Genomic DNA, 140,359 nt, shown 5'->3' on the forward strand with positions numbered 1-140,359 from the left:
GATAGGAGGGATAGGGGGATAGAGGGCAAGGTAACACTCTGTTCCAGTCCGGGTGGGAGGGAGGAAGGGATAGGGGGGATAGAGGGCAAGGTAACACTCTGTTCCAGTCCGGGTGGAAGGGAGTAAGGGATAGGGGGTAGGGGATAGGAGGGATAGGGGGGATAGAGGGCAAGGTAACACTCTGTTCCAGTCCGGGTGGGAGGGAGGAAGGGATAGGGGGTAGGGGATAGGAGGGATAGGGGGGATAGAGGGCAAGGTAACACTCTGTTCCAGTCCGGGTGGGAGGGAGGAAGGGATAGGGGGTAGGGGATAGGAGGGATAGGGGGATAGAGGGCAAGGTAACACTCTGTTCCAGTCCGGGTGGGAGGGAGGAAGGGATAGGGGGTAGGGGATAGGAGGGATAGGGGGATAGAGGGCAAGGTAACACTCTGTTCCAGTCCGGGTGGGAGGGAGGAAGGGATAGGGGGTAGGGGATAGGAGGGATAGGGGGATAGAGGGCAAGGTAACACTCTGTTCCAGTCCGGGTGGATGGGAGGAAGGGATAGGGGGTAGGGGATAGGAGGGATAGGGGGATAGAGGGCAAGGTAACACTCTGTTCCAGTCCGGGTGGGAGGGAGGAAGGGATAGGGGGGATAGAGGGCAAGGTAACACTCTGTTCCAGTCCGGGTGGAAGGGAGTAAGGGATAGGGGGTAGGGGATAGGAGGGATAGGGGGGATAGAGGGCAAGGTAACACTGTTCCAGTCCGGGTGGGAGGGAGGAAGGGATAGGGGGTAGGGGATAGGAGGGATAGGGGGGATAGAGGGCAAGGTAACACTCTGTTCCAGTCCGGGTGGGAGGGAGGAAGGGATAGGGGGTAGGGGATAGGAGGGATAGGGGGATAGAGGGCAAGGTAACACTCTGTTCCAGTCCGGGTGGGAGGGAGGAAGGGATAGGGGGTAGGGGATAGGAGGGATAGGGGGATAGAGGGCAAGGTAACACTCTGTTCCAGTCCGGGTGGGAGGGAGGAAGGGATAGGGGGTAGGGGATAGGGGGTAGGGGATAGGAGGGATAGGGGGGATAGAGGGCAAGGTAACACTCTGTTCCAGTCCGGGTGGGAGGGAGGAAGGGATAGGGGGTAGGGGATAGGAGGGATAGGGGGATAGAGGGCAAGGTAACACTCTGTTCCAGTCCGGGTGGATGGGAGGAAGGGATAGGGGGTAGGGGATAGGAGGGATAGGGGGGATAGAGGGCAAAGTAACACTCTGTTCCAGTCCGGGTGGGAGGGAGGAAGGGATAGGGGGGATAGAGGGCAAGGTAACACTCTGTTCCAGTCCGGGTGGGAGGGAGGAAGGGATAGGGGGATAGAGGGCAAGGTAACACTCTGTTCCAGTCCGGGTGGGAGGGAGGAAGGGATAGGGGGTAGGGGATTGGAGGGATAGGGGGGATAGAGGGCAAGGTAACACTCTGTTCCAGTCCGGGTGGGAGGGAGGAAGGGATAGGGGGGATAGAGGGCAAGGTAACACTCTGTTCCAGTCCGGGTGGAAGGGAGGAAGGGATAGGGGGTAGGGGATTGGAGGGATAGGAGGGATAGGGGGGATAGAGGGCAAGGTAACACTCTGTTCCAGTCCGGGTGGGAGGGAGGAAGGGATAGGGGGGATAGAGGGCAAGGTAACACTCTGTTCCAGTCCGGGTGGAAGGGAGGAAGGGATAGGGGGTAGGGGATTGGAGGGATAGGGGGGGATAGAGGGCAAGGTAACACTCTGTTCCAGTCCGGGTGGGAGGGAGGAAGGGATAGGGGGTAGGGGATTGGAGGGATAGGGGGGATAGAGGGCAAGGTAACACTCTGTTCCAGTCCGGGTGGGAGGGAGGAAGGGATAGGGGGGATAGAGGGCAAGGTAACACTCTGTTCCAGTCCAGGTGGGAGGGAGGAAGGGATAGGGGGGATAGAGGGCAAGGTAACACTCTGTTCCAGTCCGGGTGGAAGGGAGGAAGGGATAGGGGGTAGGGGATAGGAGGGATAGGGGGGATAGGGGGGATAGAGGGCAAGGTAACACACTGTTCCAGTCCGGGTGGAAGGGAGGAAGGGATAGGGGGTAGGGGATTGGAGGGATAGGGGGATAAAGGGCAAGGTAACACTCTGTTCCAGTCCGGGTGGGAGGGAGGAAGGGATAGGGGGGATAGAGGGCAAGGTAACACTCTGTTCCAGTCCGGGTGGGAGGGAGGAAGGGATAGGGGGGATAGAGGGCAAGGTAACACTCTGTTCCAGTCCGGGTGGGAGGGAGGAAGGGATAGGGGGTAGGGGATAGGAGGGATAGGGGGGATAGAGGGCAAGGTAACACTCTGTTCCAGTCCGGGTGGGAGGGAGGAAGGGATAGGGGGGATAGAGGGCAAGGTAACACTCTGTTCCAGTCCGGGTGGGAGGGAGGAAGGGATAGGGGGGATAGAGGGCAAGGTAACACTCTGTTCCAGTCCGGGTGGAAGGGAGGAAGGGATAGGGGGTAGGGGATAGGAGGGATAGGGGGGATAGAGGGCAAGGTAACACTCTGTTCCAGTCCGGGTGGGAGGGAGGAAGGGATAGGGGGGATAGAGGGCAAGGTAACACTCTGTTCCAGTCCGGGTGGAAGGGAGGAAGGGATAGGGGGTAGGGGATAGGAGGGATAGGGGGGATAGAGGGCAAGGTAACACTCTGTTCCAGTCCGGGTGGAAGGGAGTAAGGGATAGGGGGTAGGGGATAGGAGGGATAGGGGGGATAGAGGGCAAGGTAACACTCTGTTCCAGTCCGGGTGGGAGGGAGGAAGGGATAGGGGGGATAGAGGGCAAGGTTACACTCTGTTCCAGTCCGGGTGGAAGGGAGGAAGGGATAGGGGGTAGGGGATTGGAGGGATAGGGGGGATAGAGGGCAAGGTAACACTCTGTTCCAGTCCGGGTGGGAGGGAGGAAGGGATAGGGGGGATAGAGGGCAAGGTAACACACTGTTCCAGTCCGGGTGGAAGGGAGGAAGGGATAGGGGGTAGGGGATTGGAGGGATAGGGGGGATAGAGGGCAAGGTAACACTCTGTTCCAGTCCGGGTGGAAGGGAGGAAGGGATAGGGGGTAGGGGATAGGAGGGATAGGGGGGATAGAGGGCAAGGTAACACTCTGTTCCAGTCCGGGTGGGAGGGAGGAAGGGATAGGGGGGATAGAGGGCAAAGTTACACTCTGTTCCAGTCCGGGTGGAAGGGAGGAAGGGATAGGGGGTAGGGGATTGGAGGGATAGGGGGGATAGAGGGCAAGGTAACACTCTGTTCCAGTCCGGGTGGGAGGGAGGAAGGGATAGGGGGGATAGAGGGCAAGGTAACACACTGTTCCAGTCCGGGTGGAAGGGAGGAAGGGATAGGGGGTAGGGGATTGGAGGGATAGGGGGGATAGAGGGCAAGGTAACACTCTGTTCCAGTCCGGGTGGAAGGGAGGAAGGGATAGGGGGTAGGGGATAGGAGGGATAGGGGGGATAGGAGGGATAGGGGGGATAGAGGGCAAGATAACACTCTGTTCCAGTCCGGGTGGAAGGGAGGAAGGGATAGGGGGTAGGGGATAGGAGGGATAGGGAGGATAGAGGGCAAGGTAACACTCTGTTCCAGTCCGGGTGGAAGGGAGGAAGGGATAGGGGGTAGGGGATAGGAGGGATAGGGGGGATAGAGGGCAAGGTAACACTCTGTTCCAGTCCGGGTGGAAGGGAGGAAGGGATAGGGGGTAGGGGATTGGAGGGATAGGGGGGATAGAGGGCAAGGTAACACTCTGTTCCAGTCCGGGTGGGAGGGAGGAAGGGATAGGGGGGATAGAGGGCAAGGTAACACTCTGTTCCAGTCCGGGTGGGAGGGAGGAAGGGATAGGGGGGATAGAGGGCAAGGTAACACTCTGTTCCAGTCCGGGTGGAAGGGAGAAAGGGATAGGGGGTAGGGGATAGGAGGGATAGGGGGGATAGGGGGGGATAGGGGGGATAGGGGGGATAGAGGGCAAGGTAACACACTGTTCCAGTCCGGGTGGAAGGGAGGAAGGGATAGGGGGTAGGGGATTGGAGGGATAGGGGGGATAGAGGGCAAGGTAACACTCTGTTCCAGTCCGGGTGGGAGGGAGGAAGGGATAGGGGGGATAGAGGGCAAGGTAACACTCTGTTCCAGTCCGGGTGGAAGGGAGGAAGGGATAGGGGGTAGGGGATAGGAGGGATAGGGGGGATAGAGGGCAAGGTAACACACTGTTCCAGTCCGGGTGGAAGGGAGGAAGGGATAGGGGGTAGGGGATTGGAGGGATAGGGGGGATAGAGGGCAAGGTAACACTCTGTTCCAGTCCGGGTGGGAGGGAGGAAGGGATAGGGGGATAGAGGGCAAGGTAACACTCTGTTCCAGTCCGGGTGGGAGGGAGGAAGGGATAGGGGGTAGGGGATTGGAGGGATAAGGGGGATAGAGGGCAAGGTAACACTCTGTTCCAGTCCGGGTGGGAGGGAGGAAGGGATAGGGGGGATAGAGGGCAAGGTAACACTCTGTTCCAGTCCGGGTGGAAGGGAGGAAGGGATAGGGGGTAGGGGATAGGAGGGATAGGGGGGATAGAGGGCAAGGTAACACTCTGTTCCAGTCCGGGTGGAAGGGAGGAAGGGATAGGGGGTAGGGGGTAGGGGATATGAGGGATAGGGGGGATAGAGGGCAAGGTAACACTCTGTTCCAGTCCGGGTGGAAGGGAGGAAGGGATAGGGGGTAGGGGATAGGAGGGATAGGGGGGATAGAGGGCAAGGTAACACTCTGTTCCAGTCCGGGTGGAAGGGAGGAAGGGATAGGGGGTAGGGGATAGGAGGGATAGGGGGGATAGAGGGCAAGGTAACACACTGTTCCAGTCCGGGTGGAAGGGAGGAAGGGATAGGGGGTAGGGGATTGGAGGGATAGGGGGGATAGAGGGCAAGGTAACACTCTGTTCCAGTCCGGGTGGGAGGGAGGAAGGGATAGGGGGGATAGAGGGCAAGGTAACACTCTGTTCCAGTCCGGGTGGAAGGGAGGAAGGGATAGGGGGTAGGGGATAGGAGGGATAGGGGGGATAGAGGGCAAGGTAACACTCTGTTCCAGTCCGGGTGGAAGGGAGGAAGAGATAGGGGGTAGGGGATAGGAGGGATAGGGGGGATAGAGGGCAAGGTAACACTCTGTTCCAGTCCGGGTGGGAGGGAGGAAGGGATAGGGGGTAGGGGATAGGAGGGATAGGGGGGATAGAGGGCAAGGTAACACTCTGTTCCAGTCCGGGTGGGAGGGAGGAAGGGATAGGGGGTAGGGGATAGGAGGGAAAGGGGGGATAGAGGGCAAGGTAACACTCTGTTCCAGTCCGGGTGGGAGAGAGGAAGGGATAGGGGGTAGAGGATAGGAGGGATAGGGGGGATAGAGGGCAAGGTAACACTCTGTTCCAGTCCGGGTGGGAGAGAGGAAGGGATAGGGGGTAGGGGATAGGAGGGATAGGGGGGATAGAGGGCAAGGTAACACTCTGTTCCAGTCCGGGTGGGAGGGAGGAAGGGATAGGGGGAATAGAGGGCAAGGTAACACTCTGTCCCAGTCCTGGTGGGAGGGAGGAAGGGATAGGGGGTAGGGGATAGGAGGGATAGGGGGGATAGAGGGCAAGGTAACACTCTGTTCCAGTCCGGGTGGAAGGGAGGAAGGGATAGGGGGTAGGGGATAGGAGGGATAGGGGGGATAGAGGGCAAGGTAACACTCTGTTCCAGTCCGGGTGGAAGGGAGGAAGGGATAGGGGGTAGGGGATAGGAGGGATAGGGGGGATAGAGGGCAAGGTAACACACTGTTCCAGTCCGGGTGGAAGGGAGGAAGGGATAGGGGGTAGGGGATTGGAGGGATAGGGGGGATAGAGGGCAAGGTAACACTCTGTTCCAGTCCGGGTGGGAGGGAGGAAGGGATAGGGGGGATAGAGGGCAAGGTAAAACTCTGTTCCAGTCCGGGTGGGAGGGAGGAAGGGATAGGGGGTAGGGGATAGGAGGGAAAGGGGGGATAGAGGGCAAGGTAACACTCTGTTCCAGTCCGGGTGGGAGGGAGGAAGGGATAGGGGGTAGTGGATAGGAGGGATAGGGGGGATAGAGGGCAAGGTAACACTCTGTTCCAGTCCGGGTGGGAGGGAGGAAGGGATAGGGGGAATAGAGGGCAAGGTAACACTCTGTCCCAGTCCTGGTGGGAGGGAGGAAGGGATAGGGGGTAGGGGATAGGAGGGATAGGGGGGATAGAGGGCAAGGTAACACTCTGTTCCAGTCCGGGTGGAAGGGAGGAAGGGATAGGGGGTAGGGGATAGGAGGGATAGGGGGGATAGAGGGCAAGGTAACACTCTGTTCCAGTCCGGGTGGAAGGGAGGAAGGGATAGGGGGTAGGGGATAGGAGGGATAGGGGGGATAGAGGGCAAGGTAACACACTGTTCCAGTCCGGGTGGAAGGGAGGAAGGGATAGGGGGTAGGGGATTGGAGGGATAGGGGGGATAGAGGGCAAGGTAACACTCTGTTCCAGTCCGGGTGGGAGGGAGGAAGGGATAGGGGGGATAGAGGGCAAGGTAAAACTCTGTTCCAGTCCTGGTGGGAGGGAGGAAGGGATAGGGGGTAGGGGATAGGAGGGATAGGGGGGATAGAGGGCAAGGTAACACTCTGTTCCAGTCCGGGTGGGAGAGAGGAAGGGATAGGGGGTAGAGGATAGGAGGGATAGGGGGGATAGAGGGCAAGGTAACACTCTGTTCCAGTCCGGGTGGGAGAGAGGAAGGGATAGGGGGTAGGGGATAGGAGGGATAGGGGGGATAGAGGGCAAGGTAACACTCTGTTCCAGTCCGGGTGGGAGGGAGGAAGGGATAGGGGGAATAGAGGGCAAGGTAACACTCTGTCCCAGTCCTGGTGGGAGGGAGGAAGGGATAGGGGGTAGGGGATAGGAGGGATAGGGGGGATAGAGGGCAAGGTAACACTCTGTTCCAGTCCGGGTGGGAGGGAGGAAGGGATAGGGGGTAGGGGATAGGAGGGATAGGGGGTAGGGGATAGGAGGGATAGGGGGATAGAGGGCAAGGTAACACTCTGTTCCAGTCCGGGTGGGAGGGAGGAAGGGATAGGGGGTAGGGGATAGGGGGGATAGAGGGCAAGGTAACACTCTGTTCCAGTCCGGGTGGGAGGGAGGAAGGGATAGGGGGTAGGGGATAGGAGGGATAGGGGGGATAGAGGGCAAGGTAACACTCTGTTCCAGTCCAGGTGGGAAGGAGGAAGGGATAGGGGGGATAGAGGGCAAGGTAACACTCTGTTCCAGTCCGGGTGGGAGGGAGGAAGGGATAGGGGGGATAGAGGGCAAGGTAACACTCTGTTCCAGTCCGGGTGGGAGGGAGGAAGGGATAGGGGGTAGGGGATAGGGGGGATAGAGGGCAAGGTAAAACTCTGTTCCAGTCCTGGTGGGAGGGAGGAAGGGATAGGGGGTAGGGGATAGGAGGGATAGGGGGGATAGAGGGCAAGGTAACACTCTGTTCCAGTCCGGGTGGGAGAGAGGAAGGGATAGGGGGTAGAGGATAGGAGGGATAGGGGGGATAGAGGGCAAGGTAACACTCTGTTCCAGTCCAGGTGGGAAGGAGGAAGGGATAGGGGGATAGAGGGCAAGGTAAAACTCTGTTCCAGTCCTGGTGGGAGGGAGGAAGGGATAGGGGGTAGGGGATAGGAGGGATAGGGGGGATAGAGGGCAAGGTAACACACTGTTCCAGTCCGGGTGGAAGGGAGGAAGGGATAGGGGGTAGGGGATTGGAGGGATAGGGGGGATAGAGGGCAAGGTAACACACTGTTCCAGTCCGGGTGGAAGGGAGGAAGGGATAGGGGGTAGGGGATTGGAGGGATAGGGGGGATAGAGGGCAAGGTAACACTCTGTTCCAGTCCGGGTGGGAGGGAGGAAGGGATAGGGGGGATAGAGGGCAAGGTAAAACTCTGTTCCAGTCCGGGTGGGAGGGAGGAAGGGATAGGGGGTAGGGGATAGGAGGGAAAGGGGGGATAGAGGGCAAGGTAACACTCTGTTCCAGTCCGGGTGGGAGGGAGGAAGGGATAGGGGGTAGGGGATAGGAGGGATAGGGGGGATAGAGGGCAAGGTAACACACTGTTCCAGTCCGGGTGGAAGGGAGGAAGGGATAGGGGGTAGGGGATTGGAGGGATAGGGGGGATAGAGGGCAAGGTAACACTCTGTTCCAGTCCGGGTGGGAGGGAGGAAGGGATAGGGGGATAGAGGGCAAGGTAACACTCTGTTCCAGTCCGGGTGGGAGGGAGGAAGGGATAGGGGGGATAGAGGGCAAGGTAAAACTCTGTTCCAGTCCGGGTGGGAGGGAGGAAGGGATAGGGGGTAGGGGATAGGGGGGATAGAGGGCAAGGTAAAACTCTGTTCCAGTCCTGGTGGGAGGGAGGAAGGGATAGGGGGTAGGGGATAGGAGGGATAGGGGGGATAGAGGGCAAGGTAACACTCTGTTCCAGTCCGGGTGGGAGAGAGGAAGGGATAGGGGGTAGAGGATAGGAGGGATAGGGGGGATAGAGGGCAAGGTAACACTCTGTTCCAGTCCAGGTGGGAAGGAGGAAGGGATAGGGGGGATAGAGGGCAAGGTAAAACTCTGTTCCAGTCCGGGTGGAAGGGAGGAAGGGATAGGGGGTAGGGGATAGGAGGGATAGGGGGGATAGAGGGCAAGGTAACACACTGTTCCAGTCCGGGTGGAAGGGAGGAAGGGATAGGGGGTAGGGGATTGGAGGGATAGGGGGGATAGAGGGCAAGGTAACACTCTGTTCCAGTCCGGGTGGGAGGGAGGAAGGGATAGGGGGGATAGAGGGCAAGGTAAAACTCTGTTCCAGTCCTGGTGGGAGGGAGGAAGGGATAGGGGGTAGGGGATAGGAGGGATAGGGGGGATAGAGGGCAAGGTAACACTCTGTTCCAGTCCGGGTGGGAGAGAGGAAGGGATAGGGGTAGAGGATAGGAGGGATAGGGGGGATAGAGGGCAAGGTAACACTCTGTTCCAGTCCGGGTGGGAGAGAGGAAGGGATAGGGGGTAGGGGATAGGAGGGATAGGGGGGATAGAGGGCAAGGTAACACTCTGTTCCAGTCCGGGTGGGAGGGAGGAAGGGATAGGGGGAATAGAGGGCAAGGTAACACTCTGTCCCAGTCCTGGTGGGAGGGAGGAAGGGATAGGGGGTAGGGGATAGGAGGGATAGGGGGGATAGAGGGCAAGGTAACACTCTGTTCCAGTCCGGGTGGGAGGGAGGAAGGGATAGGGGGTAGGGGATAGGAGGGATAGGGGGATAGAGGGCAAGGTAACACTCTGTTCCAGTCCGGGTGGGAGGGAGGAAGGGATAGGGGGTAGGGGATAGGGGGGATAGAGGGCAAGGTAACACTCTGTTCCAGTCCGGGTGGGAGGGAGGAAGGGATAGGGGGGATAGAGGGCAAGGTAAAACTCTGTTCCAGTCCTGGTGGGAGGGAGGAAGGGATAGGGGGTAGGGGATGGAAGGGATAGGGGGTAGGGGATAGGAGGGATAGGGGGGATAGAGGGCAAGGTAACACACTGTTCCAGTCCGGGTGGAAGGGAGGAAGGGATAGGGGGTAGGGGATTGGAGGGATAGGGGGGATAGAGGGCAAGGTAACACACTGTTCCAGTCCGGGTGGAAGGGAGGAAGGGATAGGGGGTAGGGGATTGGAGGGATAGGGGGGATAGAGGGCAAGGTAACACTCTGTTCCAGTCCGGGTGGGAGGGAGGAAGGGATAGGGGGTAGGGGATAGGGGGGATAGAGGGCAAGGTAACACTCTGTTCCAGTCCGGGTGGGAGGGAGGAAGGGATAGGGGGTAGGGGATAGGAGGGAAAGGGGGGATAGAGGGCAAGGTAACACTCTGTTCCAGTCCGGGTGGGAGAGAGGAAGGGATAGGGGGTAGAGGATAGGAGGGATAGGGGGGATAGAGGGCAAGGTAACACACTGTTCCAGTCCGGGTGGAAGGGAGGAAGGGATAGGGGGTAGGGGATTGGAGGGATAGGGGGGATAGAGGGCAAGGTAACACACTGTTCCAGTCCGGGTGGAAGGGAGGAAGGGATAGGGGGTAGGGGATTGGAGGGATAGGGGGGATAGAGGGCAAGGTAACACTCTGTTCCAGTCCGGGTGGGAGGGAGGAAGGGATAGGGGGGATAGAGGGCAAGGTAAAACTCTGTTCCAGTCCGGGTGGGAGGGAGGAAGGGATAGGGGGTAGGGGATAGGAGGGAAAGGGGGGATAGAGGGCAAGGTAACACTCTGTTCCAGTCCGGGTGGGAGGGAGGAAGGGATAGGGGGTAGGGGATAGGAGGGATAGGGGGGATAGAGGGCAAGGTAACACACTGTTCCAGTCCGGGTGGAAGGGAGGAAGGGATAGGGGGTAGGGGATTGGAGGGATAGGGGGGATAGAGGGCAAGGTAACACTCTGTTCCAGTCCGGGTGGGAGGGAGGAAGGGATAGGGGGATAGAGGGCAAGGTAACACTCTGTTCCAGTCCGGGTGGGAGGGAGGAAGGGATAGGGGGGATAGAGGGCAAGGTAAACTCTGTTCCAGTCCGGGTGGGAGGGAGGAAGGGATAGGGGGTAGGGGATAGGGGGGATAGAGGGCAAGGTAAAACTCTGTTCCAGTCCTGGTGGGAGGGAGGAAGGGATAGGGGGGATAGAGGGCAAGGTAACACTCTGTTCCAGTCCGGGTGGGAGGGAGGAAGGGATAGGGGGTAGGGGATAGGAGGGATAGGGGGATAGAGGGCAAGGTAACACTCTGTTCCAGTCCGGGTGGGAGGGAGGAAGGGATAGGGGGTAGGGGATAGGAGGGATAGGGGGGATAGAGGGCAAGGTAACACTCTGTTCCAGTCCGGGTGGAAGGGAGGGAGGGATAGGAGGGAGGGAGGGAGGGAGGGATAGGAGGGATAGATGGGAAGGTAACACACTGTTCCAGTCCTGGTTGGAGGGAGGGATAGGAGGGAAGGTAACACTCTGTTCCAGTCCTGGTTGGAGAGAGGGAGGGAGGGATAGGAGGGATAGATGGGAAGGTAACACTGTTCCAGTCCTGGTTGGAGGGAGGGAGGGATAGGAGGGATAGGAGGGAGGGATGGGAAGGTAACACTCTGTTCCAGTCCTGGTTGGAGGGAGGGAGGGATAGGAGGGATAGATGGGAAGGTAACAATGTTCCAGTCCTGGTTGGAGGGAGGGAGGGATAGGAGGGATAGATGGGAAGGTAACACTCTGTTCCAGTCCTGGTTGGAGGGAGGGAGGGATAGGAGGGAGGGAGGGATAGGAGGGATGGAGGGATGGGAAGGTAACACTGTTCCAGTCCTGGTTGGAGGGAGGGAGGGATAGGAGGGATAGATTGGAAGGTAACACTCTGTTCCAGTCCTGGTTGGAGGGAGGGAGGGATAGGAGGGATAGGAGGGAGGGATGGGAAGGTAACACTCTGTTCCAGTCCTGGTTGGAGGGAGGGAGGGATAGGAGGGATAGATGGGAAGGTAACACTCTGTTCCAGTCCTGGTTGGAGGGAGGGAGGGATAGGAGGGATAGATGGGAAGGTAACACTCTGTTCCAGTCCTGGTGGGAGGGAGGAAGGGATAGGGGGATAGAGGGGAAGGTAACATTCTGTTCCAGTCCTGGTGGGAGGGAGGAAGGGATAGGGGGGATAGAGGGGAAGGTAACACTCTGTTCCAGTCCTGGTATGAGGGAGGAAGGGATAGGGGGATAGAGGGGAAGGTAACACTCTGTTCCAGTCCTGGTGGGAGGGAGGAAGGGATAGGGGGTAGGGGTATAGGATGGATTAGAGGGATAGAGGGGAAGGTAACACTCTGTTCCAGTCCTGGTGGGAAGGAAGAAGGGAGAGGGGGGATAGAGGGGAAGGTAAAACACTGTTCCAATCCTGGTGGGAGGGAGAAAGGGATAGGGGGTAGGGGATAAGAGGGATAGGGGGATAGAGGGGAAGGTAACACTCTGTTCCAGCCCTGGTGGGAGGGAGGGAGGGATAGGGGGTAGGGGATAGGGGGGGTAGAGGGGGAAGGTAACTCTGTTCAAGCCCTGGTGGGAGGGAGGGAGGGATAGGGGGAAGGTAACAATCTGTTCCAGCCTTGGTGGGAAGGAGGGAGGGATAGGAGGGATAAAGTAGAAGGTAACACTCTGTTCCAGTCCTGGTGGGAGGGGGGATAGGAGGGATAGAGGGGAAGGTAACACTCTGTTCCAGCCCTAGTGGGAGGGAGGGATAGGGGGGATAGAGGGGAAGGTAACATTCTGTTCCAGTCCTGGTGGGAGGGAGGAAGGGATAGGGGGGATAGTGGGAAGGTAGCATTCTGTTCCAGTCCTGGTGGGAGGGAGGAAGGGACAGGGGGGATAGAGGGGAAGGTAACACTCTGTTCCAGCCCTGGTGGGAGGGAGGGAGGGATGGGGGTAGGGGATAGGAGTGATAGGGGGATAGAGGGGAAGCTAACACTCTGTTCCAGTCCTGGTGGGAGGGAGGAAGGGATAGGAGGAATAGAGGGGAAGGTAACTCTGTTCCAGTCCTGGTGGGAGGGAGGAAGGGATATGGGGGATAGAGGGGAAGGTAACACTCTGTTCCAGCCCTGGTGGGAGGGAGGGAGGGATAGGGGGGAAGGTAACAATCTGTTCCAGCCTTGGTGGGAAGGAGGGAGGGATAGGGGGATAGAGGGGAAGGTAACATTCTGTTCCAGTCCTGGTGGGAGGGAGGAAGGGATAGGGGGGATAGAGGGGAATGTAACATTCTGTTCCAGTCCTGGTGGGAGGGAGGAAGGGATAGGGGGGATAGAGGGGAAGGTAACACTCTGTTCCAGTCCTGGTGGGAGGGAGGAAGGGATAGGGGGGATAGAGGGGAAGGTAACACTCTGTTCCAGTCCTGGTGGGAGGGAGGAAGGAATAGGGGGTAGGGAGATTGGAGGGATAGAGGGGAAGGTAACACTCTGTTCCAGTCCTGGTGGGAGGGAGGAAGGGATAGGGGATAGGAGGGATAGGGGGATAGAGGGGAAGGTAACACTCTGTTCCAGCCCTGGTGGGAGGGAGGGGGGATAAGGAGGAAGGTAACACTCTGTTCCAGTCTTGGTGGGAAGGAGGGAGGGATAGGAGGGATAGAGGAGAAGGTAACACTCTGTTCCAGTCCTGGTGGGAGGGAGGGAGGGATAGGAGGGATAGAGGGGAAGGTAACACTCTGTTCCAGCCTTGGTGGGAGGGAGGAAGGGGTAGGGGTATAGGAGGGATTGGAGGGATAGAGGGGGAAGGTAACACTCTGTTCCAGTCCTGGTTGGAGGAAGGGAGGGATAGGAGGGATAGGAGGGAGGGATAGGAGGGATAGATGGGAAGGTAACACTCTGTTCCAGTCCTGGTGGGAGGGAGGGAGGGATAGGAGGGATAGGAGGGATAGATGGGAAGGTAACATTCTGTTCCAGTCCTGGTTGGAGGGAGGGAGGGATAGGAGGGATAGGAGGGATAGATGGGAAGGTAACACTCTGTTCCAGTCCTGGTGGGAGGGAGGGATAGGAGGGATAGATGGGAAGGTAACACTCTGTTCCAGTCCTGGTTGGAGGGAGGGAGGGATAGGAGGGATAGGAGGGATAGATGGGAAGGTAACACACTGTTCCAGTCCTGGTGGGAGGGAGGGATAGGAGGGATAGATGGGAAGGTAACACACTGTTCCAGTCCGGGTGGAAGGGAGGAAGGGATAGGGGGTAGGGGATAGGAGGGATAGGAGGGATAGGGGGGATAGAGGGCAAGGTAACACTCTGTTCCAGTCCGGGTGGGAGGGAGGAAGGGATAGGGGGTGGGGATAGGAGGGATAGGGGGATAGAGGGCAAGGTAACACTCTGTTCCAGTCCGGGTGGGAGGGAGGAAGGGATAGGGGGTAGGGGGATAGAAGGGATAGGGGGGGATAGAGGGCAAGGTAACACTCTCTTCCAGTCCGGGTGATGGGAGGAAGGGATAGGGGGGATAGAGGGCAAGGTAACACTCTGTTCCAGTACGGGTGGGAGGGAGGAAGGGATAGGGGGTAGGGGATAGGAGGGATATGGGGGATAGAGGGCAAGGTAACACTCTGTCCAGTCCGGGTGGAAGGGAGGAAGGGATAGGGGGTAGGGGATAGGAGGGATAGGGGGGATAGAGGGCAAGGTAACACTCTGTTCCAGTCCGGGTGGAAGGGAGGAAGGGAGGAAGGGATAGGGGGTAGGGGATAGGAGGGATAGGGGGGATAGAGGGCAAGGTAACACACTGTTCCAGTCCGGGTGGAAGGGAGGAAGGGATAGGGGGGATAGAGGGTAAGGTAACACACTGTTCCAGTCCGGGTGGAAGGGAGGAAGGGGATAGGGGGTAGGGGATAGGAGGGATAGGGGGATAGAGGGCAAGGTAACACTCTGTTCCAGTCCGGGTGGAAGGGAGGAAGGAATAGGGGGTAGGGGATTGGAGGGATAGGGGGGATAGAGGGCAAGGTAACACTCTGTTCCAGTCCGGGTGGGAGGGAGGAAGGGATAGGGGGTAGGGGATAGGAGGGATAGGGGGGGTAGAGGGCAAGGTAACACTCTGTTCCAGTCCGGGTGGGAGGGAGGAAGGGATAGGGGTAGGGGATAGGAGGGATAGGGGGGATAGAGGGCAAGGTAACACTCTGTTCCAGTCCGGGTGGGAGGGAGGAAGGGATAGGGGGGATAGAGGGCAAGGTAACACACTGTTCCAGTCCGGGTGGAAGGGAGGAAGGGATAGGGGGTAGGGGATAGGAGGGATAGGGGGATAGGGGGCAAGGTAACACACTGTTCCAGTCCGGGTAGAAGGGAGGAAGGGATAGGGGGTAGGGGATAGGAGGGATAGGGGGGATAGAGGGCAAGGTAACACTCTGTTCCAGTCCGGGTGGGAGGGAGGAAGGGATAGGGGGTAGGTGATAGGAGGGATAGGGGGATAGAGGGCAAGGTAACACTCTGTTCCAGTCCGGGTGGGAGGGAGGAAGGGATAGGGGGTAGGGGATTGGAGGGATAGGGGGATAGAGGGCAAGGTAACACTCTCTTCCAGTCCGGGTGGATGGGAGGAAGGGATAGGGGGGATAGAGGGCAAGGTAACACTCTGTTCCAGTCCGGGTGGGAGGGAGGAAGGGATAGGGGGGATAGAGGGCAAGGTAACACTCTGTTCCAGTCCGGGTGGGAGGGAGGAAGGGATAGGGGGGATAGAGGGCAAGGTAACACTCTGTTCCAGTCCGGGTGGGAGGGAGGAAGGGATAGGGGGTAGGGGATAGGAGGGATAGGGGGGATAGAGGGCAAGGTAACACTCTGTTCCAGTCCGGGTGGAAGGGATAGGGGGTAGGGGATAGGAGAGATTGGGGGGATAGAGGGCAAGGTAACACTCTGTTCCAGTCCGGGTGGAAGGGAGGAAGGGATAGGGGGTAGGGGATAGGAGGGATAGGGGGTAGGGGATAGGAGGGATAGGGGGGATAGAGGGCAAGGTAACACTCTGTTCCAGTCCGGGTGGAAGGGAGGAAGGGATAGGGGGTAGGGGATTGGAGGGATAGGGGGGATAGAGGGCAAGATAACACTCTGTTCCAGTCCGGGTGGGAGGGAGGAAGGGATAGGGGGGATAGAGGGCAAGGTAACACTCTGTTCCAGTCCGGGTGGGAGGGAGGAAGGGATAGGGGGTAGGGGATAGGAGGGATAGGGGGATAGAGGGCAAGGTAACACTCTGTTCCAGTCCGGGTGGAAGGGAGGAAGGAATAGGGGGTAGGGGATTGGAGGGATAGGGGGGATAGAGGGCAAGGTAACACTCTGTTCCAGTCCGGGTGGGAGGGAGGAAGGGATAGGGGGTAGGGGATAGGAGGGATAGGGGGGATAGAGGGCAAGGTAACACTCTGTTCCAGTCCGGGTGGGAGGGAGGAAGGGATAGGGGGTAGGGGATTGGAGGGATAGGGGGGATAGAGGGCAAGGTAACACTCTGTTCCAGTCCGGGTGGGAGAGAGGAAGGGATAGGGGGTAGAGGATAGGAGGGATAGGGGGTAGGGGATAGGAGGGATAGGGGGGATAGAGGGCAAGGTAACACACTGTTCCAGTCCGGGTGGAAGGGAGGAAGGGATAGGGGGTAGGGGATTGGAGGGATAGGGGGGATAGAGGGCAAGGTAACACACTGTTCCAGTCCGGGTGGAAGGGAGGAAGGGATAGGGGGTAGGGGATTGGAGGGATAGGGGGGATAGAGGGCAAGGTAACACACTGTTCCAGTCCGGGTGGAAGGGAGGAAGGGATAGGGGGTAGGGGATTGGAGGGATAGGGGGGATAGAGGGCAAGGTAACACTCTGTTCCAGTCCGGGTGGGAGGGAGGAAGGGATAGGGGGTAGGGGATAGGAGGGATAGGGGGGATAGAGGGCAAGGTAACACTCTGTTCCAGTCCGGGTGGGAGGGAGGGATAGGAGGGATAGATGGGAAGGTAACACTCTGTTCCAGTCCTGGTTGGAGGGAGGGAGGGATAGGAGGGATAGGAGGGATAGATGGGAAGGTAACACACTGTTCCAGTCCTGGTGGGAGGGAGGGATAGGAGGGATAGATGGGAAGGTAACACACTGTTCCAGTCCGGGTGGAAGGGAGGAAGGGATAGGGGGTAGGGGATAGGAGGGATAGGGGGGATAGAGGGCAAGGTAACACTCTGTTCCAGTCCGGGTGGAAGGGAGGAAGGGATAGGGGGGATAGAGGGTAAGGTAACACACTGTTCCAGTCCGGGTGGGAGGGAGGAAGGGATAGGGGATAGGAGGGATAGGGGGATAGAGGGGAAGGTAACACTCTGTTCCAGTCCTGGTGGGAGGGAGGAAGGGATAGGGGATAGGAGGGATAGGGGGATAGAGGGGAAGGTAACACTCTGTTCCAGCCCTGGTGGAAGGGAGGAAGGAATAGGGGGTAGGGGATAGGAGGGATAGGAGGGATAGGGGGGATAGAGGGCAAGGTAACACTCTGTTCCAGTCCGGGTGGGAGGGAGGAAGGGATAGGGGGTAGGGGATAGGAGGGATAGGGGGGATAGAGGGCAAGGTAACACTCTGTTCCAGTCCGGGTGGAAGGGATAGGGGGTAGGGGATAGGAGAGATTGGGGGGATAGAGGGCAAGGTAACACTCTGTTCCAGTCCGGGTGGAAGGGAGGAAGGGATAGGGGGTAGGGGATAGGAGGGATAGGGGGTAGGGGATAGGAGGGATAGGGGGGATAGAGGGCAAGGTAACACTCTGTTCCAGTCCGGGTGGGAGGGAGGAAGGGATAGGGGGTAGGGGATAGAAGGGATAGGGGGGATAGAGGGCAAGGTAACACTCTCTTCCAGTCCGGGTGGATGGGAGGAAGGGATAGGGGGTAGGGGATAGAAGGGATAGGGGGGATAGAGGGCAAGGTAACACTCTCTTCCAGTCCGGGTGGGAGGGAGGAAGGGATAGGGGGGATAGAGGGCAAGGTAAAACTCTGTTCCAGTCCGGGTGGGAGGGAGGAAGGGATAGGGGGTAGGGGATAGGAGGGATAGGGGGGATAGAGGGCAAGGTAACACTCTGTTCCAGTCCGGGTGGGAGGGAGGGATAGGAGGGATAGATGGGAAGGTAACACTCTGTTCCAGTCCTGGTTGGAGGGAGGGAGGGATAGGAGGGATAGGAGGGATAGATGGGAAGGTAACACACTGTTCCAGTCCTGGTGGGAGGGAGGAAGGGATAGGGGGTAGGGGATAGGAGGGATAGGGGGGATAGAGGGCAAGGTAACACTCTGTTCCAGTCCGGGTGGAAGGGAGGAAGGGATAGGGGGTAGGGGATTGGAGGGATAGGGGGGATAGAGGGCAAGGTAACACTCTGTTCCAGTCCGGGTGGGAGGGAGGAAGGGATAGGGGGTAGGGGATAGGAGGGATAGGGGGGATAGAGGGCAAGGTAACACTCTGTTCCAGTCCGGGTGGGAGGGAGGGATAGGAGGGATAGATGGGAAGGTAACACTCTGTTCCAGTCCTGGTTGGAGGGAGGGAGGGATAGGAGGGATAGGAGGGATAGATGGGAAGGTAACACACTGTTCCAGTCCTGGTGGGAGGGAGGGATAGGAGGGATAGATGGGAAGGTAACACACTGTTCCAGTCCGGGTGGGAGGGAGGAAGGGATAGGGGATAGGAGGGATAGGGGGATAGAGGGGAAGGTAACACTCTGTTCCAGTCCTGGTGGGAGGGAGGAAGGGATAGGGGATAGGAGGGATAGGGGGATAGAGGGGAAGGTAACACTCTGTTCCAGCCCTGGTGGAAGGGAGGAAGGAATAGGGGGTAGGGGATAGGAGGGATAGGAGGGATAGGGGGGATAGAGGGCAAGGTAACACTCTGTTCCAGTCCGGGTGGGAGGGAGGAAGGGATAGGGGGTAGGGGATAGAAGGGATAGGGGGGATAGAGGGCAAGGTAACACTCTCTTCCAGTCCGGGTGGGAGGGAGGAAGGGATAGGGGGGATAGAGGGCAAGGTAACACTCTGTTCCAGTCCGGGTGGGAGGGAGGAAGGGATAGGGGGTAGGGGATAGGAGGGATAGGGGGGATAGAGGGCAAGGTAACACTCTGTTCCAGTCCGGGTGGGAGGGAGGGATAGGAGGGATAGATGGGAAGGTAACACTCTGTTCCAGTCCTGGTTGGAGGGAGGGAGGGATAGGAGGGATAGGAGGGATAGATGGGAAGGTAACACACTGTTCCAGTCCTGGTGGGAGGGAGGGATAGGAGGGATAGATGGGAAGGTAACACACTGTTCCAGTCCGGGTGGGAGGGAGGAAGGGATAGGGGATAGGAGGGATAGGGGGATAGAGGGGAAGGTAACACTCTGTTCCAGTCCTGGTGGGAGGGAGGAAGGGATAGGGGATAGGAGGGATAGGGGGATAGAGGGGAAGGTAACACTCTGTTCCAGCCCTGGTGGAAGGGAGGAAGGAATAGGGGGTAGGGGATAGGAGGGATAGGAGGGATAGGGGGGATAGAGGGCAAGGTAACACTCTGTTCCAGTCCGGGTGGGAGGGAGGAAGGGATAGGGGGTAGGGGATAGAAGGGATAGGGGGGATAGAGGGCAAGGTAACACTCTCTTCCAGTCCGGGTGGGAGGGAGGAAGGGATAGGGGGGATAGAGGGCAAGGTAAAACTCTGTTCCAGTCCGGGTGGGAGGGAGGGATAGGAGGGATAGATGGGAAGGTAACACTCTGTTCCAGTCCTGGTTGGAGGGAGGGAGGGATAGGAGGGATAGGAGGGATAGATGGGAAGGTAACACACTGTTCCAGTCCTGGTGGAAGGGAGGAAGGGATAGGGGGTAGGGGATTGGAGGGATAGGGGGGATAGAGGGCAAGGTAACACTCTGTTCCAGTCCGGGTGGAAGGGAGGAAGGGATAGGGGGTAGGGGATTGGAGGGATAGGGGGGATAGAGGGCAAGGTAACACTCTGTTCCAGTCCGGGTGGAAGGGAGGAAGGAATAGGGGGTAGGGGATTGGAGGGATAGGGGGGATAGAGGGCAAGGTAACACTCTGTTCCAGTCCGGGTGGGAGGGAGGAAGGGATAGGGGGTAGGGGATAGGAGGGATAGGGGGGATAGAGGGCAAGGTAACACTCTGTTCCAGTCCGGGTGGGAGGGAGGAAGGGATAGGGGGTAGGGGATAGGGGGGATAGAGGGCAAGGTAACACTCTGTTCTAGTCCTGATTGGAGGGAGGGATAGATGGGAAGGTAACACTCTGTTCCAGTCCTGGTTGGAGGGAGGGAGGGATAGGAGGGATAGATGGGAAGGTAACACTCTGTTCCAGTCCTGGTTGGAGGGAGGGAGGGATAGGAGGGATAGATGGGAAGGTAACACTCTGTTCCAGTCCTGGTGGGAGGGAGGAAGGGATAGGGGGATAGAGGGGAAGGTAACATTCTGTTCCAGTCCTGGTGGGAGGGAGGAAGGGATAGGGGGGATAGAGGGGAAGGTAACACTCTGTTCCAGTCCTGGTATGAGGGAGGAAGGGATAGGGGGGATAGAGGGGAAGGTAACACTCTGTTCCAGTCCTGGTGGGAGGGAGGAAGGGATAGGGGGTAGGGGTATAGGATGGATTAGAGGGATAGAGGGGAAGGTAACACTCTGTTCCAGTCCTGGTGGGAAGGAAGAAGGGAGAGGGGGGATAGAGGGGAAGGTAAAACACTGTTCCAATCCTGGTGGGAGGGAGGAAGGGATAGGGGGGATAGAGGGCAAGGTAACACTCTGTTCCAGTCCGGGTGGGAGGGAGGAAGGGATAGGGGGGATAGAGGGGAAGGTAACACTCTGTTCCAGTCCTGGTATGAGGGAGGAAGGGATAGGGGGGATAGAGGGGAAGGTAACACTCTGTTCCAGTCCGGGTGGGAGGGAGGAAGGGATAGGGGGTAGGGGATAGGAGGGATAGGGGGATAGAGGGCAAGGTAACACTCTGTTCCAGTCCGGGTGGAAGGGAGGAAGGAATAGGGGGTAGGGGATTGGAGGGATAGGGGGGATAGAGGGCAAGGTAACACTCTGTTCCAGTCCGGGTGGGAGGGAGGAAGGGATAGGGGGTAGGGGATAGGAGGGATAGGGGGGATAGAGGGCAAGGTAACACTCTGTTCCAGTCCGGGTGGGAGGGAGGAAGGGATAGGGGGTAGGGGATAGGGGGGATAGAGGGCAAGGTAACACTCTGTTCCAGTCCGGGTGGGAGAGAGGAAGGGATAGGGGGTAGGGGATAGGAGGGATAGAGGGCAAGGTAACACTCTGTTCCAGTCCGGGTGGGAGGGAGGAAGGGATAGGGGGTAGGGGATAGGAGGGATAGGGGGGATAGAGGGCAAGGTAACACTCTGTTCCAGTCCGGGTGGGAGGGAGGAAGGGATAGGAGGGAGGGAGGGATAGGAGGGATAGATGGGAAGGTAACACACTGTTCCAGTCCTGGTTGGAGGGAGGGATAGGAGGGAAGGTAACACTCTGTTCCAGTCCTGGTTGGAGAGAGGGAGGGAGGGATAGGAGGGATAGATGGGAAGGTAACACTGTTCCAGTCCTGGTTGGAGGGAGGGAGGGATAGGAGGGATAGGAGGGAGGGATGGGAAGGTAACACTCTGTTCCAGTCCTGGTTGGAGGGAGGGAGGGATAGGAGGGATAGATGGGAAGGTAACACTGTTCCAGTCCTGGTTGGAGGGAGGGAGGGATAGGAGGGATAGATGGGAAGGTAACACTCTGTTCCAGTCCTGGTTGGAGGGAGGGAGGGATAGGAGGGAGGGAGGGATAGGAGGGATGGAGGGATGGGAAGGTAACACTGTTCCAGTCCTGGTTGGAGGGAGGGAGGGATAGGAGGGATAGATTGGAAGGTAACACTCTGTTCCAGTCCTGGTTGGAGGGAGGGAGGGAGGGATAGGAGGGATAGGAGGGAGGGATGGGAAGGTAACACTCTGTTCTAGTCCTGATTGGAGGGAGGGATAGATGGGAAGGTAACACTCTGTTCCAGTCCTGGTTGGAGGGAGGGAGGGATAGGAGGGATAGATGGGAAGGTAACACTCTGTTCCAGTCCTGGTTGGAGGGAGGGAGGGATAGGAGGGATAGATGGGAAGGTAACACTCTGTTCCAGTCCTGGTGGGAGGGAGGAAGGGATAGGGGGATAGAGGGGAAGGTAACATTCTGTTCCAGTCCTGGTGGGAGGGAGGAAGGGATAGGGGGGATAGAGGGGAAGGTAACACTCTGTTCCAGTCCTGGTATGAGGGAGGAAGGGATAGGGGGGATAGAGGGGAAGGTAACACTCTGTTCCAGTCCTGGTGGGAGGGAGGAAGGGATAGGGGGTAGGGGTATAGGATGGATTAGAGGGATAGAGGGGAAGGTAACACTCTGTTCCAGTCCTGGTGGGAAGGAAGAAGGGAGAGGGGGGATAGAGGGGAAGGTAAAACACTGTTCCAATCCTGGTGGGAGGGAGAAAGGGATAGGGGGTAGGGGATAAGAGGGATAGGGGGGATAGAGGGGAAGGTAACACTCTGTTCCAGCCCTGGTGGGAGGGAGGGAGGGATAGGGGGTAGGGAATAGGGGGGGTAGAGGGGAAGGTAACTCTGTTCAAGCCCTGGTGGGAGGGAGGGAGGGATAGGGGGAAGGTAACAATCTGTTCCAGCCTTGGTGGGAAGGAGGGAGGGATAGGAGGGATAAAGTAGAAGGTAACACTCTGTTCCAGTCCTGGTGGGAGGGGGGGATAGGAGGGATAGAGGGGAAGGTAACACTCTGTTCCAGCCCTAGTGGGAGGGAGGGATAGGGGGGATAGAGGGGAAGGTAACATTCTGTTCCAGTCCTGGTGGGAGGGAGGATGGGATAGGGGGGATAGTGGGGAAGGTAGCATTCTGTTCCAGTCCTGGTGGGAGGGAGGAAGGGACAGGGGGGATAGAGGGGAAGGTAACACTCTGTTCCAGCCCTGGTGGGAGGGAGGGAGGGATGGGGGTAGGGGATAGGAGGGATAGGGGGATAGAGGGGAAGCTAACACTCTGTTCCAGTCCTGGTGGGAGGGAGGAAGGGATAGGAGGAATAGAGGGGAAGGTAACTCTGTTCCAGTCCTGGTGGGAGGGAGGAAGGGATATGGGGGATAGAGGGGAAGGTAACACTCTGTTCCAGCCCTGGTGGGAGGGAGGGAGGGATAGGGGGGAAGGTAACAATCTGTTCCAGCCTTGGTGGGAAGGAGGGAGGGATAGGGGGGATAGAGGGGAAGGTAACATTCTGTTCCAGTCCTGGTGGGAGGGAGGAAGGGATAGGGGGATAGAGGGGAATGTAACATTCTGTTCCAGTCCTGGTGGGAGGGAGGAAGGGATAGGGGGGATAGAGGGGAAGGTAACACTCTGTTCCAGTCCTGGTGGGAGGGAGGAAGGGATAGGGGGGATAGAGGGGAAGGTAACACTCTGTTCCAGTCCTGGTGGGAGGGAGGAAGGAATAGGGGGTAGGGAGATTGGAGGGATAGAGGGGAAGGTAACACTCTGTTCCAGTCCTGGTGGGAGGGAGGAAGGGATAGGGGATAGGAGGGATAGGGGGATAGAGGGGAAGGTAACACTCTGTTCCAGCCCTGGTGGGAGGGAGGGGGGGATAGGAGGGAAGGTAACACTCTGTTCCAGTCTTGGTGGGAAGGAGGGAGGGATAGGAGGGATAGAGGAGAAGGTAACACTCTGTTCCAGTCCTGGTGGGAGGGAGGGAGGGATAGGAGGGATAGAGGGGAAGGTAACACTCTGTTCCAGCCTTGGTGGGAGGGAGGAAGGGGTAGGGGTATAGGAGGGATTGGAGGGATAGAGGGGAAGGTAACACTCTGTTCCAGTCCTGGTTGGAGGAAGGGAGGGATAGGAGGGATAGGAGGGAGGGATAGGAGGGATAGATGGGAAGGTAACACTCTGTTCCAGTCCTGGTGGGAGGGAGGGAGGGATAGGAGGGATAGGAGGGATAGATGGGAAGGTAACACTCTCTTCCAGTCCTGGTTGGAGGGAGGGAGGGATAGGAGGGATAGGAGGGATAGATGGGAAGGTAACACTCTGTTCCAGTCCTGGTGGGAGGGAGGGAGGGATAGGAGGGATAGGAGGGATAGATGGGAAGGTAACACACTGTTCCAGTCCTGGTGGAAGGGAGGAAGGGATAGGGGGTAGGGGATAGGAGGGATAGGAGGGATAGGGGGGATAGAGGGCAAGGTAACACTCTGTTCCAGTCCGGGTGGGAGGGAGGAAGGGATAGGGGGTAGGGGATAGGAGGGATAGGGGGGATAGAGGGCAAGGTAACACTCTGTTCCAGTCCGGGTGGGAGGGAGGAAGGGATAGGGGGTAGGGGATAGAAGGGATAGGGGGGATAGAGGGCAAGGTAACACTCTCTTCCAGTCCGGGTGGATGGGAGGAAGGGATAGGGGGGATAGAGGGCAAGGTAACACTCTGTTCCAGTACGGGTGGGAGGGAGGAAGGGATAGGGGGTAGGGGATAGGAGGGATATGGGGGATAGAGGGCAAGGTAACACTCTGTTCCAGTCCGGGTGGAAGGGAGGAAGGGATAGGGGGTAGGGGATAGGAGGGATAGGGGGGATAGAGGGCAAGGTAACACTCTGTTCCAGTCCGGGTGGAAGGGAGGAAGGGAGGAAGGGATAGGGGGTAGGGGATAGGAGGGATAGGGGGGATAGAGGGCAAGGTAACACACTGTTCCAGTCCGGGTGGAAGGGAGGAAGGGATAGGGGGGATAGAGGGTAAGGTAACACACTGTTCCAGTCCGGGTGGAAGGGAGGAAGGGATAGGGGGTAGGGGATAGGAGGGATAGGGGGATAGAGGGCAAGGTAACACTCTGTTCCAGTCCGGGTGGAAGGGAGGAAGGAATAGGGGGTAGGGGATTGGAGGGATAGGGGGGATAGAGGGCAAGGTAACACTCTGTTCCAGTCCGGGTGGGAGGGAGGAAGGGATAGGGGGTAGGGGATAGGAGGGATAGGGGGGATAGAGGGCAAGGTAACACTCTGTTCCAGTCCGGGTGGGAGGGAGGAAGGGATAGGGGGTAGGGGATAGGAGGGATAGGGGGGATAGGGGGGATAGAGGGCAAGGTAACACTCTGTTCCAGTCCGGGTGGGAGGGAGGAAGGGATAGGGGGGATAGAGGGCAAGGTAACACACTGTTCCAGTCCGGGTGGAAGGGAGGAAGGGATAGGGGGTAGGGGATAGGAGGGATAGGGGGGATAGGGGGCAAGGTAACACACTGTTCCAGTCCGGGTGGAAGGGAGGAAGGGATAGGGGGTAGGGGATAGGAGGGATAGGAGGGATAGGGGGGATAGAGGGCAAGGTAACACTCTGTTCCAGTCCGGGTGGGAGGGAGGAAGGGATAGGGGGTAGGTGATAGGAGGGATAGGGGGATAGAGGGCAAGGTAACACTCTGTTCCAGTCCGGGTGGGAGGGAGGAAGGGATAGGGGGTAGGGGATTGGAGGGATAGGGGGATAGAGGGCAAGGTAACACTCTCTTCCAGTCCGGGTGGATGGGAGGAAGGGATAGGGGGGATAGAGGGCAAGGTAACACTCTGTTCCAGTCCGGGTGGGAGGGAGGAAGGAATAGGGGGGATAGAGGGCAAGGTAACACTCTGTTCCAGTCCGGGTGAGAGGGAGGAAGGGATAGGGGGGATAGAGGGCAAGGTAACACTCTGTTCCAGTCCGGGTGGGAGGGAGGAAGGGATAGGGGGTAGGGGATAGGAGGGATAGGGGGGATAGAGGGCAAGGTAACACTCTGTTCCAGTCCGGGTGGAAGGGAGGAAGGGATAGGGGGTAGGGGATAGGAGAGATTGGGGGGATAGAGGGCAAGGTAACACTCTGTTCCAGTCCGGGTGGAAGGGAGGAAGGGATAGGGGGTAGGGGATAGGAGGGATAGGGGGTAGGGGATAGGAGGGATAGGGGGGATAGAGGGCAAGGTAACACTCTGTTCCAGTCCGGGTGGAAGGGAGGAAGGGATAGGGGGTAGGGGATTGGAGGGATAGGGGGGATAGAGGGCAAGGTAACACTCTGTTCCAGTCCGGGTGGGAGGGAGGAAGGGATAGGGGGGATAGAGGGCAAGGTAACACTCTGTTCCAGTCCGGGTGGGAGGGAGGAAGGGATAGGGGGTAGGGGATAGGAGGGATAGGGGGATAGAGGGCAAGGTAACACTCTGTTCCAGTCCGGGTGGAAGGGAGGAAGGAATAGGGGGTAGGGGATTGGAGGGATAGGGGGGATAGAGGGCAAGGTAACACTCTGTTCCAGTCCGGGTGGGAGGGAGGAAGGGATAGGGGGTAGGGGATAGGAGGGATAGGGGGATAGAGGGCAAGGTAACACTCTGTTCCAGTCCGGGTGGGAGGGAGGAAGGGATAGGGGGTAGGGGATTGGAGGGATAGGGGGGATAGAGGGTAAGGTAACACTCTGTTCCAGTCCGGGTGGGAGGGAGGAAGGGATAGGGGGTAGGGGATAGGAGGGATAGGGGGGATAGAGGGCAAGGTAACACTCTGTTCCAGTCCGGGTGGGAGGGAGGAAGGGATAGGGGGTAGGGGATAGGGGGGATAGAGGGCAAGGTAACACTCTGTTCCAGTCCGGGTGGGAGAGAGGAAGGGATAGGGGGTAGGGGATAGGAGGGATAGAGGGCAAGGTAACACTCTGTTCCAGTCCGGGTGGGAGGGAGGAAGGGATAGGGGGTAGGGGATAGGAGGGATAGGGGGGATAGAGGGCAAGGTAACACTCTGTTCCAGTCCGGGTGGAAGGGAGGGAGGGATAGGAGGGAGGGAGGGATAGGAGGGATAGATGGGAAGGTAACACACTGTTCCAGTCCTGGTTGGAGGGAGGGATAGGAGGGAAGGTAACACTCTGTTCCAGTCCTGGTTGGAGAGAGGGAGGGAGGGATAGGAGGGATAGATGGGAAGGTAACACTGTTCCAGTCCTGGTTGGAGGGAGGGAGGGATAGGAGGGATAGGAGGGAGGGATGGGAAGGTAACACTCTGTTCCAGTCCTGGTTGGAGGGAGGGAGGGATAGGAGGGATAGATGGGAAGGTAACACTGTTCCAGTCCTGGTTGGAGGGAGGGAGGGATAGGAGGGATAGATGGGAAGGTAACACTCTGTTCCAGTCCTGGTTGGAGGGAGGGAGGGATAGGAGGGAGGGAGGGATAGGAGGGATGGAGGGATGGGAAGGTAACACTGTTCCAGTCCTGGTTGGAGGGAGGGAGGGATAGGAGGGATAGATTGGAAGGTAACACTCTGTTCCAGTCCTGGTTGGAGGGAGGGAGGGATAGGAGGGATAGGAGGGAGGGATGGGAAGGTAACACTCTGTTCTAGTCCTGATTGGAGGGAGGGATAGATGGGAAGGTAACACTCTGTTCCAGTCCTGGTTGGAGGGAGGGAGGGATAGGAGGGATAGATGGGAAGGTAACACTCTGTTCCAGTCCTGGTTGGAGGGAGGGAGGGATAGGAGGGATAGATGGGAAGGTAACACTCTGTTCCAGTCCTGGTGGGAGGGAGGAAGGGATAGGGGGATAGAGGGGAAGGTAACATTCTGTTCCAGTCCTGGTGGGAGGGAGGAAGGGATAGGGGGGATAGAGGGGAAGGTAACACTCTGTTCCAGTCCTGGTATGAGGGAGGAAGGGATAGGGGGGATAGAGGGGAAGGTAACACTCTGTTCCAGTCCTGGTGGGAGGGAGGAAGGGATAGGGGGTAGGGGTATAGGATGGATTAGAGGGATAGAGGGGAAGGTAACACTCTGTTCCAGTCCTGGTGGGAAGGAAGAAGGGAGAGGGGGGATAGAGGGGAAGGTAAAACACTGTTCCAATCCTGGTGGGAGGGAGAAAGGGATAGGGGGTAGGGGATAAGAGGGATAGGGGGGATAGAGGGGAAGGTAACACTCTGTTCCAGCCCTGGTGGGAGGGAGGGAGGGATAGGGGGTAGGGAATAGGGGGGGTAGAGGGGAAGGTAACTCTGTTCAAGCCCTGGTGGGAGGGAGGGAGGGATAGGGGGAAGGTAACAATCTGTTCCAGCCTTGGTGGGAAGGAGGGAGGGATAGGAGGGATAAAGTAGAAGGTAACACTCTGTTCCAGTCCTGGTGGGAGGGGGGGATAGGAGGGATAGAGGGGAAGGTAACACTCTGTTCCAGCCCTAGTGGGAGGGAGGGATAGGGGGGATAGAGGGGAAGGTAACATTCTGTTCCAGTCCTGGTGGGAGGGAGGAAGGGATAGGGGGGATAGTGGGGAAGGTAGCATTCTGTTCCAGTCCTGGTGGGAGGGAGGAAGGGACAGGGGGGATAGAGGGGAAGGTAACACTCTGTTCCAGCCCTGGTGGGAGGGAGGGAGGGATGGGGGTAGGGGATAGGAGGGATAGGGGGATAGAGGGGAAGCTAACACTCTGTTCCAGTCCTGGTGGGAGGGAGGAAGGGATAGGAGGAATAGAGGGGAAGGTAACTCTGTTCCAGTCCTGGTGGGAGGGAGGAAGGGATATGGGGGATAGAGGGGAAGGTAACACTCTGTTCCAGCCCTGGTGGGAGGGAGGGAGGGATAGGGGGGAAGGTAACAATCTGTTCCAGCCTTGGTGGGAAGGAGGGAGGGATAGGGGGGATAGAGGGGAAGGTAACATTCTGTTCCAGTCCTGGTGGGAGGGAGGAAGGGATAGGGGGGATAGAGGGGAATGTAACATTCTGTTCCAGTCCTGGTGGGAGGGAGGAAGGGATAGGGGGGATAGAGGGGAAGGTAACACTCTGTTCCAGTCCTGGTGGGAGGGAGGAAGGGATAGGGGGGATAGAGGGGAAGGTAACACTCTGTTCCAGTCCTGGTGGGAGGGAGGAAGGAATAGGGGGTAGGGAGATTGGAGGGATAGAGGGGAAGGTAACACTCTGTTCCAGTCCTGGTGGGAGGGAGGAAGGGATAGGGGATAGGAGGGATAGGGGGATAGAGGGGAAGGTAACACTCTGTTCCAGCCCTGGTGGGAGGGAGGGGGGGATAGGAGGGAAGGTAACACTCTGTTCCAGTCTTGGTGGGAAGGAGGGAGGGATAGGAGGGATAGAGGAGAAGGTAACACTCTGTTCCAGTCCTGGTGGGAGGGAGGGAGGGATAGGAGGGATAGAGGGGAAGGTAACACACTGTTCCAGCCTTGGTGGGAGGGAGGAAGGGGTAGGGGTATAGGAGGGATTGGAGGGATAGAGGGGAAGGTAACACTCTGTTCCAGTCCTGGTTGGAGGAAGGGAGGGATAGGAGGGATAGTAGGGAGGGATAGGAGGGATAGATGGGAAGGTAACACTCTGTTCCAGTCCTGGTGGGAGGGAGGGAGGGATAGGAGGGATAGGAGGGATAGATGGGAAGGTAACACTCTGTTCCAGTCCTGGTTGGAGGGAGGGAGGGATAGGAGGGATAGGAGGGATAGATGGGAAGGTAACACTCTGTTCCAGTCCTGGTGGGAGGGAGGGATAGGAGGGATAGATGGGAAGGTAACACTCTGTTCCAGTCCTGGTTGGAGGGAGGGAGGGATAGGAGGGATAGGAGGGATAGATGGGAAGGTAACACTCTGTTCCAGTCCTGGTGGGAGGGAGGGATAGGAGGGATAGATGGGAAGGTAACACTCTGTTCCAGTCCTGGTTGGATGGGAGGGAGGGATAGGAGGGATAGAGGGGAAGGTAACACTCTGTTCCAGCCCTGGTGGGAGGGATAGGAGGGATAGAGGGGAAGGTAACACTGTTCCAGCCCTGGTTGGAGGGAGGGATAGATGGGAAGGTAACAATCTGTTCCAGTCCTGGTTGGAGGGAGGGAGGGATAGGAGGGAGGGATGGGAAGGTAACACTCTGTTCCAGTCCTGGTTGGAGGGAGGGAGGGATAGGAGGATAGGAGGGAGGGATGGGAAGGTAACACTCCGTTCCAGTCCTGGTTGGAGGGAGGGAGGGATAGGAGGGATAGGAAGGAGGGATGGGAAGGTAACACTGTTCCAGTCCTGGTTGGAGGGAGGGAGGGATAGGAGGGATAGGAGGGATAGGAGGGATAGATGGGAAGGTAACACTCTGTTCCAGTCCTGGTTGGAGGGAGGGAGGGATAGGAGGGATAGATGGGAAGGTAACACTCTGTTCCAGTCCTGGTTGGATGGGAGGGAGGGATAGGAGGGATAGGAGGGAGGGAGGGATAGGAGGGATAGATGGGAAGGTAACACTCTGTTTCAGTCCTGGTTGGAGGAAGGGATAGATGGGAAGGTAACACTCTGTTCCAGTCCTGGTTGGAGGGAGGGAGGGATAGGAGGGAGGGATGGGAAGGTAACACTGTTCCAGTCCTGGTTGGAGGGAGGGAGGGATAGGAGGGAGGGATGGGAAGGTAACACTCTGTTCCAGTCCTGGTTGGAGGGAGGGACGGATAGGAGGGATAGGAAGGAGGGATGGGAAGGTAACACTGTTCCAGTCCTGGTTGGAGGGAGGGAGGGATAGGAGGGATAGATGGGAAGGTAACACACTGTTCCAGTCCTGGTTGGAGGGAGGGAGGGATAGATGGGAAGGTAACACTCTGTTCCAGTCCTGGTTGGAGGGAGGGAGGGATAGGAGGGATAGATGGGAAGGTAACACTCTGTTCCAGTCCTGGTTGGATGGGAGGGAGGGATAGGAGGGATAGGAGGGAGGGATGGGAAGTAACACTCTGTTCCAGTCCTGGTTGGAGGGAGGGAGGGATAGGAGGGATAGGAAGGAGGGATGGGAAGGTAACACTGTTCCAGTCCTGGTTGGAGGGAGGGAGGGATAGGAGGGATAGGAGGGATAGATGGGAAGGTAACACTCTGTTCCAGTCCTGGTTGGAGGGAGGGAGGGATAGGAGGGAGGGAGGGAGGGATAGATGGGAAGGTAACACTCTGTTCCAGTCCTGGTTGGAGGGAGGGAGGGATAGGAGGGAAGGTAACACTCTGTTCCAGTCCTGGTTGGAGGGAGGGATAGGAGGGAGGGATAGGAGGGATAGGAGGGATAGATGGGAAGGTAACACTCTGTTCCAGTCCTGGTTGGAGGGAGGGAGGGATAGATGGGAAGGGAACACTCTGTACCAGTCCTGGTTGGAGAGAGGGGGGATAGATGGGAAGGTAACACTCTGTTCCAGTCCTGGTTGGAGGGAGGGATAGGAGGGATAGATGGGAAGGTAACACTCTGTTCCAGTCCTGGTTGGAGGGAGGGAGGGATAGGAGGGATAGGAGGGATAGATGGGAAGGTAACACTCTGTTCCAGTCCTGGTTGGAGAGAGGGAGGGATAGATGGGAAGGTAACACTGTTCCAGTCCTGGTTGGAGGGAGGGATAGGAGGGATAGATGGGAAGGTAACACTCTGTTCCAGTCCTGGTTGGAGGGAGGGAGGGATAGATGGGAAGGTAACACTCTGTTCCAGTCCTGGTTGGAGGGAGGGATAGGAGGGATAGATGGGAAGGTAACACACTGTTCCAGTCCTGGTTGGACGGAGGGATAGGGGGGATAGATGGGAAGGTAACACTCTGTTCCAGTCCTGGTTGGAGGGAGGGAGGGATAGGAGGGATAGGAGGGATAGATGGGAAGGTAACACTCTGTTCCAGTCCTGGTTGGAGGGAGGGAGGGATAGATGGGAAGGTAACACTCTGTTCCAGTCCTGGTTGGAGGGAGGGAGGGATAGGAGGGAGGGAGGGAGGGATAGGAGGGATAGGAGGGAGGGATGGGAAGGTAACACTCTGTTCCAGTCCTGGTTGGAGGGAGGGAGGGATAGGAGGGAAGGTAACACTCTGTTCCAGTCCTGGTTGGAGGGAGGGAGGGATAGGAGGGATAGATGGGAAGGTAACACTCTGTTCCAGTCCTGGTTGGAGGGAGGGAGGGATAGGAGGGATAGGAGGGAGGGATGGGAAGGTAACACTCTGTTCCAGTCCTGGTTGGAGGGAGGGAGGGATAGGAGGGATAGATGGGAAGGTAACACTCTGTTCCAGTCCTGATTGGAGGGAGGGAGGGATAAGAGGGATAGATGGGAAGGTAACACTGTTCCAGTCCTGGTTGGAGGGAGGGAGGGATAGGAGGGATAGGAGGGATAGGAGGGATAGGAGGGATAGATGGGAAGGTAACACTCTGTTCCAGTCCTGGTTGGAGGGAGGGAGGGATAGGAGGGATAGATGGGAACGTAACACTCTGTTCCAGTCCTGGTGGGAGGGAGGAAGGGATAGGGGGATAGAGGGGAAGGTAACATTCTGTTCCAGTCCTGGTGGGAGGGAGGAAGGGATAGGGGGGATAGAGGGGAAGGTAACACTGTTCCAGTCCTGGTTTGCGGGAGGAAGGGATAGGGGGGATAGAGGGGAAGGTAACACTCTGTTCCAGTCCTGGTGGGAGGGAGGAAGGGATAGGAGATAGGGGATAGGAGGGATAGGGGGATAGGGGGATAGAGGAGAAGGTAACACTCTGTTCCAGTCCTGGTAGGAAGGAAGAAGTGATATAGGGGGGATAGAGGGGAAGGTGACACTCTGTTCCAGTCCTGGTGGGAGGGAGAAAGGGATAGGGGGTAGGGGATAGGGGGGGTAGAGGGGAAGGTAACACTCTGTTCCAGTCCTGGTGGGAGGGAGGAAGGGATAGGGGATAGGAGGGATAGAGGGGAAGGTAACACTCTGTTCCAGCCCTGGTGGGAGGGAGGGAGGGATAGGGGGTAGGGGATAGGAGGGATAGGGGGGATAGAGGGGAAGGTAACACTCTGTTCCAGTCCTGGTGGGAGGGAGGAAGGGATAGGAGGAATAGAGGGGAAGGTAACTCTGTTCCAGTCCTGGTGGGAGGGAGGAAGGGATATGGGGGATAGAGGGGAAGGTTACACTCTGTTCCAGCCCTGGTGGGAGGGAGGGAGGGATAGGGGGGAAGGTAACAATCTGTTCCAGCCTTGGTGGGAAGGAGGGAGGGATAGGAGGGATAGAGGAGAAGGTAACACTCTGTTCCAGTCCTGGTGGGAGGGAGGGATAGGAGGGATAGAGGGGAAGGTAACACTCTGTTCCAGCCCTAGTGGGAGGGAGGGAGGGATAGGGGGGATAGAGGGGAAGGTAACATTCTGTTCCAGTCCTGGTGGGAGGGAGGAAGGGACAGGGGGGATAGAGGGGAAGGTAACATTCTGTTCCAGTCCTGGTGGGAGGGAGGAAGGGATAGGGGGGATAGAGGTGAAGGTAACACTGTTCCAGTCCTGGTGGGAGGGAGGAAGGGATAGGGGGGATAGAGGGGAAGGTAACACTCTGTTCCAGTCCTGGTGGGAGGGAGGAAGGAATAGGGGGTAGGGGGATTGGAGGGATAGAGGGGAAGGTAACACTCTGTTCCAGTCCTGGTGGGAGGGAGGAAGGGATAGGGGATAGGAGGGATAGGGGGATAGAGGGGAATGTAACACTCTGTTCCAGCCCTGGTGGGAGGGAGGGAGGGATAGGGGGGAAGGTAACACTCTGTTCCAGTCTTGGTGGGAAGGAGGGAGGGATAGGAGGGATAGAGGAGAAGGTAACACTCTGTTCCAGTCCAGGTGGGAGGGAGGGAGGGATAGGAGGGATAGAGGGGAAGGTAACACTCTGTTCCAGCCTTGGTGGGAGGGATAGGAGGGATAGAGGGGAAGGTAACACTGTTCCAGCCCTGGTGGGAGGGATAGGAGGGATAGAGGACAAGATAACACTCTGTTCCAGCCCTGGAGGGAGGGATAGGAGGGATAGAGGGGAAGGTAACACTCTGTTCCAGCCTTGGTGGGAGGGATAGGAGGGATAGAGGGGAAGGTAACACTGTTCCAGCCCTGGTGGGAGGGATAGGAGGGATAGAGGAGAAGGTAACACTCTGTTCCAGCCCTGGTGGGAGGGATAGGAGGGATAGAGGGGAAGGTAACACACTGTTCCAGCCCTGGTGGGAGGGATAGAGGGGAAGGGAACACACTGTTCCAGCCCTGGTGGGAGGGATAGGAGGGATAGAGGGGAAGGAAACACTCTGTTCCAGCCCTTGTGGGAGGGATAGGAGGGATAGAGGGGAAGGTAACACTCTGTTCCAGTCCTGGTTGGAGGGAGGGAGGGATAGGAGGGATAGATGGGAAGGTAACACTCTGTTCCAGTCCTGGTGGGAGGGAGGAAGGGATAGGGGGATAGAGGGGAAGGTAACATTCTGTTCCAGTCCTGGTGGGAGGGAGGAAGGGATAGGGGGGATAGAGGGGAAGGTAACACTGTTCCAGTCCTGGTTTGCGGGAGGAAGGGATAGGGGGGATAGAGGGGAAGGTAACACTCTGTTCCAGTCCTGGTGGGAGGGAGGAAGGGATAGGAGATAGGGGATAGGAGGGATAGGGGGATAGGGGGATAGAGGAGAAGGTAACACTCTGTTCCAGTCCTGGTAGGAAGGAAGAAGTGATATAGGGGGGATAGAGGGGAAGGTGACACTCTGTTCCAGTCCTGGTGGGAGGGAGAAAGGGATAGGGGGTAGGGGATAGGGGGGGTAGAGGGGAAGGTAACACTCTGTTCCAGTCCTGGTGGGAGGGAGGAAGGGATAGGGGATAGGAGGGATAGAGGGGAAGGTAACACTCTGTTCCAGCCCTGGTGGGAGGGAGGGAGGGATAGGGGGTAGGGGATAGGAGGGATAGGGGGGATAGAGGGGAAGGTAACACTCTGTTCCAGTCCTGGTGGGAGGGAGGAAGGGATAGGAGGAATAGAGGGGAAGGTAACTCTGTTCCAGTCCTGGTGGGAGGGAGGAAGGGATATGGGGGATAGAGGGGAAGGTTACACTCTGTTCCAGCCCTGGTGGGAGGGAGGGAGGGATAGGGGGGAAGGTAACAATCTGTTCCAGCCTTGGTGGGAAGGAGGGAGGGATAGGAGGGATAGAGGAGAAGGTAACACTCTGTTCCAGTCCTGGTGGGAGGGAGGGATAGGAGGGATAGAGGGGAAGGTAACACTCTGTTCCAGCCCTAGTGGGAGGGAGGGAGGGATAGGGGGGATAGAGGGGAAGGTAACATTCTGTTCCAGTCCTGGTGGGAGGGAGGAAGGGACAGGGGGGATAGAGGGGAAGGTAACATTCTGTTCCAGTCCTGGTGGGAGGGAGGAAGGGATAGGGGGGATAGAGGTGAAGGTAACACTCTGTTCCAGTCCTGGTGGGAGGGAGGAAGGGATAGGGGGGATAGAGGGGAAGGTAACACTCTGTTCCAGTCCTGGTGGGAGGGAGGAAGGAATAGGGGGTAGGGGGATTGGAGGGATAGAGGGGAAGGTAACACTCTGTTCCAGTCCTGGTGGGAGGGAGGAAGGGATAGGGGATAGGAGGGATAGGGGGATAGAGGGGAATGTAACACTCTGTTCCAGCCCTGGTGGGAGGGAGGGAGGGATAGGGGGGAAGGTAACACTCTGTTCCAGTCTTGGTGGGAAGGAGGGAGGGATAGGAGGGATAGAGGAGAAGGTAACACTCTGTTCCAGTCCAGGTGGGAGGGAGGGAGGGATAGGAGGGATAGAGGGGAAGGTAACACTCTGTTCCAGCCTTGGTGGGAGGGATAGGAGGGATAGAGGGGAAGGTAACACTGTTCCAGCCCTGGTGGGAGGGATAGGAGGGATAGAGGACAAGATAACACTCTGTTCCAGCCCTGGAGGGAGGGATAGGAGGGATAGAGGGGAAGGTAACACTCTGTTCCAGCCTTGGTGGGAGGGATAGGAGGGATAGAGGGGAAGGTAACACTGTTCCAGCCCTGGTGGGAGGGATAGGAGGGATAGAGGAGAAGGTAACACTCTGTTCCAGCCCTGGTGGGAGGGATAGGAGGGATAGAGGGGAAGGTAACACACTGTTCCAGCCCTGGTGGGAGGGATAGAGGGGAAGGGAACACACTGTTCCAGCCCTGGTGGGAGGGATAGGAGGGATAGAGGGGAAGGAAACACTCTGTTCCAGCCCTTGTGGGAGGGATAGGAGGGATAGAGGGGAAGGTAACACTCTGTTCCAGTCCTGGTGGGAGGGAGGGATAGGAGGGAGGGATAGGAAGGATAGATGGGAAGGTAACACTCTGTTCCAGCCCTGTTGGGAGGGAGGGAGGGATAGAGGTAGGGGGATAAGAGGGATAGAGGGGAAGGTAACAATCCGTTCCAGCCCTGGAGGGAGGGATGGGGGTAGGTATTACAGTAAGCACCCACCTGCACTCCAGTGTGTTCCTTCCTTGATGCAGACTGTTCCAAACTTTCTCTGAAAACGACCAGAACGGCAAGGAAGTTGTACACTTGCCATCCTGACAGTTCCCTCGGGGAAGGGGAATGGGAGTGAGAGACAAGAAAAAACAAGAGACTGGATTGTGTTGCTCACGCTTGTTGGGTGTGTCTCTGGACCGTCTCTCAGGGTTGAGGATGAAATGATGAGCTGCTGATTGCTAGCCGCAGTTGTTTAGGCACATCAATATAAGGAACATAAAATGCACATTTACTATTCTAATGCAATAATAATGAAGGACTTGACTAATCACTAACTAATCTCTGGAGTAACCTACCAAATCTAATACTGTGTCCTGAATGAGCTTCTATTCAGAAGCGCCTGCAATCACAACTCCTGCATATTTGGATATGAGCATCAGCATAATTTATCTAAACATCCATGTTTAGTGCTATGAATATATGATTGGAATATATGTTGTAAAATGCCAATAAAGATGTTAAAAAAATAACATTCTTGGTAGAGCCAGGAGAGACAAAACAGGAGCGAGTATGCCTTGAACAACTGTACAAAGTGGTGCTGAAGTTCTGCTGGCAGCAAACGCACCTCAGTGAGGGCATTAGCACAAGGCAAGCTGCAAAGCATGTACCTACAAACTTCCCCTCCTCTAAACATGTGTTGTTGATGCTTGTCGAAGTTCGTGGTCCACCTAGAAGGGGAAAAGAGAGAGTGCCTACAATCTGACCCTTTAATAAACATGGTTATTACAGCCAAAAGAAACAATTGGAGAGTGAGGTTGCATTTAACCAACTGTACAAAGTGGTACTGTGGGTCTCCTGCCACCAAAAACAGCTCAGTGAGGGCATTAGCTCAAGGCAAGCTGCTATAATCCTACAAACTGTCCCTAGGCTAAACAGGTGTAGTTGACGGTTGTTGAAGTTCCTGGTCCACCTAGGAGGGAAAAAAAAGAGTACGTCTATAACCTGACCCTGTGCTCCTCTAGTTGAAAGAGTAAGAACTAAATCCGGATTTCTAGAGCGTGTACCAAGATGCTTCCAAGGAGGCCCACAGATTTGGTATACCTTCTAGTCACCGACTTACCTGAATGATGTTTCTTTGGTAACATCCAACAGTCTTGTCAGCGTGACATGATTGTTTATCTTCTTCACCTTCATCACAGACACCATGAAAGTGTTTCTACCATATGAAGAAAAAACATTAATGATTAAGTACTACAATTCACACGTCTCCAAATCACACCCATTCATTTTTTTCATACTTACCCTCTTACCACGCAGTTGGATAGCAAGTGGCGCTTTCAGAGGCAAAGCATCTCATTAGAAACTCATGGAGAACATGGTTTTTAGTGAAACCATGTAATGCTAAACCAAGGGCAATCAAATCATTACCCTGGTGGGTGGAAGGGTGGGATAGGGGGTAGAGGGAATAGGAGGGATAGGAGGATGGCAGGGATAGGAGGGAAGCAAACACTCTATTCCAGCCCTGGTGGGAGGGAGGGGTGGAAGGGAGGGATAGAGGGATAGGAGGGAAAGGAGGGAAAGTAGGGATAGGAGGGATAGGAGGGATAGGAGGGATAGGAGGGATAGGAGGGATAGGAGGGATAGGAGGGATAGGAGGGATAGGAGGGATAGGAGGGATAGGAGGGATAAGAGGGATAAGAGGGATGGGGCATAGGAGGAAGGCAACACTGTTCCAGCCCTGGTGGGAGGGAGAGATAGAAGGATGTGGTGGAAAGTAGGGATGGGTGAAGGTAACATTCTATTCCAGCCCATGAGGGAGGGATTGGGGATAGGGGGGGGTAGGGGGGATGGGGGGATAGGAGGGGATAGGGGGAAGGTAATACTCTGTTCCAGCCCTGGTGGGAGAGAGGGAAGGAAGGGAGGGAGGGAGGGAGTGAGGGATAGGGGGATGGGAGGGATAGAGGGATAGGAGGAATGGGCAAATAGGAGGGAATTTAACACTATGATCCAGCCCTGGTGGGAGGGAGGGAGTGACGGATAGGGGGATAGGAAGGAACAGGGATAGGAGGGAAGGTAATATTCTGTTCCAGCCCTGGTGGGAGGGAGGGATGGAAGGGAGTGAGTGAGGGATAGGGGGATAGAAGGGAAGGTAACATTGTTCCAGCCCTGGTGGGAGAGAGGGATAGGAGGGATAGGAGGGAAGGTAACACTGTTCCAGCCCTGGTGGGAGAGAGGGATGGAAGGTAGGGAGTGAGAGATAGGAGGGATAGGAGGGATAGCAGGGATAGCAGGGTAGGTAACTCTGTTCCAGCCCTGGTGGGAGGGAGGGATGGGGGTAGGGGGATATGAGGGGCAGAGGGGATAGAGTGGAAGGTAACACTGTTCCAGCCCTGGCAGGAGGGAGTGAGGGATAAGGGGTAGGTGGGATAGGAGGGGTAGAGGGGAAGGTAACAGTCTGTTCCAGCCCTGGTGGGAGGGAGAGAGGGATATGGGGTAGGGGGATAGGAGGGATAGAGGGGAAGGTGACACTGTTCCAGCCCTGGTGGGGGGGGGGGGGATAGGGGGTAGGGGGGATAGGAGGGATAGAGGGGAAGGTAATACTCTGTTCTAGCCCAGGAGAGAGGGAGTGATAGGGGGTAGGGGGATAGGAGGGATACAGGGGAAGGTAACACACTGTTCCAGCCCTGGTGGATGGATAGGGGGTAGGAGGGATAGAGGGGAGGGTAACACTCTGTTCCAGCCCTGGTGGGAGGGAGGGATATGGGGTAGGGGGATATAAGAGATAGGAGGGAAAGATGGGAAGGTAACACTCTGTTCCAGCCCTGGTGGGAGGGAGGCAGGGATAGGAGGGATAGAGGGGAAGGTAACACTCTGTTCCAGGACTGGTGGGAGGTTGAGAGGGATATGGGGTGGGGGGATAGAAGGGATAGGAGGGATAGAGGGGAAGGTAACACTGTTCCAGCCCTGGTGGAAGGGAGGGAGAGGTAGGGGGGATAGGAGGGCTAGAGGGGAAGGTAACACTGTTCCAGCCCTGGTGGGAGAGAGGGAGGGATAGGGGGTAGGGGGATAGGAGGGATAGAGGAGAAGGTAACACTGTTCCAGCCGTGGTGGGAGGGAGAAAGGGATATGGGGGATAGGAGGGATAGAGGGGAAGGTAACACTCTGTTCCAGCCCTGGTGGGAGGGAGGGAGGGAGGGCGGGATAGGGGGGATAGGAGGGATAGAGGGGAATGTAACTCTCTGTTCCAGCCCTGGAATGGAGGGAGGAATATGGGTAAGGTATCACTCTAATCATGCCCTGGAAGGAGGGAGGGATATGGGGAAGGTAACATTCTGTTCTAGCCCTGGTGGAGGGAGGGATAGGGGGATGGTAACTCTGTTCTATCCCTGGTGGGTGGGAGAGAGGCATGGGGGATGGTAACACTGTTCTAGACCTGGTGGGAGGGAAGGGGAGTGGGTGAGGGAGGGAGGGAGGGATATGGGGAAGGATAGGGGAGAAGGTAAAACTCTGTTCCAGCCCTGGTGGGTGGGAGGGAGGGAGAAATAGGGGGAAGGTAACACAGTTTCAGCCCTGGTGGGTGGGAGGGAGGGATGGGGTAAAGTAACACTGTTCCAGCCCTGGTGGGAAGGAGGGAGGGATAGGAGGGGATAGGGCAAAGGTAACACTGTTACAGCCTTGGCAGGAGGGAGAGAGGGTGGGAGAGGGAGGGAGGGATAGGGCAAAGGTAACGCTCTGTTAAAGCCCTGGTGGGTGGGTGGGAGGGATAGGGGGAAAGGTAACTGTTCCTGCCCTTGTGGGAAGAAGGGAGAAAACACTGAGCCAACCCTTCGGTGGAGGAGGGAGGGATGGGGGTGAGGGAGGGAGGGAGGGATATGGGGAAGGATAGGGGAGAACTTAAAACTCTGTTCCAGCCCTGGTGGGTGGGAGGGAGGGATGGGGGGGAAGGTAAAACTCTTTTCCAGCCCTGGTGGGTGGGATGGAGGGACGGAGGGATGGGGGGAAGGTAACACTGTTCTAGCCCTGGTGGGTGGGAAGGAGGGATGGGGTAAGGTAACACTCTGTTCCAACCCTGGTTAGAGGGAGCGAGGGATGTGGGGTAGTAGGGCTAGAGGGGAAGGTAACACTGTTCCAGCCCTGGTGGGAGGGAGGGAGCGATACGGGGTAGGGGGGATAGGAGGGATAGAGGGGAAGGTAACACTGTGTTCCAGCCCTGGTGGGAAGGAGGGAGGGATAAGGGGGATAGGAGGGATAGATGTGAAGGTAACACTCTGTTCCAGCCCTGGAGGGAGGGAGGGATAGGGGGATAGAAAGGATAGAGGGGAAGGTAACACTCTGTTCCAGCCCTGGTGGGAGGGAGGTGGGGTAGGGGGTATGGGATAGGAGGGATAGAGGGGAAGGTAACGCTGTTCCAGCCCTAAAGGGAGAGATATGGGGGATAGGGGGATGGGAGGGATAGAGGGATAGGAGGAATGGGCAAATAGGAGGGAAGCTAACACTATGATCCAGCCCTGGTGGGTGGGAGGGAGTGACGGATAGGGGGATAGGAAGGAACGGGGATAGGAGGGAATGTAACAAAGTTCCAGCCCTGGTGGACAGGAGGGACAGGAGAGACAGTAACACTGTTCCAGCCATGGTGGGAGGGAGGGATGGAAGGGAGTGAGTGAGGGATAAGGGGATAGGGGATAGAAGGGAAGGTAACATATTGTTCCAGCCCTGGTGGGAGAGAGGGATAGGAGGGATAGGAGGGAAGGTAACACTGTTCCAGCACTGGTGGGAGGGAGGATTGGAAGGTAGGGAGTGAGAGATAGGAGGGATAGGAGGGATAGCAGGGTAGGTAACTCTGTTCCAGCCCTGGTGGGAGGGAGAGAGGGATATGGGGTAGGGGGATGGAAGGGATATGAGGGATAGAGGGGAAGGCAACACTGTTCCAGCCCTGGTGGGAGGGGGGAGGGATAGGGGGGATAGGAGGGATAGAGGGGAAGGTAACTCTGTTCCAGCCCTGGTGGGAGAGAGGGAGGGATAAGGGGTAGGGGGGATAGGAGGGATAGAGGGGAAGGTAACACTCTGTTCCAGCCCTGGTGGGAGAGGGAGGGATAGGAGTAGGGGGGATAGGAGGGATAGAGGGAAAGGTAACACTTTTCCAGCCCAGGAGAGAGGGAGGGATAGGGGGTAGGGGGATAGGAGGGATAGGGGGGATAGAGGGGAAAGTAACACTCTGTTCCAGTCCTGGTGGGAGGGAGGAAGGGATAGGGGGGATAGAGGGGTTGGTAACACTTTGTTCCAGCCCTGGTGGGAGGGATAGGAGGGATAGAGGGGAAGGTAACACTCTGTTCCAGCCCCGGTGGGAGGGAGGGAGGGATAGAACGGGGAGGTAACACTCTGTTCCAGCCCTGTTGGGAGGGATAGGAGGGATAGAGGAGAAGGTAACACTGTTCCAGACCTGGTGGGAAGGAGGGAGGGATAGGAGGTATAGAGGGGAAGGTAACACTCTGTTCCAGCCCTGGTGGGAGGGATAGGAGGGATAGAGGGGAAGGTAACACTCTGTTCCAGCCCTGGTGGGAGGGATAGGAGGGATAGAGGCGAAGGTAACACTCTGTTCCAGCCCTGGTGGGAGGGATAGGAGGATAGAGGGGAAGATAACACTCTGTTCCAGCCCTGGTGGGAGGGATAGGAGGGATAGAGGCGAAGGTAACACTCTGTTCCAGCCCTGGTGGGAGGGATAGGAGGGATAGAGGGGAAGGTAACACTCTGTTCCAGCCCTGGTGGGAGGGATAGGAGGGATAGAGGAGAAGGTAACACTCTGTTCCAGCCCTGGTGGGAGGGAGGGAGGGATAGGAGGTATAGAGGGGAAGGTAACACTCTGTTCCAGCCCTAGTCGAAGGTATAGAGGGGAAGGTAACACACTGTTCCAGCCCTGGTGGGAGGGATAGGAGGGATACATGGGAAGGTAACACTCTGTTCCAGCCCCGGAGGGAGGGAGGGAGGGATAGAGGGGGAAGGTAACACTCTGTTCTAGCCCTGGTGGGAGGGATAGGAGGGATAGAGGGAAAGGTAACACTCTGTTCCAGCCCTGGTGGGAGGGATAGGAGGGATAGAGGAGAAGGTAACACTCTGTACCAGCCCTGGTGGGAGGGATAGGAGGGATAGAGAAGGTAACTCTCTGTTCCAGCCCTGGTGGGATGGATAGGAGGGATAGAGGAGAAGGTAAAACTCGGTTACAGCCCTGGTATGTGGGAGGGAGGGATAGGAGGTATAGAGGGGAAGGTAACACTCTGTTCCAGCCCTTGCGGGACTGAGGGAGGGACAGAGGTGAAGGTAACACACTGTTCCAGCCCTGGTGGGAGGGATAGAGGGGAAGGTAACACTCTGTTCCAGCCCTAGTGGGAGGGATAGGAGGGATCAATGGAAAGGTAACACTCTGTTCCAACCCTGGTGGGAGGGATAGGAGGGATAGAGGGGAAGGTAACACTCTGTTCCAGCCCTGGTGGGAGGGATAGGAGGGATCAATGGGAAGGTAACACTCTGTTCCAGCCCTAGTGGGAGGGATAGGAGGGATAGAGGGGAAGGTAACACTCTGTTCCAGCCCTGGTGGGAGGGATAGGAGGGATCAATGGGAAGGTAACACTCTGTTCCAGCCCTGGTGGGAGGGATAGAGGGGAAGGTAACACTCTGTTCCAGCCCTGGTGGGAGGGATAGGAGGGATAAAGGGGAAGGTAACACTCTGTTCCAGCCCTAGTCGGAGGTATAGAGGGGAAGGTAACATACTGTTCCAGCCCTGGTGGGAGGGATAGGAGGGATCAATGGGAAGGAGCACTCTGTTCCAGCCCTAGTGGGAGGGATAGGAGGGATAGAGGTGAAGGTAACACTCTGTTCCAGCCCTAGTCGTAGGTATAGAGGGGTAGGTAACACTCTGTTCCAGTCCTAGTGGGAGGGAGGGAGGGATAGGAGGTAGGGGGGATAGGAGGGATAGAGGGGAAGGTAACACACTGTTCCAGCCCTGGTGGGAGGGATATGAGGGATAAAGGGGAAGGTAACACTCTGTTCCAGCCCTAGTCTGAGGTATAGAGGGGAAGGTAACACACTGTTCCAGCCCTGGTGGGAGGGATAGGAGAGATAGAGGAGAAGTTAACACTCTGTTCCAGCCCTGGTGGAGGGATAGGAGGGATAGAGGGGAAGGTAACACTCTGTTCCAGCCCTGGTGGGAGGGATAGAGGGGAAGGTAACACTCTATTCCAGCCCTGGTGGAAGGAATAGGAGGGATAGAGGGGAAGATAACACTCTGTTCCAGCCCTGGTGGAAGCGAGGGAGAGATAGATAGGAGTTGTAGAGGGGTAGGTAACACTCTGTTCCAGTCCTAGTGGGAGGGAGGGAGGGATAGGAGGGGGGGGGGATAGGAGGGATAGAGGGGAAGGTAACACTGTTCCAGCCCTGGTGGGAGGGAGGGAGGGATAGGAGGTATAGAGGGGAAGGTAACACTCTGTTCCAGCCCTGGTGGGAGGGATAGGAGGGAGAGGGGAAGGTAACACTTTATTCCAGCCATGGTGGGAGGGATAGGAGGGATAGGCGGTATAGAGGAGAACGTAACACTCTGTTCCAGCCCTGGTGGGAGGGATAGGAGGGATAGAGGAGAAGGTAACACTCTGTTCCAGCCCTGGTGGGAGGGATAGGAGGGATAGAGGGGAAGGTAACACTCTGTTCCAGCCCTGGTGGGAGGGATAGGAGGGATGGAGGCAAAGGTAACGCTCTGTTCCAGCCCTGGTGGGAGGGATAGGAGGGATAGAGGGGAAAGTAACACTCTGTTCCAGCCGTGGTGGGAGGGATAGGAGGGATAGAGAAGGTAACACTCTGTTCCAGCCCTGGTGGGAGGGATAGGAGGGATAGAGGGGAAGGTAACACACTGTTCCAGACCTGGTAGAAGGGAGGGAGAGATAGGAGTTGTAGAGGGGTAGGTAACACTCTGTTCCAGTCCTAGTGGGAGGGAGGGGGGTAGGAGGGATAGAGGGGAAGGTAACACACTGTTCCAGCCCTGGTGGGAGGGAGGGAGGGATAGGAGGTATAGAGGAGAAGGTAACACACTGTTCCAGCCCTGGTGGGAGGGATAGAGGAGAAGGTAACACTGTTCCAGCCCTGGTGGGAGGGATAGGAGGGATAGAGGAGAAGGTAACACTCTGTTCCAGCCCTGGTGGGAGAGATAGGAGGGATAGGAGGTATAGAGGAGAATGTAACATTCTGTTCTAGCCCTGGTGGGAGGGATAGGAGGGATAAAGGGGAAGGTAACACTCTGTTCCAGCCCTGGTGGGAGGGATAGAGGAGAAGGGAACACTCTGTTCCAGCCCTGGTGGGAGGGAGGGAGGGATAGGAGATATAGAGAGGAAGGTAACACACTGTTCCAGCCCTGGTGGGAGGGATAGGAGGAATACAGGGGAAGGTAACACTCTGTTCCAGCCCTGGTAAGGAGGGATAGGAGGGATAGAGGGGAAGGTAACACTCTGTTCCAGCCCTGGTGGGAGGGATAGGAGGGATAGAGGTGAAGGTAACACTCTGTTACAGCCCTGATGGGTGGGAGGGAGGTGGGGAGAGATAGGAGGTATAGAGGGGAAGTTAACACACTGTTCCAGCCCTGGTGGGAGGGATAGGAGGGATAGAGGGGAAGGTAACACTCTGTTCCAGCCCTGGTGGGAGAGATAGGAGGGATAGGAGGTATAGAGGAGAATGTAACACTCTGTTCTAGCCCTGGTGGGAGGGATAGGAGGGATAAAGGGGAAGGTAACACTCTGTTCCAGCCCTGGTAGGAGGGATAGGAGGGATAGAGGAGAAGGGAACACTCTGTTCCAGCCCTGGTGGGAGGGAGGGATAGGAGATATAGAGGGGAAGGTAACACTCTGTTCCAGCCCTAGTCGAAGGTATAGAGGGGAAGGTAACACTCTGTTACAGCCCTGATGGGTGGGAGGGAGGTGGGGAGGGATAGGAGGTATAGAGGGGAAGTTAACACACTGTTCCAGCCCTGGTGGGAGGGATAGGAGGGATAGAGGGGAAGGTAACACTCTGTTCCAGCCCTGGTGGGAGAGATAGGAGGGATAGGAGGTATAGAGGAGAATGTAACACTCTGTTCTAGCCCTGGTGGGAGGGATAGGAGGGATAGAGGGAAAGGTAACACTCTGTTCCAGCCCTGGTGGGAGGGATAGGAGGGATAGAGGAGAAGGTAACACTCTGTACCAGCCCTGGTGGGAGGGATAGGAGGGATAGAGAAGGTAACTCTCTGTTCCAGCCCTGGTGGGATGGATAGGAGGGATAGAGGAGAAGGTAAAACTCGGTTACAGCCCTGGTATGTGGGAGGGAGGGATAGGAGGTATAGAGGGGAAGGTAACACTCTGTTCCAGCCCTTGCGGGACTGAGGGAGGGACAGAGGTGAAGGTAACACACTGTTCAGGCCCTGGTGGGAGGGATAGAGGGGAAGGTAACACTCTGTTCCAGCCCTAGTGGGAGGGATAGGAGGGATCAATGGAAAGGTAACACTCTGTTCCAACCCTGGTGGGAGGGATAGGAGGGATAGAGGGGAAGGTAACACTCTGTTCCAACCCTGGTGGGAGGGATAGGAGGGATCAATGGGAAGGTAACACTCTGTTCCAGCCCTAGTGGGAGGGATAGGAGGGATAGAGGGGAAGGTAACACTCTGTTCCAGCCCTGGTGGGAGGGATAGGAGGGATCAATGGGAAGGTAACACTCTGTTCCAGCCCTGGTGGGAGGGATAGAGGGGAAGGTAACACTCTGTTCCAGCCCTGGTGGGAGGGATAGGAGGGATAAAGGGGAAGGTAACACTCTGTTCCAGCCCTAGTCGGAGGTATAGAGGGGAAGGTAACATACTGTTCCAGCCCTGGTGGGAGGGATAGGAGGGATCAATGGGAAGGAGCACTCTGTTCCAGCCCTAGTGGGAGGGATAGGAGGGATAGAGGTGAAGGTAACACTCTGTTCCAGCCCTAGTCGTAGGTATAGAGGGGTAGGTAACACTCTGTTCCAGTCCTAGTGGGAGGGAGGGAGGGATAGGAGGTAGGGGGGATAGGAGGGATAGAGGGGAAGGTAACACTGTTCCAGCCCTGGTGGGAGGGATATGAGGGATAAAGGGGAAGGTAACACTCTGTTCCAGCCCTAGTCTGAGGTATAGAGGGGAAGGTAACACTCTGTTCCAGCCCTGGTGGAGGGATAGGAGGGATAGAGGGGAAGGTAACACTCTGTTCCAGCCCTGGTGGGAGGGATAGAGGGGAAGGTAACACTCTATTCCAGCCCTGGTGGAAGGAATAGGAGGGATAGAGGGGAAGATAACACTCTGTTCCAGCCCTGGTGGGAGGGATAGGAGGGATAGAGGAGAAGGTAACACTCTGTTCCAGCCCTGGTGGGAGGGATAGGAGGGAGAGGGGAAGGTAACACTTTATTCCAGCCATGGTGGGAGGGATAGGAGGGATAGGCGGTATAGAGGAGAACGTAACACTCTGTTCCAGCCCTGGTGGGAGGGATAGGAGGGATAGAGGAGAAGGTAACACTCTGTTCCAGCCCTGGTGGGAGGGATAGGAGGGATAGAGGGGAAGGTAACACTCTGTTCCAGCCCTGGTGGGAGGGATAGGAGGGATGGAGGCAAAGGTAACGCTCTGTTCCAGCCCTGGTGGGAGGGATAGGAGGGATAGAGGGGAAAGTAACACTCTGTTCCAGCCGTGGTGGGAGGGATAGGAGGGATAGAGAAGGCAACACTCTGTTCCAGCCCTGGTGGGAGGGATAGGAGGGATAGAGGGGAAGGTAACACACTGTTCCAGACCTGGTAGAAGGGAGGGAGAGATAGGAGTTGTAGAGGGGTAGGTAACACTCTGTTCCAGTCCTAGTGGGAGGGAGGGGGGTAGGAGGGATAGAGGGGAAGGTAACACACTGTTCCAGCCCTGGTGGGAGGGAGGGAGGGATAGGAGGTATAGAGGAGAAGGTAACACACTGTTCCAGCCCTGGTGGGAGGGATAGAGGAGAAGGTAACACTGTTCCAGCCCTGGTGGGAGGGATAGGAGGGATAGAGGAGAAGGTAACACTCTGTTCCAGCCCTGGTGGGAGAGATAGGAGGGATAGGAGGTATAGAGGAGAATGTAACACTCTGTTCTAGCCCTGGTGGGAGGGATAGGAGGGATAAAGGGGAAGGTAACACTCTGTTCCAGCCCTGGTGGGAGGGATAGAGGAGAAGGGAACACTCTGTTCCAGCCCTGGTGGGAGGGAGGGAGGGATAGGAGATATAGAGAGGAAGGTAACACACTGTTCCAGCCCTGGTGGGAGGGATAGGAGGAATACAGGGGAAGGTAACACTCTGTTCCAGCCCTGGTAAGGAGGGATAGGAGGGATAGAGGGGAAGGTAACACTCTGTTCCAGCCCTGGTGGGAGGGATAGGAGGGATAGAGGTGAAGGTAACACTCTGTTACAGCCCTGATGGGTGGGAGGGAGGTGGGGAGGGATAGGAGGTATAGAGGGGAAGTTAACACACTGTTCCAGCCCTGGTGGGAGGGATAGGAGGGATAGAGGGGAAGGTAACACTCTGTTCCAGCCCTGGTGGGAGAGATAGGAGGGATAGGAGGTATAGAGGAGAATGTAACACTCTGTTCTAGCCCTGGTGGGAGGGATAGGAGGGATAAAGGGGAAGGTAACACTCTGTTCCAGCCCTGGTAGGAGGGATAGGAGGGATAGAGGAGAAGGGAACACTCTGTTCCAGCCCTGGTGGGAGGGAGGGATAGGAGATATAGAGGGGAAGGTAACACTCTGTTCCAGCCCTAGTCGAAGGTATAGAGGGGAAGGTAACACTGTTCCAGCCCTGGTGGGAGGGATAGGAGGAATACAGGGGAAGGTAACACTCTGTTCCCGCCCTGGTGGGGGGGAGGGAGGGAGGGATAGAGGGGGAAGGTAACACTCTGTTCCAGTCCTGGTGGGAGGGAGGAATGGATAGGGGGTAGGGGATAGGAGGGATAGGGGGGATAGAGGGGAAGGTAACACTCTGTTCCAGCCCTGGTGGGAGGGATAGGAGGAATAGAGGGGAAGGTAACACTCTGTTCCAGCCCTGGTGGGATGGATAGGAGGGATCAATGGGAAGGTAACACTCTGTTCCAGCCCTAGTGGGAGGGATAGGAGGGATGGAGGGGAAGGTAACACTCTGTTCCAGCCCTGGTGGGAGGGATAGGAGGGATCAATGGGAAGGTAACACTCTGTTCCAGCCCTGGTGGGAGGGATAGAGGGGAAGGTAACACTCTGTTCCAGCCCTGGTGGGAGGGATAGGAGGGCTAAAGGGGAAGGTAACACTCTGTTCCAGCCCTAGTCGGAGGTATAGAGGGGAAGGTAACATACTGTTCCAGCCCTGGTGGGAGGGATAGGAGGGATCAATGGGAAGGAGCACTCTGTTCCAGCCCTAGTGGGAGGGATAGGAGGGATAGAGGTGAAGGTAACACTCTGTTCCAGCCCTAGTCGGAGGTATAGAGGGGTAGGTAACACTCTGTTCCAGTCCTAGTGGGAGGGAGGGAGGGAGGGATAGGAGGAAGGGGGGATAGGAGGGATAGAGGGGAATGTAACACACTGTTCCAGCCCTGGTGGGAGGGATATGAGGGATAAAGGGGAAGGTAACACTCTGTTCCAGCCCTAGTCTGAGGTATAGAGGGGAAGGTAACACTGTTCCAGCCCTGGTGGGAGGGATAGGAGAGATAGAGGAGAAGTTAACACTCTGTTCCAGCCCTGGTGGGAGGGATAGGAGGGATAGAGGGGAAGGTAACACTCTGTTCCAGCCCTGGTGGGAGGGATAGGAGGTATAGAGGAGAACGTAACACTCTGTTCCAGCCCTGGTGGGAGGGATAGAGGGGAAGGTAACACTCTGTTCCAGCCCTGGTGGGAGGGATAGGAGGGATAGAGGTGAAGGTAACACTCTGTTACAGCCCTGATGGGTGGGAGGGAGGTGGGGAGGGATAGGAGGTATAGAGGGGAAGTTAACACACTGTTCCAGCCCTGGTGGGAGGGATAGGAGGGATAGAGGGGAAGGTAACACTCTGTTCCAGCCCTGGTGGGAGAGATAGGAGGGATAGGAGGTATAGAGGAGAATGTAACACTCTGTTCTAGCCCTGGTGGGAGGGATAGGAGGGATAAAGGGGAAGGTAACACTCTGTTCCAGCCCTGGTAGGAGGGATAGGAGGGATAGAGGAGAAGGGAACACTCTGTTCCAGCCCTGGTGGGAGGGAGGGATAGGAGATATAGAGGGGAAGGTAACACTCTGTTCCAGCCCTAGTCGAAGGTATAGAGGGGAAGGTAACACTGTTCCAGCCCTGGTGGGAGGGATAGGAGGAATACAGGGGAAGGTAACACTCTGTTCCCGCCCTGGTGGGGGGGAGGGAGGGAGGGATAGAGGGGGCAGGTAACACTCTGTTCCAGTCCTGGTGGGAGGGAGGAATGGATAGGGGGTAGGGGATAGGAGGGATAGGGGGGATAGGGGGGATAGAGGGGAAGGTAACACTCTGTTCCAGCCCTGGTGGGAGGGATAGGAGGAATAGAGGGGAAGGTAACACTCTGTTCCAGCCCTGGTGGGATGGATAGGAGGGATCAATGGGAAGGTAACACTCTGTTCCAGCCCTAGTGGGAGGGATAGGAGGGATGGAGGGGAAGGTAACACTCTGTTCCAGCCCTGGTGGGAGGGATAGGAGGGATCAATGGGAAGGTAACACTCTGTTCCAGCCCTGGTGGGAGGGATAGAGGGGAAGGTAACACTCTGTTCCAGCCCTGGTGGGAGGGATAGGAGGGCTAAAGGGGAAGGTAACACTCTGTTCCAGCCCTAGTCGGAGGTATAGAGGGGAAGGTAACATACTGTTCCAGCCCTGGTGGGAGGGATAGGAGGGATCAATGGGAAGGAGCACTCTGTTCCAGCCCTAGTGGGAGGGATAGGAGGGATAGAGGTGAAGGTAACACTCTGTTCCAGCCCTAGTCGGAGGTATAGAGGGGTAGGTAACACTCTGTTCCAGTCCTAGTGGGAGGGAGGGAGGGATAGGAGGAAGGGGGGATAGGAGGGATAGAGGGGAATGTAACACACTGTTCCAGCCCTGGTGGGAGGGATATGAGGGATAAAGGGGAAGGTAACACTCTGTTCCAGCCCTAGTCTGAGGTATAGAGGGGAAGGTAACACTGTTCCAGCCCTGGTGGGAGGGATAGGAGAGATAGAGGAGAAGTTAACACTCTGTTCCAGCCCTGGTGGGAGGGATAGGAGGGATAGAGGGGAAGGTAACACTCTGTTCCAGCCCTGGTGGGAGGGATAGGAGGTATAGAGGAGAACGTAACACTCTGTTCCAGCCCTGGTGGGAGGGATAGAGGGGAAGGTAACACTCTGTTCCAGCCCTGGTGGGAGGGATAGGAGGGATAGAGGGGAAGGTAACACTCTGTTCCAGCCCTGGTGGAAGGGAGGGAGAGATAGGAGTTGTAGAGGGGTAGGTAACACTCTGTTCCAGTCCTAGTGGGAGGGAGGGAGGGATAGGAGGGGGGGATAGGAGGGATAGAGGGGAAGGTAACACACTGTTCCAGCCCTGGTGGGAGGGAGGGAGGGATAGGAGGTATAGAGGGGAAGGTAACACTCTGTTCCAGCCCTGGTGGGAGGGATAGGAGGGATAGAGGGGAAGGTAACACTTTGTTCCAGCCCTGGTGGGAGGGATAGGAGGGATAGAGGAGAAGGTAACACTCTGTTCCATCCCTGGTGGGAGGGATAGGAGGTATAGAGGAGAACGTAACACTCTGTTCCAGCCCTGGTGGGAGGGATAGGAGGGATAGAGGAGAAGGTAACACTCTGTTCCAGCCCTGGTGGGAGGGATAGGAGGGATAGGAGGTATAGAGGAGAACGTAACACTCTGTTCTAGCCCTGGTGGGAGGAATAGGAGGGATAGAGGGGAAGGTAACACTCTGTTCCAGCCCTGGTGGAAGGGAGGGAGAGATAGGAGTTGTAGAGGGGTAGGTAACACTCTGTTCCAGTCCTCGTGGGAGGGAGGGAGGGATAGGAGGGGGGGGATAGGAGGGATAGAGGGGAAGGTAACACTGTTCCAGCCCTGGTGGGAGGGAGGGAGGGATAGGAGGTATAGAGGGGAAGGTAACACTCTGTTCCAGCCCTGGTGGGAGGGATAGGAGGGATAGAGGCGAAGGTAACACTCTGTTCCAGCCCTGGTGGGAGGGATAGGAGGGATAGAGGGGAAGGTATCACTCTGTTCCAGCCCTGGTGGGAGGGATAGGAGGGATAGAGGAGAAGGTAACACTCTGTTCCAGCCCTGGTGGGAGGGATAGGAGGGATAGAGGGGAAGGTAACACACTGTTCCAGACCTGGTGGAAGGGAGGGAGAGATAGGAGTTGTAGAGGGGTAGGTAACACTCTGTTCCAGTCCTAGTGGGAGGGAGGGATAGGAGGGAGGGGGGTAGGAGGGATAGAGGGGAAGGTAACACTGTTCCAGCCCTGGTGGGAGGGAGGGAGGGAGGGATAGGAGGTATAGAGGGGAAGGTAACACACTGTTCCAGCCCCGGTGGGAGGTATAGGAGGGATAGAGGAGAAGGTAACACTCTGTTCCAGCCCTGGTGGGAGGGATAGGAGGGATAGAGGGGAAGGTAACACTCTGTTCCATCCCTGGTGGGAGGGATAGGAGGGATAGGAGGTATAGAGGAGAACGTAACACTCTGTTCCAGCCCTGGTGGGAGGGATAGGAGGGATAGGAGGTATAGAGGAGAATATAACACTCTGTTCTAGCCCTGGTGGGAGGGATAAAGGGGAAGGTAACACTCTGTTCCAGCCCTGGTAGTAGGGATAGGAGGGATAGAGGAGAAGGGAACACTCTGTTTCAGCCCTGGTGGGAGGGAGGGAGGGATATGAGATATAGAGGGGAAGGTAACACTCTGTTCCAGCCCTAGTCGAAGGTATAGAGGGGAAGGTAACACACTGTTCCAGCCCTGGTGGGAGGGATAGGAGGGATACAGGGGAAGGTAACACTCTGTTCCAGCCCTAGTCGAAGGTATAGAGGGGAAGGTAACACACTGTTCCAGCCCTGGTGGGAGGGATAGAGGGGAAGGTAACACTCTGTTCCAGCCCTGGTGGGAGGGATAGGAGGGATAAAGGGGAAGGTAACACACTGTTCCAGCCCTAGTCGGAGGTATAGAGGGGAAGGTAACATACTGTTCCAGCCCTGGTGGGAGGGATAGGAGGAATAGAGGTGAAGGTAACACTCTGTTCCAGCCCTAGTCGGAGGTATAGAGGGGTAGGTAACACTCTGTTCCAGTCCTAGTGGGAGGGATAGGAGGAAGGGGGGATAGGAGGGATAGAGGGGAAGGTAACACACTGTTCCAGCCCTGGTGGGAGGGATATGAGGGATAAAGGGGAAGGTAACACTCTGTTCCAGCCCTAGTCTGAGGTATAGAGGGGAAGGTAACACACTGTTCCAGCCCTGGTGGGAGGGATAGGAGAGATAGAGGAGAAGTTAACACTCTGTTCCAGCCCTGGTGGGAGGGATAGGAGGGATAGAGGGGAAGGTAACGCTCTGTTCCAGCCCTGGTGGGAGGGATAGGAGGGATAGGAGGTATAGAGGAGAACGTAACATTCTGTTCCAGCCCTGGTGGGAGGGATAGAGGGGAAGGTAACACTCTGTTCCAGCCCTGGTGGGAGGAATAGGAGGGATAGAGGGGAAGGTAACACTCTGTTCCAGCCCTGGTGGAAGGGAGGGAGAGATAGGAGTTGTAGAGGGTAGGTAACACTCTGTTCCAGTCCTAGTGGGAGGGAGGGATAGGAGGGGGGGATAGGAGGGATAGAGGGGAAGGTAACACACTGTTCCAGCCCTGGTGGGAGGGAGGGAGGGATAGGAGGTATAGAGGGGAAGGTAACACTCTGTTCCAGCCCTGGTGGGAGGGATAGGAGGGATAGAGGAGAAGGTAACACTCTGTTCCAGCCCTGGTGGGAGGGATAGGAGGGATAGAGGAGAAGGTAACACTCTGTTCCAGCCCTGGTGGGAGGGATAGGAGGGATAGAGGGGAAGGTAACACTCTGTTCCAGCCCTGGTGGGAGGGATAGGAGGGATAGAGGGGAAGGTAACACTTTGTTCTAGCCATGGTGGGAGGGATAGGAGGGATAGGAGGTATAGAGGAGAACGTAACACTCTGTTCCAGCCCTGGTGGGAGGGATAGGAGGGATAGAGGAGAAGGTAACACTCTGTTCCAGCCCTGGTGGGAGGGATAGGAGGGATAGAGGGGAAGGTAACACTCTGTTCCAGCCCTGGTGGGAGGGATAGGAGGGATAGAGGCGCAGGTAACACTCTGTTCCAGCCCTGGTAAGAGGGATAGGAGGGATAGAGGGGAAGGTAACACTCTGTTCCAGCCCTGGTGGGAGGGATAGGAGGGATAGAGGAGAAGGTAACACTCTGTTCCAGCCCTGGTGGGAGGGATAGGAGGGATAGAGGGGAAGGTAACACACTGTTCCAGACCTGGTGGAAGGGAGGGAGAGATAGGAGTTGTAGAGGGGTAGGTAACACTCTGTTCCAGTCCTAGTGGGAGGGAGGGAGGGATAGGAGGGAGGGGGGTAGGAGGGATAGAGGGGAAGGTAACACACTGTTCCAGCCCTGGTGGGAGGGAGGGAGGGATAGGAGGTATAGAGGGGAAGGTAACACTGTTCCAGCCCTGGTGGGAGGGATAGGAGGAATAGAGGAGAAGGTAACACTCTGGTTCAGCCCTAGTGGGAGGGATAGGAGGGATAGAGGGGAAGGTAACACTCTGTTCCATCCCTGGTGGGAGGGATAGGAGGGATAGGAGGGATAGGAGGTATAGAGGAGAACGTAACACTCTGTTCCAGCCCTGGTGGGAGGGATAGGAGGGATAGAGGAGAAGGTAACACTCTGTTCCAGCCCTGGTGGGAGGGATAGGAGGGATAGGAGGTATAGAGGAGAATGTAACACTCTGTTCTAGCCCTGGTGGGAGGGATAGGAGGGATAAAGGGGAAGGTAACACTCTGTTCCAGCCCTGGTGGGAGGGATAGAGGAGAAGGTAACACTCTGTTCCAGCCCTGGTGGGAGGGATAGAGGAGAAGGGAACACTCTGTTCCAGCCCTGGTGGGAGGGAGGGATAGGAGATATAGAGGGGAAGGTAACACTCTGTTCCAGCCCTAGTCGAAGGTATAGAGGGGAAGGTAACACACTGTTCCAGCCCTGGTGGGAGGGATAGGAGGGATAGAGGAGAAGTTAACACTCTGTTCCAGCCCTGGTGGGAGGGATAGGAGGTATAGAGGGGAAGGTAAGACTCTGTTCCAGCCCTGGTAAGGAGGGATAGGAGGGATAGAGGGGAAGGTAACACTCTGTTCCAGCCCTAGTCGGAGGTATAGAGGGGTAGGTAACACTCTGTTCCAGTCCTAGTGGGAGGGAGATGGGATAGGAGGAAGGGGGGGATAGGAGGGATAGAGGGGAAGGTAACACACTGTTCCAGCCCTGGTGGGAGGGATATGAGGGATAAAGGGGAAGGTAACACTCTGTTCCAGCCCTAGTCTGAGGTATAGAGGGGAAGGTAACACACTGTTCCAGCCCTGGTGGGAGGGATAGGAGAGATAGAGGAGAAGTTAACACTCTGTTCCAGCCCTGGTGGGAGGGATAGAGGGGAAGGTAACACTCTGTTCCAGCCCTGGTGGGAGGGATAGGAGGGATAGAGGGGAAGGTAACACTCTGTTCCAGCCCTGGTGGGAGGAATAGGAGGGATAGAGGGGAAGGTAACACTCTGTTCCAGCCCTGGTGGAAGGGAGGGAGAGATAGGAGTTGTAGAGGGGTAGGTAACACTCTGTTCCAGTCCTCGTGGGAGGGAGGGAGGGATAGGAGGGGGGGGATAGGAGGGATAGAGGGGAAGGTAACACTGTTCCAGCCCTGGTGGGAGGGAGGGATAGGAGGTATAGAGGGGAAGGTAACACTCTGTTCCAGCCCTGGTGGGAGGGATAGGAGGGATAGAGGAGAAGGTAACACTCTGTTCCAGCCCTGGTGGGAGGGATAGGAGGGATAGAGGGGAAGGTAACACTCTGTTCCAGCCCTGGTGGGAAGGAGGGAGGGTTAGGAGGTATAGAGGGGAAGGTAACACTCTGTTCCAGCCCTGGTGGGAGGGATAGGAGGGATAGAGGGGAAGGTAACTCTGTTCCAGCCCTTCTGGGAGGGAGGGAGGGAGGGATAGAGGGGGAAGGTAACACTCTGTTCCAGCCCTGGTGGGAGGGATAGGAGGGATAGAGGAGAAGGTAACACTCTGTTCCAGCCCTGGTGGGAGGGATAGGAGGGATAGAGGGGAAGGTAACACTCTGTTCCAGCCCTGGTGGGAGGGATAGGAGGGATAGAGGCGAAGGTAACACTCTGTTCCAGCCCTGGTGGGAGGGATAGGAGGGATAGAGGGGAAGGTAACACTCTGTTCCAGCCCTGTTGGGAGGGATAGGAGGGATAGAGGAGAAGGTAACACTCTGTTCCAGCCCTGGTGGGAAGGAGGGAGGGTTAGGAGGTATAGAGGGGAAGGTAACACACTGTTCTAGCCCTGGTGGGAGGGATATGAGGGATAAAGGGGAAGGTAACACTCTGTTCCAGCCCTAGTCTGAGGTATAGAGGGGAAGGTAACACACTGTTCCAGCCCTGGTGGGAGGGATAGGAGAGATAGAGGAGAAGTTAACACTCTGTTCCAGCCCTGGTGGGAGGGATAGAGGGGAAGGTAACACTCTGTTCCAGCCCTGGTGGGAGGGATAGGAGGGATAGGAGGTATAGAGGAGAACGTAACACTCTGTTCCAGCCCTGGTGGGAAGGAGGGAGGGTTAGGAGGTATAGAGGGGAAGATAACACTCTGTTCCAGCCCTGGTGGGAGGGATAGGAGGGATAGAGGGGAAGGTACTACTCTGTTCCAGCCCTGGTGGGAAGGATACTAGGGATAGAGGGGAAGGTAACTCTGTTCCAGCCCTTCTGGGAGGGAGGGAGGGAGGGATAGAGGGGGAAGGTAACACTCTGTTCTAGCCCTGGTGGGAGGGATAGGAGGGATAGAGGGGAAGGTAACACTCTGTTCCAGACCTGGTAGGAGGGATAGGAGGGATAGAGGGGAAGGTAACACTCTGTTCCAGCCCTGGTGGGAGGGATAGGAGGGATAGAGGGGAAGGTAACACTCTGTTCCAGCCCTGGTGGGAGGGATAGGAGGGATAGAGGAGAAGGTAACACTCTGTTCCAGCCCTGGTGGGAGGGAGGGAGTGATAGGAGGTATAGAGGGGAAGTTAACACTCTGTTCCAGAACTGGTGGGAGGGATAGTAGGGATAGAGGCGAAGGTAACACTCTGTTCCAGCCCTGGTGGGAGGGATAGGAGGTACAGAGGGAAAGGTAACACTCTGTTCCAGCCCTGGTGGGAGGGATAGGAGGGATAGAGGGGAAGGTAACACTCTGTTCCAACCCTGGTGGGAGGGAGGGAGGGATAGAGGCGAAGGTAACACTCTGTTCCAGCCCTGGTGGGAGGGATAGGAGGATAGAGGGGAAGGTAACACTCTGTTCCAGCCCTGGTGGGAGGGATAGGAGGGATAGAGGCGAAGGTAACACTCTGTTCCAGCCCTGGTGGGAGGGATAGGAGGGGAAGGTAACACTCTGTTCCAGCCCTGGTGGGAGGGATAGAGGAGAAGGTAACACACTGTTCCAGCCCTGGTTGGAGGGAGGGAGGGATGGGAAGGTAACACTGTTCTAGTCCTGATTGGAGGGAGGGAGGGATAGGAGGGATAGGAGTGATAGAGGGGAAGGTAACACTCTGTTCCAGCCCTGGTGGAAGGGAGGGAGAGATAGGAGTTGTAGAGGGGTAGGTAACACACTGTTCCAGTCCTAGTGGGAGGGAGGGGGGGATAGGAGGGATAGAGGGGAAGGTAACACACTGTTCCAGCCCTGGTGGGAGGGAGGGAGGGATAGGAGGTATAGAGGGGAAGGTAACACTGTTCCAGCCCTGGTGGGAGGGATAGGAGGGATAGCGGAGAAGGTAAAACTCTGTTCCAGCCCTGGTGGGAGGGATAGGAGGGATAGAGGGGAAGGTAACACTTTGTTCCAGCCATGGTGGGAGGGATAGGAGGGATAGGAGGTATAGAGGAGAACGTAACACTCTGTTCCAGCCCTGGTGGGAGGGATAGGAGGGATAGAGGAGAAGGTAACACTCTGTTCCAGCCCTGGTGGGAGGGATAGGAGGGATAGGAGGTATAGAGGAGAACGTAACACTCTGTTCTAGCCCTGGTGGGAGGGATAGGAGGGATAGAGGAGAAGGTAACACTCTGTTCCAGCCCTGGTGGGAGGGATAGGAGGGATAGAGGGGAAGTTAACACTCTGTTCCAGCCCTGGTCGGAGAAATAGGAGGGATAGAGGGGAAGGTAACACTCTGTTCCAGCCCTGGTGGGAGGGATAGGAGGGATAGAGGCGAAGGTAACACTCTGTTCCAGCCCTGGTGGGAGGGATAGGAGGGATAGAGGGGAAGGTAACACACTGTTCCAGCCCTGGTGGGAGGAATAGGAGGGATTGAGGAGAAGGTAACACTCTGTTCCAGCCCTGGTGGGAGGGATAGGAGGGATAGAGGGGAAGGTAACACACTGTTCCAGACCTGGTGGAAGGGAGGGAGAGATAGGAGTTGTAGAGGGGTAGTTAACAATCTGTTCTAGTCCTAGTGGGAGGGAGGGATAGGAGGGAGGGGGGTAGGAGGGATAGAGGGGAAGGTAACACACCGTTCCAGCCCTGGTGGGAGGGAAGGAGGGATAGGAGGTATAGAGGGGAAGGTAACACTCTGTTCCAGCCCTGGTGGGAGGGATAGGAGGGATAGAGGGGAAGGTAACACTCTGTTCCATCCCTGGTGGGAGGGATAGGAGGTATAGAGGAGAACGTAACACTCTGTTCCAGCCCTGGTGGGAGGGATAGGAGGGATAGAGAAGGTAACACTGTTCCAGCCCTGGTGGGAGGGAGGGAGGGATAGGAGGTATAGAGGGGAAGGTAACACTCTGTTCCAGCCCTGGTGGGAGGGATAGGAGGGATAGAGGAGAAGGTAACACTCTGTTCCAGCCCTGGTGGGAGGGATAGGAGGGATAGAGGGGAAGGTAACACTCTGTTCCAGCCCTGGTGGGAAGGAGGGAGGGTTAGGAGGTATAGAGGGGAAGGTAACACTCTGTTCCAGCCCTGGTGGGAGGGATAGGAGGGATAGAGGGGAAGGTAACTCTGTTCCAGCCCTTCTGGGAGGGAGGGAGGGAGGGATAGAGGGGGAAGGTAACACTCTGTTCCAGCCCTGGTGGGAGGGATAGGAGGGATAGAGGGGAAGGTAACACTCTGTTCCAGCCCTGGTGGGAGGGATAGGAGGGATAGAGGCGAAGGTAACACTCTGTTCCAGCCCTGGTGGGAGGGATAGGAGGGATAGAGGCGAAGGTAACACTCTGTTCCAGCCCTGGTGGGAGGGATAGAGGAGAAGGTAACACTCTGTTCCAGCCCTGGTGGGAGGGATAGAGGAGAAGGAAACACTCTGTTCCAGCCCTGGTGGGAGGGAGGGATAGGAGATATAGAGGGGAAGGTAACACTCTGTTCCAGCCCTAGTCGAAGGTATAGAGGGGAAGGTAACACACTGTTCCAGCCCTGGTGGGAGGGATAGGAGGGATAGAGGAGAAGTTAACACTCTGTTCCAGCCCTGGTGGGAGGGATAGGAGGTATAGAGGGGAAGGTAAGACTCTGTTCCAGCCCTGGTAAGGAGGGATAGGAGGGATAGAGGGGAAGGTAACACTCTGTTCCAGCCCTAGTCGGAGGTATAGAGGGATAGGTAACACTCTGTTCCAGTCCTAGTGGGAGGGAGATGGGATAGGAGGAAGGGGGGGATAGGAGGGATAGAGGGGAAGGTAACACACTGTTCCAGCCCTGGTGGGAGGGATATGAGGGATAAAGGGGAAGGTAACACTCTGTTCCAGCCCTAGTCTGAGGTATAGAGGGGAAGGTAACACACTGTTCCAGCCCTGGTGGGAGGGATAGGAGAGATAGAGGAGAAGTTAACACTCTGTTCCAGCCCTGGTGGGAGGGATAGAGGGGAAGGTAACACTCTGTTCCAGCCCTGGTGGGAGGGATAGGAGGGATAGGAGGTATAGAGGAGAACGTAACACTCTGTTCCAGCCCTGGTGGGAGGGATAGAGGGGAAGGTAACACTCTGTTCCAGCCCTGGTGGGAGGAATAGGAGGGATAGAGGGGAAGGTAACACTCTGTTCCAGCCCTGGTGGAAGGGAGGGAGAGATAGGAGTTGTAGAGGGGTAGGTAACACTCTGTTCCAGTCCTCGTGGGAGGGAGGGAGGGATAGGAGGGGGGGGATAGGAGGGATAGAGGGGAAGGTAACACTGTTCCAGCCCTGGTGGGAGGGAGGGAGGGATAGGAGGTATAGAGGGGAAGGTAACACTCTGTTCCAGCCCTGGTGGGAGGGATAGGAGGGATAGAGGAGAAGGTAACACTCTGTTCCAGCCCTGGTGGGAGGGATAGGAGGGATAGAGGGGAAGGTAACACTCTGTTCCAGCCCTGGTGGGAAGGAGGGAGGGTTAGGAGGTATAGAGGGGAAGGTAACACTCTGTTCCAGCCCTGGTGGGAGGGATAGGAGGGATAGAGGGGAAGGTAACTCTGTTCCAGCCCTTCTGGGAGGGAGGGAGGGAGGGATAGAGGGGGAAGGTAACACTCTGTTCCAGCCCTGGTGGGAGGGATAGGAGGGATAGAGGAGAAGGTAACACTCTGTTCCAGCCCTGGTGGGAGGGATAGGAGGGATAGAGGGGAAGGTAACACTCTGTTCCAGCCCTGGTGGGAGGGATAGGAGGGATAGAGGCGAAGGTAACACTCTGTTCCAGCCCTGGTGGGAGGGATAGGAGGGATAGAGGGGAAGGTAACACTCTGTTCCAGCCCTGTTGGGAGGGATAGGAGGGATAGAGGAGAAGGTAACACTCTGTTCCAGCCCTGGTGGGAAGGAGGGAGGGTTAGGAGGTATAGAGTGGAAGGTAACACACTGTTCCAGCCCTGGTGGGAGGGATATGAGGGATAAAGGGGAAGGTAACACTCTGTTCCAGCCCTAGTCTGAGGTATAGAGGGGAAGGTAACACACTGTTCCAGCCCTGGTGGGAGGGATAGGAGAGATAGAGGAGAAGTTAACACTCTGTTCCAGCCCTGGTGGGAGGGATAGAGGGGAAGGTAACACTCTGTTCCAGCCCTGGTGGGAGGGATAGGAGGGATAGGAGGTATAGAGGAGAACGTAACACTCTGTTCCAGCCCTGGTGGGAGGGATAGAGGGGAAGGTAACACTCTGTTCCAGCCCTGGTGGGAGGAATAGGAGGGATAGAGGGGAAGGTAACACTCTGTTCCAGCCCTGGTGGAAGGGAGGGAGAGATAGGAGTTGTAGAGGGGTAGGTAACACTCTGTTCCAGTCCTCGTGGGAGGGAGGGAGGGATAGGAGGGGGGGGATAGGAGGGATAGAGGGGAAGGTAACACTGTTCCAGCCCTGGTGGGAGGGAGGGAGGGATAGGAGGTATAGAGGGGAAGGTAACACTCTGTTCCAGCCCTGGTGGGAGGGATAGGAGGGATAGAGGAGAAGGTAACACTCTGTTCCAGCCCTGGTGGGAGGGATAGGAGGGATAGAGGGGAAGGTAACACTGTTCCAGCCCTGGTGGGAAGGAGGGAGGGTTAGGAGGTATAGAGGGGAAGGTAACACTCTGTTCCAGCCCTGGTGGGAGGGATAGGAGGGATAGAGGGGAAGGTAACTCTGTTCCAGCCCTTCTGGGAGGGAGGGAGGGAGGGATAGAGGGGGAAGGTAACACTCTGTTCCAGCCCTGGTGGGAGGGATAGGAGGGATAGAGGAGAAGGTAACACTCTGTTCCAGCCCTGGTGGGAGGGATAGGAGGGATAGAGGGGAAGGTAACACTCTGTTCCAGCCCTGGTGGGAGGGATAGGAGGGATAGAGGCGAAGGTAACACTCTGTTCCAGCCCTGGTGGGAGGGATAGGAGGGATAGAGGGGAAGGTAACACTCTGTTCCAGCCCTGTTGGGAGGGATAGGAGGGATAGAGGAGAAGGTAACACTCTGTTCCAGCCCTGGTGGGAAGGAGGGAGGGTTAGGAGGTATAGAGGGGAAGATAACACTCTGTTCCAGCCCTGGTGGGAGGGATAGGAGGGATAGAGGGGAAGGTACTACTCTGTTCCAGCCCTGGTGGGAAGGATACTAGGGATAGAGGGGAAGGTAACTCTGTTCCAGCCCTTCTGGGAGGGAGGGAGGGAGGGATAGAGGGGGAAGGTAACACTCTGTTCTAGCCCTGGTGGGAGGGATAGGAGGGATAGAGGGGAAGGTAACACTCTGTTCCAGACCTGGTAGGAGGGATAGGAGGGATAGAGGGGAAGGTAACACTCTGTTCCAGCCCTGGTGGGAGGGATAGGAGGGATAGAGGGGAAGGTAACACTCTGTTCCAGCCCTGGTGGGAGGGATAGGAGGGATAGAGGAGAAGGTAACACTCTGTTCCAGCCCTGGTGGGAGGGAGGGAGTGATAGGAGGTATAGAGGGGAAGTTAACACTCTGTTCCAGCACTGGTGGGAGGGATAGTAGGGATAGAGGCGAAGGTAACACTCTGTTCCAGCCCTGGTGGGAGGGATAGGAGGTACAGAGGGAAAGGTAACACTCTGTTCCAGCCCTGGTGGGAGGGATAGGAGGGATAGAGGGGAAGGTAACACTCTGTTCCAGCCCTGGTGGGAGGGAGGGAGGGATAGAGGGGGAAGGTAACACTCTGTTCCAGCCCTGTTGGGAGGGATAGGAGGGATAGAGGAGAAGGTAACACTGTTCCAGACCTGTTGGGAAGGAGGGAGGGATAGGAGGTATAGAGGGGAAGGTAACACTCTGTTCCAGCCCTGGTGGGAGGGATAGGAGGGATAGAGGGGAAGGTAACACTCTATTCCAGCCCTGGTGGGAGGGATAGGAGGGATAGAGGCGAAGGTAACACTCTGTTCCAGCCCTGGTGGGAGGGATAGGAGGATAGAGGGGAAGGTAACACTCTGTTCCAGCCCTGGTGGGAGGGATAGGAGGGATAGAGGCGAAGGTAACACTCTGTTCCAGCCCTGGTGGGAGGGATAGGAGGGGAAGGTAACACTCTGTTCCAGCCCTGGTGGGAGGGATAGGAGGGATAGAGGAGAAGGTAACACTCTGTTCCAGCCCTGGTTGGAGGGAGGGAGGGATGGGAAGGTAACACTCTGTTCTAGTCCTGATTGGAGGGAGGGAGGGATAGGAGGGATAGGAGTGATAGAGGGGAAGGTAACACTCTGTTCCAGCCCTGGTGGAAGGGAGGGAGAGATAGGAGTTGTAGAGGGGTAGGTAACACACTGTTCCAGTCCTAGTGGGAGGGAGGGGGGGATAGGAGGGATAGAGGGGAAGGTAACACACTGTTCCAGCCCTGGTGGGAGGGAGGGAGGGATAGGAGGTATAGAGGGGAAGGTAACACTGTTCCAGCCCTGGTGGGAGGGATAGGAGGGATAGCGGAGAAGGTAAAACTCTGTTCCAGCCCTGGTGGGAGGGATAGGAGGGATAGAGGGGAAGGTAACACTTTGTTCCAGCCATGGTGGGAGGGATAGGAGGGATAGGAGGTATAGAGGAGAACGTAACACTCTGTTCCAGCCCTGGTGGGAGGGATAGGAGGGATAGAGGAGAAGGTAACACTCTGTTCCAGCCCTGGTGGGAGGGATAGGAGGGATAGGAGGTATAGAGGAGAACGTAACACTCTGTTCTAGCCCTGGTGGGAGGGATAGGAGGGATAGAGGAGAAGGTAACACTCTGTTCCAGCCCTGGTGGGAGGGATAGGAGGGATAGAGGGGAAGTTAACACTCTGTTCCAGCCCTGGTCGGAGAAATAGGAGGGATAGAGGGGAAGGTAACACTCTGTTCCAGCCCTGGTGGGAGGGATAGGAGGGATAGAGGCGAAGGTAACACTCTGTTCCAGCCCTGGTGGGAGGGATAGGAGGGATAGAGGGGAAGGTAACACTCTGTTCCAGCCCTGGTGGGAGGAATAGGAGGGATTGAGGAGAAGGTAACACTCTGTTCCAGCCCTGGTGGGAGGGATAGGAGGGATAGAGGGGAAGGTAACACACTGTTCCAGACCTGGTGGAAGGGAGGGAGAGATAGGAGTTGTAGAGGGGTAGGTAACAATCTGTTCCAGTCCTAGTGGGAGGGAGGGATAGGAGGGAGGGGGGTAGGAGGGATAGAGGGGAAGGTAACACACTGTTCCAGCCCTGGTGGGAGGGAAGGAGGGATAGGAGGTATAGAGGGGAAGGTAACACTCTGTTCCAGCCCTGGTGGGAGGGATAGGAGGGATAGAGGAGAAGGTAACACTCTGTTCCAGCCCTGGTGGGAGGGATAGGAGGGATAGAGGGGAAGGTAACACTCTGTTCCATCCCTGGTGGGAGGGATAGGAGGTATAGAGGAGAACGTAACACTCTGTTCCAGCCCTGGTGGGAGGGATAGGAGGGATAGAGAAGGTAACACTGTTCCAGCCCTGGTGGGAGGGAGGGAGGGATAGGAGGTATAGAGGGGAAGGTAACACTCTGTTCCAGCCCTGGTGGGAGGGATAGGAGGGATAGAGGAGAAGGTAACACTGTTCCAGCCCTTCTGGGAGGGAGGGAGGGAGGGATAGAGGGGGAAGGTAACACTCTGTTCCAGCCCTGGTGGGAGGGATAGGAGGGATAGAGGAGAAGGTAACACTCTGTTCCAGCCCTGGTGGGAGGGATAGGAGGGATAGAGGGGAAGGTAACACTCTGTTCCAGCCCTGGTGGGAGGGATAGGAGGGATAGAGGCGAAGGTAACACTCTGTTCCAGCCCTGGTGGGAGGGATAGGAGGGATAGAGGGGAAGGTAACACTCTGTTCCAGCCCTGTTGGGAGGGATAGGAGGGATAGAGGAGAAGGTAACACTCTGTTCCAGCCCTGGTGGGAAGGAGGGAGGGTTAGGAGGTATAGAGGGGAAGGTAACACACTGTTCCAGCCATGGTGGGAGGGATATGAGGGATAAAGGGGAAGGTAACACTCTGTTCCAGCCCTAGTCTGAGGTATAGAGGGGAAGGTAACACACTGTTCCAGCCCTGGTGGGAGGGATAGGAGAGATAGAGGAGAAGTTAACACTCTGTTCCAGCCCTGGTGGGAGGGATAGAGGGGAAGGTAACACTCTGTTCCAGCCCTGGTGGGAGGGATAGGAGGGATAGGAGGTATAGAGGAGAACGTAACACTCTGTTCCAGCCCTGGTGGGAGGGATAGAGGGGAAGGTAACACTCTGTTCCAGCCCTGGTGGGAGGAATAGGAGGGATAGAGGGGAAGGTAACACTCTGTTCCAGCCCTGGTGGGAAGGAGGGAGGGTTAGGAGGTATAGAGGGGAAGGTAACACTCTGTTCCAGCCCTGGTGGAAGGGAGGGAGAGATAGGAGTTGTAGAGGGGTAGGTAACACTCTGTTCCAGTCCTCGTGGGAGGGAGGGAGGGATAGGAGGGGGGGGATAGGAGGGATAGAGGGGAAGGTAACACTGTTCCAGCCCTGGTGGGAGGGAGGGAGGGATAGGAGGTATAGAGGGGAAGGTAACACTCTGTTCCAGCCCTGGTGGGAGGGATAGGAGGGATAGAGGAGAAGGTAACACTCTGTTCCAGCCCTGGTGGGAGGGATAGGAGGGATAGAGGGGAAGGTAACACTCTGTTCCAGCCCTGGTGGGAAGGAGGGAGGGTTAGGAGGTATAGAGGGGAAGGTAACACTCTGTTCCAGCCCTGGTGGGAGGGATAGGAAGGATAGAGGGGAAGGTAACTCTGTTCCAGCCCTTCTGGGAGGGAGGGAGGGAGGGATAGAGGGGGAAGGTAACACTCTGTTCCAGCCCTGGTGGGAGGGATAGGAGGGATAGAGGAGAAGGTAACACTCTGTTCCAGCCCTGGTGGGAGGGATAGGAGGGTTAGAGGGGAAGGTAACACTCTGTTCCAGCCCTGGTGGGAGGGATAGGAGGGATAGAGGCGAAGGTAACACTCTGTTCCAGCCCTGGTGGGAGGGATAGGAGGGATAGAGGGGAAGGTAACACTCTGTTCCAGCCCTGGTGGGAGGGATAGGAGGGATAGAGGCGAAGGTAACACTCTGTTCCAGCCCTGGTGGGAGGGATAGGAGGGAGGGTTAGGAGGTATAGAGGGGAAGATAACACTCTGTTCCAGCCCTGGTGGGAGGGATAGGAGGGATAGAGGGGAAGGTACTACTCTGTTCCAGCCCTGGTGGGAAGGATACTAGGGATAGAGGGGAAGGTAACTCTGTTCCAGCCCTTCTGGGAGGGAGGGAGGGATAGAGGGGGAAGGTAACACTCTGTTCTAGCCCTGCTGGCAGGGATAGGAGGGATAGAGGGGAAGGTAACACTCTGTTCCAGACCTGGTAGGAGGGATAGGAGGGATAGAGGGGAAGGTAACACTCTGTTCCAGCCCTGGTGGGAGGGATAGGAGGGATAGAGGGGAAGGTAACACTCTGTTCCAGCCCTGGTGGGAGGGATAGGAGGGATAGAGGAGAAGGTAACACTCTGTTCCAGCCCTGGTGGGAGGGAGGGAGTGATAGGAGGTATAGAGGGGAAGTTAACACTCTGTTCCAGCACTGGTGGGAGGGATAGTAGGGATAGAGGCGAAGGTAACACTCTGTTCCAGCCCTGGTGGGAGGGATAGGAGGGATAGAGGCGAAGGTAACACTCTGTTCCAGCCCTGGTGGGAGGGATAGGAGGATAGAGGGGAAAGTAACACTCTGTTCCAGCCCTGGTGGGAGGGATAGGAGGGATAGAGGCGAAGGTAACACTCTGTTCCAGCCCTGGTGGGAGGGATAGGAGGGGAAGGTAACACTCTGTTCCAGCCCTGGTGGGAGGGATAGGAGGGATAGAGGAGAAGGTAACACTCTGTTCCAGCCCTGGTTGGAGGGAGGGAGGGATGGGAAGGTAACACTCTGTTCTAGTCCTGATTGGAGGGAGGGAGGGATAGGAGGGATAGGAGTGATAGAGGGGAAGGTAACACTCTGTTCCAGCCCTGGTGGAAGGGAGGGAGAGATAGGAGTTGTAGAGGGGTAGGTAACACACTGTTCCAGTCCTAGTGGGAGGGAGGGGGGGATAGGAGGGATAGAGGGGAAGGTAACACACTGTTCCAGCCCTGGTGGGAGGGAGGGAGGGATAGGAGGTATAGAGGGGAAGGTAACACTGTTCCAGCCCTGGTGGGAGGGATAGGAGGGATAGCGGAGAAGGTAAAACTCTGTTCCAGCCCTGGTGGGAGGGATAGGAGGGATAGAGGGGAAGGTAACACTTTGTTCCAGCCATGGTGGGAGGGATAGGAGGGATAGGAGGTATAGAGGAGAACGTAACACTCTGTTCCAGCCCTGGTGGGAGGGATAGGAGGGATAGAGGAGAAGGTAACACTCTGTTCCAGCCCTGGTGGGAGGGATAGGAGGGATAGGAGGTATAGAGGAGAACGTAACACTCTGTTCTAGCCCTGGTGGGAGGGATAGGAGGGATAGAGGAGAAGGTAACACTCTGTTCCAGCCCTGGTGGGAGGGATAGGAGGGATAGAGGGGAAGTTAACACTCTGTTCCAGCCCTGGTCGGAGAAATAGGAGGGATAGAGGGGAAGGTAACACTCTGTTCCAGCCCTGGTGGGAGGGATAGGAGGGATAGAGGCGAAGGTAACACTCTGTTCCAGCCCTGGTGGGAGGGATAGGAGGGATAGAGGGGAAGGTAACACTCTGTTCCAGCCCTGGTGGGAGGAATAGGAGGGATTGAGGAGAAGGTAACACTCTGTTCCAGCCCTGGTGGGAGGGATAGGAGGGATAGAGGGGAAGGTAACACACTGTTCCAGGCCTGGTGGAAGGGAGGGAGAGATAGGAGTTGTAGAGGGGTAGGTAACAATCTGTTCCAGTCCTAGTGGGAGGGAGGGATAGGAGGGAGGGGGGTAGGAGGGATAGAGGGGAAGGTAACACACTGTTCCAGCCCTGGTGGGAGGGAAGGAGGGATAGGAGGTATAGAGGGGAAGGTAACACTCTGTTCCAGCCCTGGTGGGAGGGATAGGAGGGATAGAGGAGAAGGTAACACTCTGTTCCAGCCCTGGTGGGAGGGATAGGAGGGATAGAGGGGAAGGTAACACTCTGTTCCATCCCTGGTGGGAGGGATAGGAGGTATAGAGGAGAACGTAACACTCTGTTCCAGCCCTGGTGGGAGGGATAGGAGGGATAGAGAAGGTAACACTCTGTTCCAGCCCTGGTGGGAGAGATAGGAGGGATAGGAGGTATAGAGGAGAATGTAACACTCTGTTCTAGCCCTGGTGGGAGGGATAGGAGGTATAGAGGGGAAGGTAACACTGTTCCAGCCCTGGTGGGAGGGATAGGAGGGATAGCGGAGAAGGTAAAACTCTGTTCCAGCCCTGGTGGGAGGGATAGGAGGGATAGAGGGGAAGGTAACACTTTGTTCCAGCCATGGTGGGAGGGATAGGAGGGATAGGAGGTATAGAGGAGAACGTAACACTCTGTTCCAGCCCTGGTGGGAGGGATAGGAGGGATAGAGGAGAAGGTAACACTCTGTTCCAGCCCTGGTGGGAGGGATAGGAGGGATAGGAGGTATAGAGGAGAACGTAACACTCTGTTCTAGCCCTGGTGGGAGGGATAGGAGGGATAGAGGAGAAGGTAACACTCTGTTCCAGCCCTGGTGGGAGGGATAGGAGGGATAGAGGGGAAGTTAACACTCTGTTCCAGCCCTGGTCGGAGAAATAGGAGGGATAGAGGCGAAGGTAACACTCTGTTCCAGCCCTGGTGGAAGGGATAGAGGCGAAGGTAACACTCTGTTCCAGCCCTGGTGGGAGGGATAGGAGGGATAGAGGGGAAGGTAACACTCTGTTCCAGCCCTGGTGGGAGGAATAGGAGGGATTGAGGAGAAGGTAACACTCTGTTCCAGCCCTGGTGGGAGGGATAGGAGGGATAGAGGGGAAGGTAACACACTGTTCCAGACCTGGTGGAAGGGAGGGAGAGATAGGAGTTGTAGAGGGGTAGGTAACAATCTGTTCCAGTCCTAGTGGGAGGGAGGGATAGGAGGGAGGGGGGTAGGAGGGATAGAGGGGAAGGTAACACACTGTTCCAGCCCTGGTGGGAGGGAAGGAGGGATAGGAGGTATAGAGGGGAAGGTAACACTCTGTTCCAGCCCTGGTGGGAGGGATAGGAGGGATAGAGGAGAAGGTAACACTCTGTTCCAGCCCTGGTGGGAGGGATAGGAGGGATAGAGGGGAAGGTAACACTCTGTTCCATCCCTGGTGGGAGGGATAGGAGGTATAGAGGAGAACGTAACACTCTGTTCCAGCCCTGGTGGGAGGGATAGGAGGGATAGAGAAGGTAACACTCTGTTCCAGCCCTGGTGGGAGAGATAGGAGGGATAGGAGGTATAGAGGAGAATGTAACACTCTGTTCTAGCCCTGGTGGGAGGGATAGGAGGGATAAAGGGGAAGGTAACACTCTGTTCCAGCCCTGGTGGGAGGGATAGGAGGGATAGAGGAGAAGGTAACACTCTGTTCCAGCCCTGGTGGGAGGGATAGGAGGTATAGAGGAGAACGTAACACACTGTTCTAGCCCTGGTGGGAGGGATAGGAGGGATAGAGGAGAAGGTAATACTCTGTTTCAGCCCTGGTGGGAGGGATAGGAGGGATAGAGGGGAAGGTAACACTCTGTTCCAGCCCTGGTGGGAGAAATAGGAGGGATAGAGGGGAAGGTAACACTCTGTTCCAGCCCTGGTGGGAGGGATAGGAGGGATAGAGGGGAAGGTAACACTCTGTTCCAGCCCTGGTGGGAGGAATAGGAGGGATAGAGGAGAAGGTAAATCTCTGTTCCAGCCCTGGTGGGAGGGATAGGAGGGATAGAGAAGGTAACACTCTGTTCCAGCCCTGGTGGGAGAGATAGGAGGGATAGGAGGTATAGAGGAGAATGTAACACTCTGTTCTAGCCCTGGTGGGAGGGATAGAAGGGATAAAGGGGAAGGTAACACTCTGTTCCAGCCCTGGTGGGAGGGATAGGAGGGATAGAGGAGAAGGGAACACTCTGTTCCAGCCCTGGTGGAAGGGAGGGAGGGAGGGATATGAGATATAGAGGGGAAGGTAACACTCTGTTCCAGGCCTAGTCGAAGGTATAGAGGGGAAGGTAACACACTGTTCCAGCCCTGGTGGGAGGGATAGGAGGAATACAGGGGAAGGTAACACTCTGTTCCAGGCCTGGTGGGAGGGATAGGAGGGATAGAGGCGAAGGTAACACTCTGTTACAGCACTGATGGGTGGGAGGGAGGTAGGGGGGGATAGGAGGTATAGAGGGGAAGTTAACACACTGTTCCAGCCCTGGTGGTAGGGATAGAGGGGAAGGTAACACTCTGTTCCAGCCCTGGTGGGAGAGATAGGAGGGACAGGAGGTATAGAGGAGAATGTAACACTCTGTTCTAGCCCTGGTGGGAGAGATAGGAGGGATAAAGGGGAAGGTAACACTCTGTTCCAGCCCTGGTGGGAGGGATAGGAGGGATAGAGGAGAAGGGAACACTCTGTTCCAGCCCTGGTGGGAGGGAGGGATAGGAGATATAGAGGGGAAGGTAACACTCTGTTCCAGCCCTAGTCGAAGGTATAGAGGGGAAGGTAACACACTGTTCCAGCCCTGGTGGGAGGGATAGGAGGAATACAGGGGAAGGTAACACTCTGTTCCCGCCCTGGTGGGGAGGAGGGAGGGAGGGATAGAGAGGGAAGGTAACACTCTGTTCCAGTCCTGGTGGGAGGGAGGAAGGGATAGGGGGTAGGGGACAGGAGGGATAGGGGAGATAGAGGGGAATGTAACACTCTGTTCCAGCCCTGGTGGGAGGGATAGAGGGGAAGGTAACACTGTTCCAGCCCTGGTGGAAGGGAGGGAGAGATAGGAGTTATAGAGGGGTAGGGAACACTCTGTTCCAGTCCTAGTGGGAGGGAGGGATAGGAGGGAGGGGGGATAGGAGGGATAGAGGGGAAGGTAACACTGTTCCAGCCCTAATCGGAGATATAGAGGGGAAGGTAGCACACTGTTCCAGCCCTGGTGGGAGTGATAGGGGGGATAGAGGGGAAGGTAAAACTCTGTTCCAGCCCTGGTGGGAGGGAGGGAGGGAGGGAGGGAGGGATAGAGGGGGAAGGTAACACTCTGTTCTAGCCCTGGTGAGAGGGATAGGAGGGATAGAGGAGAAGGTAACACTGTTCAAGCCCTGGTGGGAGGGAGGGAGGGATAGGAGGTATAGAGGGGAAGGTAACACTCTGTTCCAGCCCTGGTGGGAGGGATAGGAGGGATAGAGGAGAAGGTAACACTGTGTTCCAGCCCTGGTGGGAGGGATAGGAGGGATAGAAGGGAAGGTAACACTCTGTTCCAGCCCTGGTGGGAGGGATAGGAGGGATAGAGGGGAAGGTAACACCCTGTTCCAGCCCTTGTGGGAGGGATAGGAGGGATAGAGGGGAAGGTAACACCCTGTTCCAGCCCTTGTGGGAGGGATAGGAGGGATAGAGGGGAAGGTAACACCCTCTTCTAGCCCTGGTGGGAGGGATAGGAGAGATAGAGGGGAAGATAACACTGTTCTAGCCCTGGTGGGTGGGATAGAAGGGATAGAGGGGAAGGTAACACTCTGTTCCAGCCCTGGTAGTAGGGAGGGATAGAGGGGGAAGGTAACACACTGTTCCAGCCCTTGTGGGAGGGATAGGAGGGATAGAGGGGAAGGTAACACTCTGTTCCAGCCCTGGTGGGAGGGATAGAGGGGAAGGTAACACTCTGCTCCAGCCATGGTGGGTGGGAGGGAGGGAGGGAGGGATAGGAGGTATAGAGGGGAAGGTAACACTCTGCTCCAGCCATGGTGGGTGGGAGGGAAGGAGGGACAGAGGTGAAGGTAACACACTGTTCCAGCCCTGGTGGGAGGGATAGAGGGGACGGTAACACTGTTCCAGCCCTGGTGGGAGGGATAGGAGGGATAGAGGGGAAGGTAACACTCTGTTCCAGCCCTGGTGGGAGGGATAGGAGGGATCAGTGGGAAGGTAACACTCTGTTCCAGCCCTTGTGGGAGGGATAGGAGGGATCAATGGGAAGGTAACACTCTGTTCCAGCCCTGTAGGGAGGAAGGGATAGAGGGGAAGATAACACTCTGTTCCAGCCCTGGTGGGAGGGATTGGAGGGATAGAGGGGAAGGTAACACTCTGTTCCAGCCCTGGAGGGAGGGATAGGAGGGATAGAGGAGAAGGTAACACTCTGTTCTACTCCTGGTGGGAGGGAGGGAGGAATAGGAGGTATAGAGGGGAAGGTAACACTCTGTTCCAGCCCTGGTGGGAGGAAGAGGGATAGAGGGGTAGGTAACACTCTGTTCCAGCCCTGGTGGGAGGACGAGGGATAGAGGGAAAGGTAACACTCTGTTCGAGCCCTGGTGGGAGGGATAGGAGGGATAGAGGGGAAGGTAACACTCTTTTCCAGCCCTGGTGGGAGGGATAGGAGGGATCAATGGGAAGGTAACACTCTGTTCCAGCCCTAGTGGGAGGGATAGGAGGGATAGAGGATAAGGTAACACTCTGTTCCAGCCCTGGTGGGAGGGATAGGAAGGATAGAGGGGAAGGTAACACTCTGTTCCAGCCCTGGTGGGAGGGATAGGAAGGATAGAGGGGAAGGTAACACTCTGTTCCAGCCCTGGTGGGAGGGAGGGAGGGATAGGAGATAGAGGGGAAGGTAACACTCTGTTCCAGCCCTAGTCGAAGGTAGAGAGGGGAAGGTAACACACTGTTCCAGCCCTGGTGGGAGGGATAGGAGAGATACATGGGAAGGTAACACTGTTCCAGCCCTGGTGGGGGGGAGGGAGGGAGGGATAGAGGGGGAAGGTAACACTCTGTTCCAGCCCTGGTGGGAGGGATAGGAGGGATAGAGGAGAAGGTAACTCTCTGTTCCAGCCCTGGTGGGAGGGATAGGAGGGATAGAGGAGAAGGTAAAACTTGGTTCCAGCCCTGGTATGTGGGAGGGAGGGATAGGAGGTATAGAGGGGAAGGTACTACTCTGTTCCAGCCCTGGTGGGAGGGATACTAGGGATAGAGGGGAAGGAAACACTCTGTTCCAGCCCTGGTAAGGAGGGATAGAGGGGAAGGTAACACTCTGTTCCAGGCCTGGTGGGAGGGATAGGAGGGATAGAGGCGAAGGTAACACTCTGTTACAGCACTGATGGGTGGGAGGGAGGTAGGGAGGGATAGGAGGTATAGAGGGGAAGTTAACACACTGTTCCAGCCCTGGTGGGAGGGATGGGAGGGATAGAGGGGAAGGTAACACTCTGTTCCAGCCCTGGTGGGAGAGATAGGAGGGACAGGAGGTATAGAGGAGAATGTAACACTCTGTTCCAGCCCTGGTGGGAGGGAGGGAGGGAGGGGAAGGTAACACTCTGTTCCAGCCCTTGTGGGAGGGATAGGAGGGATAGAGGGGAAGGTAACACTCTGTTCCAGCCCTGGTGGGAGGGATAGGAGGGATAGTGGGGAAGGTAACACTCTGTTCCAGCCCTGGTGGGATGGCTATGAGGGATAGAGGGGAAGGTAACACTCTGTTCCAGCCCTGGTAGGTGGGAGGGAGGGATAGGAGGTATAGAGGGGAAGGTAACACTCTGCTCCAGCCATGGGGGGAGGGAGGTACAGAGGTGAAGGTAACACACTGTTCCAGCCCTGGCGGGAGGGATAGAGGGGAAGGTAACACTCTGTTCCAGCCCTAGTGGGAGGGATAGGAGGGATAGAGGGGAAGGGAACACTCTGTTCTAGCCCTGGTGGGAGGGATAGGAGGGATAGTGGGGAAGGTAACACTCTGTTCCAGCCCTGGTGGGATGGCTAGGAGGGAAAGGTAACACTCTGTTCCAGCCCTGGTAGGTGGGAAGGAGGGATAGGAGGTATAGAGGGGAAGGTAACACTCTGCTACAGCCATGGTGGGAGGGAGGTACAGAGGTGAAGGTAACACACTGTTCCAGCCCTGGCGGGAGGGATAGAGGGGAAGGTAACACTCTGTTCCAGCCCTAGTGGGAGGGATAGGAGGGATAGAGGGGAAGGGAACACTCTGTTCCAGCCCTTGTGGGAGGGATAGGAGGGATCAGTGGGAAGGTAACACTCTTTTCCAGCCCTGGTGGGAGGGATCAATGGGAAGGTAACACTGTTCCAGCCCTAGTGGGAGGGATAGGAGGGATAGAGGGGAAGGTAACACACTGTTCTGGCCCTGGTGGGATGGATAGGAGGGATCAATGGGAAGATAACACTCTGTTCCAGCCCTGGTGGGAGGGATAGGAGGGACAGGAGGTATAGAGGAGAATGTAACACTCTGTTCCAGCCCTGGTGGGAGGAAGGGAGGGAGGGGAAGGTAACACTCTGTTCCAGCCCTTGTGGGAGGGATAGGAGGGATAGAGGGGAAGGTAACACTCTGTTCCAGCCCTGGTGGGAGGGATAGGAGGGATAGAGGAGAAGGTAAAACTCGGTTCCAGCCCTGGTATGTGGGAGGGAGGGATAGGAGGTATAGAGGGGAAGGTACTACTCTGTTCCAGCCCTAGTGGGAGGGATACTAGGGATAGAGGGGAAGGAAACACTCTGTTCCAGCCCTGGTAAGGAGGGATAGGAGGGATAGAGGGGAAGGTAACACTCTGTTCCAGGCCTGGTGGGAGGGATAGGAGGGATAGAGGCGAAGGTAACACTCTGTTACAGCACTGATGGGTGGGAGGGAGGTAGGGAGGGATAGGAGGTATAGAGGGGAAGTTAACACACTGTTCCAGCCCTGGTGGGAGGGATGGGAGGGATAGAAGGGAAGGTAACACTCTGTTCCAGCCCTCGTGGGAGAGATAGGAGGGACAGGAGGTATAGAGGAGAATGTAACACTCTGTTCCAGCCCTGGTGGGAGGGAGGGAGGGAGGGGAAGGTAACACTCTGTTCCAGCCCTTGTGGGAGGGATAGGAGGGATAGAGGGGAAGGTAACACTCTGTTCTAGCCCTGGTGGGAGGGATAGGAGGGATAGTGGGGAAGGTAACACTCTGTTCCAGCCCTGGTGGGATGGCTAGGAGGGAAAGGTAACACTCTGTTCCAACCCTGGTAGGTGGGAGGGAGGGATAGGAGGTATAGAGGGGAAGGTAACACTCTGCTCCAGCCATGGTGGGAGGGAGGTACAGAGGTGAAGGTAACACACTGTGCCAGCCCTGGTGGGAGGGATAGAGGGGAAGGTAACACTCTGTTCCAGCCCTAGTGGGAGGGATAGGAGGGATAGAGGGGAAGGGAACACTCTGTTCCAGCCCTAGTGGGAGGGATAGGAGGGATCAGTGGGAAGGTAACTCTTTTCCAGCCCTGGTGGGAGGGATAGGAGGGATCAATGGGAAGGTAACACTGTTCCAGCCCTAGTGGGAGGGATAGGAGGGATAGAGGGGAAGGTAACACACTGTTCTGGCCCTGGTGGGATGGATAGGAGGGATCAATGGGAAGATAACACACTGTTCCAGCCCTGGTGGGAGGGATAGGAGGGAAACATGTGAAGGTAACACTCTGTTCCAGCCCTGGTGGGAGGGATAGGAGGGAGCAATGGGAAGTTACCACTCTGTTCCAGCCCTGGTGGGAGAGATAGGAGGGATAGAGGGGAAGGTAACACTCTGTTCCAGCCCTGGAGGGAGGGATAGGAGGGATAGAGGGGAAGTTAACACTGTTACAGCCCTGGTGGGAGGGATAGGAGGGATAGAGGGGGAAGGTAACACTGTTCCAGCCCTGGTGGGAGGGATAGGAGGGATAGAGGGGAAGGTAACATTCTGTTACAGCCCTGGTGGGAGGGATAGGAGGGATAGAGGGGAAGGTAACACTCTGTTACAGCCCTGATGGGTGGGAGGGAGGTAGGGAGGGATAGGAGGTATAGAGGGGAAGTTAACACACTGTTCCAGCCCTGGTGGGAGGAAGAGGGATAGAGGAGAAGGTAACACTCTGTTCCAGCCCAGGTGGGAGGAAGAGGGATAGAGGGGAAGGTAACACACTGTTCGAGCCCTGGTGGGAGGGATAGGAGGGATAGGAGGTATAGAGGGGAAGGTAACACTCTGTTCCAGCCCTGGTGGGAGGGATAGGAGGGATAGAGGGGAAGGTAACACTCTGTTCCAGCCCTGTTGGGAGGGATAGGAGGGATAGAGGAGAAGGTAACACTCTGTTCCAGCCCTGGTGGGAAGGAGGGAGGGTTAGGAGGTATAGAGGGGAAGATAACACTCTGTTCCAGCCCTGGTGGGAGGGATAGGAGGGATAGAGGGGAAGGTACTACTCTGTTCCAGCCCTGGTGGGAAGGATACTAGGGATAGAGGGGAAGGTAACTCTGTTCCAGCCCTTCTGGGAGGGAGGGAGGGATAGAGGGGGAAGGTAACACTCTGTTCTAGCCCTGGTGGCAGGGATAGGAGGGCTAGAGGGGAAGGTAACACTCTGTTCCAGACCTGGTAGGAGGGATAGGAGGGATAGAGGGGAAGGTAACACTCTGTTGAAGCCCTGGTGGGAGGGATAGGAGGGATAGTGGAGAAGGTAACACTCTGTTCCAGCCCTGGTGGGAGGGATAGGAGGGATAGAGGGGAAGGTAACACTCTGTTCCAGCCCTGGTGGGAGGGATAGAGGGGAAGGTAACACTGTTCCAGCCCTGGTGCGTGGGAAAGCAGGGATAGAGGGTAAGGTAACACTCTGTTCCAGCCCTGGTGGGAGGGATATGAGGGATAGAGGGGAAGGTAACACTCTGTTCTGGCCCTGGTGGGAGGGATAGGAGGGATAGAGGGGAAGGTAACACTCTGTTCCAGCCCTGGTGGGAGGGAGGGATAGAGGCGAAGGTAACACTCTGTTACATTATTGATGGGTGGGAGGGAGGTAGGGAGGGATAGGAGGTATAGAGGGGAAGTTAACACACTGTTCCAGCCCTGGTGGGAGGGATAGGAGGGATAGAGGGGAAGGTAACACTCTGTTCCAGCCCTGGTGGGAGAGATAGGAGGGACAGGAGGTATAGAGGAGAATGTAACACTCTGTTCTAGCCCTGGTGGGAGAGATAGGAGGGAGGGAGGGGAAGGTAACACTCTGTTCCAGCCCTTGTGGGAGGGATAGGAGGGATAGAGGGGAAGGTAACACTCTGTTCTGGCCCTGGTGGGAGGGATAGGAGGGATAGAGGGGAAGGTAACACTCTGTTCCAGCCCTGGTGGGAGGGAGGGATAGAGGCGAAGGTAACACTCTGTTACAGCATTGATGGGTGGGAGGGAGGTAGGGAGGGATAGGAGGTATAGAGGGGAAGTTAACACACTGTTCCAGCCCTGGTGGGAGGGATAGGAGGGATAGAGGGGAAGGTAACACTCTGTTCCAGCCCTGGTGGGAGAGATAGGAGGGAGGCAGGGGAAGGTAACACTCTGTTCCAGCCCTTGTGGGAGGGATAGGAGGGATAGAGGGGAAGGTAACACTCTGTTACAGCCCTGGTGGGAGGGATAGGAGGGATAGTGGGGAAGGTAACACTCTGTTCCAGCCCTGGTGGGATGGCTAGGAGGGATAGAGGGGAAGGTAACACTCTGTTCCAGCCCTGGTAGGTGGGAGGGAGGGAGGGATAGGAGGTATAGAGGGGAAGGTAACACTCTGCTCCAGCCATGGTGGGAGGGAGGGAGGTACAGAGGTGAAGGTAACACACTGTTCCAGCCCTGGTGGGAGGGATAGAGGGGAAGGTAACACACTGTTCCAGCCCTAGTGGGAGGGATAGGAGGGATAGAGGGGAAGGGAACACTCTGTTCCAGCCCTTGTGGGAGGGATAGGAGGGATCAGTGGGAAGGTAACACTTTTCCAGCCCTGGTGGGAGGGATAGGAGGGATCAATGGGAAGGTAACACTGTTCCAGCCCTAGTGGGAGGGATAGGAGGGATAGAGGGGAAGGTAACACACTGTTCTGGCCCTTGTGGGATGGATAGGAAGGATCAATGGGAAGATAACACTCTGTTCCAGCCCTGGTGGGAGGGATAGGAGGGAAACATGTGAAGGTAACACTCTGTTCCAGCCCTGGTGGGAGGGATAGGAGGGAGCAATGGTAAGTTACCACTCTGTTCCAGCCCTGGTGGGAGAGATAGGAGGGATAGAGGGGAAGGTAACACTCTGTTCCAGCCCTGGAGGGAGGGATAGGAGGGATAGAGGGGAAGGTAACACTCTGTTACAGCTCTGGTGGGAGGGATAGGAGCGATAGAGGGGAAGGTAACACTGTTCCAGCCCTGGTGGCAGGGATAGGAGGGATAGAGGGGAAGGTAACACTCTGTTACAGCCCTGGTGGGAGGGATAGGAGGGATAGAGGGGAAGGTAACACTCTGTTACAGCCCTGATGGGTGGGAGGGAGGTAGGGAGGGATAGGAGGTATAGAGGGGAAGTTAACACACTGTTCCAGCCCTGGTGGGAGGGATAGGAGGGATAGAGGGGAAGGTAACACTCTGTTCCAGCCCTGGTGGGAGGAAGAGGGATAGAGGGGAAGGTAACACTCTGTTCCAGCCCTGGTGGGAGGAAGAGGGATAGAGGGGAAGGTAACACTCTGTTCGAGCCCTGGTGGGAGGGATAGGAGGGATAGAGGGGAAGGTAACACTCTGTTGAAGCCCTGGTGGGAGGGATAGGAGGGATAGTGGGGAAGGTAACACTCTGTTCCAGCCCTGGTGGGAGGGATAGGAGGGATAGAGGGGAAGGTAACACTCTGTTCCAGCCCTGGTGGGAGGGATAGAGGGGAAGGTAACACTCTGTTCCAGCCCTGGTGCGTGGGATAGCAGGGATAGAGGGGAAGGTAACACTCTGTTCCAGCCCTGGTGGGAGGGATATGAGGGATAGAGGGGAAGGTAACACTCTGTTCTGGCCCTGGTGGGAGGGATAGGAGTGATAGAGGGAAAGGTAACACTCTGTTCCAGCCCTGGTGGGAGGGAGGGATAGAGGGGAAGGTAACACTCTGTTCCAGGCCAGGTGGCAGGGAGGGATAGAGGGGAAGGTAACACTCTGTTCCAGACCTGGTGGCAGGGAGGGATAGAGGGGAAGGTAACACTCTGTTCCAGCCCTGGTGGGAGGGAGGGATAGAGGGGAAGGTAACACTCTGTTCCAGCCCTGGTGGGAGGGAGGGATAGAGGGGAAGGTAACACTCTGTTCCAGCCTTGGTGGGAGGGAGGGATAGAGGGGAAGGTAACACTCTGTTCCAGCCCTGGTGGGAGGGATAGGAGGGATAGAGGGTAAGGTAACACTCTGTTCCAGCCCTGGTGGGAGGGATAGGAGGGATAGAGGGGAAGGTAACACTCTGTTCCAGCCCTGGTAGGAGGGAGGGAGTGATAGGAGGTATAGGGGGAAGGTAACACTCTGTTCCAGCCCTGGTGGGAGGGATAGGAAGGATAGAGGGGAAGGTAAAACTCTGTTCCAGCCCTGGTGGGAGGGAGGGAGGGATAGGAGATAGAGGGGAAGGTAACACTCTGTTCCAGCCCTAGTCGAAGGTATAGAGGGGAAGGTAACACACTGTTCCAGCCCTGGTGGGAGGGATAGGAGAGATACATGGGAAGGTAACACTGTTCCAGCCCTGGTGGGGGGGAGGGAGGGAGGGATAGAGGGGGAAGGTAACACTCTGTTCCAGCCCTGGTGGGAGGGATAGGAGGGATAGAGGAGAAGGTAACTCTCTGTTCCAGCCCTGGTGGGAGGGATAGGAGGGATAGAGGAGAAGGTAAAACTTGGTTCCAGCCCTGGTATGTGGGAGGGAGGGATAGGAGGTATAGAGGGGAAGGTACTACTCTGTTCCAGCCCTGGTGGGAGGGATACTAGGGATAGAGGGGAAGGAAACACTCTGTTCCAGCCCTGGTAAGGAGGGATAGAGGGGAAGGTAACACTCTGTTCCAGGCCTGGTGGGAGGGATAGGAGGGATAGAGGCGAAGGTAACACTCTGTTACAGCACTGATGGGTGGGAGGGAGGTAGGGAGGGATAGGAGGTATAGAGGGGAAGTTAACACACTGTTCCAGCCCTGGTGGGAGGGATGGGAGGGATAGAGGGGAAGGTAACACTCTGTTCCAGCCCTGGTGGGAGAGATAGGAGGGACAGGAGGTATAGAGGAGAATGTAACACTCTGTTCCAGCCCTGGTGGGAGGGATAGGAGGGATAGAGGGGAAGGTAACACTCTGTTCCAGCCCTGGTGGGAGGGATAGGAGGGATAGTGGGGAAGGTAACACTCTGTTCCAGCCCTGGTGGGATGGCTAGGAGGGATAGAGGGGAAGGTAACACTCTGTTCCAGCCTTGGTAGGTGGGAGGGAGGGATAGGAGGTATAGAGGGGAAGGTAACACTCTGCTCCAGCCATGGTGGGAGGGAGGTACAGAGGTGAAGATAACACACTGTTCCAGCCCTGGCGGGAGGGATAGAGGGGAAGGTAACACTCTGTTCCAGCCCTAGTGGGAGGGATAGGAGGGATAGAGGGGAAGGGAACACTCTGTTCTAGCCCTGGTGGGAGGGATAGGAGGGATAGTGGGGAAGATAACACTCTGTTCCAGCCCTGGTGGGATGGCTAGGAGGGAAAGGTAACACTCTGTTCCAGCCCTGGTAGGTGGGAGGGAGGGATAGGAGGTATAGAGGGGAAGGTAACACTCTGCTACAGCCATGGTGGGAGGGAGGTACAGAGGTGAAGGTAACATGCTGTTCCAGCCCTGGCGGGAGGGATAGAGGGGAAGGTAACACTCTGTTCCAGCCCTAGTGGGAGGGATAGGAGGGATAGAGGGGAAGGGAACACTCTGTTCCAGCCCTTGTGGGAGGGATAGGAGGGATCAGTGGGAAGGTAACACTCTTTTCCAGCCCTGGTGGGAGGGATAGGAGGGATCAATGGGAAGGTAACACTGTTCCAGCCCTAGTGGGAGGGATAGGAGGGATAGAGGGGAAGGTAACACACTGTTCTGGCCCTGGTGGGATGGATAGGAGGGATCAATGGGAAGATAACACTCTGTTCCAGCCCTGGTGGGAGGGATAGGAGGGACAGGAGGTATAGAGGAGAATGTAACACTCTGTTCCAGCCCTGGTGGGAGGAAGGGAGGGAGGGGAAGGTAACACTCTGTTCCAGCCCTTGTGGGAGGGATAGGAGGGATAGAGGGGAAGGTAACACTCTGTTCCAGCCCTGGTGGGAGGGATAGGAGGGATAGAGGAGAAGGTAAAACTCGGTTCCAGCCCTGGTATGTGGGAGGGAGGGATAGGAGGTATAGAGGGGAAGGTACTACTCTGTTCCAGCCCTGGTGGGAGGGATACTAGGGATAGAGGGGAAGGAAACACTCAGTTCCAGCCCTGGTAAGGAGGGATAGGAGGGATAGAGGGGAAGGTAACACTCTGTTCCAGGCCTGGTGGGAGGGATAGGAGGGATAGAGGCGAAGGTAACACTCTGTTACAGCACTGATGGGTGGGAGGGAGGTAGGGAGGGATAGGAGGTATAGAGGGGAAGTTAACACACTGTTCCAGCCCTGGTGGGAGGGATGGGAGGGATAGAAGGGAAGGTAACACTTTGTTCCAGCCCTGGTGGGAGAGATAGGAGGGACAGGAGGTATAGAGGAGAATGTAACACTCTGTTCCAGCCCTGGTGGGAGGGAGGGAGGGAGGGGAAGGTAACACTCTGTTCCAGCCCTTGTGGGAGGGATAGGAGGGATAGAGGGGAAGGTAACACTCTGTTCTAGCCCTGGTGGGAGGGATAGGAGGGATAGTGGGGAAGGTAACACTCTGTTCCAGCCCTGGTGGGATGGCTAGGAGGGAAAGGTAACACTCTGTTCCAGCCCTGGTAGGAGGGAGGGAGGGATAGGAGGTATAGAGGGGAAGGTAACACTCTGCTCCAGCCATGGTGGGAGGGAGGTACAGAGGTGAAGGTAACACACTGTGCCAGCCCTGGTGGGAGGGATAGAGGGGAAGGTAACACTCTGTTCCAGCCCTAGTGGGAGGGATAGGAGGGATAGAGGGGAAGGGAACACTCTGTTCCAGCCCTTGTGGGAGGGATAGGAGGGATCAGTGGGAAGGTAACACTCTTTTCCAGCCCTGGTGGGAGGGATAGGAGGGATCAATGGGAAGGTAACACTGTTCCAGCCCTAGTGGGAGGGATAGGAGGGATAGAGGGGAAGGTAACACACTGTTCTGGCCCTGGTGGGATGGATAGGAGGGATCAATGGGAAGATAACACTCTGTTCCAGCCCTGGTGGGAGGGATAGGAGGGAAACATGTGAAGGTAACACTCTGTTCCAGCCCTGGTGGGAGGGATAGGAGGGAGCAATGGGAAGTTACCACTCTGTTCCAGCCCTGGTGGGAGAGATAGGAGGGATAGAGGGGAAGGTAACACTCTGTTCCAGCCCTGGAGGGAGGGATAGGAGGGATAGAGGGGAAGGTAACACTGTTACAGCCCTGGTGGGAGGGATAGGAGGGATAGAGGGGAAGGTAACACTGTTCCAGCCCTGGTGGGAGGGATAGGAGGGATAGAGGGGAAGGTAACACTCTGTTACAGCCCTGGTGGGAGGGATAGGAGGGATAGAGGGGAAGGTAACACTCTGTTACAGCCCTGATGGGTGGGAGGGAGGTAGGGAGGGATAGGAGGTATAGAGGGGAAGTTAACACACTGTTCCAGCCCTGGTGGGAGAGATAGGAGGGATAGAGGGGAAGTTAACACTCTGTTCCAGCCCTGGTGGGAGGAAGAGGGATAGAGGAGAAGGTAACACTCTGTTCCAGCCCTGGTGGGAGGAAGAGGGATAGAGGGGAAGGTAACACTCTGTTCGAGCCCTGGTGGGAAGGATAGGAGGGATAGAGGGGAAGGTAACACTCTGTTGAAGCCCTGGTGGGAGGGATAGGAGGGATAGTGGAGAAGGTAACACTCTGTTCCAGCCCTGGTGGGAGGGATAGGAGGGATAGAGGGGAAGGTAACACTCTGTTCCAGCCCTGGTGGGAGGGATAGAGGGGAAGGTAACACTGTTCCAGCCCTGGTGCGTGGGAAAGCAGGGATAGAGGGTAAGGTAACACTCTGTTCCAGCCCTGGTGGGAGGGATATGAGGGATAGAGGGGAAGGTAACACTCTGTTCTGGCCCTGGTGGGAGGGATAGGAGGGATAGAGGGGAAGGTAACACTCTGTTCCAGCCCTGGTGGGAGGGAGGGATAGAGGCGAAGGTAACACTCTGTTACAGCATTGATGGGTGGGAGGGAGGTAGGGAGGGATAGGAGGTATAGAGGGGAAGTTAACACACTGTTCCAGCCCTGGTGGGAGGGATAGGAGGGATAGAGGGGAAGGTAACACTCTGTTCCAGCCCTGGTGGGAGAGATAGGAGGGACAGGAGGTATAGAGGAGAATGTAACACTCTGTTCTAGCCCTGGTGGGAGAGATAGGAGGGAGGGAGGGGAAGGTAACACTCTGTTCCAGCCCTTGTGGGAGGGATAGGAGGGATAGAGGGGAAGGTAACACTCTGTTACAGCCCTGGTGGGAGGGATAGGAGGGATAGTGGGGAAGGTAACACTCTGTTCCAGCCCTGGTGGGATGGCTAGGAGGGATAGAGGGGAAGGTAACACTCTGTTCCAGCCCTGGTAGGTGGGAGGGAGGGAGGGATAGGAGGTATAGAGGGGAAGGTAACACTCTGCTCCAGCCATGGTGGGAGGGAGGGAGGTACAGAGGTGAAGGTAACACACTGTTCCAGCCCTGGTGGGAGGGATAGAGGGGAAGGTAACACTCTGTTCCAGCCCTAGTGGGAGGGATAGGAGGGATAGAGGGGAAGGGAACACTCTGTTCCAGCCCTTGTGGGAGGGATAGGAGGGATCAGTGGGAAGGTAACACTCTTTTCCAGCCCTGGTGGGAGGGATAGGAGGGATCAATGGGAAGGTAACACTGTTCCAGCCCTAGTGGGAGGGATAGGAGGGATAGAGGGGAAGGTAACACACTGTTCTGGCCCTGGTGGGATGGATAGGAGGGATCAATGGGAAGATAACACTCTGTTCCAGCCCTGGTGGGAGGGATAGGAGGGAAACATGTGAAGGTAACACTCTGTTCCAGCCCTGGTGGGAGGGATAGGAGGGAGCAATGGGAAGTTACCACTCTGTTCCAGCCCTGGTGGGAGAGATAGGAGGGATAGAGGGGAAGGTAACACTCTGTTCCAGCCCTGGAGGGAGGGATAGGAGGGATAGAGGGGAAGGTAACACTGTTCCAGCCCTGGTGGGAGGGATAGGAGGGATAGAGGGGAAGGTAACACTCTGTTACAGCCCTGGTGGGAGGGATAGGCGGGATAGAGGGGAAGGTAACACTCTGTTACAGCCCTGATGGGTGGGAGGGAGGTAGGGAGGGATAGGAGGTATAGAGGGGAAGTGAACACACTGTTCCAGCCCTGGTGGGAGGGATAGAGGGGAAGTTAACACACTGTTCCAGCCCTGGTGGGAGGAAGAGGGATAGAGGAGAAGGTAACACTCTGTTCCAGCCCTGGTGGGAGGAAGAGGGATAGTGGAGAAGGTAACACTCTGTTCCAGCCCTGGTGGGAGGGATAGGAGGGATAGAGGGGAAGGTAACACTCTGTTCCAGCCCTGGTGGGAGGGATAGAGGGGAAGGTAACACTCTGTTCCAGCCCTGGTGCGTGGGAAAGCAGGGATAGAGGGGAAGGTAACACTCTGTTCCAGCCCTGGTGGGAGGGATATGAGGGATAGAGGGGAAGGTAACACTCTGTTCTGGCCCTGGTGGGAGGGATAGGAGGGATAGAGGGGAAGGTAACACTCTGTTCCAGCCCTGGTGGGAGGGAGGGATAGAGGCGAAGGTAACACTCTGTTACAGCATTGATGGGTGGGAGGGAGGTAGGGAGGGATAGGAGGTATAGAGGGGAAGTTAACACACTGTTCCAGCCCTGGTGGGAGGGATAGGAGGGATAGAGGGGAAGGTAACACTCTGTTCCAGCCCTGGTGGGAGAGATAGGAGGGGCAGGAGGTATAGAGGAGAATGTAACACTCTGTTCTAGCCCTGGTGGGAGAGATAGGAGGGAGGGAGGGGAAGGTAACACTCTGTTCCAGCCCTTGTGGGAGGGATAGGAGGGATAGAGGGGAAGGTAACACTCTGTTACAGCCCTGGTGGGAGGGATAGGAGGGATAGTGGGGAAGGTAACACTCTGTTCCAGCCCTGGTGGGATGGCTAGGAGGGATAGAGGGGAAGGTAACACTCTGTTCCAGCCCTGGTAGTTGGGAGGGAGGGAGGGATAGGAGGTATAGAGGGGAAGGTAACACTCTGCTCCAGCCATGGTGGGAGGGAGGGAGGTACAGAGGTGAAGGTAACACACTGTTCCAGCCCTGGTGAGAGGGATAGAGGGGAAGGTAACACACTGTTCCAGCCCTAGTGGGAGGGATAGGAGGGATAGAGGGGAAGGGAACACTCTGTTCCAGCCCTTGTGGGAGGGATAGGAGGGATCAGTGGGAAGGTAACACTTTTCCAGCCCTGGTGGGAGGGATAGGAGGGATCAATGGGAAGGTAACACTGTTCCAGCCCTAGTGGGAGGGATAGGAGGGATAGAGGGGAAGGTAACACACTGTTCTGGCCCTTGTGGGATGGATAGGAAGGATCAATGGGAAGATAACACTCTGTTCCAGCCCTGGTGGGAGGGATAGGAGGGAAACATGTGAAGGTAACACTCTGTTCCTGCCCTGGTGGGAGGGATAGGAGGGAGCAATGGTAAGTTACCACTCTGTTCCAGCCCTGGTGGGAGAGATAGGAGGGATAGAGGGGAAGGTAACACTCTGTTCCAGCCCTGGAGGGAGGGATAGGAGGGATAGAGGGGAAGGTAACACTCTGTTACAGCTCTGGTGGGAGGGATAGGAGCGATAGAGGGGAAGGTAACACTGTTCCAGCCCTGGTGGCAGGGATAGGAGGGATAGAGGGGAAGGTAACACTCTGTTACAGCCCTGGTGGGAGGGATAGGAGGGATAGAGGGGAAGGTAACACTCTGTTACAGCCCTGATGGGTGGGAGGGAGGTAGGGAGGGATAGGAGGTATAGAGGGGAAGTTAACACACTGTTCCAGCCCTGGTGGGAGGGATAGGAGGGATAGAGGGGAAGGTAACACTCTGTTCCAGCCCTGGTGGGAGGAAGAGGGATAGAGGGGAAGGTAACACTCTGTTCCAGCCCTGGTGGGAGGAAGAGGGATAGAGGGGAAGGTAACACTCTGTTCGAGCCCTGGTGGGAGGGATAGGAGGGATAGAGGGGAAGGTAACACTCTGTTGAAGCCCTGGTGGGAGGGATAGGAGGGATAGTGGGGAAGGTAACACTCTGTTCCAGCCCTGGTGGGAGGGATAGGAGGGATAGAGGGGAAGGTAACACTCTGTTCCAGCCCTGGTGGGAGGGATAGAGGGGAAGGTAACACTCTGTTCCAGCCCTGGTGCGTGGGATAGCAGGGATAGAGGGGAAGGTAACACTCTGTTCCAGCCCTGGTGGGAGGGATATGAGGGATAGAGGGGAAGGTAACACTCTGTTCTGGCCCTGGTGGGAGGGATAGGAGTGATAGAGGGGAAGGTAACACTCTGTTCCAGCCCTGGTGGGAGGGAGGGATAGAGGGGAAGGTAACACTCTGTTCCAGGCCAGGTGGCAGGGAGGGATAGAGGGGAAGGTAACACTCTGTTCCAGACCTGGTGGCAGGGAGGGATAGAGGGGAAGGTAACACTCTGTTCCAGCCCTGGTGGGAGGGAGGGATAGAGGGGAAGGTAACAATCTGTTCCAGCCCTGGTGGGAGGGAGGGATAGAGGGGAAGGTAACACTCTGTTCCAACCTTGGTGGGAGGGAGGTAGGGATAGAGGGGAAGGTAACACTCTGTTCCAGCCCTGGTGGGAGGGATAGGAGGGATAGAGGGTAAGGTAACACTCTGTTCCAGCCCTGGTGGGAGGGATAGGAGGGATAGAGGGGAAGGTAACACTATGTTCCAGCCCTGGTAGGAGGGAGGGAGTGATAGGAGGTATAGGGGGAAGGTAACACTCTGTTCCAGCCCTGGTGGGAGGGATAGGAGGGATACAGGGGAAGGTAACACTCTGTTTCAGCCCTGGTGGGAGGGATTGGAGGGATAAAGGGGAAGAAAACACTCTGTTCCAGCCCTGGTGGGAGGGATAGGAGGGATAGAGGGGAAGGTAAAACTCTGTTCCATTCCTGGTGGGAGGGAGGGAGGGAGGGATGGGAGGGATAGATGGGAAGGTAACACTCTGTTCCAGTCCTGGTGGGAGGGAGGGATAGATGGGAAGGTAACACTCTGTTCCAGTCCTGGTGGGAGGGAGGGAGGGATAGGAGGGAGGGAGGGATAGGAGGGATAGATGGGAAGGTAACACTCTGTTCCAGCCCTGTTGGGAGGGGGATAGGGGGATAAGAGGGATAGAGGGGAAGGTAACAATCTGTTCCAGCCCTGGAGGGAGGGATAGGGGGTAGGTATTACAGTAAGCACCCACCTGCACTCCAGTTTGTTCCTTCCTTGATGCAGACTGTTCTAAACTTTCTCTGAAAACGACCAGAACGGCAAGGAAGGTGTACACTTGCCATCCTGACAGTTCCCTCAGGGAAGGGGAAGGGGAATGGGAGTGAGAGACAAGAAAAAACAAGAGACTGGATTGTGTTGCTCACGATTGTTGGCTGTGTCTCTGGACCGTCTCTCAGGGTTGAGGATGAAATGATGAGCTGCTGATTGCTAGCCGTAGTTGTTTAGGCACATCAATATAAGGAACATAAAATGCACATTTACTATTCTAATGCAATAATAATGAAGGACATGACTAATCACTAACTAATCTCTGGAGTAACCTACCAAATCTAATACTGTGTCCTGAATGAGCTTCTATTCAGAAGCGCCTGCAATCACAACTCCTGCATATTTGGATATGAGCATCAGCATAATTTATCTAAACATCCATGTTTAGTGCTATGAATATATGATTGGAATATATGTTGTAAAATGCCAATAAAGATGTTAAAAAAATAACATTCTTGGTAGAGCCAGGAGAGACAAAACAGGAGCGAGTATGCCTTGAACAACTGTACAAAGTGGTGCTGAAGTTCTGCTGGCAGCAAACGCACCTCAGTGAGGGCATTAGCACAAGGCAAGCTGCAAAGCATGTACCTACAAACTTCCCCTCCTCTAAACATGTGTTGTTGATGCTTGTCGAAGTTCGTGGTCCACCTAGAAGGGGAAAAGAGAGAGTGCCTACAATCTGACCCTTTAATAAACATGGTTATTACAGCCAAAACAAACAATTGGAGAGTGAGGTTGCATTTAACCAACTGTACAAAGTGGTACTGTGGGTCTCCTGCCACCAAAAACAGCTCAGTGAGGGCATTAGCTCAAGGCAAGCTGCCATAAACCTACAAGATGTCCCTAGGCTAAACATGTGTAGTTGACGGTTGTTCAAGACCCTGTCCACCTAGAGGGAAAAAAGAGAGTGTGCCTACAACCTGTCCCTGTACTAAACATTCATGTTATAGCGAGGAGATACAAAACGAGAGGCAGGTTGCCTTGAACAAACTGTACAAAGTGGTGCGGTGGCTCTGCTGGGTGCAAAAACACCTCAGTGAGGGCATTAGCTCAAGGCAAGCTGCTATAATCCTACAAACTGTCCCTAGGCTAAACAGGTGTAGTTGACGGTTGTTGAAGTTCCTGGTCCACCTAGGAGGGAAAAAAAAGAGTACGTCTATAACCTGACCCTGTGCTCCTCTAGTTGAAAGAGTAAGAACTAAATCCGGATTTCTAGAGCGTGTACCAAGATGCTTCCAAGGAGGCCCACAGATTTGGTATACCTTCTAGTCACCGACTTACCTGAATGATGTTTCTTTGGTAACATCCAACAGTCTTGTCAGCGTGACATGATTGTTTATCTTCTTCACCATCACAGACACCATGAAAGTGTTTCTACAATATGAAGAAAAAACATTAATGATTAAGTACTACTATTCACACGTCTCCAAATCACACCCATTCATTTCTTTCATACTTACCCTCTTACCACGCAGAGTTGGATAGCAAGTAGCGCTTTCAGAGGCAAAGCATCTCATTAGAAACTCTCATGGAGAAAATGGTTTTTAGTGAAACCATGTAATGCTAAACCAAGGGCAATCAAATCATTACCCTGGTGGGTGGAAGGGTGGGATAGGGGGTAGAGGGAATAGGAGGGATAGGAGGATGGCAGGGATAGGAGGGAATGAAACACTATTCCAGCCCTGGTGGGAGGGAGGGGTGGAAGGGAGGGATAGAGGGATAGGAGGGAAAGGAGGGAAAGGAGGGATAGGAGGGATAGGAGGGATAGGAGGGATAGGAGGGATAGGAGGGATAGGAGGGATAGGAGGGATAGGAGGGATAGGAGGGATAGGAGGGATAGGAGGGATAGGAGGGATAAGAGGGATGGGGCATAGGAGGAAGGCAACACTGTTCCAGCCCTGGTGGGAGGGAGAGATAGAGGGATGTGGTGGAAAGTAGGGATGGGTGAAGGTAACATTCTATTCCAGCCCATGAGGGAGGGATGGGGGATGGGGGGGTAGGGGGGATGGGGGGATAGGAGGGGATAGGGGGAAGGTAATACTCTGTTCCAGCCCTGGTGGGAGGGAGGGATGGAAGGGAGGGAGGGAGTGAGGGATAGGGGGATGGGAGGGAAAGAGGGATAGGAGGAATGGGCAAATAGGAGGGAATTTAACACTATGATCCAGCCCTGGTGGGAGGGAGGGAGTGACGGATAGGGGGATAGGAAGGAACAGGGATAGGAGGGAAGGTAATACTCTGTTCCAGCCCTGGTGGGAGGGAGGGATGGAAGGGAGTGAGTGAGGGATAGGGGGATAGGGGGGATAGGGGGATAGAAGGGAAGGTAACATATTGTTCCAGCCCTGGTGGGAGAGAGGGATAGGAGGAATAGGAGGGAAGGTAACACTGTTCCAGCCCTGGTGGGAGAGAGGGATGGAAGGGAGGGAGTGGTAGGAGGGAAGTTAACACTGTGTTCCAGCACTGGTGGGAGGGAGGATTGGAAGGTAGGGAGTGAGAAATAGGAGGGATAGGAGGGATAGCGGGGTAGGTAACTGTTCCAGTCCTGGTGGGAGGGAGGGATGGGGGTAGAGGGAGGGATGGGGGTAGGGGGATAGGAGGGGCAGAGGGGATAGAGTGGAAGGTAACACTGTTCCAGCCCTGGCAGGAGGCAGTGAGGGATAAGGGGTAGGTGGGGTAGGTGGGATAGGAGGGGTAGAGGGGAAGGTAATACTCTCTTCCAGCCCTGGTGGGAGGGAGAGAGGGATATGGGGTAGGGGGGATAGAAGGGATAGGAGGGATAGAGGGGAAGGCAACACTGTTCCAGCCCTGGTGGGAGGGGGGGGGAGGGATAGGGGGTAGGGAGTATAGGAGGGATAGGAGGGATAGAGGGGAAGGTAACACTCTGTTTCAGCCCTGGTGGGGGGAGGGAGGGATAGGGGGTAGGGGGGATAGGAGGGATAGAGGGGAAGGTAACACTCTGTTCTAGCCCAGGAGAGAGGGAGTGATAGGGGGTAGGGGGATAGGAGGGATACAGGGAAAGGTAACACACTGTTCCAGCCCTGGTGGATGGATAGGGGGTAGGAGGGATAGAGGGAAGGGTAACACTCTGTTCCAGCCCTGGTGGGAGGGAGGGATATGGGGTAGGGGGATAGAAGAGATAGGAGGGAAAGATGGGAACTTAACACTCTGTTCCAGCCCTGGTGGGAGGGAGGCAGGGATAGGAGGGATAGAGGGGAAGGTAACACTGTTCCAGGACTGGTGGGAGGGAGAGAGGGATATGGGGTGGGGGATAGAAGGGATAGGAGGGATAGAGGGGAAGGTAACACTGTTCCAGCCCTGGTGGGAGGGAGGAAGGGATAGGGGGGATAGAGGGCAAGGTAACACTCTGTTCCAGTCCGGGTGGGAGGGAGGAAGGGATAGGGGGGATAGAGGGCAAGGTAACACTCTGTTCCAGTCCGGGTGGGAGGGAGGAAGGGATAGGGGGGGATAGAGGGCAAGGTAACACACTGTTCCAGTCCGGGTGGGAGGGAGGAAGGGATAGGGGGTAGGGGATAGGAGGGATAGGGGGGATAGAGGGCAAGGTAACACTCTGTTCCAGTCCGGGTGGGAGGGAGGAAGGGATAGGGGGGATAGAGGGCAAGGTAACACTCTGTTCCAGTCCGGGTGGGAGGGAGGAAGGGATAGGGGGGATAGAGGGCAAGGTAACACTCTGTTCCAGTCCGGGTGGAAGGGAGGAAGGGATAGGGGGTAGGGGATAGGAGGGATAGGGGGGATAGGGGGGATAGAGGGCAAGGTAACACACTGTTCCAGTCCGGGTGGAAGGGAGGAAGGGATAGGGGGTAGGGGATTGGAGGGATAGGGGGGATAAAGGGCAAGGTAACACTCTGTTCCAGTCCGGGTGGGAGGGAGGAAGGGATAGGGGGGATAGAGGGCAAGGTAACACTCTGTTCCAGTCCGGGTGGGAGGGAGGAAGGGATAGGGGGGATAGAGGGCAAGGTAACACTCTGTTCCAGTCCGGGTGGGAGGGAGGAAGGGATAGGGGGTAGGGGATAGGAGGGATAGGGGGGATAGAGGGCAAGGTAACACTCTGTTCCAGTCCGGGTGGGAGGGAGGAAGGGATAGGGGGGATAGAGGGCAAGGTAACACTCTGTTCCAGTCCGGGTGGGAGGGAGGAAGGGATAGGGGGGATAGAGGGCAAGGTAACACTCTGTTCCAGTCCGGGTGGAAGGGAGGAAGGGATAGGGGGTAGGGGATAGGAGGGATAGGGGGGATAGAGGGCAAGGTAACACTCTGTTCCAGTCCGGGTGGGAGGGAGGAAGGGATAGGGGGGATAGAGGGCAAGGTAACACTCTGTTCCAGTCCGGGTGGAAGGGAGGAAGGGATAGGGGGTAGGGGATAGGAGGGATAGGGGGGATAGAGGGCAAGGTAACACTCTGTTCCAGTCCGGGTGGAAGGGAGTAAGGGATAGGGAGTAAGGGATAGGGGGTAGGGGATAGGAGGGATAGGGGGGATAGAGGGCAAGGTAACACTCTGTTCCAGTCCGGGTGGGAGGGAGGAAGGGATAGGGGGTAGGGGATAGGAGGGATAGGGGGGATAGAGGGCAAGGTAACACTCTGTTCCAGTCCGGGTGGGAGGGAGGAAGGGATAGGGGGGATAGAGGGCAAGGTAACACTCTGTTCCAGTCCGGGTGGAAGGGAGGAAGGGATAGGGGGTAGGGGATTGGAGGGATAGGGGGGATAGAGGGCAAGGTAACACTCTGTTCCAGTCCGGGTGGGAGGGAGGAAGGGATAGGGGGGATAGAGGGCAAGGTAACACACTGTTCCAGTCCGGGTGGAAGGGAGGAAGGGATAGGGGGTAGGGGATTGGAGGGATAGGGGGGATAGAGGGCAAGGTAACACTCTGTTCCAGTCCGGGTGGAAGGGAGGAAGGGATAGGGGGTAGGGGATAGGAGGGATAGGGGGGATAGGAGGGATAGGGGGGATAGAGGGCAAGATAACACTCTGTTCCAGTCCGGGTGGAAGGGAGGAAGGGATAGGGGGTAGGGGATAGGAGGGATAGGGAGGATAGAGGGCAAGGTAACACTCTGTTCCAGTCCGGGTGGAAGGGAGGAAGGGATAGGGGGTAGGGGATAGGAGGGATAGGGGGGATAGAGGGCAAGGTAACACTCTGTTCCAGTCCGGGTGGAAGGGAGGAAGGGATAGGGGGTAGGGGATTGGAGGGATAGGGGGGATAGAGGGCAAGGTAACACTCTGTTCCAGTCCGGGTGGGAGGGAGGAAGGGATAGGGGGGATAGAGGGCAAGGTAACACTCTGTTCCAGTCCGGGTGGGAGGGAGGAAGGGATAGGGGGGATAGAGGGCAAGGTAACACTCTGTTCCAGTCCGGGTGGAAGGGAGGAAGGGATAGGGGGTAGGGGATAGGAGGGATAGGGGGGATAGGGGGGATAGGGGGGATAGAGGGCAAGGTAACACACTGTTCCAGTCCGGGTGGAAGGGAGGAAGGGATAGGGGGTAGGGGATTGGAGGGATAGGGGGGATAGAGGGCAAGGTAACACTCTGTTCCAGTCCGGGTGGGAGGGAGGAAGGGATAGGGGGGATAGAGGGCAAGGTAACACTCTGTTCCAGTCCGGGTGGAAGGGAGGAAGGGATAGGGGGTAGGGGATAGGAGGGATAGGGGGGATAGAGGGCAAGGTAACACACTGTTCCAGTCCGGGTGGAAGGGAGGAAGGGATAGGGGGTAGGGGATTGGAGGGATAGGGGGGATAGGGGGGATAGAGGGCAAGGTAACACTCTGTTCCAGTCCGGGTGGGAGGGAGGAAGGGATAGGGGGATAGAGGGCAAGGTAACACTCTGTTCCAGTCCGGGTGGGAGGGAGGAAGGGATAGGGGGTAGGGGATTGGAGGGATAGGGGGGATAGAGGGCAAGGTAACACTCTGTTCCAGTCCGGGTGGGAGGGAGGAAGGGATAGGGGGGATAGAGGGCAAGGTAACACTCTGTTCCAGTCCGGGTGGGAGGGAGGAAGGGATAGGGGGTAGGGGATAGGAGGGATAGGGGGGATAGAGGGCAAGGTAACACTCTGTTCCAGTCCGGGTGGAAGGGAGGAAGGGATAGGGGGTAGGGGGTAGGGGATATGAGGGATAGGGGGGATAGAGGGCAAGGTAACACTCTGTTCCAGTCCGGGTGGAAGGGAGGAAGGGATAGGGGGTAGGGGATAGGAGGGATAGGGGGGATAGAGGGCAAGGTAACACTCTGTTCCAGTCCGGGTGGAAGGGAGGAAGGGATAGGGGGTAGGGGATAGGAGGGATAGGGGGGATAGAGGGCAAGGTAACACACTGTTCCAGTCCGGGTGGAAGGGAGGAAGGGATAGGGGGTAGGGGATTGGAGGGATAGGGGGGATAGAGGGCAAGGTAACACTCTGTTCCAGTCCGGGTGGGAGGGAGGAAGGGATAGGGGGGATAGAGGGCAAGGTAACACTCTGTTCCAGTCCGGGTGGAAGGGAGGAAGGGATAGGGGGTAGGGGATAGGAGGGATAGGGGGGATAGAGGGCAAGGTAACACTGTTCCAGTCCGGGTGGAAGGGAGGAAGGGATAGGGGGTAGGGGATAGGAGGGATAGGGGGGATAGAGGGCAAGGTAACACTCTGTTCCAGTCCGGGTGGGAGGGAGGAAGGGATAGGGGGGATAGAGGGCAAGGTAACACTCTGTTCCAGTCTGGGTGGGAGGGAGGAAGGGATAGGGGGGATAGAGGGCAAGGTAACACTCTGTTCCAGTCCGGGTGGAAGGGAGGAAGGGATAGGGGGTAGGGGATAGGAGGGATAGGGGGGATAGAGGGCAAGGTAACACTCTGTTCCAGTCCGGGTGGGAGGGAGGAAGGGATAGGGGGGATAGAGGGCAAGGTAACACACTGTTCCAGTCCGGGTGGAAGGGAGGAAGGGATAGGGGGTAGGGGATTGGAGGGATAGGGGGGATAAAGGGCAAGGTAACACTCTGTTCCAGTCCGGGTGGGAGGGAGGAAGGGATAGGGGGGATAGAGGGCAAGGTAACACTCTGTTCCAGTCCGGGTGGGAGGGAGGAAGGGATAGGGGGGATAGAGGGCAAGGTAACACTCTGTTCCAGTCCGGGTGGAAGGGAGGAAGGGATAGGGGGTAGGGGATAGGAGGGATAGGGGGGATAGAGGGCAAGGTAACACCCTGTTCCAGTCCGGGTGGGAGGGTGGAAGGGATAGGGGGGATAGAGGGCAAGGTAACACTCTGTTCCAGTCCGGGTGGAAGGGAGGAAGGGATAGGGGGTAGGGGATAGGAGGGATAGGGGGGATAGAGGGCAAGGTAACACTCTGTTCCAGTCCGGGTGGGAGGGAGGAAGGGATAGGGGGGATAGAGGGCAAGGTAACACACTGTTCCAGTCCGGGTGGAAGGGAGGAAGGGATAGGGGGTAGGGGATTGGAGGGATAGGGGGGATAGAGGGCAAGGTAACACCCTGTTCCAGTCCTGGTGGGAGGGAGGAAGGGATAGGGGGTAGGGGATAGGAGGGATAGGGGGGATAGAGGGCAAGGTAACACCCTGTTCCAGTCCGGGTGGGAGGGAGGAAGGGATAGGGGGTAGGGGATAGGAGGGATAGGGGGGATAGAGGGCAAGGTAACACACTGTTCCAGTCCGGGTGAAAGGGAGGAAGGGATAGGGGGTAGGGGATTGGAGGGATAGGGGGGATAGAGGGCAAGGTAACACTCTGTTCCAGTCCGGGTGGGAGGGAGGAAGGGATAGGGGGGATAGAGGGCAAGGTAACACTCTGTTCCAGTCCGGGTGGGAGGGAGGAAGGGATAGGGGGGATAGAGGGCAAGGTAACACTCTGTTCCAGTCCGGGTGGGAGGGAGGAAGGGATAGGGGGGATAGAGGGCAAGGTAACACTCTGTTCCAGTCCTGGTGGGAGGGAGGAAGGGATAGGGGGTAGGGGATAGGAGGGGTAGGGGGGATAGAGGGCAAGGTAACACCTTGTTCCAGTCCTGGTGGGAGGGAGGAAGGGATAGGGGGGATAGAGGGCAAGGTAACACTCTGTTCCAGTCCGGGTGGAAGGGAGGAAGGGATAGGGGGTAGGGGATAGGAGGGATAGGGGGGATAGAGGGCAAGGTAACACACTGTTCCAGTCCGGGTGAAAGGGAGGAAGGGATAGGGGGTAGGGGATTGGAGGGATAGGGGGGATAGAGGGCAAGGTAACACTCTGTTCCAGTCCGGGTGGGAGGGAGGAAGGGATAGGGGGGATAGAGGGCAAGGTAACACTCTGTTCCAGTCCGGGTGGGAGGGAGGAAGGGATAGGGGGTAGGGGATAGGAGGGATAGGGGGGATAGAGGGCAAGGTAACACTCTGTTCCAGTCCGGGTGGGAGGGAGGAAGGGATAGGGGGTAGGGGATAGGAGGGATAGGGGGGATAGAGGGCAAGGTAACACTCTGTTGCAGTCCGGGTGGGAGGGAGGAAGGGATAGGGGGGATAGAGGGCAAGGTAACACTCTGTTCCAGTCCGGGTGGGAGGGAGGAAGGGATAGGGGGGATAGAGGGCAAGGTAACACCCTGTTCCAGTCCGGGTGGGAGGGAGGAAGGGATAGGGGGTAGGGGATAGGAGGGATAGGGGGGATAGAGGGCAAGGTAACACCCTGTTCCAGTCTGGGTGGGAGGGAGGAAGGGATAGGGGGTAGGGGATAGGAGGGATAGGGGGATAGAGGGCAAGGTAACACCCTGTTCCAGTCCTTGTGGGAGGGAGGAAGGGATAGGGGGTAGGGGATAGGAGGGATAGGGGGGATAGAGGGCAAGGTAACACCCTGTTCCAGTCCGGGTGGGAGGGAGGAAGGGATAGGGGGTAGGGGATAGGAGGGAAAGGGGGGATAGAGGGCAAGGTAACACCCTGTTCCAGTCCGGGTGGGAGGGAGGAAGGGATAGGGGGGATAGAGGGCAAGGTAACACTCTGTTCCAGTCCGGGTGGATGGGAGGAAGGGATAGGGGGGATAGAGGGCAAGGTAACACTCTGTTCCAGTCCGGGTGGGAGGGAGGAAGGGATAGGGGGTAGGGGATAGGAGGGATAGGGGGGATAGAGGGCAAGGTAACACTCTGTTCCAGTCTGGGTGGAAGGGAGGAAGGGATAGGGGGTAGGGGATAGGAGGGATAGGGGGGATAGAGGGCAAGGTAACACTCTGTTCCAGTCCGGGTGGGAGGGAGGAAGGGATAGGGGGTAGGGGATAGGAGGGATAGGGGGGATAGAGGGCAAGGTAACACTCTGTTCCAGTCCGGGTGGAAGGGAGGAAGGGATAGGGGGGATAGAGGGCAAGGTAACACTCTGTTCCAGTCCGGGTGGAAGGGAGGAAGGGATAGGGGGGATAGAGGGCAAGGTAACACTCTGTTCCAGTCCGGGTGGGAGGGAGGAAGGGATAGGGGGTAGGGGATAGGAGGGATAGGGGGGATAGAGGGCAAGGTAACACTCTGTTCCAGTCCGGGTGGGAGGGAGGAAGGGATAGGGGGGATAGAGGGCAAGGTAACACTCTGTTCCAGTCCGGGTGGGAGGGAGGAAGGGATAGGGGGTAGGGGATAGGAGGGATAGGGGGGATAGAGGGCAAGGTAACACACTGTTCCAGTCCGGGTGGAAGGGAGGAAGGGATAGGGGGTAGGGGATAGGAGGGATAGGAGGGATAGGGGGGATAGAGGGCAAGGTAACACTCTGTTCCAGTCCGGGTGGATGGGAGGAAGGGATAGGGGGGATAGAGGGCAAGGTAACACTCTGTTCCAGTCCGGGTGGAAGGGAGGAAGGGATAGGGGGGATAGAGGGCAAGGTAACACTCTGTTCCAGTCCGGGAGGAAGGGATAGGGGGTAGGGGATAGGAGGGATAGGGGGGATAGAGGGCAAGGTAACACTCTGTTCCAGTCCGGGTGGAAGGGAGGAAGGGATAGGGGGGATAGAGGGCAAGGTAACACTCTGTTCCAGTCCGGGTGGGAGGGAGGAAGGGATAGGGGGTAGGGGATAGGAGGGATAGGGGGGATAGAGGGCAAGGTAACACTCTGTTCCAGTCCGGGTGGGAGGGAGGAAGGGATAGGGGGGATAGAGGGCAAGGTAACACTCTGTTCCAGTCTGGGTGGGAGGGAGGAAGGGATAGGGGGGATAGAGGGCAAGGTAACACTCTGTTCCAGTCCGGGTGGAAGGGAGGAAGGGATAGGGGGTAGGGGATAGGAGGGATAGGGGGGATAGAGGGCAAGGTAACACCCTGTTCCAGTCCTGATTGGAGGGAGGAAGGGATAGGGGGGATAGAGGGCAAGGTAACACTCTGTTCCAGTCCGGGTGGGAGAGAGGAAGGGATAGGGGGTAGGGGATAGGAGGGATAGGGGGGATAGAGGGCAAGGTAACACTCTGTTCCAGTCCGGGTGGAAGGGAGGAAGGGATAGGGGGGATAGAGGGCAAGGTAACACTCTGTTCCAGTCCGGGTGGAAGGGAGGAAGGGATAGGGGGGATAGAGGGCAAGGTAACACTCTGTTCCAGTCCGGGTGGAAGGGAGGAAGGGATAGGGGGTAGGGGATAGGAGGGATAGGGGGATAGAGGGCAAGGTAACACTCTGTTCCAGTCCGGGTGGAAGGGAGGAAGGGATAGGGGGGATAGAGGGCAAGGTAACACTCTGTTCCAGTCCGGGTGGGAGGGAGGAAGGGATAGGGGGGATAGAGGGCAAGGTAACACTCTGTTCCAGTCCGGGTGGGAGAGAGGAAGGGATAGGGGGTAGGGGATAGGAGGGATAGGGGGGATAGAGGGCAAGGTAACACTCTGTTCCAGTCCGGGTGGGAGGGAGGAAGGGATAGGGGGTAGGGGATAAGAGGGACAGGGGGGATAGAGGGCAAGGTAACACTCTGTTCCAGTCCGGGTGGAAGGGAGGAAGGGATAGGGGGTAGGTGATTGGAGGGATAGGGGGGATAGAGGGCAAGGTAACACTCTGTTCCAGTCCGGGTGGAAGGGAGGAAGGGATAGGGGGTAGGGGATAGGAGGGATAGGGGGGATAGAGGGCAAGGTAACACTCTGTTCCAGTCCGGGTGGAAGGGAGGAAGGGATAGGGGGGATAGAGGGCAAGGTAACACACTGTTCCAGTCCGGGTGGAAGGGAGGAAGGGATAGGGGGTAGGGGATAGGGGGATAGAGGGCAAGGTAACACTGTTCCAGTCCGGGTGGAAGGGAGGAAGGGATAGGGGGTAGGGGATAGGAGGGATAGGGGGGATAGAGGGCAAGGTAACACACTGTTCCAGTCCGGGTGGAAGGGAGGAAGGGATAGGGGGTAGGGGATAGGAGGGATAGGAGGGATAGGGGGGATAGAGGGCAAGGTAACACTCTGTTCCAGTCCGGGTGGGAGGGAGGAAGGGATAGGGGGTAGGGGATAGGAGGGATAGGGGGAATAGAGGGCAAGGTAACACTCTGTTCCAGTCCGGGTGGGAGGGAGGAAGGGATAGGGGGTAGGGGATAGAAGGGATAGGGGGATAGAGGGCAAGGTAACACTCTCTTCCAGTCCGGGTGGATGGGAGGAAGGGATAGGGGGGATAGAGGGCAAGGTAACACTCTGTTCCAGTCCGGGTGGGAGGGAGGAAGGGATAGGAGGTAGGGGATAGGAGGGATATGGGGGATAGAGGGCAAGGTAACACTCTGTTCCAGTCCGGGTGGAAGGGAGGAAGGGATAGGGGGTAGGGGATAGGAGGGATAGGGGGGATAGAGGGCAAGGTAACACTCTGTTTCAGTCCGGGTGGAAGGGAGGAAGGGATAGGGGGTAGGGGATAGGAGGGATAGGGGGGATAGAGGGCAAGGTAACACACTGTTCCAGTCCGGGTGGAAGGGAGGAAGGGATAGGGGGGATAGAGGGCAAGGTAACACACTGTTCCAGTCCGGGTGGAAGGGAGGAAGGGATAGGGGGTAGGGGATAGGAGGGATAGGGGGATAGAGGGCAAGGTAACACTCTGTTCCAGTCCGGGTGGAAGGGAGGAAGGGATAGGGGGTAGGGGATAGGAGGGATAGGGGGGATAGAGGGCAAGGTAACACTCTGTTCCAGTCCGGGTGGAAGGGAGGAAGGGATAGGGGGGATAGAGGGCAAGGTAACACTCTGTTCCAGTCCGGGTGGAAGGGAGGAAGGGATAGGGGGGATAGAGGGCAAGGTAACACTCTGTTCCAGTCCGGGTGGATGGGAGGAAGGGATAGGGGGGATAGAGGGCAAGGTAACACTCTGTTCCAGTCCGGGTGGAAGGGAGGAAGGGATAGGGGGGATAGAGGGCAAGGTAACACTCTGTTCCAGTCCGGGAGGAAGGGATAGGGGGTAGGGGATAGGAGGGATAGGGGGGATAGAGGGCAAGGTAACACTCTGTTCCAGTCCGGGTGGAAGGGAGGAAGGGATAGGGGGGATAGAGGGCAAGGTAACACTCTGTTCCAGTCCGGGTGGAAGGGAGGAAGGGATAGGGGGGATAGAGGGCAAGGTAACACTCTGTTCCAGTCCGGGTGGAAGGGAGGAAGGGATAGGGGGTAGGGGATAGGAGGGATAGGGGGGATAGAGGGCAAGGTAACACTCTGTTCCAGTCCGGGTGGAAGGGAGGAAGGGATAGGGGGGATAGAGGGCAAGGTAACACCCTGTTCCAGTCCGGGTGGGAGGGTGGAAGGGATAGGGGGGATAGAGGGCAAGGTAACACTCTGTTCCAGTCCGGGTGGAAGGGAGGAAGGGATAGGGGGTAGGGGATAGGAGGGATAGGGGGGATAGAGGGCAAGGTAACACACTGTTCCAGTCCGGGTGGAAGGGAGGAAGGGATAGGGGGGATAGAGGGCAAGGTAACACACTGTTCCAGTCCGGGTGGAAGGGAGGAAGGGATAGGGGGTAGGGGATAGGAGGGATAGGGGGATAGAGGGCAAGGTAACACTCTGTTCCAGTCCGGGTGGAAGGGAGGAAGGGATAGGGGGTAGGGGATAGGAGGGATAGGGGGGATAGAGGGCAAGGTAACACTCTGTTCCAGTCCGGGTGGAAGGGAGGAAGGGATAGGGGGGATAGAGGGCAAGGTAACACTCTGTTCCAGTCCGGGTGGAAGGGAGGAAGGGATAGGGGGGATAGAGGGCAAGGTAACACTCTGTTCCAGTCCGGGTGGATGGGAGGAAGGGATAGGGGGGATAGAGGGCAAGGTAACACTCTGTTCCAGTCCGGGTGGAAGGGAGGAAGGGATAGGGGGGATAGAGGGCAAGGTAACACTCTGTTCCAGTCCGGGAGGAAGGGATAGGGGGTAGGGGATAGGAGGGATAGGGGGGATAGAGGGCAAGGTAACACTCTGTTCCAGTCCGGGTGGAAGGGAGGAAGGGATAGGGGGGATAGAGGGCAAGGTAACACTCTGTTCCAGTCCGGGTGGAAGGGAGGAAGGGATAGGGGGGATAGAGGGCAAGGTAACACTCTGTTCCAGTCCGGGTGGAAGGGAGGAAGGGATAGGGGGTAGGGGATAGGAGGGATAGGGGGGATAGAGGGCAAGGTAACACTCTGTTCCAGTCCGGGTGGAAGGGAGGAAGGGATAGGGGGGATAGAGGGCAAGGTAACACTCTGTTCCAGTCCGGGTGGGAGGGAGGAAGGGATAGGGGGGATAGAGGGCAAGGTAACACTCTGTTCCAGTCCGGGTGGAAGGGAGGAAGGGATAGGGGGGATAGAGGGCAAGGTAACACTCTGTTCCAGTCCGGGTGGAAGGGAGGAAGGGATAGGGGGTAGGGGATAGGAGGGATAGGGGGGATAGAGGGCAAGGTAACACTCTGTTCCAGTCCGGGTGGGAGGGAGGAAGGGATAGGGGGTAGGGGATAGGAGGGATAGGGGGGATAGAGGGCAAGGTAACACTCTGTTTCAGTCCGGGAGGAAGGGATAGGGGGTAGGGGATAGGAGGGATAGGGGGGATAGAGGGCAAGGTAACACTCTGTTCCAGTCCGGGTGGAAGGGAGGAAGGGATAGGGGGGATAGAGGGCAAGGTAACACTCTGTTCCAGTCTGGGTGGGAGGGAGGAAGGGATAGGGGGGATAGAGGGCAAGGTAACACTCTGTTCCAGTCCGGGTGGAAGGGAGGAAGGGATAGGGGGTAGGGGATAGGAGGGATAGGGGGGATAGAGGGCAAGGTAACACCCTGTTCCAGTCCTGATTGGAGGGAGGAAGGGATAGGGGGGATAGAGGGCAAGGTAACACTCTGTTCCAGTCCGGGTGGGAGAGAGGAAGGGATAGGGGGTAGGGGATAGAAGGGATAGGGGGATAGAGGGCAAGGTAACACTCTGTTTCAGTCCGGGTGGAAGGGAGGAAGGGATAGGGGGTAGGGGATAGGAGGGATAGGGGGGATAGAGGGCAAGGTAACACTCTGTTCCAGTCCGGGTGGGAGGGAGGAAGGGATAGGGGGTAGGGGATAGGAGGGATAGGGGGGATAGAGGGCAAGGTAACACTCTGTTCCAGTCCGGGTGGGAGGGAGGAAGGGATAGGGGGGATAGAGGGCAAGGTAACACTCTGTTCCAGTCTGGGTGGGAGGGAGGAAGGGATAGGGGGGATAGAGGGCAAGGTAACACTCTGTTCCAGTCTGGGTGGGAGGGAGGAAGGGATAGGGGGGATAGAGGGCAAGGTAACACTCTGTTCCAGTCCGGGTGGAAGGGAGGAAGGGATAGGGGGTAGGGGATAGGAGGGATAGGGGGGATAGAGGGCAAGGTAACACCCTGTTCCAGTCCTGATTGGAGGGAGGAAGGGATAGGGGGGATAGAGGGCAAGGTAACACTCTGTTCCAGTCCGGGTGGGAGAGAGGAAGGGATAGGGGGTAGGGGATAGGAGGGATAGGGGGGATAGAGGGCAAGGTAACACTCTGTTCCAGTCCGGGTGGAAGGGAGGAAGGGATAGGGGGGATAGAGGGCAAGGTAACACTCTGTTCCAGTCCGGGTGGAAGGGAGGAAGGGATAGGGGGGATAGAGGGCAAGGTAACACTCTGTTCCAGTCCGGGTGGAAGGGAGGAAGGGATAGGGGGTAGGGGATAGGAGGGATAGGGGGGATAGAGGGCAAGGTAACACTCTGTTCCAGTCCGGGTGGAAGGGAGGAAGGGATAGGGGGGATAGAGGGCAAGGTAACACTCTGTTCCAGTCCGGGTGGGAGGGAGGAAGGGATAGGGGGGATAGAGGGCAAGGTAACACTCTGTTCCAGTCTGGGTGGGAGGGAGGAAGGGATAGGGGGGATAGAGGGCAAGGTAACACTCTGTTCCAGTCTGGGTGGGAGGGAGGAAGGGATAGGGGGGATAGAGGGCAAGGTAACACTCTGTTCCAGTCCGGGTGGAAGGGAGGAAGGGATAGGGGGTAGGGGATAGGAGGGATAGGGGGGATAGAGGGCAAGGTAACACCCTGTTCCAGTCCTGATTGGAGGGAGGAAGGGATAGGGGGTAGGGGATAGGAGGGATAGGGGGGATAGAGGGCAAGGTAACACTCTGTTCCAGTCCGGGTGGAAGGGAGGAAGGGATAGGGGGGATAGAGGGCAAGGTAACACTCTGTTCCAGTCCGGGTGGGAGGGAGGAAGGGATAGGGGGGATAGAGGGCAAGGTAACACTCTGTTCCAGTCCGGGTGGGAGAGAGGAAGGGATAGGGGGTAGGGGATAGGAGGGATAGGGGGGATAGAGGGCAAGGTAACACTCTGTTCCAGTCTGGGTGGAAGGGAGGAAGGGATAGGGGGTAGGGGATAGGAGGGATAGGGGGGATAGAGGGCAAGGTAACACTCTGTTCCAGTCCGGGTGGGAGGGAGGAAGGGATAGGGGGTAGGGGATAGGAGGGATACGGGGGATAGAGGGCAAGGTAACACTCTGTTCCAGTCCGGGTGGAAGGGAGGAAGGGATAGGGGGGATAGAGGGCAAGGTAACACTCTGTTCCAGTCCGGGTGGAAGGGAGGAAGGGATAGGGGGGATAGAGGGCAAGGTAACACTCTGTTCCAGTCCGGGTGGAAGGGAGGAAGGGATAGGGGGGATAGAGGGCAAGGTAACACTCTGTTCCAGTCCGGGTGGAAGGGAGGAAGGGATAGGGGGTAGGGGATAGGAGGGATAGGGGGGATAGAGGGCAAGGTAACACTCTGTTCCAGTCCGGGTGGAAGGGAGGAAGGGATAGGGGGGATAGAGGGCAAGGTAACACTCTGTTCCAGTCCGGGTGGAAGGGAGGAAGGGATAGGGGGGATAGAGGGCAAGGTAACACTCTGTTCCAGTCCGGGTGGAAGGGAGGAAGGGATAGGGGGTAGGGGATAGGAGGGATAGGGGGGATAGAGGGCAAGGTAACACTCTGTTCCAGTCCGGGTGGAAGGGAGGAAGGGATAGGGGGTAGGGGATAGGAGGGATAGGGGGGATAGAGGGCAAGGTAACACCCTGTTCCAGTCTGGGTGGGAGGGAGGAAGGGATAGGGGGGATAGAGGGCAAGGTAACACTCTGTTCCAGTCTGGGTGGGAGGGAGGAAGGGATAGGGGGGATAGAGGGCAAGGTAACACTCTGTTCCAGTCCGGGTGGAAGGGAGGAAGGGATAGGGGGTAGGGGATAGGAGGGATAGGGGGGATAGAGGGCAAGGTAACACCCTGTTCCAGTCCTGATTGGAGGGAGGAAGGGATAGGGGGGATAGAGGGCAAGGTAACACTCTGTTCCAGTCCGGGTGGGAGAGAGGAAGGGATAGGGGGTAGGGGATAGGAGGGATAGGGGGGAGAGAGGGCAAGGTAACACTCTGTTCCAGTCCGGGTGGGAGGGAGGAAGGGATAGGGGGGATAGAGGGCAAGGTAACACTCTGTTCCAGTCCGGGTGGGAGGGAGGAAGGGATAGGGGGGATAGAGGGCAAGGTAACACTCTGTTCCAGTCTGGGTGGGAGGGAGGAAGGGATAGGGGGGATAGAGGGCAAGGTAACACTCTGTTCCAGTCTGGGTGGGAGGGAGGAAGGGATAGGGGGGATAGAGGGCAAGGTAACACTCTGTTCCAGTCCGGGTGGAAGGGAGGAAGGGATAGGGGGGATAGAGGGCAAGGTAACACTCTGTTCCAGTCCGGGTGGGAGAGATAGGAGGGACAGGAGGTATAGAGGAGAATGTAACACTCTGTTCCAGCCCTGGTGGGAGGGAGGGAGGGAGGGGAAGGTAACACTCTGTTCCAGCCCTTGTGGGAGGGATAGGAGGGATAGGGGGATAGAGGGCAAGGTAACACTCTGTTCCAGTCCGGGTGGGAGGGAGGAAGGGATAGGGGGTAGGGGATTGGAGGGATAGGGGGATAGAGGGCAAGGTAACACTCTCTTCCAGTCCGGGTGGATGGGAGGAAGGGATAGGGGGGATAGAGGGCAAGGTAACACTCTGTTCCAGTCCGGGTGGGAGGGAGGAAGGGATAGGGGGGATAGAGGGCAAGGTAACACTCTGTTCCAGTCCGGGTGGGAGGGAGGAAGGGATAGGGGGGATAGAGGGCAAGGTAACACTCTGTTCCAGTCCGGGTGGGAGGGAGGAAGGGATAGGGGGTAGGGGATAGGAGGGATAGGGGGGATAGAGGGCAAGGTAACACTCTGTTCCAGTCCGGGTGGAAGGGAGGAAGGAATAGGGGGTAGGGGATTGGAGGGATAGGGGGGATAGAGGGCAAGGTAACACTCTGTTCCAGTCCGGGTGGGAGGGAGGAAGGGATAGGGGGGATAGAGGGCAAGGTAACACTCTGTTCCAGTCCGGGTGGGAGGGAGGAAGGGATAGGGGGTAGGGGATAGGAGGGATAGGGGGGATAGAGGGCAAGGTAACACTCTGTTCCAGTCCGGGTGGAAGGGAGGAAGGGATAGGGGGTAGGGGATAGGAGGGATAGGGGGGATAGAGGGCAAGGTAACACTCTGTTCCAGTCCGGGTGGAAGGGAGGAAGGAATAGGGGGTAGGGGATTGAAGGGATAGGGGGGATAGAGGGCAAGGTAACACTCTGTTCCAGTCCGGGTGGGAGGGAGGAAGGGATAGGGGGTAGGGGATAGGAGGGATAGGGGGGATAGAGGGCAAGGTAACACTCTGTTCCAGTCCGGGTGGGAGGGAGGAAGGGATAGGGGGTAGGGGATAGGAGGGATAGGGGGGATAGAGGGCAAGGTAACACTCTGTTCCAGTCCGGGTGGGAGGGAGGAAGGGATAGGGGGGATAGAGGGCAAGGTAACACACTGTTCCAGTCCGGGTGGAAGGGAGGAAGGGATAGGGGGTAGGGGATAGGAGGGATAGGGGGGATAGGGGGCAAGGTAACACACTGTTCCAGTCCGGGTGGAAGGGAGGAAGGGATAGGGGGTAGGGGATAGGAGGGATAGGAGGGATAGGGGGGATAGAGGGCAAGGTAACACTCTGTTCCAGTCCGGGTGGGAGGGAGGAAGGGATAGGGGGTAGGGGATAGGAGGGATAGGGGGATAGAGGGCAAGGTAACACTCTGTTCCAGTCCGGGTGGGAGGGAGGAAGGGATAGGGGGTAGGGGATTGGAGGGATAGGGGGATAGAGGGCAAGGTAACACTCTCTTCCAGTCCGGGTGGATGGGAGGAAGGGATAGGGGGGATAGAGGGCAAGGTAACACTCTGTTCCAGTCCGGGTGGGAGGGAGGAAGGGATAGGGGGGATAGAGGGCAAGGTAACACTCTGTTCCAGTCCGGGTGGGAGGGAGGAAGGGATAGGGGGGATAGAGGGCAAGGTAACACTCTGTTCCAGTCCGGGTGGGAGGGAGGAAGGGATAGGGGGTAGGGGATAGGAGGGATAGGGGGGATAGAGGGCAAGGTAACACTCTGTTCCAGTCCGGGTGGAAGGGAGGAAGGGATAGGGGGTAGGGGATAGGAGAGATAGGGGGGATAGAGGGCAAGGTAACACTCTGTTCCAGTCCGGGTGGAAGGGAGGAAGGGATAGGGGGTAGGGGATAGGAGGGATAGGGGGGATAGAGGGCAAGGTAACACACTGTTCCAGTCCGGGTGGAAGGGAGGAAGGGATAGGGGGTAGGGGATTGGAGGGATAGGGGGGATAGAGGGCAAGGTAACACTCTGTTCCAGTCCGGGTGGGAGGGAGGAAGGGATAGGGGGGATAGAGGGCAAGGTAACACTCTGTTCCAGTCCGGGTGGGAGGGAGGAAGGGATAGGGGGTAGGGGATAGGAGGGATAGGGGGGATAGAGGGCAAGGTAACACTCTGTTCCAGTCCGGGTGGAAGGGAGGAAGGGATAGGGGGTAGGGGATAGGAGGGATAGGGGGGATAGAGGGCAAGGTAACACTCTGTTCCAGTCCGGGTGGAAGGGAGGAAGGGATAGGGGGTAGGGGATAGGAGGGATAGGGGGGATAGAGGGCAAGGTAACACACTGTTCCAGTCCGGGTGGAAGGGAGGAAGGGATAGGGGGTAGGGGATTGGAGGGATAGGGGGGATAGAGGGTAAGGTAACACTCTGTTCCAGTCCGGGTGGGAGGGAGGAAGGGGTAGGGGATAGGAGGGATAGGGGGGATAGAGGGCAAGGTAACACTCTGTTCCCGTCCGGGTGGGAGGGAGGAAGGGATAGGGGGTAGGGGATAGGGGGGATAGAGGGCAAGGTAACACTCTGTTCCAGTCCGGGTGGGAGAGAGGAAGGGATAGGGGGTAGGGGATAGGAGGGATAGGGGGGATAGAGGGCAAGGTAACACTCTGTTCCAGTCCGGGTGGGAGGGAGGAAGGGATAGGGGGTAGGGGATAGGAGGGATAGGAGGGATAGGGGGGATAGAGGGCAAGGTAACACTCTGTTCCAGTCCGGGTGGAAGGGAGGGAGGGATAGGAGGGAGGGAGGGATAGGAGGGATAGATGGGAAGGTAACACTCTGTTCCAGTCCTGGTTGGAGGGAGGGATAGGAGGGAAGGTAACACTCTGTTCCAGTCCTGGTTGGAGAGAGGGAGGGAGGGATAGGAGGGATAGATGGGAAGGTAACACTGTTCCAGTCCTGGTTGGAGGGAGGGAGGGATAGGAGGGATAGGAGGGAGGGATGGGAAGGTAACACTCTGTTCCAGTCCTGGTTGGAGGGAGGGAGGGATAGGAGGGATAGATGGGAAGGTAACACTGTTCCAGTCCTGGTTGGAGGGAGGGAGGGATAGGAGGGATAGATGGGAAGGTAACACTCTGTTCCAGTCCTGGTTGGAGGGAGGGAGGGATAGGAGGGAGGGAGGGATAGGAGGGATGGAGGGATGGGAAGGTAACACTGTTCCAGTCCTGGTTGGAGGGAGGGAGGGATAGGAGGGATAGATTGGAAGGTAACACTCTGTTCCAGTCCTGGTTGGAGGGAGGGAGGGATAGGAGGGATAGGAGGGAGGGATGGGAAGGTAACACTCTGTTCTAGTCCTGATTGGAGGGAGGGATAGATGGGAAGGTAACACTCTGTTCCAGTCCTGGTTGGAGGGAGGGAGGGATAGGAGGGATAGGAGGAATAGATGGGAAGGTAACACTCTGTTCCAGTCCTGGTTGGAGGGAGGGAGGGATAGGAGGGATAGATGGGAAGGTAACACTCTGTTCCAGTCCTGGTGGGAGGGAGGAAGGGATAGGGGGATAGAGGGGAAGGTAACATTCTGTTCCAGTCCTGGTGGGAGGGAGGAAGGGATAGGGGGGATAGAGGGGAAGGTAACACTCTGTTCCAGTCCTGGTATGAGGGAGGAAGGGATAGGGGGGATAGAGGGGAAGGTAACACTCTGTTCCAGTCCTGGTGGGAGGGAGGAAGGGATAGGGGGTAGGGGTATAGGATGGATTAGAGGGATAGAGGGGAAGGTAACACTCTGTTCCAGTCCTGGTGGGAAGGAAGAAGGGAGAGGGGGGATAGAGGGGAAGGTAAAACACAGTTCCAATCCTGGTGGGAGGGAGAAAGGGATAGGGGGTAGGGGATAAGAGGGATAGGGGGGATAGAGGGGAAGGTAACACTCTGTTCCAGCCCTGGTGGGAGGGAGGGAGGGATAGGGGGTAGGGGATAGGGGGGGTAGAGGGGAAGGTAACTCTGTTCCAGCCCTGGTGGGAGGGAGGGAGGGATAGGGGGAAGGTAACAATCTGTTCCAGCCTTGGTGGGAAGGAGGGAGGGATAGGAGGGATAAAGTAGAAGGTAACACTCTGTTCCAGTCCTGGTGGGAGGGGGGGATAGGAGGGATAGAGGGGAAGGTAACACTCTGTTCCAGCCCTAGTGGGAGGGAGGGATAGGGGGGATAGAGGGGAAGGTAACATTCTGTTCCAGTCCTGGTGGGAGGGAGGAAGGGATAGGGGGGATAGTGGGGAAGGTAGCATTCTGTTCCAGTCCTGGTGGGAGGGAGGAAGGGACGGGGGGATAGAGGGGAAGGTAACACTCTGTTCCAGCCCTAGTGGGAGGGAGGGAGGGATGGGGGTAGGGGATAGGAGGGATAGGGGGATAGAGGGGAAGCTAACACTCTGTTCCAGTCCTGGTGGGAGGGAGGAAGGGATAGGAGGAATAGAGGGGAAGGTAACTCTGTTCCAGTCCTGGTGGGAGGGAGGAAGGGATATGGGGGAAAGAGGGGAAGGTAACACTCTGTTCCAGCCCTGGTGGGAGGGAGGGAGGGATAGGGGGGAAGGTAACAATCTGTTCCAGCCTTGGTGGGAAGGAGGGAGGGATAGGGGGGATAGAGGGGAAGGTAACATTCTGTTCCAGTCCTGGTGGGAGGGAGGAAGGGATAGGGGGGATAGAGGGGAATGTAACATTCTGTTCCAGTCCTGGTGGGAGGGAGGAAGGGATAGGGGGGATAGAGGGGAAGGTAACACTCTGTTCCAGTCCTGGTGGGAGGGAGGAAGGGATAGGGGGGATAGAGGGGAAGGTAACACTCTGTTCCAGTCCTGGTGGGAGGGAGGAAGGAATAGGGGGTAGGGAGATTGGAGGGATAGAGGGGAAGGTAACACTCTGTTCCAGTCCTGGTGGGAGGGAGGAAGGGATAGGGGATAGGAGGGATAGGGGGGTAGAGGGGAAGGTAACACTCTGTTCCAGCCCTGGTGGGAGGGAGGGGGGGATAGGAGGGAAGGTAACACTCTGTTCCAGTCTTGGTGGGAAGGAGGGAGGGATAGGAGGGATAGAGGAGAAGGTAACACTCTGTTCCAGTCCTGGTGGGAGGGAGGGAGGGATAGGAGGGATAGAGGGGAAGGTAACACTCTGTTCCAGCCTTGGTGGGAGGGAGGAAGGGGTAGGGGTATAGGAGGGATTGGAGGGATAGAGGGGAAGGTAACACTCTGTTCCAGTCCTGGTTGGAGGAAGGGAGGGATAGGAGGGATAGGAGGGAGGGATAGGAGGGATAGATGGGAAGGTAACACTCTGTTCCAGCCTTGGTGGGAGGGAGGAAGGGGTAGGGGTATAGGAGGGATTGGAGGGATAGAGGGGAAGGTAACACTCTGTTCCAGTCCTGGTGGGAGGGAGGGAGGGATAGGAGGGATAGGAGGGATAGATGGGAAGGTAACACTCTGTTCCAGTCCTGGTTGGAGGGAGGGAGGGATAGGAGGGATAGGAGGGATAGATGGGAAGGTAACACTCTGTTCCAGTCCTGGTGGGAGGGAGGGATAGGAGGGATAGATGGGAAGGTAACACTCTGTTCCAGTCCTGGTTGGAGGGAGGGAGGGATAGGAGGGATAGGAGGGATAGATGGGAAGGTAACACTCTGTTCCAGTCCTGGTGGGAGGGAGGGATAGGAGGGATAGATGGGAAGGTAACACTCTGTTCCAGTCCTGGTTGGATGGGAGGGAGGGATAGGAGGGATAGAGGGGAAGGTAACACTCTGTTCCAGCCCTGGTGGGAGGGATAGGAGGGATAGAGGGGAAGGTAACACTGTTCCAGCCCTGGTTGGAGGGAGGGATAGATGGGAAGGTAACAATCTGTTCCAGTCCTGGTTGGAGGGAGGGAGGGATAGGAGGGAGGGATGGGAAGGTAACACTCCGTTCCAGTCCTGGTTGGAGGGAGGGAGGGATAGGAGGGATAGGAAGGAGGGATGGGAAGGTAACACTGTTCCAGTCCTGGTTGGAGGGAGGGAGGGATAGGAGGGATAGGAGGGATAGGAGGGATAGATGGGAAGGTAACACTCTGTTCCAGTCCTGGTTGGAGGGAGGGAGGGATAGGAGGGATAGATGGGAAGGTAACACTCTGTTCCAGTCCTGGTTGGATGGGAGGGAGGGATAGGAGGGATAGGAGGGAGGGAGGGATAGGAGGGATAGATGGGAAGGTAACACTCTGTTTCAGTCCTGGTTGGAGGAAGGGATAGATGGGAAGGTAACACTCTGTTCCAGTCCTGGTTGGAGGGAGGGAGGGATAGGAGGGAGGGATGGGAAGGTAACACTGTTCCAGTCCTGGTTGGAGGGAGGGAGGGATAGGAGGGATAGGAGGGAGGGATGGGAAGGTAACACTCTGTTCCAGTCCTGGTTGGAGGGAGGGACGGATAGGAGGGATAGGAAGGAGGGATGGGAAGGTAACACTGTTCCAGTCCTGGTTGGAGGGAGGGAGGGATAGGAGGGATAGATGGGAAGGTAACACACTGTTCCAGTCCTGGTTGGAGGGAGGGAGGGATAGATGGGAAGGTAACACTCTGTTCCAGTCCTGGTTGGAGGGAGGGAGGGATAGGAGGGATAGATGGGAAGGTAACACTCTGTTCCAGTCCTGGTTGGATGGGAGGGAGGGATAGGAGGGAGGGATGGGAAGTAACACTCTGTTCCAGTCCTGGTTGGAGGGAGGGAGGGATAGGAGGGATAGGAAGGAGGGATGGGAAGGTAACACTGTTCCAGTCCTGGTTGGAGGGAGGGAGGGATAGGAGGGATAGGAGGGATAGATGGGAAGGTAACACTCTGTTCCAGTCCTGGTTGGATGGGAGGGAGGGATAGGAGGGATAGGAGGGAGGGAGGGATAGGAGGGATAGATGGGAAGGTAACACTCTGTTTCAGTCCTGGTTGGAGGAAGGGATAGATGGGAAGGTAACACTCTGTTCCAGTCCTGGTTGGAGGGAGGGAGGGATAGGAGGGATAGGAGGGATAGATGGGAAGGTAACACTCTCTTCCAGTCCGGGTGGATGGGAGGAAGGGATAGGGGGGATAGGAGGGATAGATGGGAAGGTAACACTCTGTTCCAGTCCTGGTTGGAGGGAGGGAGGGATAGATGGGAAGGTAGCACTCTGTTCCAGTCCTGGTTGGAGGGAGGGAGGGATAGGAGGGAGGGAGGGATAGATAGGAAGGTAACACTCTGTTCCAGTCCTGGTTGGAGGGAGGGAGGGATAGGAGGGAAGGTAACACTCTGTTCCAGTCCTGGTTGGAGGGAGGGATAGGAGGGAGGGATAGGAGGGATAGGAGGGATAGATGGGAAGGTAACACTCTGTTCCAGTCCTGGTTGGAGGGAGGGAGGGATAGATGGGAAGGGAACACTCTGTTCCAGTCCTGGTTGGAGAGAGGGGGGGATAGATGGGAAGGTAACACTCTGTTCCAGTCCTGGTTGGAGGGAGGGATAGGAGGGATAGATGGGAAGGTAACACTCTGTTCCAGTCCTGGTTGGAGGGAGGGAGGGATAGGAGGGATAGGAGGGATAGATGGGAAGGTAACACTCTGTTCCAGTCCTGGTTGGAGAGAGGGAGGGATAGATGGGAAGGTAACACTGTTCCAGTCCTGGTTGGAGGGAGGGATAGGAGGGATAGATGGGAAGGTAACACTCTGTTCCAGTCCTGGTTGGAGGGAGGGAGGGATAGATGGGAAGGTAACACTCTGTTCCAGTCCTGGTTGGAGGGAGGGATAGGAGGGATAGATGGGAAGGTAACACACTGTTCCAGTCCTGGTTGGACGGAGGGATAGGAGGGATAGATGGGAAGGTAACACTCTGTTCCAGTCCTGGTTGGAGGGAGGGAGGGATAGGAGGGATAGGAGGGATAGATGGGAAGGTAACACTCTGTTCCAGTCCTGGTTGGAGGGAGGGAGGGATAGATGGGAAGGTAACACTCTGTTCCAGTCCTGGTTGGAGGGAGGGAGGGATAGGAGGGAGGGAGGGAGGGATAGGAGGGATAGGAGGGAGGGATGGGAAGGTAACACTCTGTTCCAGTCCTGGTTGGAGGGAGGGAGGGATAGGAGGGAAGGTAACACTCTGTTCCAGTCCTGGTTGGAGGGAGGGAGGGATAGGAGGGATAGATGGGAAGGTAACACTCTGTTCCAGTCCTGGTTGGAGGGAGGGAGGGATAGGAGGGATAGGAGGGAGGGATGGGAAGGTAACACTCTGTTCCAGTCCTGGTTGGAGGGAGGGAGGGATAGGAGGGATAGATGGGAAGGTAACACTCTGTTCCAGTCCTGATTGGAGGGAGGGAGGGATAGGAGGGATAGATGGGAAGGTAACACTGTTCCAGTCCTGGTTGGAGGGAGGGAGGGATAGGAGGGATAGGAGGGATAGGAGGGATAGATGGGAAGGTAACACTCTGTTCCAGTCCTGGTTGGAGGGAGGGAGGGATAGGAGGGATAGATGGGAAGGTAACACTCTGTTCCAGTCCTGGTGGGAGGGAGGAAGGGATAGGGGGATAGAGGGGAAGGTAACATTCTGTTCCAGTCCTGGTGGGAGGGAGGAAGGGATAGGGGGGATAGAGGGGAAGGTAACACTGTTCCAGTCCTGGTTTGCGGGAGGAAGGGATAGGGGGGATAGAGGGGAAGGTAACACACTGTTCCAGTCCTGGTGGGAGGGAGGAAGGGATAGGAGATAGGGGATAGGAGGGATAGGGGGATAGGGGGATAGAGGAGAAGGTAACACTCTGTTCCAGTCCTGGTAGGAAGGAAGAAGTGATATAGGGGGGATAGAGGGGAAGGTGACACTCTGTTCCAGTCCTGGTGGGAGGGAGAAAGGGATAGGGGGTAGGGGATAGGGGGGGTAGAGGGGAAGGTAACACTCTGTTCCAGTCCTGGTGGGAGGGAGGAAGGGATAGGGGATAGGAGGGATAGAGGGGAAGGTAACACTCTGTTCCAGCCCTGGTGGGAGGGAGGGAGGGATAGGGGGTAGGGGATAGGAGGGATAGGGGGGATAGAGGGGAAGGTAACACTCTGTTCCAGTCCTGGTGGGAGGGAGGAAGGGATAGGAGGAATAGAGGGGAAGGTAACTCTGTTCCAGTCCTGGTGGGAGGGAGGAAGGGATATGGGGGATAGAGGGGAAGGTTACACTCTGTTCCAGCCCTGGTGGGAGGGAGGGAGGGATAGGGGGGAAGGTAACAATCTGTTCCAGCCTTGGTGGGAAGGAGGGAGGGATAGGAGGGATAGAGGAGAAGGTAACACTCTGTTCCAGTCCTGGTGGGAGGGAGGGATAGGAGGGATAGAGGGGAAGGTAACACTCTGTTCCAGCCCTAGTGGGAGGGAGGGATAGGGGGGATAGAGGGGAAGGTAACATTCTGTTCCAGTCCTGGTGGGAGGGAGGAAGGGACAGGGGGGATAGAGGGGAAGGTAACATTCTGTTCCAGTCCTGGTGGGAGGGAGGAAGGGATAGGGGGGATAGAGGTGAAGGTAACACTCTGTTCCAGTCCTGGTGGGAGGGAGGAAGGGATAGGGGGGATAGAGGGGAAGGTAACACTCTGTTCCAGTCCTGGTGGGAGGGAGGAAGGGATAGGGGATAGGAGGGATAGGGGGATAGAGGGGAATGTAACACTCTGTTCCAGCCCTGGTGGGAGGGAGGGAGGGATAGGGGGGAAGGTAACACTCTGTTCCAGTCTTGGTGGGAAGGAGGGAGGGATAGGAGGGATAGAGGAGAAGGTAACACTCTGTTCCAGTCCAGGTGGGAGGGAGGGAGGGATAGGAGGGATAGAGGGGAAGGTAACACTCTGTTCCAGCCTTGGTGGGAGGGATAGGAGGGATAGAGGGGAAGGTAACACTGTTACAGCCCTGGTGGGAGGGATAGGAGGGATAGAGGACAAGATAACACTCTGTTCCAGCCCTGGAGGGAGGGATAGGAGGGATAGAGGGGAAGGTAACACTCTGTTCCAGCCTTGGTGGGAGGGATAGGAGGGATAGAGGGGAAGGTAACACTGTTCCAGCCCTGGTGGGAGGGATAGGAGGGATAGAGGTGAAGGTAACACTCTGTTCCAGCCCTGGTGGGAGGGATAGGAGGGATAGAGGGGAAGGTAACACACTGTTCCAGCCCTGGTGGGAGGGATAGAGGGGAAGGGAACACACTGTTCCAGCCCTGGTGGGAGGGATAGGAGGGATAGAGGGGAAGGAAACACTCTGTTCCAGCCCTTGTGGGAGGGATAGGAGGGATAGAGGGGAAGGTAACACTCTGTTCCAGTCCTGGTGGGAGGGAGGGATAGGAGGGAGGGATAGGAAGGATAGATGGGAAGGTAACACTCTGTTCCAGCCCTGTTGGGAGGGAGGGAGGGATAGAGGTAGGGGGATAAGAGGGATAGAGGGGAAGGTAACAATCCGTTCCAGCCCTGGAGGGAGGGATGGGGGTAGGTATTACAGTAAGCACCCACCTGCACTCCAGTGTGTTCCTTCCTTGATGCAGACTGTTCCAAACTTTCTCTGAAAACGACCAGAACGGCAAGGAAGTTGTACACTTGCCATCCTGACAGTTCCCTCGGGGAAGGGGAATGGGAGTGAGAGACAAGAAAAAACAAGAGACTGGATTGTGTTGCTCACGCTTGTTGGGTGTGTCTCTGGACCGTCTCTCAGGGTTGAGGATGAAATGATGAGCTGCTGATTGCTAGCCGCAGTTGTTTAGGCACATCAATATAAGGAACATAAAATGCACATTTACTATTCTATTTCTAATGCAATAATAATGAAGGACTTGACTAATCACTAACTAATCTCTGGAGTAACCTACCAAATCTAATACTGTGTCCTGAATGAGCTTCTATTCAGAAGCGCCTGCAATCACAACTCCTGCATATTTGGATATGAGCATCAGCATAATTTATCTAAACATCCATGTTTAGTGCTATGAATATATGATTGGAATATATGTTGTAAAATGCCAATAAAGATGTTAAAAAAATAACATTCTTGGTAGAGCCAGGAGAGACAAAACAGGAGCGAGTATGCCTTGAACAACTGTACAAAGTGGTGCTGAAGTTCTGCTGGCAGCAAACGCACCTCAGTGAGGGCATTAGCACAAGGCAAGCTGCAAAGCATGTACCTACAAACTTCCCCTCCTCTAAACATGTGTTGTTGATGCTTGTCGAAGTTCGTGGTCCACCTAGAAGGGGAAAAGAGAGAGTGCCTACAATCTGACCCTTTAATAAACATGGTTATTACAGCCAAAAGAAACAATTGGAGAGTGAGGTTGCATTTAACCAACTGTACAAAGTGGTACTGTGGGTCTCCTGCCACCAAAAACAGCTCAGTGAGGGCATTAGCTCAAGGCAAGCTGCTATAATCCTACAAACTGTCCCTAGGCTAAACAGGTGTAGTTGACGGTTGTTGAAGTTCCTGGTCCACCTAGGAGGGAAAAAAAAGAGTACGTCTATAACCTGACCCTGTGCTCCTCTAGTTGAAAGAGTAAGAACTAAATCCGGATTTCTAGAGCGTGTACCAAGATGCTTCCAAGGAGGCCCACAGATTTGGTATACCTTCTAGTCACCGACTTACCTGAATGATGTTTCTTTGGTAACATCCAACAGTCTTGTCAGCGTGACATGATTGTTTATCTTCTTCACCTTCATCACAGACACCATGAAAGTGTTTCTACCATATGAAGAAAAAACATTAATGATTAAGTACTACTATTCACACGTCTCCAAATCACACCCATTCATTTTTTTCATACTTACCCTCTTACCACGCAGTTGGATAGCAAGTGGCGCTTTCAGAGGCAAAGCATCTCATTAGAAACTCATGGAGAACATGGTTTTTAGTGAAACCATGTAATGCTAAACCAAGGGCAATCAAATCATTACCCTGGTGGGTGGAAGGGTGGGATAGGGGGTAGAGGGAATAGGAGGGATAGGAGGATGGCAGGGATAGGAGGGAAGCAAACACTCTATTCCAGCCCTGGTGGGAGGGAGGGGTGGAAGGGAGGGATAGAGGGATAGGAGGGAAAGGAGGGAAAGGAGGGAAAGTAGGGATAGGAGGGATAGGAGGGATAGGAGGGATAGGAGGGATAGGAGGGATAAGAGGGATAAGAGGGATAAGAGGGATAAGAGGGATGGGGCATAGGAGGAAGGCAACACTGTTCCAGCCCTGGTGGGAGGGAGAGATAGAAGGATGTGGTGGAAAGTAGGGATGGGTGAAGGTAACATTCTATTCCAGCCCATGAGGGAGGGATTGGGGATAGGGGGGGGTAGGGGGGATGGGGGGATAGGAGGGGATAGGGGGAAGGTAATACTCTGTTCCAGCCCTGGTGGGAGAGAGGGAAGGAAGGGAGGGAGGGAGTGAGGGATAGGGGGATGGGAGGGATAGAGGGATAGGAGGAATGGGCAAATAGGAGGGAATTTAACACTATGATCCAGCCCTGGTGGGAGGGAGGGAGTGACGGATAGGGGGATAGGAAGGAACAGGGATAGGAGGGAAGGTAATATTCTGTTCCAGCCCTGGTGGGAGGGAGGGATGGAAGGGAGTGAGTGAGGGATAGGGGGATAGGGGGATAGAAGGGAAGGTAACATTGTTCCAGCCCTGGTGGGAGAGAGGGATAGGAGGGATAGGAGGGAAGGTAACACTGTTCCAGCCCTGGTGGGAGAGAGGGATGGAAGGGAGGGAGTGGTAGGAGGGAAGTTAACACTGTGTTCCAGCACTGGTGGGAGGGAGGATTGGAAGGTAGGGAGTGAGAGATAGGAGGGATAGGAGGGATAGCAGGGATAGCAGGGTAGGTAACTCTGTTCCAGCCCTGGTGGGAGGGAGGGATGGGGGTAGGGGGATATGAGGGGCAGAGGGGATAGAGTGGAAGGTAACACTGTTCCAGCCCTGGCAGGAGGGAGTGAGGGATAAGGGGTAGGTGGGATAGGAGGGGTAGAGGGGAAGGTAACAGTCTGTTCCAGCCCTGGTGGGAGGGAGAGAGGGATATGGGGTAGGGGGATAGGAGGGATAGAGGGGAAGGTAACACTCTGTTACAGCCCTGGTGGGAGGGATAGGAGGGATAGTGGGGAAGGTAACACTCTGTTCCAGCCCTGGTGGGATGGCTAGGAGGGATAGAGGGGAAGGTGACACTGTTCCAGCCCTGGTGGGGGGAGGGAGGGATAGGGGGTAGGGGGGATAGGAGGGATAGAGGGGAAGGTAATACTCTGTTCTAGCCCAGGAGAGAGGGAGTGATAGGGGGTAGGGGGATAGGAGGGATACAGGGGAAGGTAACACACTGTTCCAGCCCTGGTGGATGGATAGGGGGTAGGAGGGATAGAGGGGAGGGTAACACTCTGTTCCAGCCCTGGTGGGAGGGAGGGATATGGGGTAGGGGGATATAAGAGATAGGAGGGAAAGATGGGAAGGTAACAGTCTGTTCCAGCCCTGGTGGGAGGGAGGCAGGGATAGGAGGGATAGAGGGGAAGGTAACACTCTGTTCCAGGACTGGTGGGAGGTTGAGAGGGATATGGGGTGGGGGGATAGAAGGGATAGGAGGGATAGAGGGGAAGGTAACACTGTTCCAGCCCTGGTGGAAGGGAGGGAGAGGTAGGGGGGATAGGAGGGATAGGAGGGCTAGAGGGGAAGGTAACACTGTTCCAGCCCTGGTGGGAGAGAGGGAGGGATAGGGGGTAGGGGGATAGGAGGGATAGAGGAGAAGGTAACACTGTTCCAGCTGTGGTGGGAGGGAGAAAGGGATATGGGGGATAGGAGGGATAGAGGGGAAGGTAACACTCTGTTCCAGCCCTGGTGGGAGGGAGGGAGGGAGGGCGGGATAGGGGGGATAGGAGGGATAGGAGGGATAGAGGGGAATGTAACTCTCTGTTCCAGCCCTGGAATGGAGGGAGGAATATGGGTAAGGTATCACTCTGATCATGCCCTGGAAGGAGGGAGGGATATGGGGAAGGTAACATTCTGTTCTAGCCCTGGTGGAGGGAGGGATAGGGGGATGGTAACTCTGTTCTATCCCTGGTGGGTAGGAGAGAGGCATGGGGGATGGTAACACTGTTCTAGACCTGGTGGGAGGGAAGGAGAGGGGGTGAGGGAGGGAGGGAGGGATATGGGGAAGGATAGGGGAGAAGGTAAAACTCTGTTCCAGCCCTGGTGGGTGGGAGGGAGGGAGAAATAGGGGGAAGGTAACACAGTTTCAGCCCTGGTGGGTGGGAGGGAGGGATGGGGTAAAGTAACACTGTTCCAGCCCTGGTGGGAGGGAGGGAGGGATAGGAGGGGATAGGGCAAAGGTAACACTGTTACAGCCTTGGCAGGAGGGAGAGAGGGTGGGAGAGGGAGGGAGGGATAGGGCAAAGGTAACGCTCTGTTAAAGCCCTGGTGGGTGGGTGGGAGGGATAGGGGGAAAGGTAACTGTTCCTGCCCTTGTGGGAAGAAGGGAGAAAACACTGAGCCAACCCTTCGGTGGAGGAGGGAGGGATGGGGGTGAGGGAGGGAGGGAGGGATATGGGGAAGGATAGGGGAGAACTTAAAACTCTGTTCCAGCCCTGGTGGGTGGGAGGGAGGGATGGGGGGAAGGTAAAACTCTTTTCCAGCCCTGGTGGGTGGGATGGTGGGACGGAGGGATGGGGGGGAAGGTAACACTGTTCTAGCCCTGGTGGGTGGGAAGGAGGGATGGGGTAAGGTAACACTCTGTTCCAACCCTGGTTAGAGGGAGCGAGGGATGTGGGGTAGTAGGGCTAGAGGGGAAGGTAACACTGTTCCAGCCCTGGTGGGAGGGAGGGAGCGATACGGGGTAGGGGGGATAGGAGGGATAGAGGGCAAGGTAACACTCTGTTCCAGTCCGGGTGGGAGGGAGGAAGGGATAGGGGGTAGGGGATAGGAGGGATAGGGGGGATAGAGGGCAAGGTAACACTCTGTTCCAGTCCGGGTGGAAGGGAGGAAGGGATAGGGGGTAGGGGATAGGAGGGATAGGGGGGATAGAGGGCAAGGTAACACTCTGTTCCAGTCCGGGTGGAAGGGAGGAAGGGATAGGGGGTAGGGGATAGGAGGGATAGGGGGGATAGAGGGCAAGGTAACACACTGTTCCAGTCCGGGTGGAAGGGAGGAAGGGATAGGGGGTAGGGGATTGGAGGGATAGGGGGGATAGAGGGTAAGGTAACACTCTGTTCCAGTCCGGGTGGGAGGGAGGAAGGGGTAGGGGATAGGAGGGATAGGGGGGATAGAGGGCAAGGTAACACTCTGTTCCAGTCCGGGTGGGAGGGAGGAAGGGATAGGGGGTAGGGGATAGGGGGGATAGAGGGCAAGGTAACACTCTGTTCCAGTCCGGGTGGGAGAGAGGAAGGGATAGGGGGTAGGGGATAGGAGGGATAGGGGGGATAGAGGGCAAGGTAACACTCTGTTCCAGTCCGGGTGGGAGGGAGGAAGGGATAGGGGGTAGGGGATAGGAGGGATAGGAGGGATAGGGGGGATAGAGGGCAAGGTAACACTCTGTTCCAGTCCGGGTGGAAGGGAGGGAGGGATAGGAGGGAGGGAGGGATAGGAGGGATAGATGGGAAGGTAACACTCTGTTCCAGTCCTGGTTGGAGGGAGGGATAGGAGGGAAGGTAACACTCTGTTCCAGTCCTGGTTGGAGAGAGGGAGGGAGGGATAGGAGGGATAGATGGGAAGGTAACACTGTTCCAGTCCTGGTTGGAGGGAGGGAGGGATAGGAGGGATAGGAGGGAGGGATGGGAAGGTAACACTCTGTTCCAGTCCTGGTTGGAGGGAGGGAGGGATAGGAGGGATAGATGGGAAGGTAACACTGTTCCAGTCCTGGTTGGAGGGAGGGAGGGATAGGAGGGATAGATGGGAAGGTAACACTCTGTTCCAGTCCTGGTTGGAGGGAGGGAGGGATAGGAGGGAGGGAGGGATAGGAGGGATGGAGGGATGGGAAGGTAACACTGTTCCAGTCCTGGTTGGAGGGAGGGAGGGATAGGAGGGATAGATTGGAAGGTAACACTCTGTTCCAGTCCTGGTTGGAGGGAGGGAGGGATAGGAGGGATAGGAGGGAGGGATGGGAAGGTAACACTCTGTTCTAGTCCTGATTGGAGGGAGGGATAGATGGGAAGGTAACACTCTGTTCCAGTCCTGGTTGGAGGGAGGGAGGGATAGGAGGGATAGGAGGAATAGATGGGAAGGTAACACTCTGTTCCAGTCCTGGTTGGAGGGAGGGAGGGATAGGAGGGATAGATGGGAAGGTAACACTCTGTTCCAGTCCTGGTGGGAGGGAGGAAGGGATAGGGGGATAGAGGGGAAGGTAACATTCTGTTCCAGTCCTGGTGGGAGGGAGGAAGGGATAGGGGGGATAGAGGGGAAGGTAACACTCTGTTCCAGTCCTGGTATGAGGGAGGAAGGGATAGGGGGGATAGAGGGAAGGTAACACTCTGTTCCAGTCCTGGTGGGAGGGAGGAAGGGATAGGGGGTAGGGGTATAGGATGGATTAGAGGGATAGAGGGGAAGGTAACACTCTGTTCCAGTCCTGGTGGGAAGGAAGAAGGGAGAGGGGGGATAGAGGGGAAGGTAAAACACTGTTCCAATCCTGGTGGGAGGGAGAAAGGGATAGGGGGTAGGGGATAAGAGGGATAGGGGGGATAGAGGGGAAGGTAACACTCTGTTCCAGCCCTGGTGGGAGGGAGGGAGGGATAGGGGGTAGGGATAGGGGGGTAGAGGGGAAGGTAACTCTGTTCCAGCCCTGGTGGGAGGGAGGGAGGGATAGGGGGAAGGTAACAATCTGTTCCAGCCTTGGTGGGAAGGAGGGAGGGATAGGAGGGATAAAGTAGAAGGTAACACTCTGTTCAGTCCTGGGTGGGGAGGGGGGGGGATAGGAGGGATAGAGGGGAAGGTAACACTCTGTTCCAGCCCTAGTGGGAGGGAGGGATAGGGGGGATAGAGGGGAAGGTAACATTCTGTTCCAGTCCTGGTGGGAGGGAGGAAGGGATAGGGGGGATAGTGGGGAAGGTAGCATTCTGTTCCAGTCCTGGTGGGAGGGAGGAAGGGACGGGGGGATAGAGGGGAAGGTAACACTCTGTTCCAGCCCTAGTGGGAGGGAGGGAGGGATGGGGGTAGGGGATAGGAGGGATAGGGGGATAGAGGGGAAGCTAACACTCTGTTCCAGTCCTGGTGGGAGGGAGGAAGGGATAGGAGGAATAGAGGGGAAGGTAACTCTGTTCCAGTCCTGGTGGGAGGGAGGAAGGGATATGGGGGAAAGAGGGGAAGGTAACACTCTGTTCCAGCCCTGGTGGGAGGGAGGGAGGGATAGGGGGGAAGGTAACAATCTGTTCCAGCCTTGGTGGGAAGGAGGGAGGGATAGGGGGGATAGAGGGGAAGGTAACATTCTGTTCCAGTCCTGGTGGGAGGGAGGAAGGGATAGGGGGGATAGAGGGGAATGTAACATTCTGTTCCAGTCCTGGTGGGAGGGAGGAAGGGATAGGGGGGATAGAGGGGAAGGTAACACTCTGTTCCAGTCCTGGTGGGAGGGAGGAAGGGATAGGGGGGATAGAGGGGAAGGTAACACTCTGTTCCAGTCCTGGTGGGAGGGAGGAAGGAATAGGGGGTAGGGAGATTGGAGGGATAGAGGGGAAGGTAACACTCTGTTCCAGTCCTGGTGGGAGGGAGGAAGGGATAGGGGATAGGAGGGATAGGGGGGTAGAGGGGAAGGTAACACTCTGTTCCAGCCCTGGTGGGAGGGAGGGGGGGATAGGAGGGAAGGTAACACTCTGTTCCAGTCTTGGTGGGAAGGAGGGAGGGATAGGAGGGATAGAGGAGAAGGTAACACTCTGTTCCAGTCCTGGTGGGAGGGAGGGAGGGATAGGAGGGATAGAGGGGAAGGTAACACTCTGTTCCAGCCTTGGTGGGAGGGAGGAAGGGGTAGGGGTATAGGAGGGATTGGAGGGATAGAGGGGAAGGTAACACTCTGTTCCAGTCCTGGTTGGAGGAAGGGAGGGATAGGAGGGATAGGAGGGAGGGATAGGAGGGATAGATGGGAAGGTAACACTCTGTTCCAGCCTTGGTGGGAGGGAGGAAGGGGTAGGGGTATAGGAGGGATTGGAGGGATAGAGGGGAAGGTAACACTTTGTTCCAGTCCTGGTGGGAGGGAGGGAGGGATAGGAGGGATAGGAGGGATAGATGGGAAGGTAACACTCTGTTCCAGTCCTGGTTGGAGGGAGGGAGGGATAGGAGGGATAGGAGGGATAGATGGGAAGGTAACACTCTGTTCCAGTCCTGGTGGGAGGGAGGGATAGGAGGGATAGATGGGAAGGTAACACTCTGTTCCAGTCCTGGTTGGAGGGAGGGAGGGATAGGAGGGATAGGAGGGATAGATGGGAAGGTAACACTCTGTTCCAGTCCTGGTGGGAGGGAGGGATAGGAGGGATAGATGGGAAGGTAACACTCTGTTCCAGTCCTGGTTGGATGGGAGGGAGGGATAGGAGGGATAGAGGGGAAGGTAACACTCTGTTCCAGCCCTGGTGGGAGGGATAGGAGGGATAGAGGGGAAGGTAACACTGTTCCAGCCCTGGTTGGAGGGAGGGATAGATGGGAAGGTAACAATCTGTTCCAGTCCTGGTTGGAGGGAGGGAGGGATAGGAGGGAGGGATGGGAAGGTAACACTCCGTTCCAGTCCTGGTTGGAGGGAGGGAGGGATAGGAGGGATAGGAAGGAGGGATGGGAAGGTAACACTGTTCCAGTCCTGGTTGGAGGGAGGGAGGGATAGGAGGGATAGGAGGGATAGGAGGGATAGATGGGAAGGTAACACTCTGTTCCAGTCCTGGTTGGAGGGAGGGAGGGATAGGAGGGATAGATGGGAAGGTAACACTCTGTTCCAGTCCTGGTTGGATGGGAGGGAGGGATAGGAGGGATAGGAGGGAGGGAGGGATAGGAGGGATAGATGGGAAGGTAACACTCTGTTTCAGTCCTGGTTGGAGGAAGGGATAGATGGGAAGGTAACACTCTGTTCCAGTCCTGGTTGGAGGGAGGGAGGGATAGGAGGGAGGGATGGGAAGGTAACACTGTTCCAGTCCTGGTTGGAGGGAGGGAGGGATAGGAGGGATAGGAGGGAGGGATGGGAAGGTAACACTCTGTTCCAGTCCTGGTTGGAGGGAGGGACGGATAGGAGGGATAGGAAGGAGGGATGGGAAGGTAACACTGTTCCAGTCCTGGTTGGAGGGAGGGAGGGATAGGAGGGATAGATGGGAAGGTAACACACTGTTCCAGTCCTGGTTGGAGGGAGGGAGGGATAGATGGGAAGGTAACACTCTGTTCCAGTCCTGGTTGGAGGGAGGGAGGGATAGGAGGGATAGATGGGAAGGTAACACTCTGTTCCAGTCCTGGTTGGATGGGAGGGAGGGATAGGAGGGAGGGATGGGAAGTAACACTCTGTTCCAGTCCTGGTTGGAGGGAGGGAGGGATAGGAGGGATAGGAAGGAGGGATGGGAAGGTAACACTGTTCCAGTCCTGGTTGGAGGGAGGGAGGGATAGGAGGGATAGGAGGGATAGATGGGAAGGTAACACTCTGTTCCAGTCCTGGTTGGATGGGAGGGAGGGATAGGAGGGATAGGAGGGAGGGAGGGATAGGAGGGATAGATGGGAAGGTAACACTCTGTTTCAGTCCTGGTTGGAGGAAGGGATAGATGGGAAGGTAACACTCTGTTCCAGTCCTGGTTGGAGGGAGGGAGGGATAGGAGGGATAGGAGGGATAGATGGGAAGGTAACACTCTCTTCCAGTCCGGGTGGATGGGAGGAAGGGATAGGGGGGATAGGAGGGATAGATGGGAAGGTAACACTCTGTTCCAGTCCTGGTTGGAGGGAGGGAGGGATAGATGGGAAGGTAGCACTCTGTTCCAGTCCTGGTTGGAGGGAGGGATAGGAGGGAGGGAGGGATAGATAGGAAGGTAACACTCTGTTCCAGTCCTGGTTGGAGGGAGGGAGGGATAGGAGGGAAGGTAACACTCTGTTCCAGTCCTGGTTGGAGGGAGGGATAGGAGGGAGGGATAGGAGGGATAGGAGGGATAGATGGGAAGGTAACACTCTGTTCCAGTCCTGGTTGGAGGGAGGGAGGGATAGATGGGAAGGGAACACTCTGTTCCAGTCCTGGTTGGAGAGAGGGGGGGATAGATGGGAAGGTAACACTCTGTTCCAGTCCTGGTTGGAGGGAGGGATAGGAGGGATAGATGGGAAGGTAACACTCTGTTCCAGTCCTGGTTGGAGGGAGGGAGGGATAGGAGGGATAGGAGGGATAGATGGGAAGGTAACACTCTGTTCCAGTCCTGGTTGGAGAGAGGGAGGGATAGATGGGAAGGTAACACTGTTCCAGTCCTGGTTGGAGGGAGGGATAGGAGGGATAGATGGGAAGGTAACACTCTGTTCCAGTCCTGGTTGGAGGGAGGGAGGGATAGATGGGAAGGTAACACTCTGTTCCAGTCCTGGTTGGAGGGAGGGATAGGAGGGATAGATGGGAAGGTAACACACTGTTCCAGTCCTGGTTGGACGGAGGGATAGGAGGGATAGATGGGAAGGTAACACTCTGTTCCAGTCCTGGTTGGAGGGAGGGAGGGATAGGAGGGATAGGAGGGATAGATGGGAAGGTAACACTCTGTTCCAGTCCTGGTTGGAGGGAGGGAGGGATAGATGGGAAGGTAACACTCTGTTCCAGTCCTGGTTGGAGGGAGGGAGGGATAGGAGGGAGGGAGGGAGGGATAGGAGGGATAGGAGGGAGGGATGGGAAGGTAACACTCTGTTCCAGTCCTGGTTGGAGGGAGGGAGGGATAGGAGGGAAGGTAACACTCTGTTCCAGTCCTGGTTGGAGGGAGGGAGGGATAGGAGGGATAGATGGGAAGGTAACACTCTGTTCCAGTCCTGGTTGGAGGGAGGGAGGGATAGGAGGGATAGGAGGGAGGGATGGGAAGGTAACACTCTGTTCCAGTCCTGGTTGGAGGGAGGGAGGGATAGGAGGGATAGATGGGAAGGTAACACTCTGTTCCAGTCCTGATTGGAGGGAGGGAGGGATAGGAGGGATAGATGGGAAGGTAACACTGTTCCAGTCCTGGTTGGAGGGAGGGAGGGATAGGAGGGATAGGAGGGATAGGAGGGATAGGAGGGATAGATGGGAAGGTAACACTCTGTTCCAGTCCTGGTTGGAGGGAGGGAGGGATAGGAGGGATAGATGGGAAGGTAACACTCTGTTCCAGTCCTGGTGGGAGGGAGGAAGGGATAGGGGGATAGAGGGGAAGGTAACATTCTGTTCCAGTCCTGGTGGGAGGGAGGAAGGGATAGGGGGGATAGAGGGGAAGGTAACACTGTTCCAGTCCTGGTTTGCGGGAGGAAGGGATAGGGGGGATAGAGGGGAAGGTAACACACTGTTCCAGTCCTGGTGGGAGGGAGGAAGGGATAGGAGATAGGGGATAGGAGGGATAGGGGGATAGGGGGATAGAGGAGAAGGTAACACTCTGTTCCAGTCCTGGTAGGAAGGAAGAAGTGATATAGGGGGGATAGAGGGGAAGGTGACACTCTGTTCCAGTCCTGGTGGGAGGGAGAAAGGGATAGGGGGTAGGGGATAGGGGGGGTAGAGGGGAAGGTAACACTCTGTTCCAGTCCTGGTGGGAGGGAGGAAGGGATAGGGGATAGGAGGGATAGAGGGGAAGGTAACACTCTGTTCCAGCCCTGGTGGGAGGGAGGGAGGGATAGGGGGTAGGGGATAGGAGGGATAGGGGGGATAGAGGGGAAGGTAACACTCTGTTCCAGTCCTGGTGGGAGGGAGGAAGGGATAGGAGGAATAGAGGGGAAGGTAACTCTGTTCCAGTCCTGGTGGGAGGGAGAAAGGGATATGGGGGATAGAGGGGAAGGTTACACTCTGTTCCAGCCCTGGTGGGAGGGAGGGAGGGATAGGGGGGAAGGTAACAATCTGTTCCAGCCTTGGTGGGAAGGAGGGAGGGATAGGAGGGATAGAGGAGAAGGTAACACTCTGTTCCAGTCCTGGTGGGAGGGAGGGATAGGAGGGATAGAGGGGAAGGTAACACTCTGTTCCAGCCCTAGTGGGAGGGAGGGATAGGGGGGATAGAGGGGAAGGTAACATTCTGTTCCAGTCCTGGTGGGAGGGAGGAAGGGACAGGGGGGATAGAGGGGAAGGTAACATTCTGTTCCAGTCCTGGTGGGAGGGAGGAAGGGATAGGGGGGATAGAGGTGAAGGTAACACTCTGTTCCAGTCCTGGTGGGAGGGAGGAAGGGATAGGGGGGATAGAGGGGAAGGTAACACTCTGTTCCAGTCCTGGTGGGAGGGAGGAAGGGATAGGGGATAGGAGGGATAGGGGGATAGAGGGGAATGTAACACTCTGTTCCAGCCCTGGTGGGAGGGAGGGAGGGATAGGGGGGAAGGTAACACTCTGTTCCAGTCTTGGTGGGAAGGAGGGAGGGATAGGAGGGATAGAGGAGAAGGTAACACTCTGTTCCAGTCCAGGTGGGAGGGAGGGAGGGATAGGAGGGATAGAGGGGAAGGTAACACTCTGTTCCAGCCTTGGTGGGAGGGATAGGAGGGATAGAGGGGAAGGTAACACTGTTACAGCCCTGGTGGGAGGGATAGGAGGGATAGAGGACAAGATAACACTCTGTTCCAGCCCTGGAGGGAGGGATAGGAGGGATAGAGGGGAAGGTAACACTCTGTTCCAGCCTTGGTGGGAGGGATAGGAGGGATAGAGGGGAAGGTAACACTGTTCCAGCCCTGGTGGGAGGGATAGGAGGGATAGAGGTGAAGGTAACACTCTGTTCCAGCCCTGGTGGGAGGGATAGGAGGGATAGAGGGGAAGGTAACACACTGTTCCAGCCCTGGTGGGAGGGATAGAGGGGAAGGGAACACACTGTTCCAGCCCTGGTGGGAGGGATAGGAGGGATAGAGGGGAAGGAAACACTCTGTTCCAGCCCTTGTGGGAGGGATAGGAGGGATAGAGGGGAAGGTAACACTCTGTTCCAGTCCTGGTGGGAGGGAGGGATAGGAGGGAGGGATAGGAAGGATAGATGGGAAGGTAACACTCTGTTCCAGCCCTGTTGGGAGGGAGGGAGGGATAGAGGTAGGGGGATAAGAGGGATAGAGGGGAAGGTAACAATCCGTTCCAGCCCTGGAGGGAGGGATGGGGGTAGGTATTACAGTAAGCACCCACCTGCACTCCAGTGTGTTCCTTCCTTGATGCAGACTGTTCCAAACTTTCTCTGAAAACGACCAGAACGGCAAGGAAGTTGTACACTTGCCATCCTGACAGTTCCCTCGGGGAAGGGGAATGGGAGTGAGAGACAAGAAAAAACAAGAGACTGGATTGTGTTGCTCACGCTTGTTGGGTGTGTCTCTGGACCGTCTCTCAGGGTTGAGGATGAAATGATGAGCTGCTGATTGCTAGCCGCAGTTGTTTAGGCACATCAATATAAGGAACATAAAATGCACATTTACTATTCTATTTCTAATGCAATAATAATGAAGGACTTGACTAATCACTAACTAATCTCTGGAGTAACCTACCAAATCTAATACTGTGTCCTGAATGAGCTTCTATTCAGAAGCGCCTGCAATCACAACTCCTGCATATTTGGATATGAGCATCAGCATAATTTATCTAAACATCCATGTTTAGTGCTATGAATATATGATTGGAATATATGTTGTAAAATGCCAATAAAGATGTTAAAAAAATAACATTCTTGGTAGAGCCAGGAGAGACAAAACAGGAGCGAGTATGCCTTGAACAACTGTACAAAGTGGTGCTGAAGTTCTGCTGGCAGCAAACGCACCTCAGTGAGGGCATTAGCACAAGGCAAGCTGCAAAGCATGTACCTACAAACTTCCCCTCCTCTAAACATGTGTTGTTGATGCTTGTCGAAGTTCGTGGTCCACCTAGAAGGGGAAAAGAGAGAGTGCCTACAATCTGACCCTTTAATAAACATGGTTATTACAGCCAAAAGAAACAATTGGAGAGTGAGGTTGCATTTAACCAACTGTACAAAGTGGTACTGTGGGTCTCCTGCCACCAAAAACAGCTCAGTGAGGGCATTAGCTCAAGGCAAGCTGCTATAATCCTACAAACTGTCCCTAGGCTAAACAGGTGTAGTTGACGGTTGTTGAAGTTCCTGGTCCACCTAGGAGGGAAAAAAAAGAGTACGTCTATAACCTGACCCTGTGCTCCTCTAGTTGAAAGAGTAAGAACTAAATCCGGATTTCTAGAGCGTGTACCAAGATGCTTCCAAGGAGGCCCACAGATTTGGTATACCTTCTAGTCACCGACTTACCTGAATGATGTTTCTTTGGTAACATCCAACAGTCTTGTCAGCGTGACATGATTGTTTATCTTCTTCACCTTCATCACAGACACCATGAAAGTGTTTCTACCATATGAAGAAAAAACATTAATGATTAAGTACTACTATTCACACGTCTCCAAATCACACCCATTCATTTTTTTCATACTTACCCTCTTACCACGCAGTTGGATAGCAAGTGGCGCTTTCAGAGGCAAAGCATCTCATTAGAAACTCATGGAGAACATGGTTTTTAGTGAAACCATGTAATGCTAAACCAAGGGCAATCAAATCATTACCCTGGTGGGTGGAAGGGTGGTATAGGGGGTAGAGGGAATAGGAGGGATAGGAGGATGGCAGGGATAGGAGGGAAGCAAACACTCTATTCCAGCCCTGGTGGGAGGGAGGGGTGGAAGGGAGGGATAGAGGGATAGGAGGGAAAGGAGGGAAAGGAGGGAAAGTAGGGATAGGAGGGATAGGAGGGATAGGAGGGATAGGAGGGATAGGAGGGATAGGAGGGATAAGAGGGATAAGAGGGATGGGGCATAGGAGGAAGGCAACACTGTTCCAGCCCTGGTGGGAGGGAGAGATAGAAGGATGTGGTGGAAAGTAGGGATGGGTGAAGGTAACATTCTATTCCAGCCCATGAGGGAGGGATTGGGGATAGGGGGGGGTAGGGGGGATGGGGGGATAGGAGGGGATAGGGGGAAGGTAATACTCTGTTCCAGCCCTGGTGGGAGAGAGGGAAGGAAGGGAGGGAGGGAGGGAGTGAGGGATAGGGGGATGGGAGGGATAGAGGGATAGGAGGAATGGGCAAATAGGAGGGAATTTAACACTATGATCCAGCCCTGGTGGGAGGGAGGGAGTGACGGATAGGGGGATAGGAAGGAACAGGGATAGGAGGGAAGGTAATATTCTGTTCCAGCCCTGGTGGGAGGGAGGGATGGAAGGGAGTGAGTGAGGGATAGGGGGATAGGGGGATAGAAGGGAAGGTAACATTGTTCCAGCCCTGGTGGGAGAGAGGGATAGGAGGGATAGGAGGGAAGGTAACACTGTTCCAGCCCTGGTGGGAGAGAGGGATGGAAGGGAGGGAGTGGTAGGAGGGAAGTTAACACTGTGTTCCAGCACTGGTGGGAGGGAGGATTGGAAGGTAGGGAGTGAGAGATAGGAGGGATAGGAGGGATAGCAGGGATAGCAGGGTAGGTAACTCTGTTCCAGCCCTGGTGGGAGGGAGGGATGGGGGTAGGGGGATATGAGGGGCAGAGGGGATAGAGTGGAAGGTAACACTGTTCCAGCCCTGGCAGGAGGGAGTGAGGGATAAGGGGTAGGTGGGATAGGAGGGGTAGAGGGGAAGGTAACAGTCTGTTCCAGCCCTGGTGGGAGGGAGAGAGGGATATGGGGTAGGGGGATAGGAGGGATAGAGGGGAAGGTAACACTCTGTTACAGCCCTGGTGGGAGGGATAGGAGGGATAGTGGGGAAGGTAACACTCTGTTCCAGCCCTGGTGGGATGGCTAGGAGGGATAGAGGGGAAGGTGACACTGTTCCAGCCCTGGTGGGGGGAGGGAGGGATAGGGGGTAGGGGGGATAGGAGGGATAGAGGGGAAGGTAATACTCTGTTCTAGCCCAGGAGAGAGGGAGTGATAGGGGGTAGGGGGATAGGAGGGATACAGGGGAAGGTAACACACTGTTCCAGCCCTGGTGGATGGATAGGGGGTAGGAGGGATAGAGGGGAGGGTAACACTCTGTTCCAGCCCTGGTGGGAGGGAGGGATATGGGGTAGGGGGATATAAGAGATAGGAGGGAAAGATGGGAAGGTAACAGTCTGTTCCAGCCCTGGTGGGAGGGAGGCAGGGATAGGAGGGATAGAGGGGAAGGTAACACTCTGTTCCAGGACTGGTGGGAGGTTGAGAGGGATATGGGGTGGGGGGATAGAAGGGATAGGAGGGATAGAGGGGAAGGTAACACTGTTCCAGCCCTGGTGGAAGGGAGGGAGAGGTAGGGGGGATAGGAGGGATAGGAGGGCTAGAGGGGAAGGTAACACTGTTCCAGCCCTGGTGGGAGAGAGGGAGGGATAGGGGGTAGGGGGATAGGAGGGATAGAGGAGAAGGTAACACTGTTCCAGCTGTGGTGGGAGGGAGAAAGGGATATGGGGGATAGGAGGGATAGAGGGGAAGGTAACACTCTGTTCCAGCCCTGGTGGGAGGGAGGGAGGGAGGGCGGGATAGGGGGGATAGGAGGGATAGGAGGGATAGAGGGGAATGTAACTCTCTGTTCCAGCCCTGGAATGGAGGGAGGAATATGGGTAAGGTATCACTCTGATCATGCCCTGGAAGGAGGGAGGGATATGGGGAAGGTAACATTCTGTTCTAGCCCTGGTGGAGGGAGGGATAGGGGGATGGTAACTCTGTTCTATCCCTGGTGGGTAGGAGAGAGGCATGGGGGATGGTAACACTGTTCTAGACCTGGTGGGAGGGAAGGAGAGGGGGTGAGGGAGGGAGGGAGGGATATGGGGAAGGATAGGGGAGAAGGTAAAACTCTGTTCCAGCCCTGGTGGGTGGGAGGGAGGGAGAAATAGGGGGAAGGTAACACAGTTTCAGCCCTGGTGGGTGGGAGGGAGGGATGGGGTAAAGTAACACTGTTCCAGCCCTGGTGGGAGGGAGGGAGGGATAGGAGGGGATAGGGCAAAGGTAACACTGTTACAGCCTTGGCAGGAGGGAGAGAGGGTGGGAGAGGGAGGGAGGGATAGGGCAAAGGTAACGCTCTGTTAAAGCCCTGGTGGGTGGGTGGGAGGGATAGGGGGAAAGGTAACTGTTCCTGCCCTTGTGGGAAGAAGGGAGAAAACACTGAGCCAACCCTTCGGTGGAGGAGGGAGGGATGGGGGTGAGGGAGGGAGGGAGGGATATGGGGAAGGATAGGGGAGAACTTAAAACTCTGTTCCAGCCCTGGTGGGTGGGAGGGAGGGATGGGGGGAAGGTAAAACTCTTTTCCAGCCCTGGTGGGTGGGATGGTGGGACGGAGGGATGGGGGGGAAGGTAACACTGTTCTAGCCCTGGTGGGTGGGAAGGAGGGATGGGGTAAGGTAACACTCTGTTCCAACCCTGGTTAGAGGGAGCGAGGGATGTGGGGTAGGAGGGCTAGAGGGGAAGGTAACACTGTTCCAGCCCTAGTGGGAGGGAGGGAGCGATACGGGGTAGGGGGGATAGGAGGGATAGAGGGGAAGGTAACACTGTGTTCCAGCCCTGGTGGGAAGGAGGGAGGGATAAGGGGGATAGGAGGGATAGATGTGAAGGTAACACTCTGTTCCAGCCCTGGAGGGAGGGAGGGATAGGGGGATAGAAAGGATAGAGGGGAAGGTAACACTCTGTTCCAGCCCTGGTGGGAGGGAGGTGGGGTAGGGGGTATGGGATAGGAGGGATAGAGGGGAAGGTAAGGCTGTTCCAGCCCTAAAGGGAGAGATATGGGGGATAGGGGGATGGGAGGGATAGAGGGATAGGAGGAATGGGCAAATAGGAGGGAAGCTAACACTATGATCCAGCCCTGGTGGGTGGGAGGGAGTGACGGATAGGGGGATAGGAAGGAACGGGGATAGGAGGGAATGTAACAAAGTTCCAGCCCTGGTGGACAGGAGGGACAGGAGAGACAGTAACACTGTTCCAGCCATGGTGGGAGAGAGGGATGGATGGAAGGGGGAGAGTGAGGGATAGGAGGGATGGTAATACTCTGTTCCAGCCCTGGTGGGAGGGAGGGATGGAAGGGAGTGAGTGAGGGATAAGGGGATAGGGGATAGAAGGGAAGGTAACATATTGTTCCAGCCCTGGTGGGAGAGAGGGATAGGAGGGATAGGAGGGAAGGTAACACTGTTCCAGCCCTGGTGGGAGAGAGGGATGGAAGGGAGGGAGTGGTAGGAGGGAAGTTAACACTGTGTTCCAGCACTGGTGGGAGGGAGGATTGGAAGGTAGGGAGTGAGAGATAGGAGGGATAGGAGGGATAGCAGGGTAGGTAACTCTGTTCCAGCCCTGGTGGGAGGGAGAGAGGGATATGGGGTAGGGGGATGGAAGGGATATGAGGGATAGAGGGGAAGGCAACACTGTTCCAGCCCTGGTGGGAGGGGGGAGGGATAGGGGGGATAGGAGGGATAGAGGGGAAGGTAACTCTGTTCCAGCCCTGGTGGGAGAGAGGGAGGGATAAGGGGTAGGGGGGATAGGAGGGATAGAGGGGAAGGTAACACTCTGTTCCAGCCCTGGTGGGAGAGGGAGGGATAGGAGTAGGGGGGATAGGAGGGATAGAGGGAAAGGTAACACTTTTCCAGCCCAGGAGAGAGGGAGGGATAGGGGGTAGGGGGATAGGAGGGATAGGGGGATAGAGGGGAAAGTAACACTCTGTTCCAGTCCGGGTGGGAGGGAGGAAGGGATAGGGGGGATAGAGGGGTTGGTAACACTTTGTTCCAGCCCTGGTGGGAGGGATAGGAGGGATAGAGGGGAAGGTAACACTCTGTTCCAGCCCCGGTGGGAGGGAGGGAGGGATAGAACGGGGAGGTAACACTCTGTTCCAGCCCTGTTGGGAGGGATAGGAGGGATAGAGGAGAAGGTAACACTGTTCCAGACCTGGTGGGAAGGAGGGAGGGATAGGAGGTATAGAGGGGAAGGTAACACTCTGTTCCAGCCCTGGTGGGAGGGATAGGAGGGATAGAGGGGAAGGTAACACTCTGTTCCAGCCCTGGTGGGAGGGATAGGAGGATAGAGGCGAAGGTAACACTCTGTTCCAGCCCTGGTGGGAGGGATAGGAGGATAGAGGGGAAGATAACACTCTGTTCCAGCCCTGGTGGGAGGGATAGGAGGGATAGAGGCGAAGGTAACACTCTGTTCCAGCCCTGGTGGGAGGGATAGGAGGGATAGAGGGGAAGGTAACACTCTGTTCCAGCCCTGGTGGGAGGGATAGGAGGGATAGAGGAGAAGGTAACACTCTGTTCCAGCCCTGGTGGGAGGGAGGGAGGGATAGGAGGTATAGAGGGGAAGGTAACACTCTGTTCCAGCCCTAGTCGAAGGTATAGAGGGGAAGGTAACACACTGTTCCAGCCCTGGTGGGAGGGATAGGAGGGATACATGGGAAGGTAACACTCTGTTCCAGCCCCGGAGGGAGGGAGGGATAGAGGGGGAAGGTAACACTCTGTTCTAGCCCTGGTGGGAGGGATAGGAGGGATAGAGGGAAAGGTAACACTCTGTTCCAGCCCTGGTGGGAGGGATAGGAGGGATAGAGGAGAAGGTAACACTCTGTACCAGCCCTGGTGGGAGGGATAGGAGGGATAGAGAATGTAACTCTCTGTTCCAGCCCTGGTGGGATGGATAGGAGGGATAGAGGAGAAGGTAAAACTCGGTTACAGCCCTGGTATGTGGGAGGGAGGGATAGGAGGTATAGAGGGGAAGGTAACACTCTGTTCCAGCCCTTGCGGGACTGAGGGAGGGACAGAGGTGAAGGTAACACACTGTTCCAGCCCTGGTGGGAGGGATAGAGGGGAAGGTAACACTCTGTTCCAGCCCTAGTGGGAGGGATAGGAGGGATCAATGGAAAGGTAACACTCTGTTCCAACCCTGGTGGGAGGGATAGGAGGGATAGAGGGGAAGGTAACACTCTGTTCCAGCCCTGGTGGGAGGGATAGGAGGGATCAATGGGAAGGTAACACTCTGTTCCAGCCCTGGTGGGAGGGATAGAGGGGAAGGTAACACTCTGTTCCAGCCCTGGTGGGAGGGATAGGAGGGATAAAGGGGAAGGTAACACTCTGTTCCAGCCCTAGTCGGAGGTATAGAGGGGAAGGTAACATACTGTTCCAGCCCTGGTGGGAGGGATAGGAGGGATCAATGGGAAGGAGCACTCTGTTCCAGCCCTAGTGGGAGGGATAGGAGGGATAGAGGTGAAGGTAACACTCTGTTCCAGCCCTAGTCGTAGGTATAGAGGGGTAGGTAACACTCTGTTCCAGTCCTAGTGGGAGGGAGGGAGGGATAGGAGGTAGGGGGGATAGGAGGGATAGAGGGGAAGGTAACACACTGTTCCAGCCCTGGTGGGAGGGATATGAGGGATAAAGGGGAAGGTAACACTCTGTTCCAGCCCTAGTCTGAGGTATAGAGGGGAAGGTAACACACTGTTCCAGCCCTGGTGGGAGGGATAGGAGAGATAGAGGAGAAGTTAACACTCTGTTCCAGCCCTGGTAGAGGGATAGGAGGGATAGAGGGGAAGGTAACACTCTGTTCCAGCCCTGGTGGGAGGGATAGAGGGGAAGGTAACACTCTATTCCAGCCCTGGTGGAAGGAATAGGAGGGATAGAGGGGAAGATAACACTCTGTTCCAGCCCTGGTGGAAGCGAGGGAGAGATAGATAGGAGTTGTAGAGGGGTAGGTAACACTCTGTTCCAGTCCTAGTGGGAGGGAGGGAGGGATAGGAGGGGGGGGGGATAGGAGGGATAGAGGGGAAGGTAACACTGTTCCAGCCCTGGTGGGAGGGAGGGAGGGATAGGAGGTATAGAGGGGAAGGTAACACTCTGTTCCAGCCCTGGTGGGAGGGATAGGAGGGATAGAGGAGAAGGTAACACTCTGTTCCAGCCCTGGTGGGAGGGATAGGAGGGAGAGAGGAAGGTAACACTTTATTCCAGCCATGGTGGGAGGGATAGGAGGGATAGGCGGTATAGAGGAGAACGTAACACTCTGTTCCAGCCCTGGTGGGAGGGATAGGAGGGATAGAGGAGAAGGTAACACTCTGTTCCAGCCCTGGTGGGAGGGATAGGAGGGATAGAGGGGAAGGTAACACTCTGTTCAAGCCCTGGTGGGAGGGATAGGAGGGATGGAGGCAAAGGTAACGCTCTGTTCCAGCCCTGGTGGGAGGGATAGGAGGGATAGAGGGGAAAGTAACACTCTGTTCCAGCCGTGGTGGGAGGGATAGGAGGGATAGAGAAGGTAACACTCTGTTCCAGCCCTGGTGGGAGGGATAGGAGGGATAGAGGGGAAGGTAACACACTGTTCCAGACCTGGTAGAAGGGAGGGAGAGATAGGAGTTGTAGAGGGGTAGGTAACACTCTGTTCCAGTCCTAGTGGGAGGGAGGGAGGGATAGGAGGGAGGGGGGTAGGAGGGATAGAGGGGAAGGTAACACACTGTTCCAGCCCTGGTGGGAGGGAGGGAGGGATAGGAGGTATAGAGGGGAAGGTAACACTGTTCCAGCCCTGGTGGGAGGGATAGGAGGAATAGAGGAGAAGGTAACACTCTGTTCCAGCCCTAGTGGGAGGGATAGGAGGGATAGAGGGGAAGGTAACACTCTGTTCCATCCCTGGTGGGAGGGATAGGAGGGATAGGAGGGATAGGAGGTATAGAGGAGAACGTAACACTCTGTTCCAGCCCTGGTGGGAGGGATAGGAGGGATAGAGGAGAAGGTAACACTCTGTTCCAGCCCTGGTGGGAGGGATAGGAGGGATAGGAGGTATAGAGGAGAATGTAACACTCTGTTCTAGCCCTGGTGGGAGGGATAGGAGGGATAAAGGGGAAGGTAACACTCTGTTCCAGCCCTGGTGGGAGGGATAGAGGAGAAGGTAACACTCTGTTCCAGCCCTGGTGGGAGGGATAGAGGAGAAGGGAACACTCTGTTCCAGCCCTGGTGGGCGGGAGGGATAGGAGATATAGAGGGGAAGGTAACACTCTGTTCCAGCCCTAGTCGAAGGTATAGAGGGGAAGGTAACACACTGTTCCAGCCCTGGTGGGAGGGATAGGAGGGATAGAGGAGAAGTTAACACTCTGTTCCAGCCCTGGTGGGAGGGATAGGAGGTATAGAGGGGAAGGTAAGACTCTGTTCCAGCCCTGGTAAGGAGGGATAGGAGGGATAGAGGGGAAGGTAACACTCTGTTCCAGCCCTAGTCGGAGGTATAGAGGGGTAGGTAACACTCTGTTCCAGTCCTAGTGGGAGGGAGATGGGATAGGAGGAAGGGGGGGATAGGAGGGATAGAGGGGAAGGTAACACACTGTTCCAGCCCTGGTGGGAGGGATATGAGGGATAAAGGGGAAGGTAACACTCTGTTCCAGCCCTAGTCTGAGGTATAGAGGGGAAGGTAACACACTGTTCCAGCCCTGGTGGGAGGGATAGGAGAGATAGAGGAGAAGTTAACACTCTGTTCCAGCCCTGGTGGGAGGGATAGAGGGGAAGGTAACACTCTGTTCCAGCCCTGGTGGGAGGGATAGGAGGGATAGGAGGTATAGAGGAGAACGTAACACTCTGTTCCAGCCCTGGTGGGAGGGATAGAGGGGAAGGTAACACTCTGTTCCAGCCCTGGTGGGAGGAATAGGAGGGATAGAGGGGAAGGTAACACTCTGTTCCAGCCCTGGTGGAAGGGAGGGAGAGATAGGAGTTGTAGAGGGGTAGGTAACACTCTGTTCCAGTCCTCGTGGGAGGGAGGGAGGGATAGGAGGGGGGGGGATAGGAGGGATAGAGGGGAAGGTAACACTGTTCCAGCCCTGGTGGGAGGGATAGGAGGAATAGAGGAGAAGGTAACACTCTGTTCCAGCCCTAGTGGGAGGGATAGGAGGGATAGAGGGGAAGGTAACACTCTGTTCCATCCCTGGTGGGAGGGATAGGAGGGATAGGAGGGATAGGAGGTATAGAGGAGAACGTAACACTCTGTTCCAGCCCTGGTGGGAGGGATAGGAGGGATAGAGGAGAAGGTAACACTCTGTTCCAGCCCTGGTGGGAGGGATAGGAGGGATAGGAGGTATAGAGGAGAATGTAACACTCTGTTCTAGCCCTGGTGGGAGGGATAGGAGGGATAAAGGGGAAGGTAACACTCTGTTCCAGCCCTGGTGGGAGGGATAGAGGAGAAGGTAACACTCTGTTCCAGCCCTGGTGGGAGGGATAGAGGAGAAGGGAACACTCTGTTCCAGCCCTGGTGGGAGGGAGGGATAGGAGATATAGAGGGGAAGGTAACACTCTGTTCCAGCCCTAGTCGAAGGTATAGAGGGGAAGGTAACACACTGTTCCAGCCCTGGTGGGAGGGATAGGAGGGATAGAGGAGAAGTTAACACTCTGTTCCAGCCCTGGTGGGAGGGATAGGAGGTATAGAGGGGAGGGTAAGACTCTGTTCCAGCCCTGGTAAGGAGGGATAGGAGGGATAGAGGGGAAGGTAACACTCTGTTCCAGCCCTAGTCGGAGGTATAGAGGGGTAGGTAACACTCTGTTCCAGTCCTAGTGGGAGGGAGATGGGATAGGAGGAAGGGGGGGATAGGAGGGATAGAGGGGAAGGTAACACACTGTTCCAGCACTGGTGGGAGGGATATGAGGGATAAAGGGGAAGGTAACACTCTGTTCCAGCCCTAGTCTGAGGTATAGAGGGGAAGGTAACACACTGTTCCAGCCCTGGTGGGAGGGATAGGAGAGATAGAGGAGAAGTTAACACTCTGTTCCAGCCCTGGTGGGAGGGATAGAGGGGAAGGTAACACTCTGTTCCAGCCCTGGTGGGAGGGATAGGAGGGATAGGAGGTATAGAGGAGAACGTAACACTCTGTTCCAGCCCTGGTGGGAGGGATAGAGGGGAAGGTAACACTCTGTTCCAGCCCTGGTGGGAGGAATAGGAGGGATAGAGGGGAAGGTAACACTCTGTTCCAGCCCTGGTGGAAGGGAGGGAGAGATAGGAGTTGTAGAGGGGTAGGTAACACTCTGTTCCAGTCCTCGTGGGAGGGAGGGAGGGATAGGAGGGGGGGGATAGGAGGGATAGAGGGGAAGGTAACACTGTTCCAGCCCTGGTGGGAGGGAGGGAGGGATAGGAGGTATAGAGGGGAAGGTAACACTCTGTTCCAGCCCTGGTGGGAGGGATAGGAGGGATAGAGGAGAAGGTAACACTCTGTTCCAGCCCTGGTGGGAGGGATAGGAGGGATAGAGGGGAAGGTAACACTCTGTTCCAGCCCTGGTGGGAAGGAGGGAGGGTTAGGAGGTATAGAGGGGAAGGTAACACTCTGTTCCAGCCCTGGTGGGAGGGATAGGAGGGATAGAGGGGAAGGTAACTCTGTTCCAGCCCTTCTGGGAGGGAGGGAGGGAGGGATAGAGGGGGAAGGTAACACTCTGTTCCAGCCCTGGTGGGAGGGATAGGAGGGATAGAGGAGAAGGTAACACTCTGTTCCAGCCCTGGTGGGAGGGATAGGAGGGATAGAGGGGAAGGTAACACTCTGTTCCAGCCCTGGTGGGAGGGATAGGAGGGATAGAGGCGAAGGTAACACTCTGTTCCAGCCCTGGTGGGAGGGATAGGAGGGATAGAGGGGAAGGTAACACTCTGTTCCAGCCCTGTTGGGAGGGATAGGAGGGATAGAGGAGAAGGTAACACTCTGTTCCAGCCCTGGTGGGAAGGAGGGAGGGTTAGGAGGTATAGAGGGGAAGGTAACACACTGTTCCAGCCCTGGTGGGAGGGATATGAGGGATAAAGGGGAAGGTAACACTCTGTTCCAGCCCTAGTCTGAGGTATAGAGGGGAAGGTAACACACTGTTCCAGCCCTGGTGGGAGGGATAGGAGAGATAGAGGAGAAGTTAACACTCTGTTCCAGCCCTGGTGGGAGGGATAGAGGGGAAGGTAACACTCTGTTCCAGCCCTGGTGGGAGGGATAGGAGGGATAGGAGGTATAGAGGAGAACGTAACACTCTGTTCCAGCCCTGGTGGGAGGGATAGAGGGGAAGGTAACACTCTGTTCCAGCCCTGGTGGGAGGAATAGGAGGGATAGAGGGGAAGGTAACACTCTGTTCCAGCCCTGGTGGAAGGGAGGGAGAGATAGGAGTTGTAGAGGGGTAGGTAACACTCTGTTCCAGTCCTCGTGGGAGGGAGGGAGGGATAGGAGGGGGGGGATAGGAGGGATAGAGGGGAAGGTAACACTGTTCCAGCCCTGGTGGGAGGGAGGGAGGGATAGGAGGTATAGAGGGGAAGGTAACACTCTGTTCCAGCCCTGGTGGGAGGGATAGGAGGGATAGAGGAGAAGGTAACACTCTGTTCCAGCCCTGGTGGGAGGGATAGGAGGGATAGAGGGGAAGGTAACACTCTGTTCCAGCCCTGGTGGGAAGGAGGGAGGGTTAGGAGGTATAGAGGGGAAGGTAACACTCTGTTCCAGCCCTGGTGGGAGGGATAGGAGGGATAGAGGGGAAGGTAACTCTGTTCCAGCCCTTCTGGGAGGGAGGGAGGGAGGGATAGAGGGGGAAGGTAACACTCTGTTCCAGCCCTGGTGGGAGGGATAGGAGGGATAGAGGAGAAGGTAACACTCTGTTCCAGCCCTGGTGGGAGGGATAGGAGGGATAGAGGGGAAGGTAACACTCTGTTCCAGCCCTGGTGGGAGGGATAGGAGGGATAGAGGCGAAGGTAACACTCTGTTCCAGCCCTGGTGGGAGGGATAGGAGGGATAGAGGGGAAGGTAACACTCTGTTCCAGCCCTGTTGGGAGGGATAGGAGGGATAGAGGAGAAGGTAACACTCTGTTCCAGCCCTGGTGGGAAGGAGGGAGGGTTAGGAGGTATAGAGGGGAAGATAACACTCTGTTCCAGCCCTGGTGGGAGGGATAGGAGGGATAGAGGGGAAGGTACTACTCTGTTCCAGCCCTGGTGGGAAGGATACTAGGGATAGAGGGGAAGGTAACTCTGTTCCAGCCCTTCTGGGAGGGAGGGAGGGAGGGATAGAGGGGGAAGGTAACACTCTGTTCTAGCCCTGGTGGGAGGGATAGGAGGGATAGAGGGGAAGGTAACACTCTGTTCCAGACCTGGTAGGAGGGATAGGAGGGATAGAGGGGAAGGTAACACTCTGTTCTAGCCCTGGTGGGAGGGATAGGAGGGATAGAGGGGAAGGTAACACTCTGTTCCAGCCCTGGTGGGAGGGATAGGAGGGATAGAGGAGAAGGTAACACTCTGTTCCAGCCCTGGTGGGAGGGAGGGAGTGATAGGAGGTATAGAGGGGAAGTTAACACTCTGTTCCAGCACTGGTGGGAGGGATAGTAGGGATAGAGGCGAAGGTAACACTCTGTTCCAGCCCTGGTGGGAGGGATAGGAGGTACAGAGGGAAAGGTAACACTCTGTTCCAGCCCTGGTGGGAGGGATAGGAGGGATAGAGGGGAAGGTAACACTCTGTTCCAGCCCTGGTGGGAGGGAGGGAGGGAGGGATAGAGGGGGAAGGTAACACTCTGTTCCAGCCCTGTTGGGAGGGATAGGAGGGATAGAGGAGAAGGTAACACTGTTCCAGACCTGTTGGGAAGGAGGGAGGGATAGGAGGTATAGAGGGGAAGGTAAGACTCTGTTCCAGCCCTGGTAAGGAGGGATAGGAGGGATAGAGGGGAAGGTAACACTCTGTTCCAGCCCTAGTCGGAGGTATAGAGGGGTAGGTAACACTCTGTTCCAGTCCTAGTGGGAGGGAGATGGGATAGGAGGAAGGGGGGGATAGGAGGGATAGAGGGGAAGGTAACACACTGTTCCAGCCCTGGTGGGAGGGATATCAGGGATAAAGGGGAAGGTAACACTCTGTTCCAGCCCTAGTCTGAGGTATAGAGGGGAAGGTAACACACTGTTCCAGCCCTGGTGGGAGGGATAGGAGAGATAGAGGAGAAGTTAACACTCTGTTCCAGCCCTGGTGGGAGGGATAGAGGGGAAGGTAACACTCTGTTCCAGCCCTGGTGGGAGGGATAGGAGGGATAGGAGGTATAGAGGAGAACGTAACACTCTGTTCCAGCCCTGGTGGGAGGGATAGAGGGGAAGGTAACACTCTGTTCCAGCCCTGGTGGGAGGAATAGGAGGGATAGAGGGGAAGGTAACACTCTGTTCCAGCCCTGGTGGAAGGGAGGGAGAGATAGGAGTTGTAGAGGGGTAGGTAACACTCTGTTCCAGTCCTCGTGGGAGGGAGGGAGGGATAGGAGGGGGGGGGATAGGAGGGATAGAGGGGAAGGTAACACTGTTCCAGCCCTGGTGGGAGGGATAGGAGGAATAGAGGAGAAGGTAACACTCTGTTCCAGCCCTAGTGGGAGGGATAGGAGGGATAGAGGGGAAGGTAACACTCTGTTCCATCCCTGGTGGGAGGGATAGGAGGGATAGGAGGTATAGAGGAGAACGTAACACTCTGTTCCAGCCCTGGTGGGAGGGATAGGAGGGATAGAGGAGA

The sequence above is a fragment of the Triturus cristatus genome, chromosome 12 (assembly GCF_964204655.1).
Source record: "Triturus cristatus chromosome 12, aTriCri1.1, whole genome shotgun sequence".
Taxonomy (NCBI): domain Eukaryota; kingdom Metazoa; phylum Chordata; class Amphibia; order Caudata; family Salamandridae; genus Triturus; species Triturus cristatus.